This window comes from Ascaphus truei, unplaced genomic scaffold (genome assembly GCF_040206685.1).
Source record: "Ascaphus truei isolate aAscTru1 unplaced genomic scaffold, aAscTru1.hap1 HAP1_SCAFFOLD_637, whole genome shotgun sequence".
NCBI lineage: Eukaryota > Metazoa > Chordata > Amphibia > Anura > Ascaphidae > Ascaphus > Ascaphus truei.
This window is the reverse complement of record NW_027456970.1, coordinates 56,383-187,500: the sequence shown is the minus strand read 5'-3', so window position 1 is coordinate 187,500 and position 131,118 is coordinate 56,383. Positions and strand designations below refer to the sequence as shown.

Here is a 131,118-nt window from a genome sequence, read left to right as displayed (position 1 = left end):
TGTGTGTGTATAGCATGTGTTTGAAACACTATACTGTATCTGTATAGAAAAAAAGCCTTCTTTTAGTAATGTACAGTTCAAATATGAACATGACCCCATCTCATCTCATCCCCTGACTCTGGATACAAAACATTCATGTATTCTTTTGCAACTTTTCATGCAATTTGCTTGCACCATTTCAGAGAAATTAAATATTTAAAATGGAAATAAATTGGTAACCGCAGTAACAAACAGCACTGTACATGCTAATGGGTACATCCATGTAAGCAGTACATACATGCTCAGGAGTCGTTTTTTTGGATCGGTAAATACTTGTCATTTTCCACTTCAGCCATTTTAATTCCCCCCTTTTAAATTATTGAACTGGTTGATGTGTATATATATATATATATATTTATATATATATATATATATATATATATATATATTTCAACCATTATCACCTACAGTAGCATACAGTGCTCCCACTGCAGCAAGGGATTCTGGGAAATGACATGCAATGTTTACTCGCTCATCCCACAACGTGGCGGTATCAAATATAGCGTTTTCCCAGTTATTATATCCGTGCAGGATGTAGGATAATCCCAGCCAAACCCACATACTTATTACATTCCCGTTATGTCACATGTATTATTTCCTGTGAAGGAAGCACTAAGTATATTCCCATTATGGTCACAAATTGGACGATAATGTATTTCCATTATGTCTCCTATTATTTTCCCATGATATCTCATAGAATACTGTCATCCAAAACCACCTATGGATTGAATGATTGAAAAATATGCCTCGGTTTTGTGCCAAGATTGTCTTTCCCCGACTAGCGTATTCTCTTCTTGGAATATTTCAATTGACATGCTCACTTAATACAATTCTTAACGTCACTTCCATGATCCTTTCAGTTTTATTAATTGAATTAGCAAGAGCTCTGTTTATGCAAATGTCAAAAAAAAGGAAATTCTGTTCAACTTAAGACATGAAAAGAAACAGAATCATTACGGTTTTCAAAACAAAGCTTTCCCTGACCGGGGAGCGAACCCGGGCCGCGGCGGTGAGAGCGCCGAATCCTAACCACTAGACAATCAGGGAGGATGTGTAGTGTAGTGTCCTGTGGTGTCCTGTGGTGTGGTGACTATGGGTTTATTTACTGGGGTCTGATGATTCTACGATCATTCTCACCCAATCTTCCACAGCCCCGGGACTCAGAGCTATTTCTGATAAGTAGCATTAAACAGTGCACGTTCACAGCCACATTTGCCCTGCAGAAAGTACTGTAAAGCAACTGGCACTGACAGCCACCGGCCTCCATAAGTGGGGGATTAGCTCAAATGGTAGAGCGCTTGCTTAGCATGTAAGAAGTAGCGGGATCGATGCCCGCATTCTTTAATTTTTTTTGTGTTTAGTCAGTAAGGGAAGTTGTTTCAGATATTCTACTTAGAAATAAAAATTAGATCACTGATTTAAATGATGACTTTACTGAAGCTTGTTTGTGTTATTGATTGTAGCAAATACATTACAATAACTAAACTAGTGCTAGGCTTTTTACCCCCTCAAAGCTCTGAGACACCAAGGCAGGTGAATATTTCCTCCACCAGAGCTCCAAGAGACACCCACCTCAGCTCATAGACTCAAGAGAAGAAGACGACACACATAAAACCTTCTTCATTATGTATATTCCAATTATGGTGACAAACTGGATGATATTTCCATTATGTCTCCTATTATTTTTCAATGATGTCTCTTATTATTATTATATCATACAGGATGTAGGATACTGTCATCCAAAACCACATCATTATTGAATGATTGAAAATGATGCCTCCGTTTTACGTCAAGATTGTCTTGACACATAGACCCCCAAGATATCAATAGAGCCTCACTTAAAAGACTACATTATTTTTGATTCAAATGGACTTTTATGGTGCAGAAGCCGCATGGCGCCTGTGCCTACAGTGTATGTATTTGTCAGTGTGTCTCTATCTGCATTTCTGTCTCTTGATGGCCAGTCAGCCTGTGTGATGATGTCAGCCTGTCTGTGATGTAAGAGACACATTGTGATATCATCACATACTGTAGACTGGCTGGCAGGTGTAAAGCTTCTAAAAGAGAGAGGGAGAGAGGGAGAAAGAGAGAGAGAGGGGGGGGAGAGAGAGAGGGGGGGAGAGAGAGAGAGGGGGGGGGAGAGAGAGAGAGAGAGGGGGGGAGAGAGAGAGAGAGAGGGGGGGGGAGAGAGAGAGAGGGGGGGGAGAGAGAGAGAGGGGGGGAGAGAGAGAGGGGGGGGAGAGAGAGAGGGGGGGGAGAGAGAGAGGGGGGGGAGAGAGGGGGGGGAAGAGAAAGAGGGGGGGGGAGAGAATGAGAGGGGGGGGAGAGAGAGAGGGGGGGGGAGAGAGAGAGAGAGGGGGAGAGAGAGAGAGGAAGGGAGGGAGCAAGCAGCTCCTCCCTCCCATGCAAATGACCTGGAGGGTGAGGAGAGGAGCAAAGGGACAGAAGCCTGTGCTGCTTCTAATGGGACAGGATTTGGGGTGCTGTTTTTTGCTCTATCTCCCTCCCTCCCACTGTCTCAGGTGCAGAAAGTTTTCATGGGAGAGAGGAAAGGAAGGGGAAAATGGAAGCTGAGGAGAGCTGGTCCTGTCCCTCTTGTTGGTAAAGAGGGGGCATCCAGAAAGAAGTAAGGAGATAGTTTTCTTTTAATTCAAGAAGGAGTGCCTGGTGGCGAAGCTAGCGTGCTCTGTCACACTACAGACCCCTCCCTGTGTGCGTGCGTGTGTGTGTGCGCGCGCGGGTGTCTGTGTCTGCAGGGGGTATCTGTCCCATCCATAGATATCAGGGGTACTGCGGCTGCTGCTGTTCAAACTTTAGCATTAGGCACATCCCTTTGGTGTTACTGTAATAAGCGTTTCTAGTACCATCTGTTTTGCTCTGTTCACCCACATCTTTACATTGCAGATAGTGCTGTGTGTGTGTGTGTGTGTGTGTGTGTGTGTGTGTGTGTGTGTGTGTGTGTGTGTGTGTGTGTGTGTGTGTGTGTCTGCATGTGTGTGTATAGCATGTGTTTGAAACACTATACTGTATCTGCATAGAAAAAAAGCCTTCTTTTAGTAATGTACAGTTCAAATATGAACATGTCCCCATCTCATCTCATCCCCTGACTCTGGATACAAAACATTCATGTATTCTTTTGCAACTTTTCATGCAATTTGCTTGCACCATTTCAGAGAAATTAAATATTTAAAATGGAAATAAATTGGTAACCGCAGTAACAAACAACACTGTACATGCTAATGGGTACATCCATGTAAGCAGTACATACATGCTCAGGAGTCGTTTTTTTGGATCGGTAAATACTTGTCATTTTCCACTTCAGCCATTTTAATTCCCCCCTTTTAAATTATTGAACTGGTTGATGTGTATATATATATATATATATATATATATATATATATATATATATATATATATATATATATTTCAACCATTATCACCTACAGTAGCATACAGTGCTCCCACTGCAGCAAGGGATTCTGGGAAATGACATGCAATGTTTTCTCGCTCATCCCACAACGTGGCGGTATCAAATATAGCGTTTTCCCAGTTATTATATCCCTGCAGGATGTAGGATAATCCCAGCCAAACCCACATACTTATTACATTCCCGTTATGTCACATGTATTATTTCCTGTGAAGGAAGCGCTAAGTATATTCCCATTATGGTAACAAATTGGACGATAATGTCTCCTATTATTTTCCCATGATATCTCATAGAATACTGTCATCCAAAACCACCTATGGATTGAATGATTGAAAAATATACCTCGGTTTTGTGCCAAGATTGTCTTTCCCCGACTAGCGTATTCTCTTCTTGGAATATTTCAATTGACATGCTCACTTAATACAATTCTTAACGTCACTTCCATGATCCTTTCAGTTTTATTAATTGAATTAGCAAGAGCTCTGTTTATGCAAATGTAAAAAAAAAGGAAATTCTGTTCAACTTAAGACATGAAAAGAAAAAGAATCATTACGTTTTTCAAAACAAAGCTTTCCCTGACCGGGGATCGAACCCGGGCCGCGGCGGTGAGAGCGCCGAATCCTAACCACTAGACAATCAGGGAGGATGTGTAGTGTAGTGCTCTGTGGTGTGGTGACTATGGGTTTATTTACTGGGGTCTGATGATTCCACGATCATTCTCACCCAATCTTCCACAGCCCCTGGACTCAGAGCTATTTCTGATAACTAGCATTAAACAGTGTACGTTCACAGCCACATTTGCCCTGCAGAAAGTACTGTAAAGCAACCGGCACTGACAGCCACCCACCTCCAAAAGTGGGGGATTAGCTCAAATGGTAGAGCGCTCGCTTAGCATGTAAGAGGTAGCGGGATCTTTAACTTTTTTTGTGTTTAGTCAGTAAGGGAAGTTGTTTCAGATATTCTACTTAGAAATAAAAATTAGATCACTGATTTAAATGATGACTTTACTGTACTGAAGCTTGTTTGTGTTATTGATTGTAGCAAATACATTACAATAACTAAACTAGTGCTAGGCTTTTTACCCCCTCAAAGCTCTGAGACACCAAGGCAGGTGAATATTTCCTCCACCAGAGCTCCAAGAGACACCCACCTCAGCTCATAGACTCAAGAGAAGAAGACGACACACATAAAACCTTCTTGCATTATGTATATTCCAATTATGGTGACAAACTGGATAATATTTCCATTATGTCTCCTATTATTTTTCCATGATGTCTCTTATTATTATTATATCATACAGGATGTAGGATACTGTCATCCAAAACCACATCATTATTGAATGATTGAAAATGATGCCTCCGTTTTACGTCAAGATTGTCTTGACACTTAGACCCCCAAGATATCAATAGAGCCTCACTTAAAAGACTACATTATTTTTGATTCAAATGGACTTTTATGGTGCAGAAGCCGCATGGCGCCTGTGCCTACAGTGTATGTATTTGTCAGTGTGTCTCTATCTGCATTTCTGTCTCTTGATGGCCAGTCAGCCTGTGTGATGATGTCAGCCTGTCTGTGATGTAAGAGACACATTGTGATATCATCACATACTGTAGACTGGCTGGCAGGTGTAAAGCTTCTAAAAGAGAGAGGGAGAGAGGGAGAAAGAGAGAGAGAGAGAGAGAGAGAGAGAGGAGAGAGGGGGGGAGAGAGAGGAGAGAGGGGGGGAGAGAGAGAGAGGAAGAGAGAGAGAGGGGGAGGGGGAGAGAGAGGGGGAGAGAGAGAGAGGAAGAGAGGGAGCAAGCAGCTCCTCCCTCCCATGCAAATCACCTGGAGTGAGAGGAGAGGAGCAGAGGGACAGAAGCCTGTGCTGCTTCTTATGGGACAGGATTTGGGGTGCTGTTTCTTGCTCTATCTCCCTCCCTCCCACTGTCTCAGGTGCAGAAAGTTTTCAAGGGAGAGAGGAAAGGAAGGGGAAAATGGAAGCTGAGGAGAGCTGGTCCTGTCCCTCTTGTTGGTAAAGAGGGGGCATCCAGAAAGAGGTAAGGAGATAGTTTTATTTTAATTCAAGAAGGAGTGCCTGGTGGCGAAGCTAGCATGCTCTGTCACACTACAGACCCCTCCCTGTGTGCGTGCGTGTGCGTGTGTGTGCGCGCGCGCGGGTGTCTGTGTCTGCAGGGGGTATCTGTCCCATCCATAGATATCAGGGGTACTGCGGCTGCTGCTGTTCAAACTTTAGCATTAGGCACATCCCTTTGGTGTTACTGTAATAAGCGTTTCTAGTACCATCTTTTTTGCTCTGTTCACCCACATCTTTACATTGCAGATAGTGCTGTGTGTGTGTGTGTGTGTGTGTGTGTGTGTGTGCGTGTGTGCGTGTGTATAGCATGTGTTTGAAACACTATACTGTATCTGCATAGAAAAAAAGCCTTCTTTTAGTAATGTACAGTTCAAATATGAACATGACCCCATCTCATCTCATCCCCTGACTGGATACAAAACATTCATGTATTCTTTTGCAACTTTTCATGCAATTTGCTTGCACCATTTCAGAGAAATTAAATATTTAAAATGGAAATAAATTGGTAACCGCAATAACAAACAACACTGTACATGCTAATGGGTACATCCATGTAAGCAGTACATACATGCTCAGGAGTCGTTTTTTTGGATCGGTAAATACTTGTCATTTTCCACTTCAGCCATTTTAATTCCCCCCCTTTAAATTATTGAACTGGTTGATGTGTATATATATATATATATATATATATTTCAACCATTATCACCTACAGTAGCATACAGTGCTCCCACTGCAGCAAGGGATTCTGGGAAATGACATGCAATGTTTACTCGCTCATCCCACAACGTGGCGGTATCAAATATAGCGTTTTCCCAGTTATTATATCCCTGCTGGATGTAGGATAATCCCAGCCAAACCCACATACTTATTACATTCCCGTTATGTCACATGTATTATTTCCTGTGAAGGAAGCACTAAGTATATTCCCATTATGGTCACAAATTGGACGATAATGTATTTCCATTATGTCTCCTATTATTTTCCCAGGATATCTCATAGAATACTGTCATCCAAAACCACCTATGGATTGAATGATTGAAAAATATGCCTCGGTTTTGTGCCAAGATTGTCTTTCCCCGACTAGCGTATTCTCTTCTTGGAATATTTCAATTGACATGCTCACTTAATACAATTCTTAACGTCACTTCCATGATCCTTTCAGTTTTATTAATTGAATTAGCAAGAGCTCTGTTTATGCAAATGTAAAAAAAAAAGGAAATTCTGTTCAACTTAAGACATGAAAAGAAAAAGAATCATTACGGTTTTCAAAACAAAGCTTTCCCTGACCAGGGATCGAACCCAGGCCGCGGCGGTGAGAGCGCCGAATCCTAACCACTAGACAATCAGGGAGGATGTGTAGTGTAGTGCTCTGTGGTGTGGTGACTATGGGTTTATTTACTGGGGTCTGATGATTCCACGATCATTCTCACCCAATCTTCCACAGCCCCTGGACTCAGAGCTATTTCTGATAACTAGCATTAAACAGTGCACGTTCACAGCCACATTTGCCCTGCAGAAAGTACTGTAAAGCAACCGGCACTGACAGCCACCCACCTCCAAAAGTGGGGGATTAGCTCAAATGGTAGAGCGCTCGCTTAGCATGTAAGAGGTAGCGGGATCTTTAACTTTTTTTGTGTTTAGTCAGTAAGGGAAGTTGTTTCAGATATTCTACTTAGAAATAAAAATTAGATCACTGATTTAAATGATGACTTTACTGTACTGAAGCTTGTTTGTGTTATTGATTGTAGCAAATACATTACAATAACTAAACTAGTGCTAGGCTTTTTACCCCCTCAAAGCTCTGAGACACCAAGGCAGGTGAATATTTCCTCCACCAGAGCTCCAAGAGACACCCACCTCAGCTCATAGACTCAAGAGAAGAAGACGACACACATAAAACCTTCTTGCATTATGTATATTCCAATTATGGTGACAAACTGGATAATATTTCCATTATGTCTCCTATTATTTTTCCATGATGTCTCTTATTATTATTATATCATACAGGATGTAGGATACTGTCATCCAAAACCACATCATTATTGAATGATTGAAAATGATGCCTCCGTTTTACGTCAAGATTGTCTTGACACTTAGACCCCCAAGATATCAATAGAGCCTCACTTAAAAGACTACATTATTTTTGATTCAAATGGACTTTTATGGTGCAGAAGCCGCATGGCGCCTGTGCCTACAGTGTATGTATTTGTCAGTGTGTCTCTATCTGCATTTCTGTCTCTTGATGGCCAGTCAGCCTGTGTGATGATGTCAGCCTGTCTGTGATGTAAGAGACACATTGTGATATCATCACATACTGTAGACTGGCTGGCAGGTGTAAAGCTTCTAAAAGAGAGAGGGAGAGAGGGAGAAAGAGAGAGAGAGAGAGAGAGAGGAGAGAGGGGGGGAGAGAGAGGAGAGAGGGGGGGAGAGAGAGAGAGGAAGAGAGAGAGAGGGGGAGGGGGAGAGAGAGAGGAAGAGAGGGAGCAAGCAGCTCCTCCCTCCCATGCAAATCACCTGGAGGGAGAGGAGAGGAGCAAACGGACAGAAGCCTGTGCTGCTTCTAATGGGACAGGATTTGGGGTGCTGTTTCTTGCTCTATCTCCCTCCCACTGTCTCAGGTGCAGAAAGTTTTCAAGGGAGAGAGGAAAGGAAGGGGAAAATGGAAGCTGAGGAGAGCTGGTCCTGTCCCTCTTGTTGGTAAAGAGGGGGCATCCAGAAAGAGGTAAGGAGATAGTTTTATTTTAATTCAAGAAGGAGTGCCTGGTGGCGAAGCTAGCATGCTCTGTCACACTACAGACCCCTCCCTGTGTGCGTGCGTGTGCGTGTGTGTGCGCGCGCGCGGGTGTCTGTGTCTGCAGGGGGTATCTGTCCCATCCATAGATATCAGGGGTACTGCGGCTGCTGCTGTTCAAACTTTAGCATTAGGCACATCCCTTTGGTGTTACTGTAATAAGCGTTTCTAGTACCATCTTTTTTGCTCTGTTCACCCACATCTTTACATTGCAGATAGTGCTGTGTGTGTGTGTGTGTGTGTGTGTGTGTGCGTGTGTGCGTGTGTATAGCATGTGTTTGAAACACTATACTGTATCTGCATAGAAAAAAAGCCTTCTTTTAGTAATGTACAGTTCAAATATGAACATGACCCCATCTCATCTCATCCCCTGACTGGATACAAAACATTCATGTATTCTTTTGCAACTTTTCATGCAATTTGCTTGCACCATTTCAGAGAAATTAAATATTTAAAATGGAAATAAATTGGTAACCGCAATAACAAACAACACTGTACATGCTAATGGGTACATCCATGTAAGCAGTACATACATGCTCAGGAGTCGTTTTTTTGGATCGGTAAATACTTGTCATTTTCCACTTCAGCCATTTTAATTCCCCCCCTTTAAATTATTGAACTGGTTGATGTGTATATATATATATATATATATATATATATATATTTCAACCATTATCACCTACAGTAGCATACAGTGCTCCCACTGCAGCAAGGGATTCTGGGAAATGACATGCAATGTTTACTCGCTCATCCCACAACGTGGCGGTATCAAATATAGGTTTTTCCCAGTTATTATATCCCTGCTGGATGTAGGATAATCCCAGCCAAACCCACATACTTATTACATTCCCGTTATGTCACATGTATTATTTCCTGTGAAGGAAGCACTAAGTATATTCCCATTATGGTCACAAATTGGACGATAATGTATTTCCATTATGTCTCCTATTATTTTCCCAGGATATCTCATAGAATACTGTCATCCAAAACCACCTATGGATTGAATGATTGAAAAATATGCCTCGGTTTTGTGCCAAGATTGTCTTTCCCCGACTAGCGTATTCTCTTCTTGGAATATTTCAATTGACATGCTCACTTAATACAATTCTTAACGTCACTTCCATGATCCTTTCAGTTTTATTAATTGAATTAGCAAGAGCTCTGTTTATGCAAATGTAAAAAAAAAGGAAATTCTGTTCAACTTAAGACATGAAAAGAAAAAGAATCATTACGGTTTTCAAAACAAAGCTTTCCCTGACCGGGGATCGAACCCGGGCCGCGGCGGTGAGAGCGCCGAATCCTAACCACTAGACAATCAGGGAGGATGTGTAGTGTAGTGCTCTGTGGTGTGGTGACTATGGGTTTATTTACTGAGGTCTGATGATTCTACGATCATTCTCACCCAATCTTCCACAGCCCCTGGACTCAGAGCTATTTCTGATAAGTAGCATTAAACAGTGCACGTTCACAGCCACATTTGCCCTGCAGAAAGTACTGTAAAGCAACCGGCACTGACAGCCACCCACCTCCAAAAGTGGGGGATTAGCTCAAATGGTAGAGCGCTCGCTTAGCATGTAAGAGGTAGCGGGATCTTTAACTTTTTTTGTGTTTAGTCAGTAAGGGAAGTTGTTTCAGATATTCTACTTAGAAATAAAAATTAGATCACTGATTTAAATGATGACTTTACTGTACTGAAGCTTGTTTGTGTTATTGATTGTAGCAAATACATTACAATAACTAAACTAGTGCTAGGCTTTTTACCCCCTCAAAGCTCTGAGACACCAAGGCAGGTGAATATTTCCTCCACCAGAGCTCCAAGAGACACCCACCTCAGCTCATAGACTCAAGAGAAGAAGACGACACACATAAAACCTTCTTGCATTATGTATATTCCAATTATGGTGACAAACTGGATAATATTTCCATTATGTCTCCTATTATTTTTCCATGATGTCTCTTATTATTATTATATCATACAGGATGTAGGATACTGTCATCCAAAACCACATCATTATTGAATGATTGAAAATGATGCCTCCGTTTTACGTCAAGATTGTCTTGACACTTAGACCCCCAAGATATCAATAGAGCCTCACTTAAAAGACTACATTATTTTTGATTCAAATGGACTTTTATGGTGCAGAAGCCGCATGGCGCCTGTGCCTACAGTGTATGTATTTGTCAGTGTGTCTCTATCTGCATTTCTGTCTCTTGATGGCCAGTCAGCCTGTGTGATGATGTCAGCCTGTCTGTGATGTAAGAGACACATTGTGATATCATCACATACTGTAGACTGGCTGGCAGGTGTAAAGCTTCTAAAAGAGAGAGGGAGAGAGGGAGAAAGAGAGAGAGAGAGAGAGAGAGAGAGAGAGGAGAGAGGGGGGGAGAGAGAGGAGAGAGGGGGGGAGAGAGAGAGAGGAAGAGAGAGAGAGGGGGAGGGGGAGAGAGAGAGGAAGAGAGGGAGCAAGCAGCTCCTCCCTCCCATGCAAATCACCTGGAGGGAGAGGAGAGGAGCAAACGGACAGAAGCCTGTGCTGCTTCTAATGGGACAGGATTTGGGGTGCTGTTTCTTGCTCTATCTCCCTCCCACTGTCTCAGGTGCAGAAAGTTTTCAAGGGAGAGAGGAAAGGAAGGGGAAAATGGAAGCTGAGGAGAGCTGGTCCTGTCCCTCTTGTTGGTAAAGAGGGGGCATCCAGAAAGAGGTAAGGAGATAGTTTTATTTTAATTCAAGAAGGAGTGCCTGGTGGCGAAGCTAGCATGCTCTGTCACACTACAGACCCCTCCCTGTGTGCGTGCGTGTGCGTGTGTGTGCGCGCGCGCGGGTGTCTGTGTCTGCAGGGGGTATCTGTCCCATCCATAGATATCAGGGGTACTGCGGCTGCTGCTGTTCAAACTTTAGCATTAGGCACATCCCTTTGGTGTTACTGTAATAAGCGTTTCTAGTACCATCTTTTTTGCTCTGTTCACCCACATCTTTACATTGCAGATAGTGCTGTGTGTGTGTGTGTGTGTGTGTGTGTGTGCGTGTGTGCGTGTGTATAGCATGTGTTTGAAACACTATACTGTATCTGCATAGAAAAAAAGCCTTCTTTTAGTAATGTACAGTTCAAATATGAACATGACCCCATCTCATCTCATCCCCTGACTGGATACAAAACATTCATGTATTCTTTTGCAACTTTTCATGCAATTTGCTTGCACCATTTCAGAGAAATTAAATATTTAAAATGGAAATAAATTGGTAACCGCAATAACAAACAACACTGTACATGCTAATGGGTACATCCATGTAAGCAGTACATACATGCTCAGGAGTCGTTTTTTTGGATCGGTAAATACTTGTCATTTTCCACTTCAGCCATTTTAATTCCCCCCTTTAAATTATTGAACTGGTTGATGTGTATATATATATATATATATATATATATATATATTTCAACCATTATCACCTACAGTAGCATACAGTGCTCCCACTGCAGCAAGGGATTCTGGGAAATGACATGCAATGTTTACTCGCTCATCCCACAACGTGGCGGTATCAAATATAGGTTTTTCCCAGTTATTATATCCCTGCTGGATGTAGGATAATCCCAGCCAAACCCACATACTTATTACATTCCCGTTATGTCACATGTATTATTTCCTGTGAAGGAAGCACTAAGTATATTCCCATTATGGTCACAAATTGGACGATAATGTATTTCCATTATGTCTCCTATTATTTTCCCAGGATATCTCATAGAATACTGTCATCCAAAACCACCTATGGATTGAATGATTGAAAAATATGCCTCGGTTTTGTGCCAAGATTGTCTTTCCCCGACTAGCGTATTCTCTTCTTGGAATATTTCAATTGACATGCTCACTTAATACAATTCTTAACGTCACTTCCATGATCCTTTCAGTTTTATTAATTGAATTAGCAAGAGCTCTGTTTATGCAAATGTAAAAAAAAAAGGAAATTCTGTTCAACTTAAGACATGAAAAGAAAAAGAATCATTACGGTTTTCAAAACAAAGCTTTCCCTGACCGGGGATCGAACCCGGGCCGCGGCGGTGAGAGCGCCGAATCCTAACCACTAGACAATCAGGGAGGATGTGTAGTGTAGTGCTCTGTGGTGTGGTGACTATGGGTTTATTTACTGGGGTCTGATGATTCTACGATCATTCTCACCCAATCTTCCACAGCCCCTGGACTCAGAGCTATTTCTGATAAGTAGCATTAAACAGTGCACGTTCACAGCCACATTTGCCCTGCAGAAAGTACTGTAAAGCAACCGGCACTGACAGCCACCCACCTCCAAAAGTGGGGGATTAGCTCAAATGGTAGAGCGCTCGCTTAGCATGTAAGAGGTAGCGGGATCTTTAACTTTTTTTGTGTTTAGTCAGTAAGGGAAGTTGTTTCAGATATTCTACTTAGAAATAAAAATTAGATCACTGATTTAAATGATGACTTTACTGTACTGAAGCTTGTTTGTGTTATTGATTGTAGCAAATACATTACAATAACTAAACTAGTGCTAGGCTTTTTACCCCCTCAAAGCTCTGAGACACCAAGGCAGGTGAATATTTCCTCCACCAGAGCTCCAAGAGACACCCACCTCAGCTCATAGACTCAAGAGAAGAAGACGACACACATAAAACCTTCTTGCATTATGTATATTCCAATTATGGTGACAAACTGGATAATATTTCCATTATGTCTCCTATTATTTTTCCATGATGTCTCTTATTATTATTATTATATCATACAGGATGTAGGATACTGTCATCCAAAACCACATCATTATTGAATGATTGAAAATGATGCCTCCATTTTACGTCAAGATTGTCTTGACACTTAGACCCCCAAGATATCAATAGAGCCTCACTTAAAAGACTACATTATTTTTGATTCAAATGGACTTTTATGGTGCAGAAGCCGCATGGCGCCTGTGCCTACAGTGTATGTATTTGTCAGTGTGTCTCTATCTGCATTTCTGTCTCTTGATGGCCAGTCAGCCTGTGTGATGATGTCAGCCTGTCTGTGATGTAAGAGACACATTGTGATATCATCACATACTGTAGACTGGCTGGCAGGTGTAAAGCTTCTAAAAGAGAGAGGGAGAGAGGGAGAAAGAGAGAGAGAGAGAGAGGAGAGGGGGGGAGAGAGAGGAGAGAGGGGGGGAGAGAGAGAGAGAGGAAGAGAGAGAGAGGGGGAGGGGGAGAGAGAGGGGGGGAGAGAGAGAGGAAGAGAGGGAGCAAGCAGCTCCTCCCTCCCATGCAAATCACCTGGAGGGAGAGGAGAGGAGCAAACGGACAGAAGCCTGTGCTGCTTCTAATGGGACAGGATTTGGGGTGCTGTTTCTTGCTCTATCTCCCTCCCTCCCACTGTCTCAGGTGCAGAAAGTTTTCAAGGGAGAGAGGAAAGGAAGGGGAAAATGGAAGCTGAGGAGAGCTGGTCCTGTCCCTCTTGTTGGTAAAGAGGGGGCATCCAGAAAGAGGTAAGGAGATAGTTTTATTTTAATTCAAGAAGGAGTGCCTGGTGGCGAAGCTAGCATGCTCTGTCACACTACAGACCCCTCCCTGTGTGCGTGCGTGTGCGTGTGTGTGCGCGCGCGCGGGTGTCTGTGTCTGCAGGGGGTATCTGTCCCATCCATAGATATCAGGGGTACTGCGGCTGCTGCTGTTCAAACTTTAGCATTAGGCACATCCCTTTGGTGTTACTGTAATAAGCGTTTCTAGTACCATCTTTTTTGCTCTGTTCACCCACATCTTTACATTGCAGATAGTGCTGTGTGTGTGTGTGTGTGTGTGTGTGTGTGTGTGCGTGTGTGCGTGTGTATAGCATGTGTTTGAAACACTATACTGTATCTGCATAGAAAAAAAGCCTTCTTTTAGTAATGTACAGTTCAAATATGAACATGACCCCATCTCATCTCATCCCCTGACTGGATACAAAACATTCATGTATTCTTTTGCAACTTTTCATGCAATTTGCTTGCACCATTTCAGAGAAATTAAATATTTAAAATGGAAATAAATTGGTAACCGCAATAACAAACAACACTGTACATGCTAATGGGTACATCCATGTAAGCAGTACATACATGCTCAGGAGTCGTTTTTTTGGATCGGTAAATACTTGTCATTTTCCACTTCAGCCATTTTAATTCCCCCCCTTTAAATTATTGAACTGGTTGATGTGTATATATATATATATATATATATATATATATATATATATATATATATATATATATATTTCAACCATTATCACCTACAGTAGCATACAGTGCTCCCACTGCAGCAAGGGATTCTGGGAAATGACATGCAATGTTTACTCGCTCATCCCACAACGTGGCGGTATCAAATATAGCGTTTTCCCAGTTATTATATCCCTGCTGGATGTAGGATAATCCCAGCCAAACCCACATACTTATTACATTCCCGTTATGTCACATGTATTATTTCCTGTGAAGGATGCACTAAGTATATTCCCATTATGGTCACAAATTGGACGATAATGTATTTCCATTATGTCTCCTATTATTTTCCCAGGATATCTCATAGAATACTGTCATCCAAAACCACCTATGGATTGAATGATTGAAAAATATGCCTCGGTTTTGTGCCAAGATTGTCTTTCCCCGACTAGCGTATTCTCTTCTTGGAATATTTCAATTGACATGCTCACTTAATACAATTCTTAACGTCACTTCCATGATCCTTTCAGTTTTATTAATTGAATTAGCAAGAGCTCTGTTTATGCAAATGTAAAAAAAAAAGGAAATTCTGTTCAACTTAAGACATGAAAAGAAAAAGAATCATTACGGTTTTCAAAACAAAGCTTTCCCTGACCGGGGAGCGAACCCGGGCCGCGGCGGTGAGAGCGCCGAATCCTAACCACTAGACAATCAGGGAGGATGTGTAGTGTAGTGCTCTGTGGTGTGGTGACTATGGGTTTATTTACTGGGGTCTGATGATTCCACGATCATTCTCACCCAATCTTCCACAGCCCCTGGACTCAGAGCTATTTCTGATAACTAGCATTAAACAGTGCACGTTCACAGCCACATTTGCCCTGCAGAAAGTACTGTAAAGCAACCGGCACTGACAGCCACCCACCTCCAAAAGTGGGGGATTAGCTCAAATGGTAGAGCGCTCGCTTAGCATGTAAGAGGTAGCGGGATCTTTAATAACTTTTTTTGTGTTTAGTCAGTAAGGGAAGTTGTTTCAGATATTCTACTTAGAAATAAAAATTAGATCACTGATTTAAATGATGACTTTACTGTACTGAAGCTTGTTTGTGTTATTGATTGTAGCAAATACATTACAATAACTAAACTAGTGCTAGGCTTTTTACCCCCTCAAAGCTCTGAGACACCAAGGCAGGTGAATATTTCCTCCACCAGAGCTCCAAGAGACACCCACCTCAGCTCATAGACTCAAGAGAAGAAGACGACATACATAAAACCTTCTTGCATTATGTATATTCCAATTATGGTGACAAACTGGATAATATTTCCATTATGTCTCCTATTATTTTTCCATGATGTCTCTTATTATTATTACTGCACCGACACACTTTATTCGAGCAAATACCCAGTATGTACCTGGCAGATACCTGGAATGCGCCACTCCTCACCTCTGACAAGCCCCGTTGCATTTGCCTTCCCAGCCTGGGTTCATGCCTGGCTGATGGGCGGCTGATCTGTTAAATGATAATGATTAGGATTTAATAGGCTGCAATGCTTCGCGTGTCTACTAGATGGCATAAATTCATGAATTGTAATGCAGTATATATATATATATACTGTGCAGTATTGCAGCCAGCGGGAATAAAATGCTTCAATCCCTGCTTGGAAAATAACTCAATGCACTCGGGCAGAAAACAGTCACAAACCTCAATACACCCGGGTATACCCGAATTCGTGGGACTAGCCAAGCTTGAATAAAGTGTGTCGCCAGTGTATATCATACAGGATGTAGGATACTGTCATCCAAAACCACATCATTATTGAATGATTGAAAATGATGCCTCCGTTTTACGTCAAGATTGTCTTGACACTTAGACCCCCAAGATATCAATAGAGCCTCACTTAAAAGACTACATTATTTTTGATTCAAATGGACTTTTATGGTGCAGAAGCCGCATGGCGCCTGTGCCTACAGTGTATGTATTTGTCAGTGTGTCTCTATCTGCATTTCTGTCTCTTGATGGCCAGTCAGCCTGTGTGATGATGTCAGCCTGTCTGTGATGTAAGAGACACATTGTGATATCATCACATACTGTAGACTGGCTGGCAGGTGTAAAGCTTCTAAAAGAGAGAGGGAGAGAGGGAGAAAGAGAGAGAGAGAGAGAGAGAGAGAGAGAGAGGAGAGAGGGGGGGAGAGAGAGGAGAGAGGGGGGGAGAGAGAGAGAGGAAGAGAGAGAGAGGGGGAGGGGGAGAGAGAGGGGGGGAGAGAGAGAGGAAGAGAGGGAGCAAGCAGCTCCTCCCTCCCATGCAAATCACCTGGAGGGAGAGGAGAGGAGCAAACGGACAGAAGCCTGTGCTGCTTCTAATGGGACAGGATTTGGGGTGCTGTTTCTTGCTCTATCTCCCTCCCTCCCACTGTCTCAGGTGCAGAAAGTTTTCAAGGGAGAGAGGAAAGGAAGGGGAAAATGGAAGCTGAGGAGAGCTGGTCCTGTCCCTCTTGTTGGTAAAGAGGGGGCATCCAGAAAGAGGTAAGGAGATAGTTTTATTTTAATTCAAGAAGGAGTGCCTGGTGGCGAAGCTAGCATGCTCTGTCACACTACAGACCCCTCCCTGTGTGCGTGCGTGTGCGTGTGTGTGCGCGCGCGCGGGTGTCTGTGTCTGCAGGGGGTATCTGTCCCATCCATAGATATCAGGGGTACTGCGGCTGCTGCTGTTCAAACTTTAGCATTAGGCACATCCCTTTGGTGTTACTGTAATAAGCGTTTCTAGTACCATCTTTTTTGCTCTGTTTACCCACATCTTTACATTGCAGATAGTGCTGTGTGTGTGTGTGTGTGTGTGCGTGTGTGCGTGTGTATAGCATGTTTTTGAAACACTATACTGTATCTGCATAGAAAAAAAGCCTTCTTTTAGTAATGTACAGTTCAAATATGAACATGACCCCATCTCATCTCATCCCCTGACTGGATACAAAACATTCATGTATTCTTTTGCAACTTTTCATGCAATTTGCTTGCACCATTTCAGAGAAATTAAATATTTAAAATGGAAATAAATTGGTAACCGCAATAACAAACAACACTGTACATGCTAATGGGTACATCCATGTAAGCAGTACATACATGCTCAGGAGTCGTTTTTTTGGATCGGTAAATACTTGTCATTTTCCACTTCAGCCATTTTAATTCCCCCCCTTTAAATTATTGAACTGGTTGATGTGTATATATATATATATATATATATATATATATATATATATTTCAACCATTATCACCTACAGTAGCATACAGTGCTCCCACTGCAGCAAGGGATTCTGGGAAATGACATGCAATGTTTACTCGCTCATCCCACAACGTGGCGGTATCAAATATAGCGTTTTCCCAGTTATTATATCCCTGCTGGATGTAGGATAATCCCAGCCAAACCCACATACTTATTACATTCCCGTTATGTCACATGTATTATTTCCTGTGAAGGAAGCACTAAGTATATTCCCATTATGGTCACAAATTGGACGATAATGTATTTCCATTATGTCTCCTATTATTTTCCCAGGATATCTCATAGAATACTGTCATCCAAAACCACCTATGGATTGAATGATTGAAAAATATGCCTCGGTTTTGTGCCAAGATTGTCTTTCCCCGACTAGCGTATTCTCTTCTTGGAATATTTCAATTGACATGCTCACTTAATACAATTCTTAACGTCACTTCCATGATCCTTTCAGTTTTATTAATTGAATTAGCAAGAGCTCTGTTTATGCAAATGTAAAAAAAAAAGGAAATTCTGTTCAACTTAAGACATGAAAAGAAAAAGAATCATTACGGTTTTCAAAACAAAGCTTTCCCTGACCGGGGATCGAACCCGGGCCGCGGCGGTGAGAGCGCCGAATCCTAACCACTAGACAATCAGGGAGGATGTATAGTGTAGTGCTCTGTGGTGTGGTGACTATGGGTTTATTTACTGGGGTCTGATGATTCCACGATCATTCTCACCCAATCTTCCACAGCCCCTGGACTCAGAGCTATTTCTGATAAGTAGCATTAAACAGTGCACGTTCACAGCCACATTTGCCCTGCAGAAAGTACTGTAAAGCAACCGGCACTGACAGCCACCCACCTCCAAAAGTGGGGGATTAGCTCAAATGGTAGAGCGCTCGCTTAGCATGTAAGAGGTAGCGGGATCTTTAACTTTTTTTGTGTTTAGTCAGTAAGGGAAGTTGTTTCAGATATTCTACTTAGAAATAAAAATTAGATCACTGATTTAAATGATGACTTTACTGTACTGAAGCTTGTTTGTGTTATTGATTGTAGCAAATACATTACAATAACTAAACTAGTGCTAGGCTTTTTACCCCCTCAAAGCTCTGAGACACCAAGGCAGGTGAATATTTCCTCCACCAGAGCTCCAAGAGACACCCACCTCAGCTCATAGACTCAAGAGAAGAAGACGACACACATAAAACCTTCTTGCATTATGTATATTCCAATTATGGTGACAAACTGGATAATATTTCCATTATGTCTCCTATTATTTTTCCATGATGTCTCTTATTATTATTATTATATCATACAGGATGTAGGATACTGTCATCCAAAACCACATCATTATTGAATGATTGAAAATGATGCCTCCATTTTACGTCAAGATTGTCTTGACACTTAGACCCCCAAGATATCAATAGAGCCTCACTTAAAAGACTACATTATTTTTGATTCAAATGGACTTTTATGGTGCAGAAGCCGCATGGCGCCTGTGCCTACAGTGTATGTATTTGTCAGTGTGTCTCTATCTGCATTTCTGTCTCTTGATGGCCAGTCAGCCTGTGTGATGATGTCAGCCTGTCTGTGATGTAAGAGACACATTGTGATATCATCACATACTGTAGACTGGCTGGCAGGTGTAAAGCTTCTAAAAGAGAGAGGGAGAGAGGGAGAAAGAGAGAGAGAGAGAGAGGAGAGGGGGGGAGAGAGAGGAGAGAGGGGGGGAGAGAGAGAGAGAGGAAGAGAGAGAGAGGGGGAGGGGGAGGGGGAGAGAGAGGGGGGGAGAGAGAGAGGAAGAGAGGGAGCAAGCAGCTCCTCCCTCCCATGCAAATCACCTGGAGGGAGAGGAGAGGAGCAAACGGACAGAAGCCTGTGCTGCTTCTAATGGGACAGGATTTGGGGTGCTGTTTCTTGCTCTATCTCCCTCCCTCCCACTGTCTCAGGTGCAGAAAGTTTTCAAGGGAGAGAGGAAAGGAAGGGGAAAATGGAAGCTGAGGAGAGCTGGTCCTGTCCCTCTTGTTGGTAAAGAGGGGGCATCCAGAAAGAGGTAAGGAGATAGTTTTATTTTAATTCAAGAAGGAGTGCCTGGTGGCGAAGCTAGCATGCTCTGTCACACTACAGACCCCTCCCTGTGTGCGTGCGTGTGCGTGTGTGTGCGCGCGCGCGGGTGTCTGTGTCTGCAGGGGGTATCTGTCCCATCCATAGATATCAGGGGTACTGCGGCTGCTGCTGTTCAAACTTTAGCATTAGGCACATCCCTTTGGTGTTACTGTAATAAGCGTTTCTAGTACCATCTTTTTTGCTCTGTTCACCCACATCTTTACATTGCAGATAGTGCTGTGTGTGTGTGTGTGTGTGTGTGTGTGTGCGTGTGTGCGTGTGTATAGCATGTGTTTGAAACACTATACTGTATCTGCATAGAAAAAAAGCCTTCTTTTAGTAATGTACAGTTCAAATATGAACATGACCCCATCTCATCTCATCCCCTGACTGGATACAAAACATTCATGTATTCTTTTGCAACTTTTCATGCAATTTGCTTGCACCATTTCAGAGAAATTAAATATTTAAAATGGAAATAAATTGGTAACCGCAATAACAAACAACACTGTACATGCTAATGGGTACATCCATGTAAGCAGTACATACATGCTCAGGAGTCGTTTTTTTGGATCGGTAAATACTTGTCATTTTCCACTTCAGCCATTTTAATTCCCCCCCTTTAAATTATTGAACTGGTTGATGTGTATATATATATATATATATATATATATATATATATATATATATATATATATATTTCAACCATTATCACCTACAGTAGCATACAGTGCTCCCACTGCAGCAAGGGATTCTGGGAAATGACATGCAATGTTTACTCGCTCATCCCACAACGTGGCGGTATCAAATATAGCGTTTTCCCAGTTATTATATCCCTGCTGGATGTAGGATAATCCCAGCCAAACCCACATACTTATTACATTCCCGTTATGTCACATGTATTATTTCCTGTGAAGGATGCACTAAGTATATTCCCATTATGGTCACAAATTGGACGATAATGTATTTCCATTATGTCTCCTATTATTTTCCCAGGATATCTCATAGAATACTGTCATCCAAAACCACCTATGGATTGAATGATTGAAAAATATGCCTCGGTTTTGTGCCAAGATTGTCTTTCCCCGACTAGCGTATTCTCTTCTTGGAATATTTCAATTGACATGCTCACTTAATACAATTCTTAACGTCACTTCCATGATCCTTTCAGTTTTATTAATTGAATTAGCAAGAGCTCTGTTTATGCAAATGTAAAAAAAAAAGGAAATTCTGTTCAACTTAAGACATGAAAAGAAAAAGAATCATTACGGTTTTCAAAACAAAGCTTTCCCTGACCGGGGAGCGAACCCGGGCCGCGGCGGTGAGAGCGCCGAATCCTAACCACTAGACAATCAGGGAGGATGTGTAGTGTAGTGCTCTGTGGTGTGGTGACTATGGGTTTATTTACTGGGGTCTGATGATTCCACGATCATTCTCACCCAATCTTCCACAGCCCCTGGACTCAGAGCTATTTCTGATAACTAGCATTAAACAGTGCACGTTCACAGCCACATTTGCCCTGCAGAAAGTACTGTAAAGCAACCGGCACTGACAGCCACCCACCTCCAAAAGTGGGGGATTAGCTCAAATGGTAGAGCGCTCGCTTAGCATGTAAGAGGTAGCGGGATCTTTAATAACTTTTTTTGTGTTTAGTCAGTAAGGGAAGTTGTTTCAGATATTCTACTTAGAAATAAAAATTAGATCACTGATTTAAATGATGACTTTACTGTACTGAAGCTTGTTTGTGTTATTGATTGTAGCAAATACATTACAATAACTAAACTAGTGCTAGGCTTTTTACCCCCTCAAAGCTCTGAGACACCAAGGCAGGTGAATATTTCCTCCACCAGAGCTCCAAGAGACACCCACCTCAGCTCATAGACTCAAGAGAAGAAGACGACATACATAAAACCTTCTTGCATTATGTATATTCCAATTATGGTGACAAACTGGATAATATTTCCATTATGTCTCCTATTATTTTTCCATGATGTCTCTTATTATTATTACTGCACCGACACACTTTATTCGAGCAAATACCCAGTATGTACCTGGCAGATACCTGGAATGCGCCACTCCTCACCTCTGACAAGCCCCGTTGCATTTGCCTTCCCAGCCTGGGTTCATGCCTGGCTGATGGGCGGCTGATCTGTTAAATGATAATGATTAGGATTTAATAGGCTGCAATGCTTCGCGTGTCTACCAGATGGCATAAATTCATGAATTGTAATGCAGTATATATATATATATACTGTGCAGTATTGCAGCCAGCGGGAATAAAATGCTTCAATCCCTGCTTGGAAAATAACTCAATGCACTCGGGCAGAAAACAGTCACAAACCTCAATACACCCGGGTATACCCGAATTCGTGGGACTAGCCAAGCTTGAATAAAGTGTGTCGCCAGTGTATATCATACAGGATGTAGGATACTGTCATCCAAAACCACATCATTATTGAATGATTGAAAATGATGCCTCCGTTTTACGTCAAGATTGTCTTGACACTTAGACCCCCAAGATATCAATAGAGCCTCACTTAAAAGACTACATTATTTTTGATTCAAATGGACTTTTATGGTGCAGAAGCCGCATGGCGCCTGTGCCTACAGTGTATGTATTTGTCAGTGTGTCTCTATCTGCATTTCTGTCTCTTGATGGCCAGTCAGCCTGTGTGATGATGTCAGCCTGTCTGTGATGTAAGAGACACATTGTGATATCATCACATACTGTAGACTGGCTGGCAGGTGTAAAGCTTCTAAAAGAGAGAGGGAGAGAGGGAGAAAGAGAGAGAGAGAGAGAGAGAGAGGAGAGAGGGGGGGAGAGAGAGGAGAGAGGGGGGGAGAGAGAGAGAGGAAGAGAGAGAGAGGGGGAGGGGGAGAGAGAGGGGGGGAGAGAGAGAGGAAGAGAGGGAGCAAGCAGCTCCTCCCTCCCATGCAAATCACCTGGAGGGAGAGGAGAGGAGCAAACGGACAGAAGCCTGTGCTGCTTCTAATGGGACAGGATTTGGGGTGCTGTTTCTTGCTCTATCTCCCTCCCTCCCACTGTCTCAGGTGCAGAAAGTTTTCAAGGGAGAGAGGAAAGGAAGGGGAAAATGGAAGCTGAGGAGAGCTGGTCCTGTCCCTCTTGTTGGTAAAGAGGGGGCATCCAGAAAGAGGTAAGGAGATAGTTTTATTTTAATTCAAGAAGGAGTGCCTGGTGGCGAAGCTAGCATGCTCTGTCACACTACAGACCCCTCCCTGTGTGCGTGCGTGTGCGTGTGTGTGCGCGCGCGCGGGTGTCTGTGTCTGCAGGGGGTATCTGTCCCATCCATAGATATCAGGGGTACTGCGGCTGCTGCTGTTCAAACTTTAGCATTAGGCACATCCCTTTGGTGTTACTGTAATAAGCGTTTCTAGTACCATCTTTTTTGCTCTGTTCACCCACATCTTTACATTGCAGATAGTGCTGTGTGTGTGTGTGTGTGTGTGCGTGTGTGCGTGTGTATAGCATGTTTTTGAAACACTATACTGTATCTGCATAGAAAAAAAGCCTTCTTTTAGTAATGTACAGTTCAAATATGAACATGACCCCATCTCATCTCATCCCCTGACTGGATACAAAACATTCATGTATTCTTTTGCAACTTTTCATGCAATTTGCTTGCACCATTTCAGAGAAATTAAATATTTAAAATGGAAATAAATTGGTAACCGCAATAACAAACAACACTGTACATGCTAATGGGTACATCCATGTAAGCAGTACATACATGCTCAGGAGTCGTTTTTTTGGATCGGTAAATACTTGTCATTTTCCACTTCAGCCATTTTAATTCCCCCCCTTTAAATTATTGAACTGGTTGATGTGTATATATATATATATATATATATATATATATATATATATATATTTCAACCATTATCACCTACAGTAGCATACAGTGCTCCCACTGCAGCAAGGGATTCTGGGAAATGACATGCAATGTTTACTCGCTCATCCCACAACGTGGCGGTATCAAATATAGCGTTTTCCCAGTTATTATATCCCTGCTGGATGTAGGATAATCCCAGCCAAACCCACATACTTATTACATTCCCGTTATGTCACATGTATTATTTCCTGTGAAGGAAGCACTAAGTATATTCCCATTATGGTCACAAATTGGACGATAATGTATTTCCATTATGTCTCCTATTATTTTCCCAGGATATCTCATAGAATACTGTCATCCAAAACCACCTATGGATTGAATGATTGAAAAATATGCCTCGGTTTTGTGCCAAGATTGTCTTTCCCCGACTAGCGTATTCTCTTCTTGGAATATTTCAATTGACATGCTCACTTAATACAATTCTTAACGTCACTTCCATGATCCTTTCAGTTTTATTAATTGAATTAGCAAGAGCTCTGTTTATGCAAATGTAAAAAAAAAGGAAATTCTGTTCAACTTAAGACATGAAAAGAAAAAGAATCATTACGGTTTTCAAAACAAAGCTTTCCCTGACCGGGGATCGAACCCGGGCCGCGGCGGTGAGAGCGCCGAATCCTAACCACTAGACAATCAGGGAGGATGTGTAGTGTAGTGCTCTGTGGTGTGGTGACTATGGGTTTATTTACTGGGGTCTGATGATTCCACGATCATTCTCACCCAATCTTCCACAGCCCCTGGACTCAGAGCTATTTCTGATAACTAGCATTAAACAGTGCACGTTCACAGCCACATTTGCCCTGCAGAAAGTACTGTAAAGCAACCGGCACTGACAGCCACCCACCTCCAAAAGTGGGGGATTAGCTCAAATGGTAGAGCGCTCGCTTAGCATGTAAGAGGTAGCGGGATCTTTAACTTTTTTTGTGTTTAGTCAGTAAGGGAAGTTGTTTCAGATATTCTACTTAGAAATAAAAATTAGATCACTGATTTAAATGATGACTTTACTGTACTGAAGCTTGTTTGTGTTATTGATTGTAGCAAATACATTACAATAACTAAACTAGTGCTAGGCTTTTTACCCCCTCAAAGCTCTGAGACACCAAGGCAGGTGAATATTTCCTCCACCAGAGCTCCAAGAGACACCCACCTCAGCTCATAGACTCAAGAGAAGAAGACGACACACATAAAACCTTCTTGCATTATGTATATTCCAATTATGGTGACAAACTGGATAATATTTCCATTATGTCTCCTATTATTTTTCCATGATGTCTCTTATTATTATTATTATATCATACAGGATGTAGGATACTGTCATCCAAAACCACATCATTATTGAATGATTGAAAATGATGCCTCCATTTTACGTCAAGATTGTCTTGACACTTAGACCCCCAAGATATCAATAGAGCCTCACTTAAAAGACTACATTATTTTTGATTCAAATGGACTTTTATGGTGCAGAAGCCGCATGGCGCCTGTGCCTACAGTGTATGTATTTGTCAGTGTGTCTCTATCTGCATTTCTGTCTCTTGATGGCCAGTCAGCCTGTGTGATGATGTCAGCCTGTCTGTGATGTAAGAGACACATTGTGATATCATCACATACTGTAGACTGGCTGGCAGGTGTAAAGCTTCTAAAAGAGAGAGGGAGAGAGGGAGAAAGAGAGAGAGAGAGAGAGGAGAGGGGGGGAGAGAGAGGAGAGAGGGGGGGAGAGAGAGAGAGAGGAAGAGAGAGAGAGGGGGAGGGGGAGGGGGAGAGAGAGGGGGGGAGAGAGAGAGGAAGAGAGGGAGCAAGCAGCTCCTCCCTCCCATGCAAATCACCTGGAGGGAGAGGAGAGGAGCAAACGGACAGAAGCCTGTGCTGCTTCTAATGGGACAGGATTTGGGGTGCTGTTTCTTGCTCTATCTCCCTCCCTCCCACTGTCTCAGGTGCAGAAAGTTTTCAAGGGAGAGAGGAAAGGAAGGGGAAAATGGAAGCTGAGGAGAGCTGGTCCTGTCCCTCTTGTTGGTAAAGAGGGGGCATCCAGAAAGAGGTAAGGAGATAGTTTTATTTTAATTCAAGAAGGAGTGCCTGGTGGCGAAGCTAGCATGCTCTGTCACACTACAGACCCCTCCCTGTGTGCGTGCGTGTGCGTGTGTGTGCGCGCGCGCGGGTGTCTGTGTCTGCAGGGGGTATCTGTCCCATCCATAGATATCAGGGGTACTGCGGCTGCTGCTGTTCAAACTTTAGCATTAGGCACATCCCTTTGGTGTTACTGTAATAAGCGTTTCTAGTACCATCTTTTTTGCTCTGTTCACCCACATCTTTACATTGCAGATAGTGCTGTGTGTGTGTGTGTGTGTGTGTGTGTGTGTGTGCGTGTGTGCGTGTGTATAGCATGTGTTTGAAACACTATACTGTATCTGCATAGAAAAAAAGCCTTCTTTTAGTAATGTACAGTTCAAATATGAACATGACCCCATCTCATCTCATCCCCTGACTGGATACAAAACATTCATGTATTCTTTTGCAACTTTTCATGCAATTTGCTTGCACCATTTCAGAGAAATTAAATATTTAAAATGGAAATAAATTGGTAACCGCAATAACAAACAACACTGTACATGCTAATGGGTACATCCATGTAAGCAGTACATACATGCTCAGGAGTCGTTTTTTTGGATCGGTAAATACTTGTCATTTTCCACTTCAGCCATTTTAATTCCCCCCCTTTAAATTATTGAACTGGTTGATGTGTATATATATATATATATATATATATATATATATATATATATATATATATATATATTTCAACCATTATCACCTACAGTAGCATACAGTGCTCCCACTGCAGCAAGGGATTCTGGGAAATGACATGCAATGTTTACTCGCTCATCCCACAACGTGGCGGTATCAAATATAGCGTTTTCCCAGTTATTATATCCCTGCTGGATGTAGGATAATCCCAGCCAAACCCACATACTTATTACATTCCCGTTATGTCACATGTATTATTTCCTGTGAAGGATGCACTAAGTATATTCCCATTATGGTCACAAATTGGACGATAATGTATTTCCATTATGTCTCCTATTATTTTCCCAGGATATCTCATAGAATACTGTCATCCAAAACCACCTATGGATTGAATGATTGAAAAATATGCCTCGGTTTTGTGCCAAGATTGTCTTTCCCCGACTAGCGTATTCTCTTCTTGGAATATTTCAATTGACATGCTCACTTAATACAATTCTTAACGTCACTTCCATGATCCTTTCAGTTTTATTAATTGAATTAGCAAGAGCTCTGTTTATGCAAATGTAAAAAAAAAAGGAAATTCTGTTCAACTTAAGACATGAAAAGAAAAAGAATCATTACGGTTTTCAAAACAAAGCTTTCCCTGACCGGGGAGCGAACCCGGGCCGCGGCGGTGAGAGCGCCGAATCCTAACCACTAGACAATCAGGGAGGATGTGTAGTGTAGTGCTCTGTGGTGTGGTGACTATGGGTTTATTTACTGGGGTCTGATGATTCCACGATCATTCTCACCCAATCTTCCACAGCCCCTGGACTCAGAGCTATTTCTGATAACTAGCATTAAACAGTGCACGTTCACAGCCACATTTGCCCTGCAGAAAGTACTGTAAAGCAACCGGCACTGACAGCCACCCACCTCCAAAAGTGGGGGATTAGCTCAAATGGTAGAGCGCTCGCTTAGCATGTAAGAGGTAGCGGGATCTTTAACTTTTTTTGTGTTTAGTCAGTAAGGGAAGTTGTTTCAGATATTCTACTTAGAAATAAAAATTAGATCACTGATTTAAATGATGACTTTACTGTACTGAAGCTTGTTTGTGTTATTGATTGTAGCAAATACATTACAATAACTAAACTAGTGCTAGGCTTTTTACCCCCTCAAAGCTCTGAGACACCAAGGCAGGTGAATATTTCCTCCACCAGAGCTCCAAGAGACACCCACCTCAGCTCATAGACTCAAGAGAAGAAGACGACATACATAAAACCTTCTTGCATTATGTATATTCCAATTATGGTGACAAACTGGATAATATTTCCATTATGTCTCCTATTATTTTTCCATGATGTCTCTTATTATTATTACTGCACCGACACACTTTATTCGAGCAAATACCCAGTATGTACCTGGCAGATACCTGGAATGCGCCACTCCTCACCTCTGACAAGCCCCGTTGCATTTGCCTTCCCAGCCTGGGTTCATGCCTGGCTGATGGGCGGCTGATCTGTTAAATGATAATGATTAGGATTTAATAGGCTGCAATGCTTCGCGTGTCTACCAGATGGCATAAATTCATGAATTGTAATGCAGTATATATATATATATACTGTGCAGTATTGCAGCCAGCGGGAATAAAATGCTTCAATCCCTGCTTGGAAAATAACTCAATGCACTCGGGCAGAAAACAGTCACAAACCTCAATACACCCGGGTATACCCGAATTCGTGGGACTAGCCAAGCTTGAATAAAGTGTGTCGCCAGTGTATATCATACAGGATGTAGGATACTGTCATCCAAAACCACATCATTATTGAATGATTGAAAATGATGCCTCCGTTTTACGTCAAGATTGTCTTGACACTTAGACCCCCAAGATATCAATAGAGCCTCACTTAAAAGACTACATTATTTTTGATTCAAATGGACTTTTATGGTGCAGAAGCCGCATGGCGCCTGTGCCTACAGTGTATGTATTTGTCAGTGTGTCTCTATCTGCATTTCTGTCTCTTGATGGCCAGTCAGCCTGTGTGATGATGTCAGCCTGTCTGTGATGTAAGAGACACATTGTGATATCATCACATACTGTAGACTGGCTGGCAGGTGTAAAGCTTCTAAAAGAGAGAGGGAGAGAGGGAGAAAGAGAGAGAGAGAGAGAGAGAGAGAGGAGAGAGGGGGGGAGAGAGAGGAGAGAGGGGGGGAGAGAGAGAGGAAGAGAGAGAGAGGGGGAGGGGGAGAGAGAGGGGGGGAGAGAGAGAGGAAGAGAGGGAGCAAGCAGCTCCTCCCTCCCATGCAAATCACCTGGAGGGAGAGGAGAGGAGCAAACGGACAGAAGCCTGTGCTGCTTCTAATGGGACAGGATTTGGGGTGCTGTTTCTTGCTCTATCTCCCTCCCTCCCACTGTCTCAGGTGCAGAAAGTTTTCAAGGGAGAGAGGAAAGGAAGGGGAAAATGGAAGCTGAGGAGAGCTGGTCCTGTCCCTCTTGTTGGTAAAGAGGGGGCATCCAGAAAGAGGTAAGGAGATAGTTTTATTTTAATTCAAGAAGGAGTGCCTGGTGGCGAAGCTAGCATGCTCTGTCACACTACAGACCCCTCCCTGTGTGCGTGCGTGTGCGTGTGTGTGCGCGCGCGCGGGTGTCTGTGTCTGCAGGGGGTATCTGTCCCATCCATAGATATCAGGGGTACTGCGGCTGCTGCTGTTCAAACTTTAGCATTAGGCACATCCCTTTGGTGTTACTGTAATAAGCGTTTCTAGTACCATCTTTTTTGCTCTGTTCACCCACATCTTTACATTGCAGATAGTGCTGTGTGTGTGTGTGTGTGTGTGCGTGTGTGCGTGTGTATAGCATGTTTTTGAAACACTATACTGTATCTGCATAGAAAAAAAGCCTTCTTTTAGTAATGTACAGTTCAAATATGAACATGACCCCATCTCATCTCATCCCCTGACTGGATACAAAACATTCATGTATTCTTTTGCAACTTTTCATGCAATTTGCTTGCACCATTTCAGAGAAATTAAATATTTAAAATGGAAATAAATTGGTAACCGCAATAACAAACAACACTGTACATGCTAATGGGTACATCCATGTAAGCAGTACATACATGCTCAGGAGTCGTTTTTTTGGATCGGTAAATACTTGTCATTTTCCACTTCAGCCATTTTAATTCCCCCCCTTTAAATTATTGAACTGGTTGATGTGTATATATATATATATATATATATATATATATATATATATATATATTTCAACCATTATCACCTACAGTAGCATACAGTGCTCCCACTGCAGCAAGGGATTCTGGGAAATGACATGCAATGTTTACTCGCTCATCCCACAACGTGGCGGTATCAAATATAGCGTTTTCCCAGTTATTATATCCCTGCTGGATGTAGGATAATCCCAGCCAAACCCACATACTTATTACATTCCCGTTATGTCACATGTATTATTTCCTGTGAAGGATGCACTAAGTATATTCCCATTATGGTCACAAATTGGACGATAATGTATTTCCATTATGTCTCCTATTATTTTCCCAGGATATCTCATAGAATACTGTCATCCAAAACCACCTATGGATTGAATGATTGAAAAATATGCCTCGGTTTTGTGCCAAGATTGTCTTTCCCCGACTAGCGTATTCTCTTCTTGGAATATTTCAATTGACATGCTCACTTAATACAATTCTTAACGTCACTTCCATGATCCTTTCAGTTTTATTAATTGAATTAGCAAGAGCTCTGTTTATGCAAATGTAAAAAAAAAAGGAAATTCTGTTCAACTTAAGACATGAAAAGAAAAAGAATCATTACGGTTTTCAAAACAAAGCTTTCCCTGACCGGGGATCGAACCCGGGCCGCGGCGGTGAGAGCGCCGAATCCTAACCACTAGACAATCAGGGAGGATGTGTAGTGTAGTGCTCTGTGGTGTGGTGACTATGGGTTTATTTACTGGGGTCTGATGATTCCACGATCATTCTCACCCAATCTTCCACAGCCCCTGGACTCAGAGCTATTTCTGATAAGTAGCATTAAACAGTGCACGTTCACAGCCACATTTGCCCTGCAGAAAGTACTGTAAAGCAACCGGCACTGACAGCCACCCACCTCCAAAAGTGGGGGATTAGCTCAAATGGTAGAGCGCTCGCTTAGCATGTAAGAGGTAGCGGGATCTTTAACTTTTTTTGTGTTTAGTCAGTAAGGGAAGTTGTTTCAGATATTCTACTTAGAAATAAAAATTAGATCACTGATTTAAATGATGACTTTACTGTACTGAAGCTTGTTTGTGTTATTGATTGTAGCAAATACATTACAATAACTAAACTAGTGCTAGGCTTTTTACCCCCTCAAAGCTCTGAGACACCAAGGCAGGTGAATATTTCCTCCACCAGAGCTCCAAGAGACACCCACCTCAGCTCATAGACTCAAGAGAAGAAGACGACACACATAAAACCTTCTTGCATTATGTATATTCCAATTATGGTGACAAACTGGATAATATTTCCATTATGTCTCCTATTATTTTTCCATGATGTCTCTTATTATTATTATATCATACAGGATGTAGGATACTGTCATCCAAAACCACATCATTATTGAATGATTGAAAATGATGCCTCCGTTTTACGTCAAGATTGTCTTGACACTTAGACCCCCAAGATATCAATAGAGCCTCACTTAAAAGACTACATTATTTTTGATTCAAATGGACTTTTATGGTGCAGAAGCCGCATGGCGCCTGTGCCTACAGTGTATGTATTTGTCAGTGTGTCTCTATCTGCATTTCTGTCTCTTGATGGCCAGTCAGCCTGTGTGATGATGTCAGCCTGTCTGTGATGTAAGAGACACATTGTGATATCATCACATACTGTAGACTGGCTGGCAGGTGTAAAGCTTCTAAAAGAGAGAGGGAGAGAGGGAGAAAGAGAGAGAGAGAGAGAGAGAGAGAGGAGAGAGGGGGGGAGAGAGAGGAGAGAGGGGGGGAGAGAGAGAGGAAGAGAGAGAGAGGGGGAGGGGGAGAGAGAGGGGGGGAGAGAGAGAGGAAGAGAGGGAGCAAGCAGCTCCTCCCTCCCATGCAAATCACCTGGAGTGAGAGGAGAGGAGCAGAGGGACAGAAGCCTGTGCTGCTTCTTATGGGACAGGATTTGGGGTGCTGTTTCTTGCTCTATCTCCCTCCCTCCCACTGTCTCAGGTGCAGAAAGTTTTCAAGGGAGAGAGGAAAGGAAGGGGAAAATGGAAGCTGAGGAGAGCTGGTCCTGTCCCTCTTGTTGGTAAAGAGGGGGCATCCAGAAAGAGGTAAGGAGATAGTTTTATTTTAATTCAAGAAGGAGTGCCTGGTGGAGAAGCTAGCATGCTCTGTCACACTACAGACCCCTCCCTGTGTGCGTGCGTGTGCGTGTGTGTGCGCGCGCGCGGGTGTCTGTGTCTGCAGGGGGTATCTGTCCCATCCATAGATATCAGGGGTACTGCGGCTGCTGCTGTTCAAACTTTAGCATTAGGCACATCCCTTTGGTGTTACTGTAATAAGCGTTTCTAGTACCATCTTTTTTGCTCTGTTCACCCACATCTTTACATTGCAGATAGTGCTGTGTGTGTGTGTGTGTGTGTGTGTGTGTGTGTGCGTGTGTGCGTGTGTATAGCATGTGTTTGAAACACTATACTGTATCTGCATAGAAAAAAAGCCTTCTTTTAGTAATGTACAGTTCAAATATGAACATGACCCCATCTCATCTCATCCCCTGACTGGATACAAAACATTCATGTATTCTTTTGCAACTTTTCATGCAATTTGCTTGCACCATTTCAGAGAAATTAAATATTTAAAATGGAAATAAATTGGTAACCGCAATAACAAACAACACTGTACATGCTAATGGGTACATCCATGTAAGCAGTACATACATGCTCAGGAGTCGTTTTTTTGGATCGGTAAATACTTGTCATTTTCCACTTCAGCCATTTTAATTCCCCCCCTTTAAATTATTGAACTGGTTGATGTGTATATATATATATATATATATATATATATATATATATATATATTTCAACCATTATCACCTACAGTAGCATACAGTGCTCCCACTGCAGCAAGGGATTCTGGGAAATGACATGCAATGTTTACTCGCTCATCCCACAACGTGGCGGTATCAAATATAGCGTTTTCCCAGTTATTATATCCCTGCTGGATGTAGGATAATCCCAGCCAAACCCACATACTTATTACATTCCCGTTATGTCACATGTATTATTTCCTGTGAAGGATGCACTAAGTATATTCCCATTATGGTCACAAATTGGACGATAATGTATTTCCATTATGTCTCCTATTATTTTCCCAGGATATCTCATAGAATACTGTCATCCAAAACCACCTATGGATTGAATGATTGAAAAATATGCCTCGGTTTTGTGCCAAGATTGTCTTTCCCCGACTAGCGTATTCTCTTCTTGGAATATTTCAATTGACATGCTCACTTAATACAATTCTTAACGTCACTTCCATGATCCTTTCAGTTTTATTAATTGAATTAGCAAGAGCTCTGTTTATGCAAATGTAAAAAAAAAAGGAAATTCTGTTCAACTTAAGACATGAAAAGAAAAAGAATCATTACGGTTTTCAAAACAAAGCTTTCCCTGACCGGGGATCGAACCCGGGCCGCGGCGGTGAGAGCGCCGAATCCTAACCACTAGACAATCAGGGAGGATGTGTAGTGTAGTGCTCTGTGGTGTGGTGACTATGGGTTTATTTACTGGGGTCTGATGATTCCACGATCATTCTCACCCAATCTTCCACAGCCCCTGGACTCAGAGCTATTTCTGATAACTAGCATTAAACAGTGCACGTTCACAGCCACATTTGCCCTGCAGAAAGTACTGTAAAGCAACCGGCACTGACAGCCACCCACCTCCAAAAGTGGGGGATTAGCTCAAATGGTAGAGCGCTCGCTTAGCATGTAAGAGGTAGCGGGATCTTTAACTTTTTTTGTGTTTAGTCAGTAAGGGAAGTTGTTTCAGATATTCTACTTAGAAATAAAAATTAGATCACTGATTTAAATGATGACTTTACTGTACTGAAGCTTGTTTGTGTTATTGATTGTAGCAAATACATTACAATAACTAAACTAGTGCTAGGCTTTTTACCCCCTCAAAGCTCTGAGACACCAAGGCAGGTGAATATTTCCTCCACCAGAGCTCCAAGAGACACCCACCTCAGCTCATAGACTCAAGAGAAGAAGACGTCACACATAAAACCTTCTTGCATTATGTATATTCCAATTATGGTGACAAACTGGATAATATTTCCATTATGTCTCCTATTATTTTTCCATGATGTCTCTTATTATTATTATATCATACAGGATGTAGGATACTGTCATCCAAAACCACATCATTATTGAATGATTGAAAATGATGCCTCCGTTTTACGTCAAGATTGTCTTGACACTTAGACCCCCAAGATATCAATAGAGCCTCACTTAAAAGACTACATTATTTTTGATTCAAATGGACTTTTATGGTGCAGAAGCCGCATGGCGCCTGTGCCTACAGTGTATGTATTTGTCAGTGTGTCTCTATCTGCATTTCTGTCTCTTGATGGCCAGTCAGCCTGTGTGATGATGTCAGCCTGTCTGTGATGTAAGAGACACATTGTGATATCATCACATACTGTAGACTGGCTGGCAGGTGTAAAGCTTCTAAAAGAGAGAGGGAGAGAGGGAGAAAGAGAGAGAGAGAGAGAGAGAGAGAGAGAGGAGAGAGGGGGGGAGAGAGAGGAGAGAGGGGGGGAGAGAGAGAGAGGAAGAGAGAGAGAGGGGGAGGGGGAGAGAGAGGGGGGGAGAGAGAGAGGAAGAGAGGGAGCAAGCAGCTCCTCCCTCCCATGCAAATCACCTGGAGGGAGAGGAGAGGAGCAAACGGACAGAAGCCTGTGCTGCTTCTAATGGGACAGGATTTGGGGTGCTGTTTCTTGCTCTATCTCCCTCCCTCCCACTGTCTCAGGTGCAGAAAGTTTTCAAGGGAGAGAGGAAAGGAAGGGGAAAATGGAAGCTGAGGAGAGCTGGTCCTGTCCCTCTTGTTGGTAAAGAGGGGGCATCCAGAAAGAGGTAAGGAGATAGTTTTATTTTAATTCAAGAAGGAGTGCCTGGTGGCGAAGCTAGCATGCTCTGTCACACTACAGACCCCTCCCTGTGTGCGTGCGTGTGCGTGTGTGTGCGCGCGCGCGGGTGTCTGTGTCTGCAGGGGGTATCTGTCCCATCCATAGATATCAGGGGTACTGCGGCTGCTGCTGTTCAAACTTTAGCATTAGGCACATCCCTTTGGTGTTACTGTAATAAGCGTTTCTAGTACCATCTTTTTTGCTCTGTTCACCCACATCTTTACATTGCAGATAGTGCTGTGTGTGTGTGTGTGTGTGTGTGTGTGTGCGTGTGTGCGTGTGTATAGCATGTGTTTGAAACACTATACTGTATCTGCATAGAAAAAAAGCCTTCTTTTAGTAATGTACAGTTCAACTATGAACATGACCCCATCTCATCTCATCCCCTGACTGGATACAAAACATTCATGTATTCTTTTGCAACTTTTCATGCAATTTGCTTGCACCATTTCAGAGAAATTAAATATTTAAAATGGAAATAAATTGGTAACCGCAATAACAAACAACACTGTACATGCTAATGGGTACATCCATGTAAGCAGTACATACATGCTCAGGAGTCGTTTTTTTGGATCGGTAAATACTTGTCATTTTCCACTTCAGCCATTTTAATTCCCCCCCTTTAAATTATTGAACTGGTTGATGTGTATATATATATATATATATATATATATATATATTTCAACCATTATCACCTACAGTAGCATACAGTGCTCCCACTGCAGCAAGGGATTCTGGGAAATGACATGCAATGTTTACTCGCTCATCCCACAACGTGGCGGTATCAAATATAGCGTTTTCCCAGTTATTATATCCCTGCTGGATGTAGGATAATCCCAGCCAAACCCACATACTTATTACATTCCCGTTATGTCACATGTATTATTTCCTGTGAAGGAAGCACTAAGTATATTCCCATTATGGTCACAAATTGGACGATAATGTATTTCCATTATGTCTCCTATTATTTTCCCAGGATATCTCATAGAATACTGTCATCCAAAACCACCTATGGATTGAATGATTGAAAAATATGCCTCGGTTTTGTGCCAAGATTGTCTTTCCCCGACTAGCGTACTCTCTTCTTGGAATATTTCAATTGACATGCTCACTTAATACAATTCTTAACGTCACTTCCATGATCCTTTCAGTTTTATTAATTGAATTAGCAAGAGCTCTGTTTATGCAAATGTAAAAAAAAAAGGAAATTCTGTTCAACTTAAGACATGAAAAGAAAAAGAATCATTACGGTTTTCAAAACAAAGCTTTCCCTGACCGGGGATCGAACCCGGGCCGCGGCGGTGAGAGCGCCGAATCCTAACCACTAGACAATCAGGGAGGATGTGTAGTGTAGTGCTCTGTGGTGTGGTGACTATGGGTTTATTTACTGGGGTCTGATGATTCCACGATCATTCTCACCCAATCTTCCACAGCCCCTGGACTCAGAGCTATTTCTGATAACTAGCATTAAACAGTGCACGTTCACAGCCACATTTGCCCTGCAGAAAGTACTGTAAAGCAACCGGCACTGACAGCCACCCACCTCCAAAAGTGGGGGATTAGCTCAAATGGTAGAGCGCTCGCTTAGCATGTAAGAGGTAGCGGGATCTTTAACTTTTTTTGTGTTTAGTCAGTAAGGGAAGTTGTTTCAGATATTCTACTTAGAAATAAAAATTAGATCACTGATTTAAATGATGACTTTACTGTACTGAAGCTTGTTTGTGTTATTGATTGTAGCAAATACATTACAATAACTAAACTAGTGCTAGGCTTTTTACCCCCTCAAAGCTCTGAGACACCAAGGCAGGTGAATATTTCCTCCACCAGAGCTCCAAGAGACACCCACCTCAGCTCATAGACTCAAGAGAAGAAGACGACATACATAAAACCTTCTTGCATTATGTATATTCCAATTATGGTGACAAACTGGATAATATTTCCATTATGTCTCCTATTATTTTTCCATGATGTCTCTTATTATTATTATTATATCATACAGGATGTAGGATACTGTCATCCAAAACCACATCATTATTGAATGATTGAAAATGATGCCTCCGTTTTACGTCAAGATTGTCTTGACACTTAGACCCCCAAATTTCAATAGAGCCTCACTTAAAAGACTACATTATTTTTGATTCAAATGGACTTTTATGGTGCAGAAGCCGCATGGCGCCTGTGCCTACAGTGTATGTGTTTGTCAGTGTGTCTCTATCTGCATTTCTGTCTCTTGATGGCCAGTCAGCCTGTGTGATGATGTCAGCCTGTCTGTGATGTAAGAGACACATTGTGATATCATCACATACTGTAGACTGGCTGGCAGGTGTAAAGCTTCTAAAAGAGAGAGGGAGAGAGGGAGAAAGAGAGAGAGAGGAGAGAGGGGGGGAGAGAGAGGAGAGAGAGGAGAGAGGGGGGGAGAGAGAGGGGGGAGAGAGAGAGAGGAAGAGAGGGGGAGGGGGAGAGAGAGGGGGGGAGAGAGAGAGGAAGAGAGGGAGCAAGCAGCTCCTCCCTCCCATGCAAATCACCTGGAGGGAGAGGAGAGGAGCAAACGGACAGAAGCCTGTGCTGCTTCTAATGGGACAGGATTTGGGGTGCTGTTTCTTGCTCTATCTCCCTCCCTCCCACTGTCTCAGGTGCAGAAAGTTTTCAAGGGAGAGAGGAAAGGAAGGGGAAAATGGAAGCTGAGGAGAGCTGGTCCTGTCCCTCTTGTTGGTAAAGAGGGGGCATCCAGAAAGAGGTAAGGAGATAGTTTTATTTTAATTCAAGAAGGAGTGCCTGGTGGCGAAGCTAGCGTGCTCTGTCACACTACAGACCCCTCCCTGTGTGCGTGCGTGTGCGTGTGTGTGCGCGCGCGCGGGTGTCTGTGTCTGCAGGGGGTATCTGTCCCATCCATAGATATCAGGGCTACTGCGGCTGCTGCTGTTCAAACTTTAGCATTAGGCACATCCCTTTGGTGTTACTGTAATAAGCGTTTCTAGTACCATCTTTTTTGCTCTGTTCACCCACATCTTTACATTGCAGATAGTGCTGTGTGTGTGTGTGTGTGTGTGTGTGTGTGTGTGTGTGCGTGTGTGCGTGTGTATAGCATGTGTTTGAAACACTATACTGTATCTGCATAGAAAAAAAGCCTTCTTTTAGTAATGTACAGTTCAAATATGAACATGACCCCATCTCATCTCATCCCCTGACTGGATACAAAACATTCATGTATTCTTTTGCAACTTTTCATGCAATTTGCTTGCACCATTTCAGAGAAATTAAATATTTAAAATGGAAATAAATTGGTAACCGCAATAACAAACAACACTGTACATGATAATGGGTACATCCATGTAAGCAGTACATACATGCTCAGGAGTCGTTTTTTTGGATCGGTAAATACTTGTCATTTTCCACTTCAGCCATTTTAATTCCCCCCCTTTAAATTATTGAACTGGTTGATGTGTATATATATATATATATATATATATATATATATATATATATATATATTTCAACCATTATCACCTACAGTAGCATACAGTGCTCCCACTGCAGCAAGGGATTCTGGGAAATGACATGCAATGTTTACTCGCTCATCCCACAACGTGGCGGTATCAAATATAGCGTTTTCCCAGTTATTATATCGCTGCTGGATGTAGGATAATCCCAGCCAAACCCACATACTTATTACATTCCCGTTATGTCACATGTATTATTTCCTGTGAAGGAAGCACTAAGTATATTCCCATTATGGTCACAAATTGGACGATAATGTATTTCCATTATGTCTCCTATTATTTTCCCATGATATCTCATAGAATACTGTCATCCAAAACCACCTATGGATTGAATGATTGAAAAATATGCCTCGGTTTTGTGCCAAGATTGTCTTTCCCCGACTAGCGTATTCTCTTCTTGGAATATTTCAATTGACATGCTCACTTAATACAATTCTTAACGTCACTTCCATGATCCTTTCAGTTTTATTAATTGAATTAGCAAGAGCTCTGTTTATGCAAATGTAAAAAAAAAAGGAAATTCTGTTCAACTTAAGACATGAAAAGAAAAAGAATCATTACGGTTTTCAAAACAAAGCTTTCCCTGACCGGGGATCGAACCCGGGCCGCGGCGGTGAGAGCGCCGAATCCTAACCACTAGACAATCAGGGAGGATGTGTAGTGTAGTGCTCTGTGGTGTGGTGACTATGGGTTTATTTACTGGGGTCTGATGATTCTACGATCATTCTCACCCAATCTTCCACAGCCCCTGGACTCAGAGCTATTTCTGATAAGTAGCATTAAACAGTGCACGTTCACAGCCACATTTGCCCTGCAGAAAGTACTGTAAAGCAACCGGCACTGACAGCCACCCACCTCCAAAAGTGGGGGATTAGCTCAAATGGTAGAGCGCTCGCTTAGCATGTAAGAGGTAGCGGGATCTTTAACTTTTTTTGTGTTTAGTCAGTAAGGGAAGTTGTTTCAGATATTCTACTTAGAAATAAAAATTAGATCACTGATTTAAATGATGACTTTACTGTACTGAAGCTTGTTTGTGTTATTGATTGTAGCAAATACATTACAATAACTAAACTAGTGCTAGGCGTTTTACCCCCTCAAAGCTCTGAGACACCAAGGCAGGTGAATATTTCCTCCACCAGAGCTCCAAGAGACACCCACCTCAGCTCATAGACTCAAGAGAAGAAGACGACACACATAAAACCTTCTTGCATTATGTATATTCCAATTATGGTGACAAACTGGATAATATTTCCATTATGTCTCCTATTATTTTTCCATGATGTCTCTTATTATTATTATATCATACAGGATGTAGGATACTGTCATCCAAAACCACATCATTATTGAATGATTGAAAATGATGCCTCCGTTTTACGTCAAGATTGTCTTGACACTTAGACCCCCAAATTACAATAGAGCCTCACTTAAAAGACTACATTATTTTTGATTCAAATGGACTTTTATGGTGCAGAAGCCGCATGGCGCCTGTGCCTACAGTGTATGTGTTTGTCAGTGTGTCTCTATCTGCATTTCTGTCTCTTGATGGCCAGTCAGCCTGTGTGATGATGTCAGCCTGTCTGTGATGTAAGAGACACATTGTGATATCATCACATACTGTAGACTGGCTGGCAGGTGTAAAGCTTCTAAAAGAGAGAGGGAGAGAGGGAGAAAGAGAGAGAGAGAGAGGAGAGAGGGGGGGAGAGAGAGGAGAGAGAGGAGAGAGGGGGGGAGAGAGAGGGGGGAGAGAGAGAGAGGAAGAGAGAGAGAGGGGGAGGGGGAGAGAGAGGGGGGGAGAGAGAGAGGAAGAGAGGGAGCAAGCAGCTCCTCCCTCCAATGCAAATCACCTGGAGGGAGAGGAGAGGAGCAAACGGACAGAAGCCTGTGCTGCTTCTAATGGGACAGGATTTGGGGTGCTGTTTCTTGCTCTATCTCCCTCCCTCCCACTGTCTCAGGTGCAGAAAGTTTTCAAGGGAGAGAGGAAAGGAAGGGGAAAATGGAAGCTGAGGAGAGCTGGTCCTGTCCCTCTTGTTGGTAAAGAGGGGGCATCCAGAAAGAGGTAAGGAGATAGTTTTATTTTAATTCAAGAAGGAGTGCCTGGTGGCGAAGCTAGCGTGCTCTGTCACACTACAGACCCCTCCCTGTGTGCGTGCGTGTGCGTGTGTGTGCGCGCGCGCGGGTGTCTGTGTCTGCAGGGGGTATCTGTCCCATCCATAGATATCAGGGCTACTGCGGCTGCTGCTGTTCAAACTTTAGCATTAGGCACATCCCTTTGGTGTTACTGTAATAAGCGTTTCTAGTACCATCTTTTTTGCTCTGTTCACCCACATCTTTACATTGCAGATAGTGCTGTGTGTGTGTGTGTGTGTGTGTGTGTGTGTGTGCGTGTGTGCGTGTGTATAGCATGTGTTTGAAACACTATACTGTATCTGCATAGAAAAAAAGCCTTCTTTTAGTAATGTACAGTTCAAATATGAACATGACCCCATCTCATCTCATCCCCTGACTGGATACAAAACATTCATGTATTCTTTTGCAACTTTTCATGCAATTTGCTTGCACCATTTCAGAGAAATTAAATATTTAAAATGGAAATAAATTGGTAACCGCAATAACAAACAACACTGTACATGCTAATGGGTACATCCATGTAAGCAGTACATACATGCTCAGGAGTCGTTTTTTTGGATCGGTAAATACTTGTCATTTTCCACTTCAGCCATTTTAATTCCCCCCCTTTAAATTATTGAACTGGTTGATGTGTATATATATATATATATATATATATATATTTCAACCATTATCACCTACAGTAGCATACAGTGCTCCCACTGCAGCAAGGGATTCTGGGAAATGACATGCAATGTTTACTCGCTCATCCCACAACGTGGCGGTATCAAATATAGCGTTTTCCCAGTTATTATATCCCTGCTGGATGTAGGATAATCCCAGCCAAACCCACATACTTATTACATTCCCGTTATGTCACATGTATTATTTCCTGTGAAGGAAGCACTAAGTATATTCCCATTATGGTCACAAATTGGACGATAATGTATTTCCATTATGTCTCCTATTATTTTCCCAGGATATCTCATAGAATACTGTCATCCAAAACCACCTATGGATTGAATGATTGAAAAATATGCCTCGGTTTTGTGCCAAGATTGTCTTTCCCCGACTAGCGTATTCTCTTCTTGGAATATTTCAATTGACATGCTCACTTAATACAATTCTTAACGTCACTTCCATGATCCTTTCAGTTTTATTAATTGAATTAGCAAGAGCTCTGTTTATGCAAATGTAAAAAAAAAGGAAATTCTGTTCAACTTAAGACATGAAAAGAAAAAGAATCATTACGGTTTTCAAAACAAAGCTTTCCCTGACCGGGGATCGAACCCGGGCCGCGGCGGTGAGAGCGCCGAATCCTAACCACTAGACAATCAGGGAGGATGTGTAGTGTAGTGCTCTGTGGTGTGGTGACTATGGGTTTATTTACTGGGGTCTGATGATTCCACGATCATTCTCACCCAATCTTCCACAGCCCCTGGACTCAGAGCTATTTCTGATAACTAGCATTAAACAGTGCACGTTCACAGCCACATTTGCCCTGCAGAAAGTACTGTAAAGCAACCGGCACTGACAGCCACCCACCTCCAAAAGTGGGGGATTAGCTCAAATGGTAGAGCGCTCGCTTAGCATGTAAGAGGTAGCGGGATCTTTAACTTTTTTTGTGTTTAGTCAGTAAGGGAAGTTGTTTCAGATATTCTACTTAGAAATAAAAATTAGATCACTGATTTAAATGATGACTTTACTGTACTGAAGCTTGTTTGTGTTATTGATTGTAGCAAATACATTACAATAACTAAACTAGTGCTAGGCTTTTTACCCCCTCAAAGCTCTGAGACACCAAGGCAGGTGAATATTTCCTCCACCAGAGCTCCAAGAGACACCCACCTCAGCTCATAGACTCAAGAGAAGAAGACGACACACATAAAACCTTCTTGCATTATGTATATTCCAATTATGGTGACAAACTGGATAATATTTCCATTATGTCTCCTATTATTTTTCCATGATGTCTCTTATTATTATTATTATATCATACAGGATGTAGGATACTGTCATCCAAAACCACATCATTATTGAATGATTGAAAATGATGCCTCCATTTTACGTCAAGATTGTCTTGACACTTAGACCCCCAAGATATCAATAGAGCCTCACTTAAAAGACTACATTATTTTTGATTCAAATGGACTTTTATGGTGCAGAAGCCGCATGGCGCCTGTGCCTACAGTGTATGTATTTGTCAGTGTGTCTCTATCTGCATTTCTGTCTCTTGATGGCCAGTCAGCCTGTGTGATGATGTCAGCCTGTCTGTGATGTAAGAGACACATTGTGATATCATCACATACTGTAGACTGGCTGGCAGGTGTAAAGCTTCTAAAAGAGAGAGGGAGAGAGGGAGAAAGAGAGAGAGAGAGAGAGAGAGAGGAGAGGGGGGGAGAGAGAGGAGAGAGGGGGGGAGAGAGAGAGAGAGGAAGAGAGAGAGAGGGGGAGGGGGAGGGGGAGAGAGAGGGGGGGAGAGAGAGAGGAAGAGAGGGAGCAAGCAGCTCCTCCCTCCCATGCAAATCACCTGGAGGGAGAGGAGAGGAGCAAACGGACAGAAGCCTGTGCTGCTTCTAATGGGACAGGATTTGGGGTGCTGTTTCTTGCTCTATCTCCCTCCCTCCCACTGTCTCAGGTGCAGAAAGTTTTCAAGGGAGAGAGGAAAGGAAGGGGAAAATGGAAGCTGAGGAGAGCTGGTCCTGTCCCTCTTGTTGGTAAAGAGGGGGCATCCAGAAAGAGGTAAGGAGATAGTTTTATTTTAATTCAAGAAGGAGTGCCTGGTGGCGAAGCTAGCATGCTCTGTCACACTACAGACCCCTCCCTGTGTGCGTGCGTGTGCGTGTGTGTGCGCGCGCGCGGGTGTCTGTGTCTGCAGGGGGTATCTGTCCCATCCATAGATATCAGGGGTACTGCGGCTGCTGCTGTTCAAACTTTAGCATTAGGCACATCCCTTTGGTGTTACTGTAATAAGCGTTTCTAGTACCATCTTTTTTGCTCTGTTCACCCACATCTTTACATTGCAGATAGTGCTGTGTGTGTGTGTGTGTGTGTGTGTGTGTGCGTGTGTGCGTGTGTATAGCATGTGTTTGAAACACTATACTGTATCTGCATAGAAAAAAAGCCTTCTTTTAGTAATGTACAGTTCAAATATGAACATGACCCCATCTCATCTCATCCCCTGACTGGATACAAAACATTCATGTATTCTTTTGCAACTTTTCATGCAATTTGCTTGCACCATTTCAGAGAAATTAAATATTTAAAATGGAAATAAATTGGTAACCGCAATAACAAACAACACTGTACATGCTAATGGGTACATCCATGTAAGCAGTACATACATGCTCAGGAGTCGTTTTTTTGGATCGGTAAATACTTGTCATTTTCCACTTCAGCCATTTTAATTCCCCCCCTTTAAATTATTGAACTGGTTGATGTGTATATATATATATATATATATATATATATATATATATATGTATATTTCAACCATTATCACCTACAGTAGCATACAGTGCTCCCACTGCAGCAAGGGATTCTGGGAAATGACATGCAATGTTTACTCGCTCATCCCACAACGTGGCGGTATCAAATATAGCGTTTTCCCAGTTATTATATCCCTGCTGGATGTAGGATAATCCCAGCCAAACCCACATACTTATTACATTCCCGTTATGTCACATGTATTATTTCCTGTGAAGGATGCACTAAGTATATTCCCATTATGGTCACAAATTGGACGATAATGTATTTCCATTATGTCTCCTATTATTTTCCCAGGATATCTCATAGAATACTGTCATCCAAAACCACCTATGGATTGAATGATTGAAAAATATGCCTCGGTTTTGTGCCAAGATTGTCTTTCCCCGACTAGCGTATTCTCTTCTTGGAATATTTCAATTGACATGCTCACTTAATACATATCTTAACGTCACTTCCATGATCCTTTCAGTTTTATTAATTGAATTAGCAAGAGCTCTGTTTATGCAAATGTAAAAAAAATAGGAAATTCTGTTCAACTTAAGACATGAAAAGAAAAAGAATCATTACGGTTTTCAAAACAAAGCTTTCCCTGACCGGGGAGCGAACCCGGGCCGCGGCGGTGAGAGCGCCGAATCCTAACCACTAGACAATCAGGGAGGATGTGTAGTGTAGTGCTCTGTGGTGTGGTGACTATGGGTTTATTTACTGGGGTCTGATGATTCCACGATCATTCTCACCCAATCTTCCACAGCCCCTGGACTCAGAGCTATTTCTGATAACTAGCATTAAACAGTGCACGTTCACAGCCACATTTGCCCTGCAGAAAGTACTGTAAAGCAACCGGCACTGACAGCCACCCACCTCCAAAAGTGGGGGATTAGCTCAAATGGTAGAGCGCTCGCTTAGCATGTAAGAGGTAGCGGGATCTTTAACTTTTTTTGTGTTTAGTCAGTAAGGGAAGTTGTTTCAGATATTCTACTTAGAAATAAAAATTAGATCACTGATTTAAATGATGACTTTACTGTACTGAAGCTTGTTTGTGTTATTGATTGTAGCAAATACATTACAATAACTAAACTAGTGCTAGGCTTTTTACCCCCTCAAAGCTCTGAGACACCAAGGCAGGTGAATATTTCCTCCACCAGAGCTCCAAGAGACACCCACCTCAGCTCATAGACTCAAGAGAAGAAGACGACATACATAAAACCTTCTTGCATTATGTATATTCCAATTATGGTGACAAACTGGATAATATTTCCATTATGTCTCCTATTATTTTTCCATGATGTCTCTTATTATTATTACTGCACCGACACACTTTATTCGAGCAAATACCCAGTATGTACCTGGCAGATACCTGGAATGCGCCACTCCTCACCTCTGACAAGCCCCGTTGCATTTGCCTTCCCAGCCTGGGTTCATGCCTGGCTGATGGGCGGCTGATCTGTTAAATGATAATGATTAGGATTTAATAGGCTGCAATGCTTCGCGTGTCTACCAGATGGCATAAATTCATGAATTGTAATGCAGTATATATATATATACTGTGCAGTATTGCAGCCAGCGGGAATAAAATGCTTCAATCCCTGCTTGGAAAATAACTCAATGCACTCGGGCAGAAAACAGTCACAAACCTCAATACACCCGGGTATACCCGAATTCGTGGGACTAGCCAAGCTTGAATAAAGTGTGTCGCCAGTGTATATCATACAGGATGTAGGATACTGTCATCCAAAACCACATCATTATTGAATGATTGAAAATGATGCCTCCGTTTTACGTCAAGATTGTCTTGACACTTAGACCCCCAAGATATCAATAGAGCCTCACTTAAAAGACTACATTATTTTTGATTCAAATGGACTTTTATGGTGCAGAAGCCGCATGGCGCCTGTGCCTACAGTGTATGTATTTGTCAGTGTGTCTCTATCTGCATTTCTGTCTCTTGATGGCCAGTCAGCCTGTGTGATGATGTCAGCCTGTCTGTGATGTAAGAGACACATTGTGATATCATCACATACTGTAGACTGGCTGGCAGGTGTAAAGCTTCTAAAAGAGAGAGGGAGAGAGGGAGAAAGAGAGAGAGAGAGAGAGAGAGAGAGGAGAGAGGGGGAGAGAGAGGAGAGAGGGGGGGAGAGAGAGAGAGGAAGAGAGAGAGAGGGGGAGGGGGAGAGAGAGGGGGGGAGAGAGAGAGGAAGAGAGGGAGCAAGCAGCTCCTCCCTCCCATGCAAATCACCTGGAGGGAGAGGAGAGGAGCAAACGGACAGAAGCCTGTGCTGCTTCTAATGGGACAGGATTTGGGGTGCTGTTTCTTGCTCTATCTCCCTCCCTCCCACTGTCTCAGGTGCAGAAAGTTTTCAAGGGAGAGAGGAAAGGAAGGGGAAAATGGAAGCTGAGGAGAGCTGGTCCTGTCCCTCTTGTTGGTAAAGAGGGGGCATCCAGAAAGAGGTAAGGAGATAGTTTTATTTTAATTCAAGAAGGAGTGCCTGGTGGCGAAGCTAGCATGCTCTGTCACACTACAGACCCCTCCCTGTGTGCGTGCGTGTGCGTGTGTGTGCGCGCGCGCGGGTGTCTGTGTCTGCAGGGGGTATCTGTCCCATCCATAGATATCAGGGGTACTGCGGCTGCTGCTGTTCAAACTTTAGCATTAGGCACATCCCTTTGGTGTTACTGTAATAAGCGTTTCTAGTACCATCTTTTTTGCTCTGTTCACCCACATCTTTACATTGCAGATAGTGCTGTGTGTGTGTGTGTGTGTGTGCGTGTGTGCGTGTGTATAGCATGTTTTTGAAACACTATACTGTATCTGCATAGAAAAAAAGCCTTCTTTTAGTAATGTACAGTTCAAATATGAACATGACCCCATCTCATCTCATCCCCTGACTGGATACAAAACATTCATGTATTCTTTTGCAACTTTTCATGCAATTTGCTTGCACCATTTCAGAGAAATTAAATATTTAAAATGGAAATAAATTGGTAACCGCAATAACAAACAACACTGTACATGCTAATGGGTACATCCATGTAAGCAGTACATACATGCTCAGGAGTCGTTTTTTTGGATCGGTAAATACTTGTCATTTTCCACTTCAGCCATTTTAATTCCCCCCCTTTAAATTATTGAACTGGTTGATGTGTATATATATATATATATATATATATATATATATATATATATATATATTTCAACCATTATCACCTACAGTAGCATACAGTGCTCCCACTGCAGCAAGGGATTCTGGGAAATGACATGCAATGTTTACTCGCTCATCCCACAACGTGGCGGTATCAAATATAGCGTTTTCCCAGTTATTATATCCCTGCTGGATGTAGGATAATCCCAGCCAAACCCACATACTTATTACATTCCCGTTATGTCACATGTATTATTTCCTGTGAAGGATGCACTAAGTATATTCCCATTATGGTCACAAATTGGACGATAATGTATTTCCATTATGTCTCCTATTATTTTCCCAGGATATCTCATAGAATACTGTCATCCAAAACCACCTATGGATTGAATGATTGAAAAATATGCCTCGGTTTTGTGCCAAGATTGTCTTTCCCCGACTAGCGTATTCTCTTCTTGGAATATTTCAATTGACATGCTCACTTAATACAATTCTTAACGTCACTTCCATGATCCTTTCAGTTTTATTAATTGAATTAGCAAGAGCTCTGTTTATGCAAATGTAAAAAAAAAAGGAAATTCTGTTCAACTTAAGACATGAAAAGAAAAAGAATCATTACGGTTTTCAAAACAAAGCTTTCCCTGACCGGGGATCGAACCCGGGCCGCGGCGGTGAGAGCGCCGAATCCTAACCACTAGACAATCAGGGAGGATGTGTAGTGTAGTGCTCTGTGGTGTGGTGACTATGGGTTTATTTACTGGGGTCTGATGATTCCACGATCATTCTCACCCAATCTTCCACAGCCCCTGGACTCAGAGCTATTTCTGATAACTAGCATTAAACAGTGCACGTTCACAGCCACATTTGCCCTGCAGAAAGTACTGTAAAGCAACCGGCACTGACAGCCACCCACCTCCAAAAGTGGGGGATTAGCTCAAATGGTAGAGCGCTCGCTTAGCATGTAAGAGGTAGCGGGATCTTTAATAACTTTTTTTGTGTTTAGTCAGTAAGGGAAGTTGTTTCAGATATTCTACTTAGAAATAAAAATTAGATCACTGATTTAAATGATGACTTTACTGTACTGAAGCTTGTTTGTGTTATTGATTGTAGCAAATACATTACAATAACTAAACTAGTGCTAGGCTTTTTACCCCCTCAAAGCTCTGAGACACCAAGGCAGGTGAATATTTCCTCCACCAGAGCTCCAAGAGACACCCACCTCAGCTCATAGACTCAAGAGAAGAAGACGACACACATAAAACCTTCTTGCATTATGTATATTCCAATTATGGTGACAAACTGGATGATATTTCCATTATGTCTCCTATTATTTTTCCATGATGTCTCTTATTATTATTATATCATACAGGATGTAGGATACTGTCATCCAAAACCACATCATTATTGAATGATTGAAAATGATGCCTCCGTTTTACGTCAAGATTGTCTTGACACTTAGACCCCCAAGATATCAATAGAGCCTCACTTAAAAGACTACATTATTTTTGATTCAAATGGACTTTTATGGTGCAGAAGCCGCATGGCGCCTGTGCCTACAGTGTATGTATTTGTCAGTGTGTCTCTATCTGCATTTCTGTCTCTTGATGGCCAGTCAGCCTGTGTGATGATGTCAGCCTGTCTGTGATGTAAGAGACACATTGTGATATCATCACATACTGTAGACTGGCTGGCAGGTGTAAAGCTTCTAAAAGAGAGAGGGAGAGAGGGAGAAAGAGAGAGAGAGAGAGAGAGAGGAGAGAGGGGGGGAGAGAGAGGAGAGAGGGGGGGAGAGAGAGAGAGGAAGAGAGAGAGAGGGGGAGGGGGAGAGAGAGGGGGGGAGAGAGAGAGGAAGAGAGGGAGCAAGCAGCTCCTCCCTCCCATGCAAATCACCTGGAGTGAGAGGAGAGGAGCAGAGGGACAGAAGCCTGTGCTGCTTCTTATGGGACAGGATTTGGGGTGCTGTTTCTTGCTCTATCTCCCTCCCTCCCACTGTCTCAGGTGCAGAAAGTTTTCAAGGGAGAGAGGAAAGGAAGGGGAAAATGGAAGCTGAGGAGAGCTGGTCCTGTCCCTCTTGTTGGTAAAGAGGGGGCATCCAGAAAGAGGTAAGGAGATAGTTTTATTTTAATTCAAGAAGGAGTGCCTGGTGGCGAAGCTAGCATGCTCTGTCACACTACAGACCCCTCCCTGTGTGCGTGCGTGTGCGTGTGTGTGCGCGCGCGCGGGTGTCTGTGTCTGCAGGGGGTATCTGTCCCATCCATAGATATCAGGGGTACTGCGGCTGCTGCTGTTCAAACTTTAGCATTAGGCACATCCCTTTGGTGTTACTGTAATAAGCGTTTCTAGTACCATCTTTTTTGCTCTGTTCACCCACATCTTTACATTGCAGATAGTGCTGTGTGTGTGTGTGTGTGTGTGTGTGTGTGTGCGTGTGTGCGTGTGTATAGCATGTGTTTGAAACACTATACTGTATCTGCATAGAAAAAAAGCCTTCTTTTAGTAATGTACAGTTCAAATATGAACATGACCCCATCTCATCTCATCCCCTGACTGGATACAAAACATTCATGTATTCTTTTGCAACTTTTCATGCAATTTGCTTGCACCATTTCAGAGAAATTAAATATTTAAAATGGAAATAAATTGGTAACCGCAATAACAAACAACACTGTACATGCTAATGGGTACATCCATGTAAGCAGTACATACATGCTCAGGAGTCGTTTTTTTGGATCGGTAAATACTTGTCATTTTCCACTTCAGCCATTTTAATTCCCCCCCTTTAAATTATTGAACTGGTTGATGTGTATATATATATATATATATATATATATATATATATATATATATATATATATATTTCAACCATTATCACCTACAGTAGCATACAGTGCTCCCACTGCAGCAAGGGATTCTGGGAAATGACATGCAATGTTTACTCGCTCATCCCACAACGTGGCGGTATCAAATATAGCGTTTTCCCAGTTATTATATCCCTGCTGGATGTAGGATAATCCCAGCCAAACCCACATACTTATTACATTCCCGTTATGTCACATGTATTATTTCCTGTGAAGGATGCACTAAGTATATTCCCATTATGGTCACAAATTGGACGATAATGTATTTCCATTATGTCTCCTATTATTTTCCCAGGATATCTCATAGAATACTGTCATCCAAAACCACCTATGGATTGAATGATTGAAAAATATGCCTCGGTTTTGTGCCAAGATTGTCTTTCCCCGACTAGCGTATTCTCTTCTTGGAATATTTCAATTGACATGCTCACTTAATACAATTCTTAACGTCACTTCCATGATCCTTTCAGTTTTATTAATTGAATTAGCAAGAGCTCTGTTTATGCAAATGTAAAAAAAAAAGGAAATTCTGTTCAACTTAAGACATGAAAAGAAAAAGAATCATTACGGTTTTCAAAACAAAGCTTTCCCTGACCGGGGATCGAACCCGGGCCGCGGCGGTGAGAGCGCCGAATCCTAACCACTAGACAATCAGGGAGGATGTGTAGTGTAGTGCTCTGTGGTGTGGTGACTATGGGTTTATTTACTGGGGTCTGATGATTCCACGATCATTCTCACCCAATCTTCCACAGCCCCTGGACTCAGAGCTATTTCTGATAACTAGCATTAAACAGTGCACGTTCACAGCCACATTTGCCCTGCAGAAAGTACTGTAAAGCAACCGGCACTGACAGCCACCCACCTCCAAAAGTGGGGGATTAGCTCAAATGGTAGAGCGCTCGCTTAGCATGTAAGAGGTAGCGGGATCTTTAACTTTTTTTGTGTTTAGTCAGTAAGGGAAGTTGTTTCAGATATTCTACTTAGAAATAAAAATTAGATCACTGATTTAAATGATGACTTTACTGTACTGAAGCTTGTTTGTGTTATTGATTGTAGCAAATACATTACAATAACTAAACTAGTGCTAGGCTTTTTACCCCCTCAAAGCTCTGAGACACCAAGGCAGGTGAATATTTCCTCCACCAGAGCTCCAAGAGACACCCACCTCAGCTCATAGACTCAAGAGAAGAAGACGACACACATAAAACCTTCTTGCATTATGTATATTCCAATTATGGTGACAAACTGGATAATATTTCCATTATGTCTCCTATTATTTTTCCATGATGTCTCTTATTATTATTATTATATCATACAGGATGTAGGATACTGTCATCCAAAACCACATCATTATTGAATGATTGAAAATGATGCCTCCGTTTTACGTCAAGATTGTCTTGACACTTAGACCCCCAAGATATCAATAGAGCCTCACTTAAAAGACTACATTATTTTTGATTCAAATGGACTTTTATGGTGCAGAAGCCGCATGGCGCCTGTGCCTACAGTGTATGTATTTGTCAGTGTGTCTCTATCTGCATTTCTGTCTCTTGATGGCCAGTCAGCCTGTGTGATGATGTCAGCCTGTCTGTGATGTAAGAGACACATTGTGATATCATCACATACTGTAGACTGGCTGGCAGGTGTAAAGCTTCTAAAAGAGAGAGGGAGAGAGGGAGAAAGAGAGAGAGAGAGAGAGAGAGAGAGGAGAGAGGGGGGGAGAGAGAGGAGAGAGGGGGGGAGAGAGAGAGAGGGGGAGGGGGAGAGAGAGGGGGGGAGAGAGAGAGGAAGAGAGGGAGCAAGCAGCTCCTCCCTCCCATGCAAATCACCTGGAGGGAGAGGAGAGGAGCAAACGGACAGAAGCCTGTGCTGCTTCTAATGGGACAGGATTTGGGGTGCTGTTTCTTGCTCTATCTCCCTCCCTCCCACTGTCTCAGGTGCAGAAAGTTTTCAAGGGAGAGAGGAAAGGAAGGGGAAAATGGAAGCTGAGGAGAGCTGGTCCTGTCCCTCTTGTTGGTAAAGAGGGGGCATCCAGAAAGAGGTAAGGAGATAGTTTTATTTTAATTCAAGAAGGAGTGCCTGGTGGCGAAGCTAGCATGCTCTGTCACACTACAGACCCCTCCCTGTGTGTGCGTGCGTGTGCGTGTGTGTGCGCGCGCGCGGGTGTCTGTGTCTGCAGGGGGTATCTGTCCCATCCATAGATATCAGGGGTACTGCGGCTGCTGCTGTTCAAACTTTAGCATTAGGCACATCCCTTTGGTGTTACTGTAATAAGCGTTTCTAGTACCATCTTTTTTGCTCTGTTCACCCACATCTTTACATTGCAGATAGTGCTGTGTGTGTGTGTGTGTGTGTGTGTGTGTGTGTGTGCGTGTGTGCGTGTGTATAGCATGTGTTTGAAACACTATACTGTATCTGCATAGAAAAAAAGCCTTCTTTTAGTAATGTACAGTTCAACTATGAACATGACCCCATCTCATCTCATCCCCTGACTGGATACAAAACATTCATGTATTCTTTTGCAACTTTTCATGCAATTTGCTTGCACCATTTCAGAGAAATTAAATATTTAAAATGGAAATAAATTGGTAACCGCAATAACAAACAACACTGTACATGCTAATGGGTACATCCATGTAAGCAGTACATACATGCTCAGGAGTCGTTTTTTTGGATCGGTAAATACTTGTCATTTTCCACTTCAGCCATTTTAATTCCCCCCCTTTAAATTATTGAACTGGTTGATGTGTATATATATATATATATATATATATATATATTTCAACCATTATCACCTACAGTAGCATACAGTGCTCCCACTGCAGCAAGGGATTCTGGGAAATGACATGCAATGTTTACTCGCTCATCCCACAACGTGGCGGTATCAAATATAGCGTTTTCCCAGTTATTATATCCCTGCTGGATGTAGGATAATCCCAGCCAAACCCACATACTTATTACATTCCCGTTATGTCACATGTATTATTTCCTGTGAAGGAAGCACTAAGTATATTCCCATTATGGTCACAAATTGGACGATAATGTATTTCCATTATGTCTCCTATTATTTTCCCAGGATATCTCATAGAATACTGTCATCCAAAACCACCTATGGATTGAATGATTGAAAAATATGCCTCGGTTTTGTGCCAAGATTGTCTTTCCCCGACTAGCGTACTCTCTTCTTGGAATATTTCAATTGACATGCTCACTTAATACAATTCTTAACGTCACTTCCATGATCCTTTCAGTTTTATTAATTGAATTAGCAAGAGCTCTGTTTATGCAAATGTAAAAAAAAAAGGAAATTCTGTTCAACTTAAGACATGAAAAGAAAAAGAATCATTACGGTTTTCAAAACAAAGCTTTCCCTGACCGGGGATCGAACCCGGGCCGCGGCGGTGAGAGCGCCGAATCCTAACCACTAGACAATCAGGGAGGATGTGTAGTGTAGTGCTCTGTGGTGTGGTGACTATGGGTTTATTTACTGGGGTCTGATGATTCCACGATCATTCTCACCCAATCTTCCACAGCCCCTGGACTCAGAGCTATTTCTGATAACTAGCATTAAACAGTGCACGTTCACAGCCACATTTGCCCTGCAGAAAGTACTGTAAAGCAACCGGCACTGACAGCCACCCACCTCCAAAAGTGGGGGATTAGCTCAAATGGTAGAGCGCTCGCTTAGCATGTAAGAGGTAGCGGGATCTTTAACTTTTTTTGTGTTTAGTCAGTAAGGGAAGTTGTTTCAGATATTCTACTTAGAAATAAAAATTAGATCACTGATTTAAATGATGACTTTACTGTACTGAAGCTTGTTTGTGTTATTGATTGTAGCAAATACATTACAATAACTAAACTAGTGCTAGGCTTTTTACCCCCTCAAAGCTCTGAGACACCAAGGCAGGTGAATATTTCCTCCACCAGAGCTCCAAGAGACACCCACCTCAGCTCATAGACTCAAGAGAAGAAGACGACACACATAAAACCTTCTTGCATTATGTATATTCCAATTATGGTGACAAACTGGATAATATTTCCATTATGTCTCCTATTATTTTTCCATGATGTCTCTTATTATTATTATTATATCATACAGGATGTAGGATACTGTCATCCAAAACCACATCATTATTGAATGATTGAAAATGATGCCTCCGTTTTACGTCAAGATTGTCTTGACACTTAGACCCCCAAATTTCAATAGAGCCTCACTTAAAAGACTACATTATTTTTGATTCAAATGGACTTTTATGGTGCAGAAGCCGCATGGCGCCTGTGCCTACAGTGTATGTGTTTGTCAGTGTGTCTCTATCTGCATTTCTGTCTCTTGATGGCCAGTCAGCCTGTGTGATGATGTCAGCCTGTCTGTGATGTAAGAGACACATTGTGATATCATCACATACTGTAGACTGGCTGGCAGGTGTAAAGCTTCTAAAAGAGAGAGGGAGAGAGGGAGAAAGAGAGAGAGAGAGAGGAGAGAGGGGGGGGAGAGAGAGGAGAGAGAGGAGAGAGGGGGGGAGAGAGAGAGAGGAAGAGAGAGAGAGGGGGAGGGGGAGAGAGAGGGGGGGAGAGAGAGAGGAAGAGAGGGAGCAAGCAGCTCCTCCCTCCCATGCAAATCACCTGGAGGGAGAGGAGAGGAGCAAACGGACAGAAGCCTGTGCTGCTTCTAATGGGACAGGATTTGGGGTGCTGTTTCTTGCTCTATCTCCCTCCCTCCCACTGTCTCAGGTGCAGAAAGTTTTCAAGGGAGAGAGGAAAGGAAGGGGAAAATGGAAGCTGAGGAGAGCTGGTCCTGTCCCTCTTGTTGGTAAAGAGGGGGCATCCAGAAAGAGGTAAGGAGATAGTTTTATTTTAATTCAAGAAGGAGTGCCTGGTGGCGAAGCTAGCGTGCTCTGTCACACTACAGACCCCTCCCTGTGTGCGTGCGTGTGTGTGCGCGCGCGCGGGTGTCTGTGTCTGCAGGGGGTATCTGTCCCATCCATAGATATCAGGGCTACTGCGGCTGCTGCTGTTCAAACTTTAGCATTAGGCACATCCCTTTGGTGTTACTGTAATAAGCGTTTCTAGTACCATCTTTTTTGCTCTGTTCACCCACATCTTTACATTGCAGATAGTGCTGTGTGTGTGTGTGTGTGTGTGTGTGTGTGTGTGTGTGTGTGTGTGTGCGTGTGTGCGTGTGTATAGCATGTGTTTGAAACACTATACTGTATCTGCATAGAAAAAAAGCCTTCTTTTAGTAATGTACAGTTCAACTATGAACATGACCCGATCTCATCTCATCCCCTGACTGGATACAAAACATTCATGTATTCTTTTGCAACTTTTCATGCAATTTGCTTGCACCATTTCAGAGAAATTAAATATTTAAAATGGAAATAAATTGGTAACCGCAATAACAAACAACACTGTACATGCTAATGGGTACATCCATGTAAGCAGTACATACATGCTCAGGAGTCGTTTTTTTGGATCGGTAAATACTTGTCATTTTCCACTTCAGCCATTTTAATTCCCCCCCTTTAAATTATTGAACTGGTTGATGTGTATATATATATATATATATATATATATATATATTTCAACCATTATCACCTACAGTAGCATACAGTGCTCCCACTGCAGCAAGGGATTCTGGGAAATGACATGCAATGTTTACTCGCTCATCCCACAACGTGGCGGTATCAAATATAGCGTTTTCCCAGTTATTATATCCCTGCTGGATGTAGGATAATCCCAGCCAAACCCACATACTTATTACATTCCCGTTATGTCACATGTATTATTTCCTGTGAAGGAAGCACTAAGTATATTCCCATTATGGTCACAAATTGGACGATAATGTATTTCCATTATGTCTCCTATTATTTTCCCAGGATATCTCATAGAATACTGTCATCCAAAACCACCTATGGATTGAATGATTGAAAAATATGCCTCGGTTTTGTGCCAAGATTGTCTTTCCCCGACTAGCGTACTCTCTTCTTGGAATATTTCAATTGACATGCTCACTTAATACAATTCTTAACGTCACTTCCATGATCCTTTCAGTTTTATTAATTGAATTAGCAAGAGCTCTGTTTATGCAAATGTAAAAAAAAAAGGAAATTCTGTTCAACTTAAGACATGAAAAGAAAAAGAATCATTACGGTTTTCAAAACAAAGCTTTCCCTGACCGGGGATCGAACCCGGGCCGCGGCGGTGAGAGCGCCGAATCCTAACCACTAGACAATCAGGGAGGATGTGTAGTGTAGTGCTCTGTGGTGTGGTGACTATGGGTTTATTTACTGGGGTCTGATGATTCCACGATCATTCTCACCCAATCTTCCACAGCCCCTGGACTCAGAGCTATTTCTGATAACTAGCATTAAACAGTGCACGTTCACAGCCACATTTGCCCTGCAGAAAGTACTGTAAAGCAACCGGCACTGACAGCCACCCACCTCCAAAAGTGGGGGATTAGCTCAAATGGTAGAGCGCTCGCTTAGCATGTAAGAGGTAGCGGGATCTTTAACTTTTTTTGTGTTTAGTCAGTAAGGGAAGTTGTTTCAGATATTCTACTTAGAAATAAAAATTAGATCACTGATTTAAATGATGACTTTACTGTACTGAAGCTTGTTTGTGTTATTGATTGTAGCAAATACATTACAATAACTAAACTAGTGCTAGGCTTTTTACCCCCTCAAAGCTCTGAGACACCAAGGCAGGTGAATATTTCCTCCACCAGAGCTCCAAGAGACACCCACCTCAGCTCATAGACTCAAGAGAAGAAGACGACACACATAAAACCTTCTTGCATTATGTATATTCCAATTATGGTGACAAACTGGATAATATTTCCATTATGTCTCCTATTATTTTTCCATGATGTCTCTTATTATTATTATTATATCATACAGGATGTAGGATACTGTCATCCAAAACCACATCATTATTGAATGATTGAAAATGATGCCTCCGTTTTACGTCAAGATTGTCTTGACACTTAGACCCCCAAATTTCAATAGAGCCTCACTTAAAAGACTACATTATTTTTGATTCAAATGGACTTTTATGGTGCAGAAGCCGCATGGCGCCTGTGCCTACAGTGTATGTGTTTGTCAGTGTGTCTCTATCTGCATTTCTGTCTCTTGATGGCCAGTCAGCCTGTGTGATGATGTCAGCCTGTCTGTGATGTAAGAGACACATTGTGATATCATCACATACTGTAGACTGGCTGGCAGGTGTAAAGCTTCTAAAAGAGAGAGGGAGAGAGGGAGAAAGAGAGAGAGAGAGAGGAGAGAGGGGGGGAGAGAGAGGAGAGAGAGGAGAGAGGGGGGGAGAGAGAGAGAGGAAGAGAGAGAGAGGGGGAGGGGGAGAGAGAGGGGGGGAGAGAGAGAGGAAGAGAGGGAGCAAGCAGCTCCTCCCTCCCATGCAAATCACCTGGAGGGAGAGGAGAGGAGCAAACGGACAGAAGCCTGTGCTGCTTCTAATGGGACAGGATTTGGGGTGCTGTTTCTTGCTCTATCTCCCTCCCTCCCACTGTCTCAGGTGCAGAAAGTTTTCAAGGGAGAGAGGAAAGGAAGGGGAAAATGGAAGCTGAGGAGAGCTGGTCCTGTCCCTCTTGTTGGTAAAGAGGGGGCATCCAGAAAGAGGTAAGGAGATAGTTTTATTTTAATTCAAGAAGGAGTGCCTGGTGGCGAAGCTAGCGTGCTCTGTCACACTACAGACCCCTCCCTGTGTGCGTGCGTGTGTGTGCGCGCGCGCGGGTGTCTGTGTCTGCAGGGGGTATCTGTCCCATCCATAGATATCAGGGCTACTGCGGCTGCTGCTGTTCAAACTTTAGCATTAGGCACATCCCTTTGGTGTTACTGTAATAAGCGTTTCTAGTACCATCTTTTTTGCTCTGTTCACCCACATCTTTACATTGCAGATAGTGCTGTGTGTGTGTGTGTGTGTGTGTGTGTGTGTGTGTGTGTGTGTGCGTGTGTATAGCATGTGTTTGAAACACTATACTGTATCTGCATAGAAAAAAAGCCTTCTTTTAGTAATGTACAGTTCAACTATGAACATGACCCCATCTCATCTCATCCCCTGACTGGATACAAAACATTCATGTATTCTTTTGCAACTTTTCATGCAATTTGCTTGCACCATTTCAGAGAAATTAAATATTTAAAATGGAAATAAATTGGTAACCGCAATAACAAACAACACTGTACATGCTAATGGGTACATCCATGTAAGCAGTACATACATGCTCAGGAGTCGTTTTTTTGGATCGGTAAATACTTGTCATTTTCCACTTCAGCCATTTTAATTCCCCCCCTTTAAATTATTGAACTGGTTGATGTGTATATATATATATATATATATATATATATATATATATATATATATATATATTTCAACCATTATCACCTACAGTAGCATACAGTGCTCCCACTGCAGCAAGGGATTCTGGGAAATGACATGCAATGTTTACTCGCTCATCCCACAACGTGGCGGTATCAAATATAGCGTTTTCCCAGTTATTATATCCCTGCTGGATGTAGGATAATCCCAGCCAAACCCACATACTTATTACATTCCCGTTATGTCACATGTATTATTTCCTGTGAAGGAAGCACTAAGTATATTCCCATTATGGTCACAAATTGGACGATAATGTATTTCCATTATGTCTCCTATTATTTTCCCATGATATCTCATAGAATACTGTCATCCAAAACCACCTATGGATTGAATGATTGAAAAATATGCCTCGGTTTTGTGCCAAGATTGTCTTTCCCCGACTAGCGTATTCTCTTCTTGGAATATTTCAATTGACATGCTCACTTAATACAATTCTTAACGTCACTTCCATGATCCTTTCAGTTTTATTAATTGAATTAGCAAGAGCTCTGTTTATGCAAATGTAAAAAAAAAAGGAAATTCTGTTCAACTTAAGACATGAAAAGAAAAAGAATCATTACGGTTTTCAAAACAAAGCTTTCCCTGACCGGGGATCGAACCCGGGCCGCGGCGGTGAGAGCGCCGAATCCTAACCACTAGACAATCAGGGAGGATGTGTAGTGTAGTGCTCTGTGGTGTGGTGACTATGGGTTTATTTACTGGGGTCTGATGATTCCACGATCATTCTCACCCAATCTTCCACAGCCCCTGGACTCAGAGCTATTTCTGATAACTAGCATTAAACAGTGCACGTTCACAGCCACATTTGCCCTGCAGAAAGTACTGTAAAGCAACCGGCACTGACAGCCACCCACCTCCAAAAGTGGGGGATTAGCTCAAATGGTAGAGCGCTCGCTTAGCATGTAAGAGGTAGCGGGATCTTTAACTTTTTTTGTGTTTAGTCAGTAAGGGAAGTTGTTTCAGATATTCTACTTAGAAATAAAAATTAGATCACTGATTTAAATGATGACTTTACTGTACTGAAGCTTGTTTGTGTTATTGATTGTAGCAAATACATTACAATAACTAAACTAGTGCTAGGCTTTTTACCCCCTCAAAGCTCTGAGACACCAAGGCAGGTGAATATTTCCTCCACCAGAGCTCCAAGAGACACCCACCTCAGCTCATAGACTCAAGAGAAGAAGACGACACACATAAAACCTTCTTGCATTATGTATATTCCAATTATGGTGACAAACTGGATGATATTTCCATTATGTCTCCTATTATTTTTCCATGATGTCTCTTATTATTATTATATCATACAGGATGTAGGATACTGTCATCCAAAACCACATCATTATTGAATGATTGAAAATGATGCCTCCGTTTTACGTCAAGATTGTCTTGACACTTAGACCCCCAAATTTCAATAGAGCCTCACTTAAAAGACTACATTATTTTTGATTCAAATGGACTTTTATGGTGCAGAAGCCGCATGGCGCCTGTGCCTACAGTGTATGTATTTGTCAGTGTGTCTCTATCTGCATTTCTGTCTCTTGATGGCCAGTCAGCCTGTGTGATGATGTCAGCCTGTCTGTGATGTAAGAGACACATTGTGATATCATCACATACTGTAGACTGGCTGGCAGGTGTAAAGCTTCTAAAAGAGAGAGGGAGAGAGGGAGAAAGAGAGAGAGAGAGAGAGAGAGAGAGAGAGAGAGGAGAGGGGGGGAGAGAGAGGAGAGAGGGGGGGGAGAGAGAGAGAGAGGAAGAGAGAGAGAGGGGGAGGGGGAGGGGGAGAGAGAGGGGGGGAGAGAGAGAGGAAGAGAGGGAGCAAGCAGCTCCTCCCTCCCATGCAAATCACCTGGAGGGAGAGGAGAGGAGCAAACGGACAGAAGCCTGTGCTGCTTCTTATGGGACAGGATTTGGGGTGCTGTTTCTTGCTCTATCTCCCTCCCTCCCACTGTCTCAGGTGCAGAAAGTTTTCAAGGGAGAGAGGAAAGGAAGGGGAAAATGTAAGCTGAGGAGAGCTGGTCCTGTCCCTCTTGTTGGTAAAGAGGGGGCATCCAGAAAGAGGTAAGGAGATAGTTTTATTTTAATTCAAGAAGGAGTGCCTGGTGGCGAAGCTAGCATGCTCTGTCACACTACAGACCCCTCCCTGTGTGCGTGCGTGTGCGTGTGTGTGCGCGCGCGCGGGTGTCTGTGTCTGCAGGGGGTATCTGTCCCATCCATAGATATCAGGGGTACTGCGGCTGCTGCTGTTCAAACTTTAGCATTAGGCACATCCCTTTGGTGTTACTGTAATAAGCGTTTCTAGTACCATCTTTTTTGCTCTGTTCACCAAAAACATCTTTACATTGCAGATAGTGCTGTGTGTGTGTGTGTGTGTGTGTGTGTGTGTGTGTGTGCGTGTGTGCGTGTGTATAGCATGTGTTTGAAACACTATACTGTATCTGCATAGAAAAAAAGCCTTCTTTTAGTAATGTACAGTTCAAATATGAACATGACCCCATCTCATCTCATCCCCTGACTGGATACAAAACATTCATGTATTCTTTTGCAACTTTTCATGCAATTTGCTTGCACCATTTCAGAGAAATTAAATATTTAATATGGAAATAAATTGGTAACCGCAATAACAAACAACACTGTACATGCTGTGACAAACGGCTTACTCCGGGGCTCCGTCGTTTGTCTGGGACTGTTTAGAACACGGTCTTTTAGGGTAGGTTAAATGATGAGGCGTCACGTACTGTTCCTTTAAACAGGCTATGCCTGGTTTATTCAGTCCCAGGCACTGAGACTGCCACAGTGCATACAACAGAAAACAGATCAAAACAAAAGCTGCTCACCTGAGCGATAACTTAACTTAGATATCCCTGACTCAGGGTTGGAAGTGGCTTTTCCACTTCCAACATCAAAACATGGTACTTTTGCAGTCTTACACAAATGAACAGAAAGATTGAACCTGTTTGGGGAAGAGGCTTCTCCCCTCTGTAGTTCAGCAGCCTTCCAGCCTCCTGGCTCTTGTGGGGAGACCAGAGCAAACAGGAAATCAGTCTTTCATACCTGATTCCTAATTAGCATGACAGGAGACAGAAATCAGGCAGCAGACAAACTCTGGTCTGGATCTCTCATCCCTCAGTTCCAGCGCTTGCCAAACTGTGGGATGGAGTGTATGTATTATAAGGCTGCACTCCCAGGCCAAACAGGATAGAAACTGTCTAGTATCCTGGGAGCCCTATATACGGAATTTATTACCATCCCCTGGTTTCTGTCACATATCCTCCCCCCCAGCTCAGACCTCGAGGGATGAGCGACCATGGATATTAGGGAGTGCATCCTTGACAACCCGTCAGCATTGCCATGTTTGTGCCCTGACCTGTGTTCCACAGAAAATTTAAAGGGTTGTAGGCTTAGGAACCACCTGGTCACTCTAGCATTCTTTTCCCTGTTTTGACACATCCAGGTAAGGGGTGCATGATCTGTGACCAACCGGAATTTTCTCCCCAACAGGTAGTATTTGAGCGTCTCTACAGCCCACTTTATTGCGAGACACTCTTTCTCTACTATGGAGTAATCTTTCTCCTGGGGATTTAGTTTCCTACTTAAATAAAGGATGGGGTGCTCCTCACCTTGAGACTCCTGGGAGAGTACCGCCCCCAGCCCTACCTCAGATGCGTCGGTTTGGACTACGAACTCTTTGGAGAAGTCAGGTGTGACCAACACTGGTTGGGCACAGAGAGCTTCTTTCAGGCTTCTAAAGGCCTGTTCGGTTTCGGGGGACCACTTTACCATTAGCGGTCCTCTTGCTTTTGTGAGGTCAGTTAGTGGGGTTGCCTTAGTTGCAAAATTGGGAATAAACCTTCTATAGTACCCAATTAAGCCCAAAAAGGTCCTTACTTGTTTTTTTGTAACTGGCCTTGGCCAATTTTGTATCGCCTCCACTTTGAGTGTTTGGGGTTTGAGTAAACCTCTGCCAATAGAATATCCCAGATACTTGGCCTCCTCCAGACCAATAGTGCATTTAGCGGGGTTAGCAGTTAGTCCAGCAGACCGGACTGCGTCAAGCACAGCTTGGACCTTTGGAAGGTGGGATTGCCAATCTTCACTATGGATTACCACATCATCCAGGTAGGCGGCAGCATACCGAGCATGTGGTTTTAAAATTTTATCCATCATTCTTTGGAATGTGGCGGGAGCTCCATGTAAGCCAAAAGGCAACACCTTATACTGAAAGAGGCCGTCTGGGGTTGAGAAGGCTGTCTTTTCTTTTGCCCTTTCTGTGAGGGGAACCTGCCAGTACCCTTTTGTTAGGTCTAGGGTTGTGAGATATCGGGCTTTGCCCAGTCTCTCTACAAGTTCATCTACCCTGGGCATAGGATAAGTATCAAATTTTGACACCGCGTTTAGTTTCCGGTAGTCATTACAAAACCTTGTTGTACCATCTGGCTTTGGGACTAAGACTATAGGGCTGTTCCACCCACTTTGGGATTCCTCAATTACACCTAGTTTTAGCATTTTTTTAACCTCTAAACTTATAGCCTTTCTTTTGGCCTCTGGGATTCGGTACGGTTTAAGGTTAACTCGGACCCCCGGTTCAGAGACTAAGTCATGTTCAATTACGCTAGTTCTACCTGGCCGTATAGAGAAGATTTCTTTGTTTCTTTTCACTAAATTCTGAACCTCTCGTTTCTGATGAACAGACAGTGTTTCAGCTATGCTAACCTCTGGGTCAGTTTCTTGATTCTCTGACGGACCTGGGGGTACTAGGGTTAACAAGACTTCTCTATCTTTCCAGGGCTTGAGTAGGTTTATATGGTAAATTTGCTCAGGTTTCCTCCTACCTGGCTGTCTTACCTTATAATTTACTTCTCCCACTCTTTCCAAGACCTCATATGGCCCATGCCATTTAGCAAGGAATTTACTCTCCACGGTGGGAACCAGAACTAGTACCCTATCACCTGGAGAAAAAATTCTGACCCTAGCACCCTTATTATATGTATTCCTCTGTGCTTCTTGAGCTTTCTCCATGTGTTCCCTCACTATGGGTAGGACTGCAGCAATGCGGTCCTGCATCTGGGCAACATGCTCTATTACACTTCTGTAAGGGGTAACCTCGTGTTCCCAAGTCTCTTTGGCTATATCCAGTAAGCCCCTTGGGTGTCGGCCATACAATAGTTCAAACGGGGAGAAGCCTGTGGATGATTGGGGAACTTCCCTAATGGCAAATAACAGGTACGGTAACAAACAATCCCAGTTTTTCCCATCTTTATCAACCGCCCGCCGTAACATGCTCTTTAAGGTTTTATTGAACCTTTCCACTAAACCATCTGTTTGTGGATGATAGACTGAGGTTCTGAGATGCTTGATTTTTAGGAGTTTACATAGCTCTTTCGTTACTTGGGACATAAATGGTGTTCCCTGGTCAGATAGAATCTCTTTAGGAATCCCGACCCGGGAAAACAGAACTACTAACTCTTTTGCTATGTTTTTAGCTGAGGTGCTACGTAGGGGAACTGCCTCCGGATATCGGGTGGCATAATCTAATATTACCAATATATGCTGATGTCCCCTAGCAGACTTTATTAGGGGTCCTACTAGATCCATAGCAATCCGGTCAAATGGTACCTCTATTATGGGAAGGGGTACCAATGGGCTGCGGTACGCCTTGAACGGGGCGGTGATCTGACATTCTGGGCATGAGGAACAATAATTCGTAATTTCTGCCAGAACCCCAGGCCAATAGAAGCTTCGGAGAACCTTTTCTTTTGTCTTTTCCACCCCTAGGTGTCCCCCCAATGGATGACTATGTGCGAGGTGTAATACTACGTTACGGAATGTCCGTGGTACCAACAATTGTTTAGTTGTAACTGATTTCCTTTTATCAACCCGATATACTAGGTCGTTCTCTACCTCGAAGTAGGGGTAAGCAAGTGACCTATCTGGTTGGCCAGGAGTACTATTCTGGTCCCGTATATTTCCCCTTGCTACCGCTAATGTGGGGTCCTCCCACTGGGCCTTCTTAAAACTCCCAGGACTGACCTCTAGGTCAGCGAGGGTCTTATCCGGTTCTGGGGTGGTAAGTGTCTGCTCAACATCTTGATTTGGGGTATTCCCTACCAAAGTAGTGATGGGGAAGGGAATTTTACAGCACTCCTCCTTTTCCCCCTTCTTATTTGGGCCCTCGTCAACCTCCATTTCTGAAAAAGGGAAAGGATTTGTTTCTTCTAATACTTCGTTATGGTCCGCTATTGAACTCTGGGCGCTATTCTGAGCGGGGGACCACATTTTTAGAAAATGGGGAAAGTCGGTCCCTATTAACACATCATGTGCCAGTTTGGGTACAATACCCACCTTGAAATCTAAAGAACCAAACTCTGTTTCAAAAAAAACATCAACAGTGGAATATTCATGATTATCCCCATGTATACAACAAATTGCCACTCTTTGTGAACTGTTTCCCTGTTTCTTCTTAATGGGCAAGAGGTATTCGGACACTAGTGTGACCATGCTCCCAGAGTCAAGAAGTGCCCGAACCCTCTTACCATTAACCTTTACAAATGCCCACAGATGGTTATTCAAGGGGTCCTCTGGGCTAGGGCCCATACATTGGGACAACAGCGAATAAGGTTCCACGCTGTTGCATTGCATGGGCTCATAATTTAGTGGGCAGATTTTTGCTGTGTGGCCCCTCTCATGACAATTTACACATTTAGGTACATAGTCTGTGTCCCACTTAGAGCCTTTTCCCGGCTCCCCATGTTGGCTATTGCCCTTAGTGTGCGAACCACTGTTGCTGGTGCTGCGTGAAGGTGGTCGCCGCTCTTCAGCGCCCCTTAACCCCGGTACCCTTTTACCGTCTCTGGAAGAGTCCTGGAACCTCGGGTAGTGGGGTTGCTCCACGACTGTGGGTTGCGGGTGCTCTTCTGCTGCATTGTACCTTTCTACGAGGGCCACAAGCTCATCCGCCTTGTGGGGGTCACTCCGACTGACCCAACGGCGTAAGGCAGAGGGAAGTTTCCTCAAGAACTGGTCCATGACCAACCGTTCCACGATGTGGCTGGCTGAGTTGATCTCGGGTTGTAGCCACTTCCGGGCGAGGTGGATGAGGTCATACATCTGGCTTCGGGTGGCTTTATCCATCGTGAAGGACCATGCGTGAAACCTTTGGGCGCGAACAGCCGTGGTTACGCCGAGGCGGGCGAGGATCTCGAACTTCAATTTTGCATAGACGTTAGCTTCGGCTGGCTCTAGATCAAAGTAAGCCTTCTGGGGTTCGCCGCTTAGGAAGGGTGCGATTAGACCAGCCCACTCAGCTTCTGGCCATCCCTCTCTCTGTGCCGTGCGTTCAAACGTGAGAAGATAGGCTTCCACATCATCCGAGGGTCCCATCTTCTGAAGGTAGTGGCTTGCCCTGGTCATTTTCGGAACTGGGGCTGCTGCTGCCAGTGGAAGGTTACTGATAGTCCCCCTCAGGATCTCGAGTTCCTGCTGTAAGCCCTGAGCGAACCGCTGTTGCTCCTCTCTCAGCAAGCGGTTTGTCTCTTGCTGGTTTGCATTCGCGTTTTGCAGGGCTTCATTCGTCTGTTGCTGGTTTGCATTCGCCTGTTGCTGGTTGGCATTCGCCTGTTGCTGGTTGGCATTAATCTCTTGCTGGGCTATTAGCAGCTGTTGATGGGCTGCATTCGTCTGCTGCTGGTTTGCATTAGTTTCTTGCTGGGCTATTAACAGCTGTTGCTGGGTTTCATTCGCGTCTTTCTGGGCAGCGACATTGCGTACCAGCGCACCCACCACGTCTTCCATCTTGTTTGCAGAGGATGAAAAAAACTTTTTTTTTTTTTCAAAGTTCTTCAACCCGCAGACCCCCTAGTGCTCTGCCCGCATTCTCCACCATATGTGACAAACGGCTTACTCCGGGGCTCCGTCGTTTGTCTGGGACTGTTTAGAACACGGTCTTTTAGGGTAGGTTAAATGATGAGGCGTCACGTACTGTTCCTTTAAACAGGCTATGCCTGGTTTATTCAGTCCCAGGCACTGAGACTGCCACAGTGCATACAACAGAAAACAGATCAAAACAAAAGCTGCTCACCTGAGCGATAACTTAACTTAGATATCCCTGACTCAGGGTTGGAAGTGGCTTTTCCACTTCCAACATCAAAACATGGTACTTTTGCAGTCTTACACAAATGAACAGAAAGATTGAACCTGTTTGGGGAAGAGGCTTCTCCCCTCTGTAGTTCAGCAGCCTTCCAGCCTCCTGGCTCTTGTGGGGAGACCAGAGCAAACAGGAAATCAGTCTTTCATACCTGATTCCTAATTAGCATGACAGGAGACAGAAATCAGGCAGCAGACAAACTCTGGTCTGGATCTCTCATCCCTCAGTTCCAGCGCTTGCCAAACTGTGGGATGGAGTGTATGTATTATAAGGCTGCACTCCCAGGCCAAACAGGATAGAAACTGTCTAGTATCCTGGGAGCCCTATATACGGAATTTATTACCATCCCCTGGTTTCTGTCACAATGCTAATGGGTACATCCATGTAAGCAGTACATACATGCTCAGGAGTCGTTTTTTTGGATCGGTAAATACTTGTCATTTTCCACTTCAGCCATTTTAATTCCCCCCCTTTAAATTATTGAACTGGTTGATGTGTATATATATATATATATATATATATATATATATATACAGTGCTCGACAAACCCGGTCGCCAACTCGCCAGCTGCGATCGGATATTGGCTCGTGGCCAGTAACTTTTCCCCTGCTCTGCAAAAAAAAATCCCCTGCTCGAAAAAAAAAAAATCACCTGCTCGGGAAAAAAAAAAAATCTAGCTGATTGGCTGTGACGCGGCTTGGAGTTGCCAAGACTTCAAACCGCCCTTCCTTCTCTGCACGGGTAAGTCATGATGGGGGGGGGGGGGAGGGGATGTGCGCGTGTATCTGCTGCTGCTGCTGCTGCTCCGCCTCCTCCTCTATATAGCCTTCTGTATAATTGTATCAGCTCCTGTAACTTACAAGACCTGCACTGATCCCGTCATGGAGGATTTTGAACAGATGCTTGAGGTGGGGGGAATTTAATGCACTTTAAAATATTTATATATACATTGATACATCCTGCCCCCGGTCCCTGGCGCTCCCGCTGTCCGCGCTGGTCGGGAGATACCCCCCCCCCCCCCACCTCCGGCACTCTCCAGCTGTGCGCACGGGTCGGGAGATACACCCCCCCCCCTCCGGCGCTCTCCCGCTGTCCGCGCGGATACCCCCCTACCTCCAGCACTCTCCCGCTGTGCGCGCGGGTCGGGCGATACCCCCCCCACTTCCGGCACTCTCCCGCTGTGCGTGCGGGTCAGGAGATACCGCCCCCACCTCCGGCACTCTCCAGCTGTGCGCACGGGTTGGGAGATACCACCCCCACCTCGGGCACTCTCCCGCTGTGCGCGCGGGTCGGGAGATACCCCCCCACTTCCGGCACTCTCCCGCTGTGCGCGCGGGTCAGGAGATACCGCCCCCACCTCCGGCACTCTCCAGCTGTGCGCACGGGTCGGGAGATACCACCCCCACCTCGGGCACTCTCCCGCTGTGCACGCGGGTCGGGAGATACCCCCCCCTCCGGCACTCTCCCGCTGTGCGCGCGGGTCGGGAGATTCCGCCCCCACCTCCGGCACTCTCCCGTTGTATGCGCGGGTCGGGAGATACCCCCCCCCCCTCCGGCGCTCTCCCGCTGTCCGCGTGGGGCGGGAGATAGTAGCCGTGTGTTTCTTCCCCACCCTTTCTCCCCTCCAGCGCTCCTGAGATACTGTGAGGTACTGACAGTGTGTGTGTATGTGAGAAAGAGATTGAGAGTGTGTGTGTGTGTGTGTGTGTGTGTATGTGTGTGTGTGTGTATGTGAGAGAGTGTGTGTATGTGTATGTGAGAGTGTGTGTGTGTGTATGTGAGAGAGATTGTGTGTGTGTGTGTGTGTGTGAGAAAGTGTGTGTATATATGGGGGAGAGAGAGAACGTGTGTGTGCAGGACACCAGAGGTAACCCCCCCAGTCAGTCATCCCACCCCCCACCCAGTCAGTCATCCCACCCCCATCCAGTCACCCCCCACCCAGTCACCCAGTCAGTAATCTCACCCAGTCACCCAGTCAGTCATCCCACCCCCCACCCAGTCAGTCATCCCACCCCCCACCCAGTCACCCCTCACCCCTCACCCAGTCAGTAATCTCACCCAGTCACCCAGTCAGTAATCCCACCTAGTCACCTAGTCACCCAGTCAGTAATCCCACCCAATCAGTAATCCCACCCCCCACCCAGTCAACCAGTCAACCAGTCAGTAATCCCACCCCCCACCCCCCACCCAGTCACCCCGTCAGTAATCTCACCCAGTCAGTAATCCCGCCTAGTCACCCAGTCAGTAATCCCACCCCCACCCAGTCAGTAATCTCACCCCCACCCAGACCACCCAGTCAGTAATCCCACCCCCCACCCAGGCAGTAATCCCACCCAGTCACCCAGTCAGTAATCCCACCCAGTCACCCAGTCAGTAATCCCACCCAGTCACCCAGTCAGTAATCCCACCCAGTCAGTAATTCCACCCCACACAGTCAGTAATCCCACCCCCCCCCACCCAGTCACCCAGTCAGTAATCCCACCCAGTCAGTAATCCCAACCCCCCACCAGTCACCCAGTCAGTAATCCCACCCAGTCACCCAGTCAGTAATCCCACCCCCACCCAGTCACCCAGTCAGTAATCCCACCCAGTCAGTAATCCCACCCCCCACCCAGTCAGTAATCCCACCCCCCACCCAGTCAGTAATCCCACCCCCCACCCAGTCAGTAATCGCACCCCCACCCAGTAATCCACCCCACCCAGTCACCCAGTCAGTAATCCCACCCAGTCACCCAGTCAGTAATCCCACCCAGTCAGTAATCCCCACCAAGTCAGAACCCCCCCCCCCCACCCAATCCTCCAGCCAGTCACCCCCCGTCAGTTCACCCCCCCCCCCCCGGTCAGTCAGTCACCCCCCCCCCCTCTCCCACACTCTCCCAGTCTCTGTCTCTGTCTCTTGGTCTCTGTCTCTTGGTCTCTGTCTCTTGGTCTCTGTCTCTTGGTCTCTGTCTCTTGGTCTCTGTCTCTTGGTCTCTGTCTCTGGGTCTCTGGGTCTCTGGGTCTCTGGGTCTCTGTCTCTGGGTCTCTGGGTCTCTGTCTCTGGGTCTCTGTCTCTGGGTCTCTGTCTCTGGGTCTCTGTCTCTGGGTCTCTGTCTCTGGGTCTCTGTCTCTGGGTCTCTGTCTCTGGGTCTCTGTCTCTGGGTCTCTGTCTCTGGGTCTCTGTCTCTGGGTCTCTGTCTCTGGGTCTCTGTCTCTGGGTCTCTGTCTCTGGGTCTCTGTCTCTGGGTCTCTGTCTCTGGGTCTCTGTCTCCGGGTCTCTGTCTCCGGGTCTCTGTCTCTTTGGGTCTCTGGGTCTCTCTCTCTCTCTCTGTCTCTCTCTCTCTCTGTCTCGCTCTCTCTCTGTCTCGCTCTCTCTCTGTCTCGCTCTCTCTCTGTCTCGCTCTCTCTCTGTCTCGCTCTCTCTCTGTCTCGCTCTCTCCCGCACTCTGGATCTGGATATCTTATTTAACTATATATCTTAACTGCCCTATACTACACCGAAATAACCGATACTGCTTTCTTCAAGATCTGACTCTGGAGCTTCACACGGAAGACATCGGAATCCCCCTAACCCAGAAGACAGGTAGGGAACACCTCCCCTCCAACATATAACATTGCGGGTATGAGGGTACCTGGACATTGAGGGACTGCGGATCAGGTAAGATCCCAGGTGGGATTGCTGCTTTAGATATTGTGAAGAGGGGCATCCAAACACTGGTTAATGGGTGCAGGAAAATAGTCACACACAACGTAACAAGGACTAATTGTAGTAAAGTATAAATGTAATACAATAAATAAACTTATGTCAAAAAAGAATGTTGTTCTACTAGGAATTTACTTAAAACATTTTTTACACGGGGCTGGGGGCGGAGCTAGGGGAGGAGCTGGGGGAGGGGCTGGGGGAGATTTTTGGGTGATTTGTCAAGCACTGTATATATATATATATATATATATTTCAACCATTATCACCTACAGTAGCATACAGTGCTCCCACTGCAGCAAGGGATTCTGGGAAATGACATGCAATGTTTACTCGCTCATCCCACAACGTGGCGGTATCAAATATAGCGTTTTCCCAGTTATTATATCCCTGCTGGATGTAGGATAATCCCAGCCAAACCCACATACTTATTACATTCCCGTTATGTCACATGTATTATTTCCTGTGAAGGAAGCACTAAGTATATTCCCATTATGGTCACAAATTGGACGATAATGTATTTCCATTATGTCTCCTATTATTTTCCCAGGATATCTCATAGAATACTGTCATCCAAAACCACCTATGGATTGAATGATTGAAAAATATGCCTCGGTTTTGTGCCAAGATTGTCTTTCCCCGACTAGCGTATTCTCTTCTTGGAATATTTCAATTGACATGCTCACTTAATACAATTCTTAACGTCACTTCCGTGATCCTTTCAGTTTTATTAATTGAATTAGCAAGAGCTCTGTTTATGCAAATGTAAAAAAAAAAGGAAATTCTGTTCAACTTAAGACATGAAAAGAAAAAGAATCATTACGGTTTTCAAAACAAAGCTTTCCCTGACCGGGGATCGAACCCGGGCCGCGGCGGTGAGAGCGCCGAATCCTAACCACTAGACAATCAGGGAGGATGTGTAGTGTAGTGCTCTGTGGTGTGGTGACTATGGGTTTATTTACTGGGGTCTGATGATTCTACGATCATTCTCACCCAATCTTCCACAGCCCCTGGACTCAGAGCTATTTCTGATAACTAGCATTAAACAGTGCACGTTCACAGCCACATTTGCCCTGCAGAAAGTACTGTAAAGCAACCGGCACTGACAGCCACCCACCTCCAAAAGTGGGGGATTAGCTCAAATGGTAGAGCGCTCGCTTAGCATGTAAGAGGTAGCGGGATCTTTAACTTTTTTTGTGTTTAGTCAGTAAGGGAAGTTGTTTCAGATATTCTACTTAGAAATAAAAATTAGATCACTGATTTAAATGATGACTTTACTGTACTGAAGCTTGTTTGTGTTATTGATTGTAGCAAATACATTACAATAACTAAACTAGTGCTAGGCTTTTTACCCCCTCAAAGCTCTGAGACACCAAGGCAGGTGAATATTTCCTCCACCAGAGCTCCAAGAGACACCCACCTCAGCTCATAGACTCAAGAGAAGAAGACGACACACATAAAACCTTCTTGCATTATGTATATTCCAATTATGGTGACAAACTGGATGATATTTCCATTATGTCTCCTATTATTTTTCCATGATGTCTCTTATTATTATTATATCATACAGGATGTAGGATACTGTCATCCAAAACCACATCATTATTGAATGATTGAAAATGATGCCTCCGTTTTACGTCAAGATTGTCTTGACACTTAGACCCCCAAGATTTCAATAGAGCCTCACTTAAAAGACTACATTATTTTTGATTCAAATGGACTTTTATGGTGCAGAAGCCGCATGGCGCCTGTGCCTACAGTGTATGTATTTGTCAGTGTGTCTCTATCTGCATTTCTGTCTCTTGATGGCCAGTCAGCCTGTGTGATGATGTCAGCCTGTCTGTGATGTAAGAGACACATTGTGATATCATCACATACTGTAGACTGGCTGGCAGGTGTAAAGCTTCTAAAAGAGAGAGGGAGAGAGGGAGAAAGAGAGAGAGAGAGAGAGAGAGGAGAGAGGGGGGGAGAGAGAGGAGAGAGGGGGGGAGAGAGAGAGAGAGGAAGAGAGAGAGAGGGGGAGGGGGAGGGGGAGAGAGAGGGGGGGAGAGAGAGAGGAAGAGAGGGAGCAAGCAGCTCCTCCCTCCCATGCAAATCACCTGGAGGGAGAGGAGAGGAGCAAACGGACAGAAGCCTGTGCTGCTTCTTATGGGACAGGATTTGGGGTGCTGTTTCTTGCTCTATCTCCCTCCCTCCCACTGTCTCAGGTGCAGAAAGTTTTCAAGGGCGAGAGGAAAGGAAGGGGAAAATGGAAGCTGAGGAGAGCTGGTCCTGTCCCTCTTGTTGGTAAAGAGGGGGCATCCAGAAAGAGGTAAGGAGATAGTTTTATTTTAATTCAAGAAGGAGTGCCTGGTGGCGAAGCTAGCATGCTCTGTCACACTACAGACCCCTCCCTGTGTGCGTGCGTGTGCGTGTGTGTGCGCGCGCGCGGGTGTCTGTGTCTGCAGGGGGTATCTGTCCCATCCATAGATATCAGGGGTACTGCGGCTGCTGCTGTTCAAACTTTAGCATTAGGCACATCCCTTTGGTGTTACTGTAATAAGCGTTTCTAGTACCATCTTTTTTGCTCTGTTCACCCACATCTTTACATTGCAGATAGTGCTGTGTGTGTGTGTGTGTGTGTGTGTGTGTGCGTGTGTGCGTGTGTATAGCATGTGTTTGAAACACTATACTGTATCTGCATAGAAAAAAAGCCTTCTTTTAGTAATGTACAGTTCAAATATGAACATGACCCCATCTCATCTCATCCCCTGACTGGATACAAAACATTCATGTATTCTTTTGCAACTTTTCATGCAATTTGCTTGCACCATTTCAGAGAAATTAAATATTTAAAATGGAAATAAATTGGTAACCGCAATAACAAACAACACTGTACATGCTAATGGGTACATCCATGTAAGCAGTACATACATGCTCAGGAGTCGTTTTTTTTTGGATCGGTAAATACTTGTCATTTTCCACTTCAGCCATTTTAATTCCCCCCCTTTAAATTATTGAACTGGTTGATGTGTGTATATATATATATATATATATATATATATATATATATATATATATATATATATATATATATATATATATATATATTTCAACCATTATCACCTACAGTAGCATACAGTGCTCCCACTGCAGCAAGGGATTCTGGGAAATGACATGCAATGTTTACTCGCTCATCCCACAACGTGGCGGTATCAAATATAGCGTTTTCCCAGTTATTATATCCCTGCTGGATGTAGGATAATCCCAGCCAAACCCACATACTTATTACATTCCCGTTATGTCACATGTATTATTTCCTGTGAAGGAAGCGCTAAGTATATTCCCATTATGGTCACAAATTGGACGATAATGTATTTCCATTATGTCTCCTATTATTTTCCCATGATATCTCATAGAATACTGTCATCCAAAACCACCTATGGATTGAATGATTGAAAAATATGCCTCGGTTTTGTGCCAAGATTGTCTTTCCCCGACTAGCGTATTCTCTTCTTGGAATATTTCAATTGACATGCTCACTTAATACAATTCTTAACGTCACTTCCATGATCCTTTCAGTTTTATTAATTGAATTAGCAAGAGCTCTGTTTATGCAAATGTCAAAAAAAAAGGAAATTCTGTTCAACTTAAGACATGAAAAGAAAAAGAATCATTACGGTTTTTCAAAACAAAGCTTTCCCTGACCGGGGATCGAACCCGGGCCGCGGCGGTGAGAGCGCCGAATCCTAACCACTAGACAATCAGGGAGGATGTGTAGTGTAGTGCTCTGTGGTGTGGTGACTATGGGTTTTATTTACTGGGGGTCTGATGATTCTACGATCATTCTCACCCAATCTTCCACAGCCCCTGGACTCAGAGCTATTTCTGATAACTAGCATTAAACAGTGCACGTTCACAGCCACATTTGCCCTGCAGAAAGTACTGTAAAGCAACCGGCACTGACAGCCACCCCACCTCCAAAAGTGGGGGATTAGCTCAAATGGTAGAGCGCTCGCTTAGCATGTAAGAGGTAGCGGGATCTTTAACTTTTTTTGTGTTTAGTCAGTAAGGGAAGTTGTTTTCAGATATTCTACTTAGAAATAAAAATTAGATCACTGATTTAAATGATGACTTTACTGTACTGAAGCTTGTTTGTGTTATTGATTGTAGCAAATACATTACAATAACTAAACTAGTGCTAGGCTTTTTACCCCCTCAAAGCTCTGAGACACCAAGGCAGGTGAATATTTCCTCCACCAGAGCTCCAAGAGACACCCACCTCAGCTCATAGACTCAAGAGAAGAAGACGACACACATAAAACCTTCTTGCATTATGTATATTCCAATTATGGTGACAAACTGGATGATATTTCCATTATGTCTCCTATTATTTTTCCATGATGTCTCTTATTATTATTATATCATACAGGATGTAGGATACTGTCATCCAAAACCACATCATTATTGAATGATTGAAAATGATGCCTCCGTTTTACGTCAAGATTGTCTTGACACTTAGACCCCCAAGATTTCAATAGAGCCTCACTTAAAAGACTACATTATTTTTGATTCAAATGGACTTTTATGGTGCAGAAGTCGCATGGCGCCTGTGCCTACAGTGTATGTATTTGTCAGTGTGTCCTCTATCTGCATTTCTGTCTCTTGATGGCCAGTCAGCCTGTGTGATGATGTCAGCCTGTCTGTGATGTAAGAGGACACATTGTGATATCATCACATACTGTAGACTGGCTGGCAGGTGTAAAGCTTCTAAAAGAGAGAGGGAGAGAGGGAGAAAGAGAGAGAGAGAGAGAGAGGAGAGAGGGGGGGAGAGAGAGGAGAGAGGGGGGGAGAGAGAGGAGAGAGGGGGGGAGAGAGAGAGAGAGGAAGAGAGGGGGAGGGGGAGGGGGAGAGAGAGGGGGGGAGAGAGAGAGGAAGAGAGGGAGCAAGCAGCTCCTCCCTCCCATGCAAATCACCTGGAGGGAGAGGAGAGGAGCAAACGACAGAAGCCTGTGCTGCTTCTTATGGGACAGGATTTGGGGTGCTGTTTCTTGCTCTATCTCCCTCCCTCCCACTGTCTCAGGTGCAGAAAGTTTTCAAGGGCGAGAGGAAAGGAAGGGGAAAATGGAAGCTGAGGAGAGCTGGTCCTGTCCCTCTTGTTGGTAAAGAGGGGGCATCCAGAAAGAGGTAAGGAGATAGTTTTATTTTAATTCAAGAAGGAGTGCCTGGTGGCGAAGCTAGCATGCTCTGTCACACTACAGACCCCTCCCTGTGTGCGTGCGTGTGCGTGTGTGTGCGCGCGCGCGGGGTGTCTGTGTCTGCAGGGGGTATCTGTCCCATCCATAGATATCAGGGGTACTGCGGCTGCTGCTGTTCAAACTTTAGCATTAGGCACATCCCTTTGGTGTTACTGTAATAAGCGTTTCTAGTACCATCTTTTTTGCTCTGTTCACCACATCTTTACATTGCAGATAGTGCTGTGTGTGTGTGTGTGTGTGTGTGTGTGCGTGTGTGCGTGTGTATAGCATGTGTTTGAAACACTATACTGTATCTGCATAGAAAAAAAAGCCTTCTTTTAGTAATGTACAGTTCAAATATGAACATGACCCCATCTCATCTCATCCCCTGACTGGATACAAAACATTCATGTATTCTTTTGCAACTTTTCATGCAATTTGCTTGCACCATTTCAGAGAAATTAAATATTTAAAATGGAAATAAATTGGTAACCGCAATAACAAACAACACTGTACATGCTAATGGGTACATCCATGTAAGCAGTACATACATGCTCAGGAGTCGTTTTTTTTGGATCGGTAAATACTTGTCATTTTCCACTTCAGCCATTTTAATCCCCCCCCTTTAAATTATTGAACTGGTTGATGTGTATATATATATATATTATATATATATATATATATATATATATATATATATATTTCAACCATTATCACCTACAGTAGCATACAGTGCTCCCACTGCAGCCAAGGGATTCTGGGAAATGACATGCAATGTTTACTCGCTCATCCCACAACGTGGCGGTATCAAATATAGCGTTTTCCCAGTTATTATTATCCCTGCTGGATGTAGGATAATCCCAGCCAAACCCACATACTTATTACATTCCCGTTATGCCACATGTATTATTTCCTGTGAAGGAAGCACTAAGTATATTCCCATTATGGTCACAAATTGGACGATAATGTATTTCCATTATGTCTCCTATTATTTTCCCAGGATATCTCATAGAATACTGTCATCCAAAACCACCTATGGATTGAATGATTGAAAAAATATGCCTCGGTTTTTGTGCCAAGATTGTCTTTCCCCGACTAGCGTATTCTCTTCTTGGAATATTTCAATTGACATGCTCACTTAATACAATTCTTAACGTCACTTCCATGATCCTTTCAGTTTTATTAATTTGAATTAGCAAGAGCTCTGTTTATGCAAATGTCAAAAAAAAGGAAATTCTGTTCAACTTAAGACATGAAAAGAAAAAGAATCATTACGGTTTTCAAAACAAAGCTTTCCCTGACCGGGGATCGAACCCGGGCCGCGGCGGTGAGAGCGCCGAATCCTAACCACTAGACAATCAGGGAGGATGTGTAGTGTAGTGCTCTGTGGTGTGGTGACTATGGGTTTATTTACTGGGGGTCTGATGATTCTACGATCATTCTCACCCAATCTTCACAGCCCCTGGACTCAGAGCTATTTCTGATAACTAGCATTAAACAGTGCACGTTCACAGCCACATTTGCCCTGCAGAAAGTACTGTAAAGCAACCGGCACTGACAGCCACCCACCTCCAAAAGTGGGGGATTAGCTCAAATGGTAGAGCGCTCGCTTAGCATGTAAGAGGTAGCGGGATCTTTAACTTTTTTTGTGTTTAGTCAGTAAGGGAAGTTGTTTCAGATATTCTACTTAGAAATAAAAATTAGATCACTGATTTAAATGATGACTTTACTGTACTGAAGCTTGTTTGTGTTATTGATTGTAGCAAATACATTACAATAACTAAACTAGTGCTAGGCTTTTTACCCCCTCAAAGCTCTGAGACACCAAGGCAGGTGAATATTCCTCCACCAGAGCTCCAAGAGACACCCACCTCAGCTCATAGACTCAAGAGAAGAAGACGACACACATAAAACCTTCTTGCATTATGTATATTCCAAATTATGGTGACAAACTGGATGATATTTCCATTATGTCTCCTATTATTTTTCCATGATGTCTCTTATTATTATTATATCATACAGGATGTAGGATACTGTCATCCAAAACCACATCATTATTGAATGATTGAAAATGATGCCTCCGTTTTACGTCAAGATTGTCTTGACACTTAGACCCCCAAGATTTCAATAGAGCCTCACTTAAAAGACTACATTATTTTTGATTCAAATGGACTTTTATGGTGCAGAAGTCGCATGGCGCCTGTGGCCTACAGTGTATGTATTTGTCAGTGTGTCTCTATCTGCATTTCTGTCTCTTGATGGCCAGTCAGCCTGTGTGATGATGTCAGCCTGTCTGTGATGTAAGAGACACATTGTGATATCATCACATACTGTAGACTGGCTGGCAGGTGTAAAGCTTCTAAAAGAGAGAGGGAGAGAGGGAGAAAGAGAGAGAGAGAGAGAGAGGAGAGAGGGGGGGAGAGAGAGGAGAGAGGGGGGGAGAGAGAGAGAGAGGAAGAGAGGGGGAGGGGGAGGGGGAGAGAGAGGGGGGGAGAGAGAGAGGAAGAGAGGGAGCAAGCAGCTCCTCCCCCTCCCATGCAAATCACCTGGAGGGAGAGGAGAGGAGCAAACGGACAGAAAGCCTGTGCTGCTTCTTATGGGACAGGATTTGGGGTGCTGTTTCTTGCTCTATCTCCCTCCCTCCCACTGTCTCAGGTGCAGAAAGTTTTCAAGGGAGAGAGGAAAGGAAGGGGAAAATGGAAGCTGAGGAGAGCTGGTCCTGTCCCTCTTGTTGGTAAAGAGGGGGCATCCAGAAAGAGGTAAGGAGATAGTTTTATTTTAATTCAAGAAGGAGTGCCTGGTGGCGAAGCTAGCATGCTCTGTCACCACTACAGACCCCTCCCTGTGTGCGTGCGTGTGCGTGTGTGTGTGCGCGCGCGCGGGGTGTCTGTGTCTGCAGGGGGTATCTGTCCCATCCATAGATATCAGGGGTACTGCGGCTGCTGCTGTTCAAACTTTAGCATTAGGCACATCCCTTGGTGTTACTGTAATAAGCGTTTCTAGTACCATCTTTTTTTGCTCTGTTCACCCACATCTTTACATTGCAGATAGTGCTGTGTGTGTGTGTGTGTGTGTGTGTGTGCGTGTGTGCGTGTGTATAGCATGTGTTTGAAACACTATACTGTATCTGCATAGAAAAAAAAGCCTTCTTTTAGTAATGTACAGTTCAAATATGAACATGACCCCATCTCATCTCATCCCCTGACTGGATACAAAACATTCATGTATTCTTTTGCAACTTTTCATGCAATTTGGCTTGCACCATTTCAGAGAAATTAAATATTTTAAAATGGAAAATAATTGGTAACTGCAATAACAAACAACACTGTACATGCTAATGGGTACATCCATGTAAGCAGTACATACATGCTCAGGAGTCGTTTTTTTGGATCGGTAAATACTTGTCATTTTCCACTTCAGCCATTTTAATTCCCCCCCCTTTAAATTATTGAAACTGGTTGATGTGTATATATATATATATATATATATATATATATATATATATATATATATATATATATATATATATATATATAATATATATATTTCAACCATTATCACCTACAGTAGCATACAGTGCTCCCACTGCAGCAAGGGATTCTGGGAAATGACATGCAATGTTTACTCGCTCATCCCACAACGTGGCGGTATCAAATATAGCGTTTTCCCAGTTATTATATCCCTGCTGGATGTAGGATAATCCCAGCCAAACCCACATACTTATTACATTCCCGTTATGTCACATGTATTATTTCCTGTGAAGGAAGCACTAAGTATATTCCCATTATGGTCACAAATTGGACGATAATGTATTTCCATTATGTCTCCTATTATTTTCCCATGATATCTCATAGAATACTGTCATCCAAAACCACCTATGGATTGAATGATTGAAAAATATGCCTCGGTTTTGTGCCAAGATTGTCTTTCCCGACTAGCGTATTCTCTTCTTGGAATATTTCAATTGACATGCTCACTTAATACAATTCTTAACGTCACTTCCATGATCCTTTCAGTTTTATTAATTGAATTAGCAAGAGCTCTGTTTATGCAAATGTAAAAAAAAAAGGAAATTCTGTTCAACTTAAGACATGAAAAGAAAAAGAATCATTACGGTTTTCAAAACAAAGCTTTCCCTGACCGGGGATCGAACCCGGGCCGCGGCGGTGAGAGCGCCGAATCCTAACCACTAGACAATCAGGGAGGATGTGTAGTGTAGTGTTCTGTGGTGTGGTGACTATGGGTTTATTTACTGGGGTCTGATGATTCCACGATCATTCTCACCCAATCTTCCACAGCCCCTGGACTCAGAGCTATTTCTGATAACTAGCATTAAACAGTGCACGTTCACAGCCACATTTGCCCTGCAGAAAGTACTGTAAAGCAACCGGCACTGACAGCCACCCACCTCCAAAAGTGGGGGATTAGCTCAAATGGTAGAGCGCTCGCTTAGCATGTAAGAGGTAGCGGGATCTTTAACTTTTTTTGTGTTTAGTCAGTAAGGGAAGTTGTTTCAGATATTCTACTTAGAAATAAAAATTAGATCACTGATTTAAATGATGACTTTACTGTACTGAAGCTTGTTTGTGTTATTGATTGTAGCAAATACATTACAATAACTAAACTAGTGCTAGGCTTTTTACCCCCTCAAAGCTCTGAGACACCAAGGCAGGTGAATATTTCCTCCACCAGAGCTCCAAGAGACACCCACCTCAGCTCATAGACTCAAGAGAAGAAGACGACACACATAAAACCTTCTTGCATTATGTATATTCCAATTATGGTGACAAACTGGATGATATTTCCATTATGTCTCCTATTATTTTTCCATGATGTCTCTTATTATTATTATATCATACAGGATGTAGGATACTGTCATCCAAAACCACATCATTATTGAATGATTGAAAATGATGCCTCCGTTTTACGTCAAGATTGTCTTGACACTTAGACCCCCAAGATTTCAATAGAGCCTCACTTAAAAGACTACATTATTTTTGATTCAAATGGACTTTTATGGTGCAGAAGTCGCATGGCGCCTGTGCCTACAGTGTATGTATTTGTCAGTGTGTCTCTATCTGCATTTCTGTCTCTTGATGGCCAGTCAGCCTGTGTGATGATGTCAGCCTGTCTGTGATGTAAGAGACACATTGTGATATCATCACATACTGTAGACTGGCTGGCAGGTGTAAAGCTTCTAAAAGAGAGAGGGAGAGAGGGAGAAAGAGAGAGAGAGAGAGAGAGGAGAGGGGGGGAGAGAGAGGAGAGAGGGGGGGAGAGAGAGAGAGAGGAAGAGAGAGAGAGGGGGAGGGGGAGGGGGAGAGAGAGGGGGGGAGAGAGAGAGGAAGAGAGGGAGCAAGCAGCTCCTCCCTCCCATGCAAATCACCTGGAGGGAGAGGAGAGGAGCAAACGGACAGAAGCCTGTGCTGCTTCTTATGGGACAGGATTTGGGGTGCTGTTTCTTGCTCTATCTCCCTCCCTCCCACTGTCTCAGGTGCAGAAAGTTTTCAAGGGAGAGAGGAAAGGAAGGGGAAAATGGAAGCTGAGGAGAGCTGGTCCTGTCCCTCTTGTTGGTAAAGAGGGGGCATCCAGAAAGAGGTAAGGAGATAGTTTTATTTTAATTCAAGAAGGAGTGCCTGGTGGCGAAGCTAGCATGCTCTGTCACACTACAGACCCCTCCCTGTGCGCGTGCGTGTGCGTGTGTGTGCGCGCGCGCGGGTGTCTGTGTCTGCAGGGGGTATCTGTCCCATCCATAGATATCAGGGGTACTGCGGCTGCTGCTGTTCAAACTTTAGCATTAGGCACATCCCTTTGGTGTTACTGTAATAAGCGTTTCTAGTACCATCTTTTTTGCTCTGTTCACCCACATCTTTACATTGCAGATAGTGCTGTGTGTGTGTGTGTGTGTGTGTGTGTGCGTGTGTGCGTGTGTATAGCATGTGTTTGAAACACTATACTGTATCTGCATAGAAAAAAAGCCTTCTTTTAGTAATGTACAGTTCAAATATGAACATGACCCCATCTCATCTCATCCCCTGACTGGATACAAAACATTCATGTATTCTTTTGCAACTTTTCATGCAATTTGCTTGCACCATTTCAGAGAAATTAAATATTTAAAATGGAAATAAATTGGTAACCGCAATAACAAACAACACTGTACATGCTAATGGGTACATCCATGTAAGCAGTACATACATGCTCAGGAGTCGTTTTTTTGGATCGGTAAATACTTGTCATTTTCCACTTCAGCCATTTTAATTCCCCCCCTTTAAATTATTGAACTGGTTGATGTGTATATATATATATATATATATATATATATATATATATTTCAACCATTATCACCTACAGTAGCATACAGTGCTCCCACTGCAGCAAGGGATTCTGGGAAATGACATGCAATGTTTACTCGCTCATCCCACAACGTGGCGGTATCAAATATAGCGTTTTCCCAGTTATTATATCCCTGCTGGATGTAGGATAATCCCAGCCAAACCCACATACTTATTACATTCCCGTTATGTCACATGTATTATTTCCTGTGAAGGAAGCACTAAGTATATTCCCATTATGGTCACAAATTGGACGATAATGTATTTCCATTATGTCTCCTATTATTTTCCCATGATATCTCATAGAATACTGTCATCCAAAACCACCTATGGATTGAATGATTGAAAAATATGCCTCGGTTTTGTGCCAAGATTGTCTTTCCCCGACTAGCGTATTCTCTTCTTGGAATATTTCAATTGACATGCTCACTTAATACAATTCTTAACGTCACTTCCATGATCCTTTCAGTTTTATTAATTGAATTAGCAAGAGCTCTGTTTATGCAAATGTAAAAAAAAAAGGAAATTCTGTTCAACTTAAGACATGAAAAGAAAAAGAATCATTACGGTTTTCAAAACAAAGCTTTCCCTGACCGGGGATCGAACCCGGGCCGCGGCGGTGAGAGCGCCGAATCCTAACCACTAGACAATCAGGGAGGATGTGTAGTGTAGTGCTCTGTGGTGTGGTGACTATGGGTTTATTTACTGGGGTCTGATGATTCTACGATCATTCTCACCCAATCTTCCACAGCCCCTGGACTCAGAGCTATTTCTGATAACTAGCATTAAACAGTGCACGTTCACAGCCACATTTGCCCTGCAGAAAGTACTGTAAAGCAACCGGCACTGACAGCCACCCACCTCCAAAAGTGGGGGATTAGCTCAAATGGTAGAGCGCTCGCTTAGCATGTAAGAGGTAGCGGGATCTTTAACTTTTTTTGTGTTTAGTCAGTAAGGGAAGTTGTTTCAGATATTCTACTTAGAAATAAAAATTAGATCACTGATTTAAATGATGACTTTACTGTACTGAAGCTTGTTTGTGTTATTGATTGTAGCAAATACATTACAATAACTAAACTAGTGCTAGGCTTTTTACCCCCTCAAAGCTCTGAGACACCAAGGCAGGTGAATATTTCCTCCACCAGAGCTCCAAGAGACACCCACCTCAGTTCATAGACTCAAGAGAAGAAGACGACACACATAAAACCTTCTTGCATTATGTATATTCCAATTATGGTGACAAACTGGATGATATTTCCATTATGTCTCCTATTATTTTTCCATGATGTCTCTTATTATTATTATATCATACAGGATGTAGGATACTGTCATCCAAAACCACATCATTATTGAATGATTGAAAATGATGCCTCCGTTTTACGTCAAGATTGTCTTGACACTTAGACCCCCAAGATTTCAATAGAGCCTCACTTAAAAGACTACATTATTTTTGATTCAAATGGACTTTTATGGTGCAGAAGCCGCATGGCGCCTGTGCCTACAGTGTATGTATTTGTCAGTGTGTCTCTATCTGCATTTCTGTCTCTTGATGGCCAGTCAGCCTGTGTGATGATGTCAGCCTGTCTGTGATGTAAGAGACACATTGTGATATCATCACATACTGTAGACTGGCTGGCAGGTGTAAAGCTTCTAAAAGAGAGAGGGAGAGAGGGAGAAAGAGAGAGAGAGAGAGAGGAGAGAGGGGGGGAGAGAGAGGAGAGAGGGGGGGAGAGAGAGAGAGGAAGAGAGAGAGAGGGGGAGGGGGAGAGAGAGGGGGGGAGAGAGAGAGGAAGAGAAGGAGCAAGCAGCTCCTCCCTCCCATGCAAATCACCTGGAGGGAGAGGAGAGGAGCAAACGGACAGAAGCCTGTGCTGCTTCTTATGGGACAGGATTTGGGGTGCTGTTTCTTGCTCTATCTCCCTCCCTCCCACTGTCTCAGGTGCAGAAAGTTTTCAAGGGAGAGAGGAAAGGAAGGGGAAAATGTAAGCTGAGGAGAGCTGGTCCTGTCCCTCTTGTTGGTAAAGAGGGGGCATCCAGAAAGAGGTAAGGAGATAGTTTTATTTTAATTCAAGAAGGAGTGCCTGGTGGCGAAGCTAGCATGCTCTGTCACACTACAGACCCCTCCCTGTGTGCGTGCGTGTGCGTGTGTGTGCGCGCGCGCGGGTGTCTGTGTCTGCAGGGGGTATCTGTCCCATCCATAGATATCAGGGGTACTGCGGCTGCTGCTGTTCAAACTTTAGCATTAGGCACATCCCTTTGGTGTTACTGTAATAAGCGTTTCTAGTACCATCTTTTTTGCTCTGTTCACCCACATCTTTACATTGCAGATAGTGCTGTGTGTGTGTGTGTGTGTGTGTGTGTGTGTGCGTGTGTGCGTGTGTATAGCATGTGTTTGAAACACTATACTGTATCTGCATAGAAAAAAAGCCTTCTTTTAGTAATGTACAGTTCAAATATGAACATGACCCCATCTCATCTCATCCCCTGACTGGATACAAAACATTCATGTATTCTTTTGCAACTTTTCATGCAATTTGCTTGCACCATTTCAGAGAAATTAAATATTTAAAATGGAAATAAATTGGTAACCGCAATAACAAACAACACTGTACATGCTAATGGGTACATCCATGTAAGCAGTACATACATGCTCAGGAGTCGTTTTTTTGGATCGGTAAATACTTGTCATTTTCCACTTCAGCCATTTTAATTCCCCCCCTTTAAATTATTGAACTGGTTGATGTGTATATATATATATTTCAACCATTATCACCTACAGTAGCATACAGTGCTCCCACTGCAGCAAGGGATTCTGGGAAATGACATGCAATGTTTACTCGCTCATCCCACAACGTGGCGGTATCAAATATAGCGTTTTCCCAGTTATTATATCCCTGCTGGATGTAGGATAATCCCAGCCAAACCCACATACTTATTACATTCCCATTTTGTCACATGTATTATTTCCTGTGAAGGAAGCACTAAGTATATTCCCATTATGGTCACAAATTGGACGATAATGTATTTCCATTATGTCTCCTATTATTTTCCCATGATATCTCATAGAATACTGTCATCCAAAACCACCTATGGATTGAATGATTGAAAAATATGCTTCGGTTTTGTGCCAAGATTGTCTTTCCGCGACTAGCGTATTCTCTTCTTGGAATATTTCAATTGACATGCTCACTTAATACAATTCTTAACGTCACTTCCATGATCCTTTCAGTTTTATTAATTGAATTAGCAAGAGCTCTGTTTATGCAAATGTAAAAAAAAAAGGAAATTCTGTTCAACTTAAGACATGAAAAGAAAAAGAATCATTACGGTTTTCAAAACAAAGCTTTCCCTGACCGGGGATCGAACCCGGGCCGCGGCGGTGAGAGCGCCGAATCCTAACCACTAGACAATCAGGGAGGATGTGTAGTGTAGTGCTCTGTGGTGTGGTGACTATGGGTTTATTTACTGGGGTCTGATGATTCTACGATCATTCTCACCCAATCTTCTACAGCCCCTGGACTCAGAGCTATTTCTGATAACTAGCATTAAACAGTGCACGTTCACAGCCACATTTGCCCTGCAGAAAGTACTGTAAAGCAACCGGCACTGACAGCCACCCACCTCCAAAAGTGGGGGATTACTGTAGCTCAAATGGTAGAGCGCTCGCTTAGCATGTAAGAGGTAGCGGGATCTTTAACTTTTTTTGTGTTTAGTCAGTAAGGGAAGTTGTTTCAGATATTCTACTTAGAAATAAAAATTAGATCACTGATTTAAATGATGACTTTACTGTACTGAAGCTTGTTTGTGTTATTGATTGTAGCAAATACATTACAATAACTAAACTAGTGCTAGGCTTTTTACCCCCTCAAAGCTCTGAGACACCAAGGCAGGTGAATATTTCCTCCACCAGAGCTCCAAGAGACACCCACCTCAGCTCATAGACTCAAGAGAAGAAGACGACACACATAAAACCTTCTTGCATTATGTATATTCCAATTATGGTGACAAACTGGATGATATTTCCATTATGTCTCCTATTATTTTTCCATGATGTCTCTTATTATTATTATATCATACAGGATGTAGGATACTGTCATCCAAAACCACATCATTATTGAATGATTGAAAATGATGCCTCCGTTTTACGTCAAGATTGTCTTGACACTTAGACCCCCAAGATTTCAATAGAGCCTCACTTAAAAGACTACATTATTTTTGATTCAAATGGACTTTTATGGTGCAGAAGCCGCATGGCGCCTGTGCCTACAGTGTATGTGTTTGTCAGTGTGTCTCTATCTGCATTTCTGTCTCTTGATGGCCAGTCAGCCTGTGTGATGATGTCAGCCTGTCTGTGATGTAAGAGACACATTGTGATATCATCACATACTGTAGACTGGCTGGCAGGTGTAAAGCTTCTAAAAGAGAGAGGGAGAGAGGGAGAAAGAGAGAGAGAGAGAGAGAGAGGAGAGAGGGGGGGAGAGAGAGGAGAGAGGGGGGGAGAGAGAGAGAGGAAGAGAGAGAGAGGGGGAGGGGGAGGGGGAGAGAGAGGGGGGGAGAGAGAGAGGAAGAGAGGGAGCAAGCAGCTCCTCCCTCCCATGCAAATCACCTGGAGGGAGAGGAGAGGAGCAAACGGACAGAAGCCTGTGCTGCTTCTTATGGGACAGGATTTGGGGTGCTGTTTCTTGCTCTATCTCCCTCCCTCCCACTGTCTCAGGTGCAGAAAGTTTTCAAGGGAGAGAGGAAAGGAAGGGGAAAATGGAAGCTGAGGAGAGCTGGTCCTGTCCCTCTTGTTGGTAAAGAGGGGGCATCCAGAAAGAGGTAAGGAGATAGTTTTATTTTAATTCAAGAAGGAGTGCCTGGTGGCGAAGCTAGCATGCTCTGTCACACTACAGACCCCTCCCTGTGTGCGTGCGTGTGCGTGTGTGTGCGCGCGCGCGGGTGTCTGTGTCTGCAGGGGGTATCTGTCCCATCCATAGATATCAGGGGTACTGCGGCTGCTGCTGTTCAAACTTTAGCATTAGGCACATCCCTTTGGTGTTACTGTAATAAGCGTTTCTAGTACCATCTTTTTTGCTCTGTTCACCCACATCTTTACATTGCAGATAGTGCTGTGTGTGTGTGTGTGTGTGTGTGTGTGTGTGTGTGCGTGTGTGCGTGTGTATAGCATGTGTTTGAAACACTATACTGTATCTGCATAGAAAAAAAGCCTTCTTTTAGTAATGTACAGTTCAAATATGAACATGACCCCATCTCATCTCATCCCCTGACTGGATACAAAACATTCATGTATTCTTTTGCAACTTTTCATGCAATTTGCTTGCACCATTTCAGAGAAATTAAATATTTAAAATGGAAATAAATTGGTAACCGCAATAACAAACAACACTGTACATGCTAATGGGTACATCCATGTAAGCAGTACATACATGCTCAGGAGTCGTTTTTTTGGATCGGTAAATACTTGTCATTTTCCACTTCAGCCATTTTAATTCCCCCCCTTTAAATTATTGAACTGGTTGATGTGTATATATATATATTTCAACCATTATCACCTACAGTAGCATACAGTGCTCCCACTGCAGCAAGGGATTCTGGGAAATGACATGCAATGTTTACTCGCTCATCCCACAACGTGGCGGTATCAAATATAGCGTTTTCCCAGTTATTATATCCCTGCTGGATGTAGGATAATCCCAGCCAAACCCACATACTTATTACATTCCCATTTTGTCACATGTATTATTTCCTGTGAAGGAAGCACTAAGTATATTCCCATTATGGTCACAAATTGGACGATAATGTATTTCCATTATGTCTCCTATTATTTTCCCATGATATCTCATAGAATACTGTCATCCAAAACCACCTATGGATTGAATGATTGAAAAATATGCTTCGGTTTTGTGCCAAGATTGTCTTTCCGCGACTAGCGTATTCTCTTCTTGGAATATTTCAATTGACATGCTCACTTAATACAATTCTTAACGTCACTTCCATGATCCTTTCAGTTTTATTAATTGAATTAGCAAGAGCTCTGTTTATGCAAATGTAAAAAAAAAAGGAAATTCTGTTCAACTTAAGACATGAAAAGAAAAAGAATCATTACGGTTTTCAAAACAAAGCTTTCCCTGACCGGGGATCGAACCCGGGCCGCGGCGGTGAGAGCGCCGAATCCTAACCACTAGACAATCAGGGAGGATGTGTAGTGTAGTGCTCTGTGGTGTGGTGACTATGGGTTTATTTACTGGGGTCTGATGATTCTACGATCATTCTCACCCAATCTTCCACAGCCCCTGGACTCAGAGCTATTTCTGATAACTAGCATTAAACAGTGCACGTTCACAGCCACATTTGCCCTGCAGAAAGTACTGTAAAGCAACCGGCACTGACAGCCACCCACCTCCAAAAGTGGGGGATTACTGTAGCTCAAATGGTAGAGCGCTCGCTTAGCATGTAAGAGGTAGCGGGATCTTTAACTTTTTTTGTGTTTAGTCAGTAAGGGAAGTTGTTTCAGATATTCTACTTAGAAATAAAAATTAGATCACTGATTTAAATGATGACTTTACTGTACTGAAGCTTGTTTGTGTTATTGATTGTAGCAAATACATTACAATAACTAAACTAGTGCTAGGCTTTTTACCCCCTCAAAGCTCTGAGACACCAAGGCAGGTGAATATTTCCTCCACCAGAGCTCCAAGAGACACCCACCTCAGCTCATAGACTCAAGAGAAGAAGACGACACACATAAAACCTTCTTGCATTATGTATATTCCAATTATGGTGACAAACTGGATGATATTTCCATTATGTCTCCTATTATTTTTCCATGATGTCTCTTATTATTATTATATCATACAGGATGTAGGATACTGTCATCCAAAACCACATCATTATTGAATGATTGAAAATGATGCCTCCGTTTTACGTCAAGATTGTCTTGACACTTAGACCCCCAAGATATCAATAGAGCCTCACTTAAAAGACTACATTATTTTTGATTCAAATGGACTTTTATGGTGCAGAAGCCGCATGGCGCCTGTGCCTACAGTGTATGTATTTGTCAGTGTGTCTCTATCTGCATTTCTGTCTCTTGATGGCCAGTCAGCCTGTGTGATGATGTCAGCCTGTCTGTGATGTAAGAGACACATTGTGATATCATCACATACTGTAGACTGGCTGGCAGGTGTAAAGCTTCTAAAAGAGAGAGGGAGAGAGGGAGAAAGAGAGAGAGAGAGAGAGAGAGAGAGAGAGAGAGAGAGAGGAGAGAGGGGGGGAGAGAGAGGAGAGAGGGGGGGAGAGAGAGAGAGGAAGAGAGAGAGAGGGGGAGGGGGAGAGAGAGGGGGGGAGAGAGAGAGGAAGAGAGGGAGCAAGCAGCTCCTCCCTCCCATGCAAATCACCTGGAGGGAGAGGAGAGGAGCAAACGGACAGAAGCCTGTGCTGCTTCTTATGGGACAGGATTTGGGGTGCTGTTTCTTGCTCTATCTCCCTCCCTCCCACTGTCTCAGGTGCAGAAAGTTTTCAAGGGAGAGAGGAAAGGAAGGGGAAAATGGAAGCTGAGGAGAGCTGGTCCTGTCCCTCTTGTTGGTAAAGAGGGGGCATCCAGAAAGAGGTAAGGAGATAGTTTTATTTTAATTCAAGAAGGAGTGCCTGGTGGCGAAGCTAGCATGCTCTGTCACACTACAGACCCCTCCCTGTGTGCGTGCGTGTGCGTGTGTGTGCGCGCGCGCGGGTGTCTGTGTCTGCAGGGGGTATCTGTCCCATCCATAGATATCAGGGGTACTGCGGCTGCTGCTGTTCAAACTTTAGCATTAGGCACATCCCTTTGGTGTTACTGTAATAAGCGTTTCTAGTACCATCTTTTTTGCTCTGTTCACCCACATCTTTACATTGCAGATAGTGCTGTGTGTGTGTGTGTGTGTGTGTGTGTGTGTGCGTGTGTGCGTGTGTATAGCATGTGTTTGAAACACTATACTGTATCTGCATAGAAAAAAAGCCTTCTTTTAGTAATGTACAGTTCAAATATGAACATGACCCCATCTCATCTCATCCCCTGACTGGATACAAAACATTCATGTATTCTTTTGCAACTTTTCATGCAATTTGCTTGCACCATTTCAGAGAAATTAAATATTTAAAATGGAAATAAATTGGTAACCGCAATAACAAACAACACTGTACATGCTAATGGGTACATCCATGTAAGCAGTACATACATGCTCAGGAGTCGTTTTTTTGGATCGGTAAATACTTGTCATTTTCCACTTCAGCCATTTTAATTCCCCCCCTTTAAATTATTGAACTGGTTGATGTGTATATATATATATTTCAACCATTATCACCTACAGTAGCATACAGTGCTCCCACTGCAGCAAGGGATTCTGGGAAATGACATGCAATGTTTACTCGCTCATCCCACAACGTGGCGGTATCAAATATAGCGTTTTCCCAGTTATTATATCCCTGCTGGATGTAGGATAATCCCAGCCAAACCCACATACTTATTACATTCCCGTTATGTCACATGTATTATTTCCTGTGAAGGAAGCACTAAGTATATTCCCATTATGGTAACAAATTGGACGATAATGTATTTCCATTATGTCTCCTATTATTTTCCCATGATATCTCATAGAATACTGTCATCCAAAACCACCTATGGATTGAATGATTGAAAAATATGCTTCGGTTTTGTGCCAAGATTGTCTTTCCGCGACTAGCGTATTCTCTTCTTGGAATATTTCAATTGACATGCTCACTTAATACAATTCTTAACGTCACTTCCATGATCCTTTCAGTTTTATTAATTGAATTAGCAAGAGCTCTGTTTATGCAAATGTAAAAAAAAAAGGAAATTCTGTTCAACTTAAGACATGAAAAGAAAAAGAATCATTACGGTTTTCAAAACAAAGCTTTCCCTGACCGGGGATCGAACCCGGGCCGCGGCGGTGAGAGCGCCGAATCCTAACCACTAGACAATCAGGGAGGATGTGTAGTGTAGTGCTCTGTGGTGTGGTGACTATGGGTTTATTTACTGGGGTCTGATGATTCTACGATCATTCTCACCCAATCTTCCACAGCCCCTGGACTCAGAGCTATTTCTGATAACTAGCATTAAACAGTGCACGTTCACAGCCACATTTGCCCTGCAGAAAGTACTGTAAAGCAACCGGCACTGACAGCCACCCACCTCCAAAAGTGGGGGATTACTGTAGCTCAAATGGTAGAGCGCTCGCTTAGCATGTAAGAGGTAGCGGGATCTTTAACTTTTTTTGTGTTTAGTCAGTAAGGGAAGTTGTTTCAGATATTCTACTTAGAAATAAAAATTAGATCACTGATTTAAATGATGACTTTACTGTACTGAAGCTTGTTTGTGTTATTGATTGTAGCAAATACATTACAATAACTAAACTAGTGCTAGGCTTTTTACCCCCTCAAAGCTCTGAGACACCAAGGCAGGTGAATATTTCCTCCACCAGAGCTCCAAGAGACACCCACCTCAGCTCATAGACTCAAGAGAAGAAGACGACACACATAAAACCTTCTTGCATTATGTATATTCCAATTATGGTGACAAACTGGATGATATTTCCATTATGTCTCCTATTATTTTTCCATGATGTCTCTTATTATTATTATATCATACAGGATGTAGGATACTGTCATCCAAAACCACATCATTATTGAATGATTGAAAATGATGCCTCCGTTTTACGTCAAGATTGTCTTGACACTTAGACCCCCAAGATTTCAATAGAGCCTCACTTAAAAGACTACATTATTTTTGATTCAAATGGACTTTTATGGTGCAGAAGCCGCATGGCGCCTGTGCCTACAGTGTATGTGTTTGTCAGTGTGTCTCTATCTGCATTTCTGTCTCTTGATGGCCAGTCAGCCTGTGTGATGATGTCAGCCTGTCTGTGATGTAAGAGACACATTGTGATATCATCACATACTGTAGACTGGCTGGCAGGTGTAAAGCTTCTAAAAGAGAGAGGGAGAGAGGGAGAAAGAGAGAGAGAGAGAGAGAGAGGAGAGAGGGGGGGGAGAGAGAGGAGAGAGGGGGGGAGAGAGAGAGAGAGGAAGAGAGAGAGAGGGGGAGGGGGAGGGGGAGAGAGAGGGGGGGAGAGAGAGAGGAAGAGAGGGAGCAAGCAGCTCCTCCCTCCCATGCAAATCACCTGGAGGGAGAGGAGAGGAGCAAACGGACAGAAGCCTGTGCTGCTTCTTATGGGACAGGATTTGGGGTGCTGTTTCTTGCTCTATCTCCCTCCCTCCCACTGTCTCAGGTGCAGAAAGTTTTCAAGGGAGAGAGGAAAGGAAGGGGAAAATGGAAGCTGAGGAGAGCTGGTCCTGTCCCTCTTGTTGGTAAAGAGGGGGCATCCAGAAAGAGGTAAGGAGATAGTTTTATTTTAATTCAAGAAGGAGTGCCTGGTGGCGAAGCTAGCATGCTCTGTCACACTACAGACCCCTCCCTGTGTGCGTGCGTGTGCGTGTGTGTGCGCGCGCGCGGGTGTCTGTGTCTGCAGGGGGTATCTGTCCCATCCATAGATATCAGGGGTACTGCGGCTGCTGCTGTTCAAACTTTAGCATTAGGCACATCCCTTTGGTGTTACTGTAATAAGCGTTTCTAGTACCATCTTTTTTGCTCTGTTCACCCACATCTTTACATTGCAGATAGTGCTGTGTGTGTGTGTGTGTGTGTGTGTGTGTGTGTGTGTGCGTGTGTGCGTGTGTATAGCATGTGTTTGAAACACTATACTGTATCTGCATAGAAAAAAAGCCTTCTTTTAGTAATGTACAGTTCAAATATGAACATGACCCCATCTCATCTCATCCCCTGACTGGATACAAAACATTCATGTATTCTTTTGCAACTTTTCATGCAATTTGCTTGCACCATTTCAGAGAAATTAAATATTTAATATGGAAATAAATTGGTAACCGCAATAACAAACAACACTGTACATGCTAATGGGTACATCCATGTAAGCAGTACATACATGCTCAGGAGTCGTTTTTTTGGATCGGTAAATACTTGTCATTTTCCACTTCAGCCATTTTAATTCCCCCCCTTTAAATTATTGAACTGGTTGATGTGTATATATATATATATATATATATATATATATATATATATATATATATATATATTTCAACCATTATCACCTACAGTAGCATACAGTGCTCCCACTGCAGCAAGGGATTCTGGGAAATGACATGCAATGTTTACTCGCTCATCCCACAACGTGGCGGTATCAAATATAGCGTTTTCCCAGTTATTATATCCCTGCTGGATGTAGGATAATCCGAGCCAAACCCACATACTTATTACATTCCCGTTATGTCACATGTATTATTTCCTGTGAAGGAAGCACTAAGTATATTCCCATTATGGTCACAAATTGGACGATAATGTATTTCCATTATGTCTCCTATTATTTTCCCAGGATATCTCATAGAATACTGTCATCCAAAACCACCTATGGATTGAATGATTGAAAAATATGCCTCGGTTTTGTGCCAAGATTGTCTTTCCCCGACTAGCGTATTCTCTTCTTGGAATATTTCAATTGACATGCTCACTTAATACAATTCTTAACGTCACTTCCATGATCCTTTCAGTTTTATTAATTGAATTAGCAAGAGCTCTGTTTATGCAAATGTAAAAAAAAAAGGAAATTCTGTTCAACTTAAGACATGAAAAGAAAAAGAATCATTACGGTTTTCAAAACAAAGCTTTCCCTGACCGGGGATCGAACCCGGGCCGCGGCGGTGAGAGCGCCGAATCCTAACCACTAGACAATCAGGGAGGATGTGTAGTGTAGTGCTCTGTGGTGTGGTGACTATGGGTTTATTTACTGGGGTCTGATGATTCTACGATCATTCTCACCCAATCTTCCACAGCCCCTGGACTCAGAGCTATTTCTGATAACTAGCATTAAACAGTGCACGTTCACAGCCACATTTGCCCTGCAGAAAGTACTGTAAAGCAACCGGCACTGACAGCCACCCACCTCCAAAAGTGGGGGATTAGCTCAAATGGTAGAGCGCTCGCTTAGCATGTAAGAGGTAGCGGGATCTTTAACTTTTTTTGTGTTTAGTCAGTAAGGGAAGTTGTTTCAGATATTCTACTTAGAAATAAAAATTAGATCACTGATTTAAATGATGACTTTACTGTACTGAAGCTTGTTTGTGTTATTGATTGTAGCAAATACATTACAATAACTAAACTAGTGCTAGGCTTTTTACCCCCTCAAAGCTCTGATACACCAAGGCAGGTGAATATTTCCTCCACCAGAGCTCCAAGAGACACCCACCTCAGCTCATAGACTCAAGAGAAGAAGACGACACACATAAAACCTTCTTGCATTATGTATATTCCAATTATGGTGACAAACTGGATGATATTTCCATTATGTCTCCTATTATTTTTCCATGATGTCTCTTATTATTATTATATCATACAGGATGTAGGATACTGTCATCCAAAACCACATCATTATTGAATGATTGAAAATGATGCCTCCGTTTTACGTCAAGATTGTCTTGACACTTAGACCCCCAAGATTTCAATAGAGCCTCACTTAAAAGACTACATTATTTTTGATTCAAATGGACTTTTATGGTGCAGAAGCCGCATGGCGCCTGTGCCTACAGTGTATGTATTTGTCAGTGTGTCTCTATCTGCATTTCTGTCTCTTGATGGCCAGTCAGCCTGTGTGATGATGTCAGCCTGTCTGTGATGTAAGAGACACATTGTGATATCATCACATACTGTAGACTGGCTGGCAGGTGTAAAGCTTCTAAAAGAGAGAGGGAGAGAGGGAGAAAGAGAGAGAGAGAGAGAGAGGAGAGAGGGGGGGAGAGAGAGGAGAGAGGGGGGGAGAGAGAGAGAGAGGAAGAGAGAGAGAGGGGGAGGGGGAGGGGGAGAGAGAGAGGAAGAGAGGGAGCAAGCAGCTCCTCCCTCCCATGCAAATCACCTGGAGGGAGAGGAGAGGAGCAAACGGACAGAAGCCTGTGCTGCTTCTTATGGGACAGGATTTGGGGTGCTGTTTCTTGCTCTATCTCCCTCCCTCCCACTGTCTCAGGTGCAGAAAGTTTTCAAGGGAGAGAGGAAAGGAAGGGGAAAATGGAAGCTGAGGAGAGCTGGTCCTGTCCCTCTTGTTGGTAAAGAGGGGGCATCCAGAAAGAGGTAAGGAGATAGTTTTATTTTAATTCAAGAAGGAGTGCCTGGTGGCGAAGCTAGCATGCTCTGTCACACTACAGACCCCTCCCTGTGTGCGTGCGTGTGCGTGTGTGTGCGCGCGCGCGGGTGTCTGTGTCTGCAGGGGGTATCTGTCCCATCCATAGATATCAGGGGTACTGCGGCTGCTGCTGTTCAAACTTTAGCATTAGGCACATCCCTTTGGTGTTACTGTAATAAGCGTTTCTAGTACCATCTTTTTTGCTCTGTTCACCCACATCTTTACATTGCAGATAGTGCTGTGTGTGTGTGTGTGTGTGTGTGTGTGTGTGTGTGTGTGTGCGTGTGTGCGTGTGTATAGCATGTGTTTGAAACACTATACTGTATCTGCATAGAAAAAAAGCCTTCTTTTAGTAATGTACAGTTCAAATATGAACATGACCCCATCTCATCTCATCCCCTGACTGGATACAAAACATTCATGTATTCTTTTGCAACTTTTCATGCAATTTGCTTGCACCATTTCAGAGAAATTAAATATTTAAAATGGAAATAAATTGGTAACCGCAATAACAAACAACACTGTACATGCTAATGGGTACATCCATGTAAGCAGTACATACATGCTCAGGAGTCGTTTTTTTGGATCGGTAAATACTTGTCATTTTCCACTTCAGCCATTTTAATTCCCCCCCTTTAAATTATTGAACTGGTTGATGTGTATATATATATATATATATATATATATATATATATATATATATATATATATATATATATATATATATTTCAACCATTATCACCTACAGTAGCATACAGTGCTCCCACTGCAGCAAGGGATTCTGGGAAATGACATGCAATGTTTACTCGCTCATCCCACAACGTGGCGGTATCAAATATAGCGTTTTCCCAGTTATTATATCCCTGCTGGATGTAGGATAATCCCAGCCAAACCCACATACTTATTACATTCCCGTTATGTCACATGTATTATTTCCTGTGAAGGAAGCACTAAGTATATTCCCATTATGGTCACAAATTGGACGATAATGTATTTCCATTATGTCTCCTATTATTTTCCCAGGATATCTCATAGAATACTGTCATCCAAAACCACCTATGGATTGAATGATTGAAAAATATGCCTCGGTTTTGTGCCAAGATTGTCTTTCCCCGACTAGCGTATTCTCTTCTTGGAATATTTCAATTGACATGCTCACTTAATACAATTCTTAACGTCACTTCCATGATCCTTTCAGTTTTATTAATTGAATTAGCAAGAGCTCTGTTTATGCAAATGTAAAAAAAAAAGGAAATTCTGTTCAACTTAAGACATGAAAAGAAAAAGAATCATTACGGTTTTCAAAACAAAGCTTTCCCTGACCGGGGATCGAACCCGGGCCGCGGCGGTGAGAGCGCCGAATCCTAACCACTAGACAATCAGGGAGGATGTGTAGTGTAGTGCTCTGTGGTGTGGTGACTATGGGTTTATTTACTGGGGTCTGATGATTCTACGATCATTCTCACCCAATCTTCCACAGCCCCTGGACTCAGAGCTATTTCTGATAACTAGCATTAAACAGTGCACGTTCACAGCCACATTTGCCCTGCAGAAAGTACTGTAAAGCAACCGGCACTGACAGCCACCCACCTCCAAAAGTGGGGGATTAGCTCAAATGGTAGAGCGCTCGCTTAGCATGTAAGAGGTAGCGGGATCTTTAACTTTTTTTGTGTTTAGTCAGTAAGGGAAGTTGTTTCAGATATTCTACTTAGAAATAAAAATTAGATCACTGATTTAAATGATGACTTTACTGTACTGAAGCTTGTTTGTGTTATTGATTGTAGCAAATACATTACAATAACTAAACTAGTGCTAGGCTTTTTACCCCCTCAAAGCTCTGAGACACCAAGGCAGGTGAATATTTCCTCCACCAGAGCTCCAAGAGACACCCACCTCAGCTCATAGACTCAAGAGAAGAAGACGACACACATAAAACCTTCTTGCATTATGTATATTCCAATTATGGTGACAAACTGGATGATATTTCCATTATGTCTCCTATTATTTTTCCATGATGTCTCTTATTATTATTATATCATACAGGATGTAGGATACTGTCATCCAAAACCACATCATTATTGAATGATTGAAAATGATGCCTCCGTTTTACGTCAAGATTGTCTTGACACTTAGACCCCCAAGATTTCAATAGAGCCTCACTTAAAAGACTACATTATTTTTGATTCAAATGGACTTTTATGGTGCAGAAGCCGCATGGCGCCTGTGCCTACAGTGTATGTATTTGTCAGTGTGTCTCTATCTGCATTTCTGTCTCTTGATGGCCAGTCAGCCTGTGTGATGATGTCAGCCTGTCTGTGATGTAAGAGACACATTGTGATATCATCACATACTGTAGACTGGCTGGCAGGTGTAAAGCTTCTAAAAGAGAGAGGGAGAGAGGGAGAAAGAGAGAGAGAGAGAGAGAGGAGAGAGGGGGGGAGAGAGAGGAGAGAGGGGGGGAGAGAGAGAGAGAGGAAGAGAGAGAGAGGGGGAGGGGGAGGGGGAGAGAGAGGGGGGGGAGAGAGAGAGGAAGAGAGGGAGCAAGCAGCTCCTCCCTCCCATGCAAATCACCTGGAGGGAGAGGAGAGGAGCAAACGGACAGAAGCCTGTGCTGCTTCTTATGGGACAGGATTTGGGGTGCTGTTTCTTGCTCTATCTCCCTCCCTCCCACTGTCTCAGGTGCAGAAAGTTTTCAAGGGAGAGAGGAAAGGAAGGGGAAAATGGAAGCTGAGGAGAGCTGGTCCTGTCCCTCTTGTTGGTAAAGAGGGGGCATCCAGAAAGAGGTAAGGAGATAGTTTTATTTTAATTCAAGAAGGAGTGCCTGGTGGCGAAGCTAGCATGCTCTGTCACACTACAGACCCCTCCCTGTGTGCGTGCGTGTGCGTGTGTGTGCGCGCGCGCGGGTGTCTGTGTCTGCAGGGGGTATCTGTCCCATCCATAGATATCAGGGGTACTGCGGCTGCTGCTGTTCAAACTTTAGCATTAGGCACATCCCTTTGGTGTTACTGTAATAAGCGTTTCTAGTACCATCTTTTTTGCTCTGTTCACCCACATCTTTACATTGCAGATAGTGCTGTGTGTGTGTGTGTGTGTGTGTGTGTGTGTGCGTGTGTGCGTGTGTATAGCATGTGTTTGAAACACTATACTGTATCTGCATAGAAAAAAAGCCTTCTTTTAGTAATGTACAGTTCAAATATGAACATGACCCCATCTCATCTCATCCCCTGACTGGATACAAAACATTCATGTATTCTTTTGCAACTTTTCATGCAATTTGCTTGCACCATTTCAGAGAAATTAAATATTTAAAATGGAAATAAATTGGTAACCGCAATAACAAACAACACTGTACATGCTAATGGGTACATCCATGTAAGCAGTACATACATGCTCAGGAGTCGTTTTTTTGGATCGGTAAATACTTGTCATTTTCCACTTCAGCCATTTTAATTCCCCCCCTTTAAATTATTGAACTGGTTGATGTGTATATATATATATATATATATATATATATATTTCAACCATTATCACCTACAGTAGCATACAGTGCTCCCACTGCAGCAAGGGATTCTGGGAAATGACATGCAATGTTTACTCGCTCATCCCACAACGTGGCGGTATCAAATATAGCGTTTTCCCAGTTATTATATCCCTGCTGGATGTAGGATAATCCCAGCCAAACCCACATACTTATTACATTCCCGTTATGTCACATGTATTATTTCCTGTGAAGGAAGCACTAAGTATATTCCCATTATGGTCACAAATTGGACGATAATGTATTTCCATTATGTCTCCTATTATTTTCCCAGGATATCTCATAGAATACTGTCATCCAAAACCACCTATGGATTGAATGATTGAAAAATATGCCTCGGTTTTGTGCCAAGATTGTCTTTCCCCGACTAGCGCATTCTCTTCTTGGAATATTTCAATTGACATGCTCACTTAATACAATTCTTAACGTCACTTCCATGATCCTTTCAGTTTTATTAATTGAATTAGCAAGAGCTCTGTTTATGCAAATGTAAAAAAAAAAGGAAATTCTGTTCAACTTAAGACATGAAAAGAAAAAGAATCATTACGGTTTTCAAAACAAAGCTTTCCCTGACCGGGGATCGAACCCGGGCCGCGGCGGTGAGAGCGCCGAATCCTAACCACTAGACAATCAGGGAGGATGTGTAGTGTAGTGCTCTGTGGTGTGGTGACTATGGGTTTATTTACTGAGGTCTGATGATTCCACGATCATTCTCACCCAATCTTCCACAGCCCCTGGACTCAGAGCTATTTCTGATAACTAGCATTAAACAGTGCACGTTCACAGCCACATTTGCCCTGCAGAAAGTACTGTAAAGCAACCGGCACTGACAGCCACCCACCTCCAAAAGTGGGGGATTAGCTCAAATGGTAGAGCGCTCGCTTAGCATGTAAGAGGTAGCGGGATCTTTAACTTTTTTTGTGTTTAGTCAGTAAGGGAAGTTGTTTCAGATATTCTACTTAGAAATAAAAATTAGATCACTGATTTAAATGATGACTTTACTGTACTGAAGCTTGTTTGTGTTATTGATTGTAGCAAATACATTACAATAACTAAACTAGTGCTAGGCTTTTTACCCCCTCAAAGCTCTGAGACACCAAGGCAGGTGAATATTTCCTCCACCAGAGCTCCAAGAGACACCCACCTCAGCTCATAGACTCAAGAGAAGAAGACGACACACATAAAACCTTCTTGCATTATGTATATTCCAATTATGGTGACAAACTGGATAATATTTCCATTATGTCTCCTATTATTTTTCCATGATGTCTCTTATTATTATTATATCATACAGGATGTAGGATACTGTCATCCAAAACCACATCATTATTGAATGATTGAAAATGATGCCTCCGTTTTACGTCAAGATTGTCTTGACACTTAGACCCCCAAGATATCAATAGAGCCTCACTTAAAAGACTACATTATTTTTGATTCAAATGGACTTTTATGGTGCAGAAGCCGCATGGCGCCTGTGCCTACAGTGTATGTATTTGTCAGTGTGTCTCTATCTGCATTTCTGTCTCTTGATGGCCAGTCAGCCTGTGTGATGATGTCAGCCTGTCTGTGATGTAAGAGACACATTGTGATATCATCACATACTGTAGACTGGCTGGCAGGTGTAAAGCTTCTAAAAGAGAGAGGGAGAGAGGGAGAAAGAGAGAGAGAGAGAGAGAGAGAGAGAGGAGAGAGGGGGGGAGAGAGAGGAGAGAGGGGGGGAGAGAGAGAAAGGAAGAGAGAGAGAGGGGGAGGGGGAGAGAGAGGGGGGGAGAGAGAGAGGAAGAGAGGGAGCAAGCAGCTCCTCCCTCCCATGCAAATCACCTGGAGGGAGAGGAGAGGAGCAAACGGACAGAAGCCTGTGCTGCTTCTAATGGGACAGGATTTGGGGTGCTGTTTCTTGCTCTATCTCCCTCCCTCCCACTGTCTCAGGTGCAGAAAGTTTTCAAGGGAGAGAGGAAAGGAAGGGGAAAATGGAAGCTGAGGAGAGCTGGTCCTGTCCCTCTTGTTGGTAAAGAGGGGGCATCCAGAAAGAGGTAAGGAGATAGTTTTATTTTAATTCAAGAAGGAGTGCCTGGTGGCGAAGCTAGCGTGCTCTGTCACACTACAGACCCCTCCCTGTGTGCGTGCGTGTGCGTGTGTGTGCGCGCGCGCGGGTGTCTGTGTCTGCAGGGGGTATCTGTCCCATCCATAGATATCAGGGGTACTGCGGCTGCTGCTGTTCAAACTTTAGCATTAGGCACATCCCTTTGGTGTTACTGTAATAAGCGTTTCTAGTACCATCTTTTTTGCTCTGTTCACCCACATCTTTACATTGCAGATAGTGCTGTGTGTGTGTGTGTGTGTGTGTGTGTGCGTGTGTGCGTGTGTATAGCATGTGTTTGAAACACTATACTGTATCTGCATAGAAAAAAAGCCTTCTTTTAGTAATGTACAGTTCAAATATGAACATGACCCCATCTCATCTCATCCCCTGACTGGATACAAAACATTCATGTATTCTTTTGCAACTTTTCATGCAATTTGCTTGCACCATTTCAGAGAAATTAAATATTTAAAATGGAAATAAATTGGTAACCGCAATAACAAACAACACTGTACATGCTAATGGGTACATCCATGTAAGCAGTACATACATGCTCAGGAGTCGTTTTTTTGGATCGGTAAATACTTGTCATTTTCCACTTCAGCCATTTTAATTCCCCCCCTTTAAATTATTGAACTGGTTGATGTGTATATATATATATATATATATATATATATATATATATATATATATATTTCAACCATTATCACCTACAGTAGCATACAGTGCTCCCACTGCAGCAAGGGATTCTGGGAAATGACATGCAATGTTTACTCGCTCATCCCACAACGTGGCGGTATCAAATATAGCGTTTTCCCAGTTATTATATCCCTGCTGGATGTAGGATAATCCCAGCCAAACCCACATACTTATTACATTCCCGTTATGTCACATGTATTATTTCCTGTGAAGGAAGCACTAAGTATATTCCCATTATGGCCACAAATTGGACGATAATGTATTTCCATTATGTCTCCTATTATTTTCCCAGGATATCTCATAGAATACTGTCATCCAAAACCACCTATGGATTGAATGATTGAAAAATATGCCTCGGTTTTGTGCCAAGATTGTCTTTCCCCGACTAGCGTATTCTCTTCTTGGAATATTTCAATTGACATGCTCACTTAATACAATTCTTAACGTCACTTCCATGATCCTTTCAGTTTTATTAATTGAATTAGCAAGAGCTCTGTTTATGCAAATGTAAAAAAAAAAGGAAATTCTGTTCAACTTAAGACATGAAAAGAAAAAGAATCATTACGGTTTTCAAAACAAAGCTTTCCCTGACCGGGGATCGAACCCGGGCCGCGGCGGTGAGAGCGCCGAATCCTAACCACTAGACAATCAGGGAGGATGTGTAGTGTAGTGCTCTGTGGTGTGGTGACTATGGGTTTATTTACTGGGGTCTGATGATTCCACGATCATTCTCACCCAATCTTCCACAGCCCCTGGACTCAGAGCTATTTCTGATAACTAGCATTAAACAGTGCACGTTCACAGCCACATTTGCCCTGCAGAAAGTACTGTAAAGCAACCGGCACTGACAGCCACCCACCTCCAAAAGTGGGGGATTAGCTCAAATGGTAGAGCGCTCGCTTAGCATGTAAGAGGTAGCGGGATCTTTAACTTTTTTTGTGTTTAGTCAGTAAGGGAAGTTGTTTCAGATATTCTACTTAGAAATAAAAATTAGATCACTGATTTAAATGACGACTTTACTGTACTGAAGCTTGTTTGTGTTATTGATTGTAGCAAATACATTACAATAACTAAACTAGTGCTAGGCTTTTTACCCCCTCAAAGCTCTGAGACACCAAGGCAGGTGAATATTTCCTCCACCAGAGCTCCAAGAGACACCCACCTCAGCTCATAGACTCAAGAGAAGAAGACGACACACATAAAACCTTCTTGCATTATGTATATTCCAATTATGGTGACAAACTGGATAATATTTCCATTATGTCTCCTATTATTTTTCCATGATGTCTCTTATTATTATTATATCATACAGGATGTAGGATACTGTCATCCAAAACCACATCATTATTGAATGATTGAAAATGATGCCTCCGTTTTACGTCAAGATTGTCTTGACACTTAGACCCCCAAGATATCAATAGAGCCTCACTTAAAAGACTACATTATTTTTGATTCAAATGGACTTTTATGGTGCAGAAGCCGCATGGCGCCTGTGCCTACAGTGTATGTGTTTGTCAGTGTGTCTCTATCTGCATTTCTGTCTCTTGATGGCCAGTCAGCCTGTGTGATGATGTCAGCCTGTCTGTGATGTAAGAGACACATTGTGATATCATCACATACTGTAGACTGGCTGGCAGGTGTAAAGCTTCTAAAAGAGAGAGGGAGAGAGGGAGAAAGAGAGAGAGAGAGAGAGAGAGAGAGGAGAGGGGGGGAGAGAGAGGAGAGAGGGGGGGAGAGAGAGAGAGAGGAAGAGAGAGAGAGGGGGAGGGGGAGAGAGAGGGGGGGAGAGAGAGAGGAAGAGAGGGAGCAAGCAGCTCCTCCCTCCCATGCAAATCACCTGGAGGGAGAGGAGAGGAGCAAACGGACAGAAGCCTGTGCTGCTTCTTATGGGACAGGATTTGGGGTGCTGTTTCTTGCTCTATCTCCCTCCCTCCCACTGTCTCAGGTGCAGAAAGTTTTCAAGGGAGAGAGGAAAGGAAGGGGAAAATGGAAGCTGAGGAGAGCTGGTCCTGTCCCTCTTGTTGGTAAAGAGGGGGCATCCAGAAAGAGGTAAGGAGATAGTTTTATTTTAATTCAAGAAGGAGTGCCTGGTGGCGAAGCTAGCATGCTCTGTCACACTACAGACCCCTCCCTGTGTGCGTGCGTGTGCGTGTGTGTGCGCGCGCGCGGGTGTCTGTGTCTGCAGGGGGTATCTGTCCCATCCATAGATATCAGGGGTACTGCGGCTGCTGCTGTTCAAACTTTAGCATTAGGCACATCCCTTTGGTGTTACTGTAATAAGCGTTTCTAGTACCATCTTTTTTGCTCTGTTCACCCACATCTTTACATTGCAGATAGTGCTGTGTGTGTGTGTGTGTGTGTGTGTGTGCGTGTGTGCGTGTGTATAGCATGTGTTTGAAACACTATACTGTATCTGCATAGAAAAAAAGCCTTCTTTTAGTAATGTACAGTTCAAATATGAACATGACCCCATCTCATCTCATCCCCTGACTGGATACAAAACATTCATGTATTCTTTTGCAACTTTTCATGCAATTTGCTTGCACCATTTCAGAGAAATTAAATATTTAAAATGGAAATAAATTGGTAACCGCAATAACAAACAACACTGTACATGCTAATGGGTACATCCATGTAAGCAGTACATACATGCTCAGGAGTCGTTTTTTTGGATCGGTAAATACTTGTCATTTTCCACTTCAGCCATTTTAATTCCCCCCCTTTAAATTATTGAACTGGTTGATGTGTATATATATATATATATATATATATATATATATATATATATTTCAACCATTATCACCTACAGTAGCATACAGTGCTCCCACTGCAGCAAGGGATTCTGGGAAATGACATGCAATGTTTACTCGCTCATCCCACAACGTGGCGGTATCAAATATAGCGTTTTCCCAGTTATTATATCCCTGCTGGATGTAGGATAATCCCAGCCAAACCCACATACTTATTACATTCCCGTTATGTCACATGTATTATTTCCTGTGAAGGAAGCACTAAGTATATTCCCATTATGGCCACAAATTGGACGATAATGTATTTCCATTATGTCTCCTATTATTTTCCCAGGATATCTCATAGAATACTGTCATCCAAAACCACCTATGGATTGAATGATTGAAAAATATGCCTCGGTTTTGTGCCAAGATTGTCTTTCCCCGACTAGCGTATTCTCTTCTTGGAATATTTCAATTGACATGCTCACTTAATACAATTCTTAACGTCACTTCCATGATCCTTTCAGTTTTATTAATTGAATTAGCAAGAGCTCTGTTTATGCAAATGTAAAAAAAAAAGGAAATTCTGTTCAACTTAAGACATGAAAAGAAAAAGAATCATTACGGTTTTCAAAACAAAGCTTTCCCTGACCGGGGATCGAACCCGGGCCGCGGCGGTGAGAGCGCCGAATCCTAACCACTAGACAATCAGGGAGGATGTGTAGTGTAGTGCTCTGTGGTGTGGTGACTATGGGTTTATTTACTGGGGTCTGATGATTCCACGATCATTCTCACCCAATCTTCCACAGCCCCTGGACTCAGAGCTATTTCTGATAACTAGCATTAAACAGTGCACGTTCACAGCCACATTTGCCCTGCAGAAAGTACTGTAAAGCAACCGGCACTGACAGCCACCCACCTCCAAAAGTGGGGGATTAGCTCAAATGGTAGAGCGCTCGCTTAGCATGTAAGAGGTAGCGGGATCTTTAACTTTTTTTGTGTTTAGTCAGTAAGGGAAGTTGTTTCAGATATTCTACTTAGAAATAAAAATTAGATCACTGATTTAAATGATGACTTTACTGTACTGAAGCTTGTTTGTGTTATTGATTGTAGCAAATACATTACAATAACTAAACTAGTGCTAGGCTTTTTACCCCCTCAAAGCTCTGAGACACCAAGGCAGGTGAATATTTCCTCCACCAGAGCTCCAAGAGACACCCACCTCAGCTCATAGACTCAAGAGAAGAAGACGACACACATAAAACCTTCTTGCATTATGTATATTCCAATTATGGTGACAAACTGGATAATATTTCCATTATGTCTCCTATTATTTTTCCATGATGTCTCTTATTATTATTATATCATACAGGATGTAGGATACTGTCATCCAAAACCACATCATTATTGAATGATTGAAAATGATGCCTCCGTTTTACGTCAAGATTGTCTTGACACTTAGACCCCCAAGATATCAATAGAGCCTCACTTAAAAGACTACATTATTTTTGATTCAAATGGACTTTTATGGTGCAGAAGCCGCATGGCGCCTGTGCCTACAGTGTATGTGTTTGTCAGTGTGTCTCTATCTGCATTTCTGTCTCTTGATGGCCAGTCAGCCTGTGTGATGATGTCAGCCTGTCTGTGATGTAAGAGACACATTGTGATATCATCACATACTGTAGACTGGCTGGCAGGTGTAAAGCTTCTAAAAGAGAGAGGGAGAGAGGGAGAAAGAGAGAGAGAGAGAGAGAGAGAGAGAGAGAGGAGAGGGGGGGAGAGAGAGGAGAGAGGGGGGGAGAGAGAGAGAGAGGAAGAGAGAGAGAGGGGGAGGGGGAGGGGGAGAGAGAGGGGGGGAGAGAGAGAGGAAGAGAGGGAGCAAGCAGCTCCTCCCTCCCATGCAAATCACCTGGAGGGAGAGGAGAGGAGCAAACGGACAGAAGCCTGTGCTGCTTCTTATGGGACAGGATTTGGGGTGCTGTTTCTTGCTCTATCTCCCTCCCTCCCACTGTCTCAGGTGCAGAAAGTTTTCAAGGGAGAGAGGAAAGGAAGGGGAAAATGGAAGCTGAGGAGAGCTGGTCCTGTCCCTCTTGTTGGTAAAGAGGGGGCATCCAGAAAGAGGTAAGGAGATAGTTTTATTTTAATTCAAGAAGGAGTGCCTGGTGGCGAAGCTAGCATGCTCTGTCACACTACAGACCCCTCCCTGTGTGCGTGCGTGTGCGTGTGTGTGCGCGCGCGCGGGTGTCTGTGTCTGCAGGGGGTATCTGTCCCATCCATAGATATCAGGGGTACTGCGGCTGCTGCTGTTCAAACTTTAGCATTAGGCACATCCCTTTGGTGTTACTGTAATAAGCGTTTCTAGTACCATCTTTTTTGCTCTGTTCACCCACATCTTTACATTGCAGATAGTGCTGTGTGTGTGTGTGTGTGTGTGTGTGTGCGTGTGTGCGTGTGTATAGCATGTGTTTGAAACACTATACTGTATCTGCATAGAAAAAAAGCCTTCTTTTAGTAATGTACAGTTCAAATATGAACATGACCCCATCTCATCTCATCCCCTGACTGGATACAAAACATTCATGTATTCTTTTGCAACTTTTCATGCAATTTGCTTGCACCATTTCAGAGAAATTAAATATTTAAAATGGAAATAAATTGGTAACCGCAATAACAAACAACACTGTACATGCTAATGGGTACATCCATGTAAGCAGTACATACATGCTCAGGAGTCGTTTTTTTGGATCGGTAAATACTTGTCATTTTCCACTTCAGCCATTTTAATTCCCCCCCTTTAAATTATTGAACTGGTTGATGTGTATATATATATATATATATATATATATATATATATATATTTCAACCATTATCACCTACAGTAGCATACAGTGCTCCCACTGCAGCAAGGGATTCTGGGAAATGACATGCAATGTTTACTCGCTCATCCCACAACGTGGCGGTATCAAATATAGCGTTTTCCCAGTTATTATATCCCTGCTGGATGTAGGATAATCCCAGCCAAACCCACATACTTATTACATTCCCGTTATGTCACATGTATTATTTCCTGTGAAGGAAGCACTAAGTATATTCCCATTATGGCCACAAATTGGACGATAATGTATTTCCATTATGTCTCCTATTATTTTCCCAGGATATCTCATAGAATACTGTCATCCAAAACCACCTATGGATTGAATGATTGAAAAATATGCCTCGGTTTTGTGCCAAGATTGTCTTTCCCCGACTAGCGTATTCTCTTCTTGGAATATTTCAATTGACATGCTCACTTAATACAATTCTTAACGTCACTTCCATGATCCTTTCAGTTTTATTAATTGAATTAGCAAGAGCTCTGTTTATGCAAATGTAAAAAAAAAAGGAAATTCTGTTCAACTTAAGACATGAAAAGAAAAAGAATCATTACGGTTTTCAAAACAAAGCTTTCCCTGACCGGGGATCGAACCCGGGCCGCGGCGGTGAGAGCGCCGAATCCTAACCACTAGACAATCAGGGAGGATGTGTAGTGTAGTGTTCTGTGGTGTGGTGACTATGGGTTTATTTACTGGGGTCTGATGATTCTACGATCATTCTCACCCAATCTTCCACAGCCCCTGGACTCAGAGCTATTTCTGATAACTAGCATTAAACAGTGCACGTTCACAGCCACATTTGCCCTGCAGAAAGTACTGTAAAGCAACCGGCACTGACAGCCACCCACCTCCAAAAGTGGGGGATTAGCTCAAATGGTAGAGCGCTCGCTTAGCATGTAAGAGGTAGCGGGATCTTTAACTTTTTTTGTGTTTAGTCAGTAAGGGAAGTTGTTTCAGATATTCTACTTAGAAATAAAAATTAGATCACTGATTTAAATGATGACTTTACTGTACTGAAGCTTGTTTGTGTTATTGATTGTAGCAAATACATTACAATAACTAAACTAGTGCTAGGCTTTTTACCCCCTCAAAGCTCTGAGACACCAAGGCAGGTGAATATTTCCTCCACCAGAGCTCCAAGAGACACCCACCTCAGCTCATAGACTCAAGAGAAGAAGACGACACACATAAAACCTTCTTGCATTATGTATATTCCAATTATGGTGACAAACTGGATAATATTTCCATTATGTCTCCTATTATTTTTCCATGATGTCTCTTATTATTATTATATCATACAGGATGTAGGATACTGTCATCCAAAACCACATCATTATTGAATGATTGAAAATTATGCCTCCGTTTTACGTCAAGATTGTCTTGACACTTAGACCCCCAAGATATCAATAGAGCCTCACTTAAAAGACTACATTATTTTTGATTCAAATGGACTTTTATGGTGCAGAAGCCGCATGGCGCCTGTGCCTACAGTGTATGTGTTTGTCAGTGTGTCTCTATCTGCATTTCTGTCTCTTGATGGCCAGTCAGCCTGTGTGATGATGTCAGCCTGTCTGTGATGTAAGAGACACATTGTGATATCATCACATACTGTAGACTGGCTGGCAGGTGTAAAGCTTCTAAAAGAGAGAGGGAGAGAGGGAGAAAGAGAGAGAGAGAGAGAGAGAGAGAGAGAGAGGAGAGGGGGGGAGAGAGAGGAGAGAGGGGGGGAGAGAGAGAGAGAGGAAGAGAGAGAGAGGGGGAGGGGGAGGGGGAGAGAGAGGGGGGGAGAGAGAGAGGAAGAGAGGGAGCAAGCAGCTCCTCCCTCCCATGCAAATCACCTGGAGGGAGAGGAGAGGAGCAAACGGACAGAAGCCTGTGCTGCTTCTTATGGGACAGGATTTGGGGTGCTGTTTCTTGCTCTATCTCCCTCCCTCCCACTGTCTCAGGTGCAGAAAGTTTTCAAGGGAGAGAGGAAAGGAAGGGGAAAATGGAAGCTGAGGAGAGCTGGTCCTGTCCCTCTTGTTGGTAAAGAGGGGGCATCCAGAAAGAGGTAAGGAGATAGTTTTATTTTAATTCAAGAAGGAGTGCCTGGTGGCGAAGCTAGCATGCTCTGTCACACTACAGACCCCTCCCTGTGTGCGTGCGTGTGCGTGTGTGTGCGCGCGCGCGGGTGTCTGTGTCTGCAGGGGGTATCTGTCCCATCCATAGATATCAGGGGTACTGCGGCTGCTGCTGTTCAAACTTTAGCATTAGGCACATCCCTTTGGTGTTACTGTAATAAGCGTTTCTAGTACCATCTTTTTTGCTCTGTTCACCCACATCTTTACATTGCAGATAGTGCTGTGTGTGTGTGTGTGTGTGTGTGTGTGTGCGTGTGTGCGTGTGTATAGCATGTGTTTGAAACACTATACTGTATCTGCATAGAAAAAAAGCCTTCTTTTAGTAATGTACAGTTCAAATATGAACATGACCCCATCTCATCTCATCCCCTGACTGGATACAAAACATTCATGTATTCTTTTGCAACTTTTCATGCAATTTGCTTGCACCATTTCAGAGAAATTAAATATTTAAAATGGAAATAAATTGGTAACCGCAATAACAAACAACAGTGTACATGCTAATGGGTACATCCATGTAAGCAGTACATACATGCTCAGGAGTCGTTTTTTTGGATCGGTAAATACTTGTCATTTTCCACTTCAGCCATTTTAATTCCCCCCCTTTAAATTATTGAACTGGTTGATGTGTATATATATATATATATATATATATATATATATATTTCAACCATTATCACCTACAGTAGCATACAGTGCTCCCACTGCAGCAAGGGATTCTGGGAAATGACATGCAATGTTTACTCGCTCATCCCACAACGTGGCGGTATCAAATATAGCGTTTTCCCAGTTATTATATCCCTGCTGGATGTAGGATAATCCCAGCCAAACCCACATACTTATTACATTCCCGTTATGTCACATGTATTATTTCCTGTGAAGGAAGCACTAAGTATATTCCCATTATGGTCACAAATTGGACGATAATGTATTTCCATTATGTCTCCTATTATTTTCCCAGGATATCTCATAGAATACTGTCATCCAAAACCACCTATGGATTGAATGATTGAAAAATATGCCTCGGTTTTGTGCCAAGATTGTCTTTCCCCGACTAGCGTATTCTCTTCTTGGAATATTTCAATTGACATGCTCACTTAATACAATTCTTAACGTCACTTCCATGATCCTTTCAGTTTTATTAATTGAATTAGCAAGAGCTCTGTTTATGCAAATGTAAAAAAAAAAGGAAATTCTGTTCAACTTAAGACATGAAAAGAAAAAGAATCATTACGGTTTTCAAAACAAAGCTTTCCCTGACCGGGGATCGAACCCGGGCCGCGGCGGTGAGAGCGCCGAATCCTAACCACTAGACAATCAGGGAGGATATGTAGTGTAGTGCTCTGTGGTGTGGTGACTATGGGTTTATTTACTGGGGTCTGATGATTCCACGATCATTCTCACCCAATCTTCCACAGCCCCTGGACTCAGAGCTATTTCTGATAAGTAGCATTAAACAGTGCACGTTCACAGCCACATTTGCCCTGCAGAAAGTACTGTAAAGCAACCGGCACTGACAGCCACCCACCTCCAAAAGTGGGGGATTAGCTCAAATGGTAGAGCGCTCGCTTAGCATGTAAGAGGTAGCGGGATCTTTAACTTTTTTTGTGTTTAGTCAGTAAGGGAAGTTGTTTCAGATATTCTACTTAGAAATAAAAATTAGATCACTGATTTAAATGATGACTTTACTGTACTGAAGCTTGTTTGTGTTATTGATTGTAGCAAATACATTACAATAACTAAACTAGTGCTAGGCTTTTTACCCCCTCAAAGCTCTGAGACACCAAGGCAGGTGAATATTTCCTCCACCAGAGCTCCAAGAGACACCCACCTCAGCTCATAGACTCAAGAGAAGAAGACGACACACATAAAACCTTCTTGCATTATGTATATTCCAATTATGGTGACAAACTGGATAATATTTCCATTATGTCTCCTATTATTTTTCCATGATGTCTCTTATTATTATTATATCATACAGGATGTAGGATACTGTCATCCAAAACCACATCATTATTGAATGATTGAAAATGATGCCTCCGTTTTACGTCAAGATTGTCTTGACACTTAGACCCCCAAGATATCAATAGAGCCTCACTTAAAAGACTACATTATTTTTGATTCAAATGGACTTTTATGGTGCAGAAGTCGCATGGCGCCTGTGCCTACAGTGTATGTATTTGTCAGTGTGTCTCTATCTGCATTTCTGTCTCTTGATGGCCAGTCAGCCTGTGTGATGATGTCAGCCTGTCTGTGATGTAAGAGACACATTGTGATATCATCACATACTGTAGACTGGCTGGCAGGTGTAAAGCTTCTAAAAGAGAGAGGGAGAGAGGGAGAAAGAGAGAGAGAGAGAGAGAGAGAGAGAGGAGAGAGGGGGGGAGAGAGAGGAGAGAGGGGGGGAGAGAGAGAGAGGAAGAGAGAGAGAGGGGGAGGGGGAGAGAGAGGGGGGGAGAGAGAGAGGAAGAGAGGGAGCAAGCAGCTCCTCCCTCCCATGCAAATCACCTGGAGGGAGAGGAGAGGAGCAAACGGACAGAAGCCTGTGCTGCTTCTAATGGGACAGGATTTGGGGTGCTGTTTCTTGCTCTATCTCCCTCCCTCCCACTGTCTCAGGTGCAGAAAGTTTTCAAGGGAGAGAGGAAAGGAAGGGGAAAATGGAAGCTGAGGAGAGCTGGTCCTGTCCCTCTTGTTGGTAAAGAGGGGGCATCCAGAAAGAGGTAAGGAGATAGTTTTATTTTAATTCAAGAAGGAGTGCCTGGTGGCGAAGCTAGCGTGCTCTGTCACACTACAGACCCCTCCCTGTGTGCGTGCGTGTGCGTGTGTGTGCGCCGCGCGCGGGTGTCTGTGTCTGCAGGGGGTATCTGTCCCATCCATAGATATCAGGGGTACTGCGGCTGCTGCTGTTCAAACTTTAGCATTAGGCACATCCCTTTGGTGTTACTGTAATAAGCGTTTCTAGTACCATCTTTTTTGCTCTGTTCACCCACATCTTTACATTGCAGATAGTGCTGTGTGTGTGTGTGTGTGTGTGCGTGTGTGCGTGTGTATAGCATGTGTTTGAAACACTATACTGTATCTGCATAGAAAAAAAGCCTTCTTTTAGTAATGTACAGTTCAAATATGAACATGACCCCATCTCATCTCATCCCCTGACTGGATACAAAACATTCATGTATTCTTTTGCAACTTTTCATGCAATTTGCTTGCACCATTTCAGAGAAATTAAATATTTAAAATGGAAATAAATTGGTAACCGCAATAACAAACAACACTGTACATGCTAATGGGTACATCCATGTAAGCAGTACATACATGCTCAGGAGTCGTTTTTTTGGATCGGTAAATACTTGTCATTTTCCACTTCAGCCATTTTAATTCCCCCCCCTTTAAATTATTGAACTGGTTGATGTGTATATATATATATATATATATATATATATATATATATATATATATATATATTTCAACCATTATCACCTACAGTAGCATACAGTGCTCCCACTGCAGCAAGGGATTCTGGGAAATGACATGCAATGTTTACTCGCTCATCCACAACGTGGCGGTATCAAATATAGCGTTTTCCCAGTTATTATATCCCTGCTGGATGTAGGATAATCCCAGCCAAACCCACATACTTATTACATTCCCGTTATGTCACATGTATTATTTCCTGTGAAGGAAGCACTAAGTATATTCCCATTATGGTCACAAATTGGACGATAATGTATTTCCATTATGTCTCCTATTATTTTCCCAGGATATCTCATAGAATACTGTCATCCAAAACCACCTATGGATTGAATGATTGAAAAATATGCCTCGGTTTTGTGCCAAGATTGTCTTTCCCCGACTAGCGTATTCTCTTCTTGGAATATTTCAATTGACATGCTCACTTAATACAATTCTTAACGTCACTTCCATGATCCTTTCAGTTTTATTAATTGAATTAGCAAGAGCTCTGTTTATGCAAATGTAAAAAAAAGGAAATTCTGTTCAACTTAAGACATGAAAAGAAAAAGAATCATTACGGTTTTCAAAACAAAGCTTTCCCTGACCGGGGATCGAACCCGGGCCGCGGCGGTGAGAGCGCCGAATCCTAACCACTAGACAATCAGGGAGGATGTGTAGTGTAGTGCTCTGTGGTGTGGTGACTATGGGTTTATTTACTGGGGTCTGATGATTCCACGATCATTCTCACCCAATCTTCCACAGCCCCTGGACTCAGAGCTATTTCTGATAACTAGCATTAAACAGTGCACGTTCACAGCCACATTTGCCCTGCAGAAAGTACTGTAAAGCAACCGGCACTGACAGCCACCCACCTCCAAAAGTGGGGGATTAGCTCAAATGGTAGAGCGCTCGCTTAGCATGTAAGAGGTAGCGGGATCTTTAACTTTTTTTGTGTTTAGTCAGTAAGGGAAGTTGTTTCAGATATTCTACTTAGAAATAAAAATTAGATCACTGATTTAAATGATGACTTTACTGTACTGAAGCTTGTTTGTGTTATTGATTGTAGCAAATACATTACAATAACTAAACTAGTGCTAGGCTTTTTACCCCCTCAAAGCTCTGAGACACCAAGGCAGGTGAATATTTCCTCCACCAGAGCTCCAAGAGACACCCACCTCAGCTCATAGACTCAAGAGAAGAAGACGACACACATAAAACCTTCTTGCATTATGTATATTCCAATTATGGTGACAAACTGGATAATATTTCCATTATGTCTCCTATTATTTTTCCATGATGTCTCTTATTATTATTATATCATACAGGATGTAGGATACTGTCATCCAAAACCACATCATTATTGAATGATTGAAAATGATGCCTCCGTTTTACGTCAAGATTGTCTTGACACTTAGACCCCCAAGATATCAATAGAGCCTCACTTAAAAGACTACATTATTTTTGATTCAAATGGACTTTTATGGTGCAGAAGTCGCATGGCGCCTGTGCCTACAGTGTATGTATTTGTCAGTGTGTCTCTATCTGCATTTCTGTCTCTTGATGGCCAGTCAGCTGTGTGATGATGTCAGCCTGTCTGTGATGTAAGAGACACATTGTGATATCATCACATACTGTAGACTGGCTGGCAGGTGTAAAGCTTCTAAAAGAGAGAGGGAGAGAGGGAGAAAGAGAGAGAGAGAGAGAGAGAGAGAGGAGAGAGGGGGGGAGAGAGAGGAGAGAGGGGGGGAGAGAGAGAGAGGAAGAGAGAGAGAGGGGGAGGGGGAGAGAGAGGGGGGGAGAGAGAGAGGAAGAGAGGGAGCAAGCAGCTCCTCCCTCCCATGCAAATCACCTGGAGGGAGAGGAGAGGAGCAAACGGACAGAAGCCTGTGCTGCTTCTAATGGGACAGGATTTGGGGTGCTGTTTCTTGCTCTATCTCCCTCCCTCCCACTGTCTCAGGTGCAGAAAGTTTTCAAGGGAGAGAGGAAAGGAAGGGGAAAATGGAAGCTGAGGAGAGCTGGTCCTGTCCCTCTTGTTGGTAAAGAGGGGGCATCCAGAAAGAGGTAAGGAGATAGTTTTATTTTAATTCAAGAAGGAGTGCCTGGTGGCGAAGCTAGCGTGCTCTGTCACACTACAGACCCCTCCCTGTGTGCGTGCGTGTGCGTGTGGTGCGCGCGCGCGGGGTGTCTGTGTCTGCAGGGGGTATCTGTCCCATCCATAGATATCAGGGGTACTGCGGCTGCTGCTGTTCAAACTTTAGCATTAGGCACATCCCTTTGGTGTTACTGTAATAAGCGTTTCTAGTACCATCTTTTTTGCTCTGTTCACCCACATCTTTACATTGCAGATAGTGCTGTGTGTGTGTGTGTGTGTGTGTGTGTGTGTGTGTGTGTGCGTGTGTGCGTGTGTATAGCATGTGTTTGAAACACTATACTGTATCTGCATAGAAAAAAAGCCTTCTTTTAGTAATGTACAGTTCAAATATGAACATGACCCCATCTCATCTCATCCCCTGACTGGATACAAAACATTCATGTATTCTTTTGCAACTTTTCATGCAATTTGCTTGCACCATTTCAGAGAAATTAAATATTTAAAATGGAAATAAATTGGTAACCGCAATAACAAACAACACTGTACATGCTAATGGGTACATCCATGTAAGCAGTACATACATGCTCAGGAGTCGTTTTTTTGGATCGGTAAATACTTGTCATTTTCCACTTCAGCCATTTTAATTCCCCCCCTTTAAATTATTGAACTGGTTGATGTGTATATATATATATATATATATATATATATATATATATATATATATATTTCAACCATTATCACCTACAGTAGCATACAGTGCTCCCACTGCAGCAAGGGATTCTGGGAAATGACATGCAATGTTTACTCGCTCATCCCACAACGTGGCGGTATCAATATAGCGTTTTCCCAGTTATTATATCCCTGCTGGATGTAGGATAATCCCAGCCAAACCCACATACTTATTACATTCCCGTTATGTCACATGTATTATTTCCTGTGAAGGAAGCACTAAGTATATTCCCTTTATGGTCACAAATTGGACGATAATGTATTTCCATTATGTCTCCTATTATTTTCCCAGGATATCTCATAGAATACTGTCATCCAAAACCACCTATGGATTGAATGATTGAAAAATATGCCTCGGTTTTGTGCCAAGATTGTGTTTCCCCGACTAGCGTATTCTCTTCTTGGAATATTTCAATTGACATGCTCACTTAATACAATTCTTAACGTCACTTCCATGATCCTTTCAGTTTTATTAATTGAATTAGCAAGAGCTCTGTTTATGCAAATGTAAAAAAAAAAGGAAATTCTGTTCAACTTAAGACATGAAAAGAAAAAGAATCATTACGGTTTTCAAAACAAAGCTTTCCCTGACCGGGGATCGAACCCGGGCCGCGGCGGTGAGAGCGCCGAATCCTAACCACTAGACAATCAGGGAGGATGTGTAGTGTAGTGCTCTGTGGTGTGGTGACTATGGGTTTATTTACTGGGGTCTGATGATTCCACGATCATTCTCACCCAATCTTCCACAGCCCCTGGACTCAGAGCTATTTCTGATAACTAGCATTAAACAGTGCACGTTCACAGCCACATTTGCCCTGCAGAAAGTACTGTAAAGCAACCGGCACTGACAGCCACCCACCTCCAAAAGTGGGGGATTAGCTCAAATGGTAGAGCGCTCGCTTAGCATGTAAGAGGTAGCGGGATCTTTAACTTTTTTTGTGTTTAGTCAGTAAGGGAAGTTGTTTCAGATATTCTACTTAGAAATAAAAATTAGATCACTGATTTAAATGATGACTTTACTGTACTGAAGCTTGTTTGTGTTATTGATTGTAGCAAATACATTACAATAACTAAACTAGTGCTAGGCTTTTACCCCCTCAAAGCTCTGAGACACCAAGGCAGGTGAATATTTCCTCCACCAGAGCTCCAAGAGACACCCACCTCAGCTCATAGACTCAAGAGAAGAAGACGACACACATAAAACCTTCTTGCATTATGTATATTCCAATTATGGTGACAAACTGGATAATATTTCCATTATGTCTCCTATTATTTTTCCATGATGTCTCTTATTATTATTATATCATACAGGATGTAGGATACTGTCATCCAAAACCACATCATTATTGAATGATTGAAAATGATGCCTCCGTTTTACGTCAAGATTGTCTTGACACTTAGACCCCCAAGATATCAATAGAGCCTCACTTAAAAGACTACATTATTTTTGATTCAAATGGACTTTTATGGTGCAGAAGCCGCATGGCGCCTGTGCCTACAGTGTATGTATTTGTCAGTGTGTCTCTATCTGCATTTCTGTCTCTTGATGGCCAGTCAGCATGTGTGATGATGTCAGCCTGTCTGTGATGTAAGAGACACATTGTGATATCATCACATACTGTAGACTGGCTGGCAGGTGTAAAGCTTCTAAAGAGAGAGGGAGAGAGGGAGAAAGAGAGAGAGAGAGAGGAGAGAGGGGGGGAGAGAGAGGAGAGAGGGGGGGAGAGAGAGAGAGGGGGAGGGGGAGAGAGGGGGGGAGAGGAGAGAGGAAGAGAGGGAGCAAGCAGCTCCTCCCTCCCATGCAAATCACCTGGAGGGAGAGGAGAGGAGCAAACGGACAGAAGCCTGTGCTGCTTCTAATGGGACAGGATTTGGGGTGCTGTTTCTTGCTCTATCTCCTCCCTCCCACTGTCTCAGGTGCAGAAAGTTTTCAAGGGAGAGAGGAAAGGAAGGGGAAAATGGAAGCTGAGGAGAGCTGGTCCTGTCCCTCTTGTTGGTAAAGAGGGGGCATCCAGAAAGAGGTAAGGAGATAGTTTTATTTTAATTCAAGAAGGAGTGCCTGGTGGCGAAGCTAGCGTGCTCTGTCACACTACAGACCCCTCCCTGTGTGCGTGCGTGTGCGTGTGTGTGCGCGCGCGCGGGTGTCTGTGTCTGCAGGGGGTATCTGTCCCATCCATAGATATCAGGGGTACTGCGGCTGCTGCTGTTCAAACTTTAGCATTAGGCACATCCCTTTGGTGTTACTGTAATAAGCGTTTCTAGTACCATCTTTTTTGCTCTGTTCACCCACATCTTTACATTGCAGATAGTGCTGTGTGTGTGTGTGTGTGTGTGTGTGTGTGTGTGTGCGTGTGTGCGTGTGTATAGCATGTGTTTGAAACACTATACTGTATCTGCATAGAAAAAAAGCCTTCTTTTAGTAATGTACAGTTCAAATATGAACATGACCCCATCTCATCTCATCCCCTGACTGGATACAAAACATTCATGTATTCTTTTGCAACTTTTCATGCAATTTGCTTGCACCATTTCAGAGAAATTAAATATTTAAAATGGAAATAAATTGGTAACCGCAATAACAAACAACACTGTACATGCTAATGGGTACATCCATGTAAGCAGTACATACATGCTCAGGAGTCGTTTTTTTGGATCGGTAAATACTTGTCATTTTCCACTTCAGCCATTTTAATTCCCCCCTTTAAATTATTGAACTGGTTGATGTGTATATATATATATATATATATATATATATATATATATATTTCAACCATTATCACCTACAGTAGCATACAGTGCTCCCACTGCAGCAAGGGATTCTGGAAATGACATGCAATGTTTACTCGCTCATCCCACAACGTGGCGGTATCAAATATAGCGTTTTCCCAGTTATTATATCCCTGCTGGATGTAGGATAATCCCAGCCAAACCCACATACTTATTACATTCCCGTTATGTCACATGTATTATTTCCTGTGAAGGAAGCACTAAGTATATTCCCATTATGGTCACAAATTGGACGATAATGTATTTCCATTATGTCTCCTATTATTTTCCCAGGATATCTCATAGAATACTGTCATCCAAAACCACCTATGGATTGAATGATTGAAAAATATGCCTCGGTTTTGTGCCAAGATTGTCTTTCCCCGACTAGCGTATTCTCTTCTTGGAATATTTCAATTGACATGCTCACTTAATACAATTCTTAACGTCACTTCCATGATCCTTTCAGTTTTATTAATTGAATTAGCAAGAGCTCTGTTTATGCAAATGTAAAAAAAAAGGAAATTCTGTTCAACTTAAGACATGAAAAGAAAAAGAATCATTACGGTTTTCAAAACAAAGCTTTCCCTGACCGGGGATCGAACCCGGGCCGCGGCGGTGAGAGCGCCGAATCCTAACCACTAGACAATCAGGGAGGATGTGTAGTGTAGTGCTCTGTGGTGTGGTGACTATGGGTTTATTTACTGGGGTCTGATGATTCCACGATCATTCTCACCCAATCTTCCACAGCCCCTGGACTCAGAGCTATTTCTGATAAGTAGCATTAAACAGTGCACGTTCACAGCCACATTTGCCCTGCAGAAAGTACTGTAAAGCAACCGGCACTGACAGCCACCCACCTCCAAAAGTGGGGGATTAGCTCAAATGGTAGAGCGCTCGCTTAGCATGTAAGAGGTAGCGGGATCTTTAACTTTTTTTGTGTTTAGTCAGTAAGGGAAGTTGTTTCAGATATTCTACTTAGAAATAAAATTAGATCACTGATTTAAATGATGACTTTACTGTACTGAAGCTTGTTTGTGTTATTGATTGTAGCAAATACATTACAATAACTAAACTAGTGCTAGGCTTTTTACCCCCTCAAAGCTCTGAGACACCAAGGCAGGTGAATATTTCCTCCACCAGAGCTCCAAGAGACACCCACCTCAGCTCATAGACTCAAGAGAAGAAGACGACACACATAAAACCTTCTTGCATTATGTATATTCCAATTATGGTGACAAACTGGATAATATTTCCATTATGTCTCCTATTATTTTTCCATGATGTCTCTTATTATTATTATTATATCATACAGGATGTAGGATACTGTCATCCAAAACCACATCATTATTGAATGATTGAAAATGATGCCTCCATTTTACGTCAAGATTGTCTTGACACTTAGACCCCCAAGATATCAATAGAGCCTCACTTAAAAGACTACATTATTTTTGATTCAAATGGACTTTTATGGTGCAGAAGCCGCATGGCGCCTGTGCCTACAGTGTATGTATTTGTCAGTGTGTCTCTATCTGCATTTCTGTCTCTTGATGGCCAGTCAGCCTGTGTGATGATGTCAGCCTGTCTGTGATGTAAGAGACACATTGTGATATCATCACATACTGTAGACTGGCTGGCAGGTGTAAAGCTTCTAAAAGAGAGAGGGAGAGAGGGAGAAAGAGAGAGAGAGAGAGAGAGAGAGAGAGGAGAGAGGGGGGGAGAGAGAGGAGAGAGGGGGGGAGAGAGAGAGAGGAAGAGAGAGAGAGGGGGAGGGGGAGAGAGAGGGGGGGAGAGAGAGAGGAAGAGAGGGAGCAAGCAGCTCCTCCCTCCCATGCAAATCACCTGGAGGGAGAGGAGAGGAGCAAACGGACAGAAGCCTGTGCTGCTTCTAATGGGACAGGATTTGGGGTGCTGTTTCTTGCTCTATCTCCCTCCCTCCCACTGTCTCAGGTGCAGAAAGTTTTCAAGGGAGAGAGGAAAGGAAGGGGAAAATGGAAGCTGAGGAGAGCTGGTCCTGTCCCTCTTGTTGGTAAAGAGGGGGCATCCAGAAAGAGGTAAGGAGATAGTTTTATTTTAATTCAAGAAGGAGTGCCTGGTGGCGAAGCTAGCGTGCTCTGTCACACTACAGACCCCTCCCTGTGTGCGTGCGTGTGCGTGTGTGTGCGCGCGCGCGGGTGTCTGTGTCTGCAGGGGGTATCTGTCCCATCCATAGATATCAGGGGTACTGCGGCTGCTGCTGTTCAAACTTTAGCATTAGGCACATCCCTTTGGTGTTACTGTAATAAGCGTTTCTAGTACCATCTTTTTTGCTCTGTTCACCCACATCTTTACATTGCAGATAGTGCTGTGTGTGTGTGTGTGTGTGTGCGTGTGTGCGTGTGTATAGCATGTGTTTGAAACACTATACTGTATCTGCATAGAAAAAAAGCCTTCTTTTAGTAATGTACAGTTCAAATATGAACATGACCCCATCTCATCTCATCCCCTGACTGGATACAAAACATTCATGTATTCTTTTGCAACTTTTCATGCAATTTGCTTGCACCATTTCAGAGAAATTAAATATTTAAAATGGAAATAAATTGGTAACCGCAATAACAAACAACACTGTACATGCTAATGGGTACATCCATGTAAGCAGTACATACATGCTCAGGAGTCGTTTTTTTGGATCGGTAAATACTTGTCATTTTCCACTTCAGCCATTTTAATTCCCCCCCTTTAAATTATTGAACTGGTTGATGTGTATATATATATATATATATATATATATATATATATATATATTTCAACCATTATCACCTACAGTAGCATACAGTGCTCCCACTGCAGCAAGGGATTCTGGGAAATGACATGCAATGTTTACTCGCTCATCCCACAACGTGGCGGTATCAAATATAGCGTTTTCCCAGTTATTATATCCCTGCTGGATGTAGGATAATCCCAGCCAAACCCACATACTTATTACATTCCCGTTATGTCACATGTATTATTTCCTGTGAAGGAAGCACTAAGTATATTCCCATTATGGTCACAAATTGGACGATAATGTATTTCCATTATGTCTCCTATTATTTTCCCAGGATATCTCATAGAATACTGTCATCCAAAACCACCTATGGATTGAATGATTGAAAAATATGCCTCGGTTTTGTGCCAAGATTGTCTTTCCCCGACTAGCGTATTCTCTTCTTGGAATATTTCAATTGACATGCTCACTTAATACAATTCTTAACGTCACTTCCATGATCCTTTCAGTTTTATTAATTGAATTAGCAAGAGCTCTGTTTATGCAAATGTAAAAAAAAGGAAATTCTGTTCAACTTAAGACATGAAAAGAAAAAGAATCATTACGGTTTTCAAAACAAAGCTTTCCCTGACCGGGGATCGAACCCGGGCCGCGGCGGTGAGAGCGCCGAATCCTAACCACTAGACAATCAGGGAGGATGTGTAGTGTAGTGCTCTGTGGTGTGGTGACTATGGGTTTATTTACTGGGGTCTGATGATTCCACGATCATTCTCACCCAATCTTCCACAGCCCCTGGACTCAGAGCTATTTCTGATAACTAGCATTAAACAGTGCACGTTCACAGCCACATTTGCCCTGCAGAAAGTACTGTAAAGCAACCGGCACTGACAGCCACCCACCTCCAAAAGTGGGGGATTAGCTCAAATGGTAGAGCGCTCGCTTAGCATGTAAGAGGTAGCGGGATCTTTAACTTTTTTTGTGTTTAGTCAGTAAGGGAAGTTGTTTCAGATATTCTACTTAGAAATAAAAATTAGATCACTGATTTAAATGATGACTTTACTGTACTGAAGCTTGTTTGTGTTATTGATTGTAGCAAATACATTACAATAACTAAACTAGTGCTAGGCTTTTTACCCCCTCAAAGCTCTGAGACACCAAGGCAGGTGAATATTTCCTCCACCAGAGCTCCAAGAGACACCCACCTCAGCTCATAGACTCAAGAGAAGAAGACGACACACATAAAACCTTCTTGCATTATGTATATTCCAATTATGGTGACAAACTGGATAATATTTCCATTATGTCTCCTATTATTTTTCCATGATGTCTCTTATTATTATTATATCATACAGGATGTAGGATACTGTCATCCAAAACCACATCATTATTGAATGATTGAAAATGATGCCTCCGTTTTACGTCAAGATTGTCTTGACACTTAGACCCCCAAGATATCAATAGAGCCTCACTTAAAAGACTACATTATTTTTGATTCAAATGGACTTTTATGGTGCAGAAGTCGCATGGCGCCTGTGCCTACAGTGTATGTATTTGTCAGTGTGTCTCTATCTGCATTTCTGTCTCTTGATGGCCAGTCAGCCTGTGTGATGATGTCAGCCTGTCTGTGATGTAAGAGACACATTGTGATATCATCACATACTGTAGACTGGCTGGCAGGTGTAAAGCTTCTAAAAGAGAGAGGGAGAGAGGGAGAAAGAGAGAGAGAGAGAGAGAGAGAGAGGAGAGAGGGGGGGAGAGAGAGGAGAGAGGGGGGGAGAGAGAGAGAGGAAGAGAGAGAGAGGGGGAGGGGGAGAGAGAGGGGGGGAGAGAGAGAGGAAGAGAGGGAGCAAGCAGCTCCTCCCTCCCATGCAAATCACCTGGAGGGAGAGGAGAGGAGCAAACGGACAGAAGCCTGTGCTGCTTCTAATGGGACAGGATTTGGGGTGCTGTTTCTTGCTCTATCTCCCTCCCTCCCACTGTCTCAGGTGCAGAAAGTTTTCAAGGGAGAGAGGAAAGGAAGGGGAAAATGGAAGCTGAGGAGAGCTGGTCCTGTCCCTCTTGTTGGTAAAGAGGGGGCATCCAGAAAGAGGTAAGGAGATAGTTTTATTTTAATTCAAGAAGGAGTGCCTGGTGGCGAAGCTAGCGTGCTCTGTCACACTACAGACCCCTCCCTGTGTGCGTGCGTGTGCGTGTGTGTGCGCGCGCGCGGGTGTCTGTGTCTGCAGGGGGTATCTGTCCCATCCATAGATATCAGGGGTACTGCGGCTGCTGCTGTTCAAACTTTAGCATTAGGCACATCCCTTTGGTGTTACTGTAATAAGCGTTTCTAGTACCATCTTTTTTGCTCTGTTCACCCACATCTTTACATTGCAGATAGTGCTGTGTGTGTGTGTGTGTGTGTGTGTGTGTGTGTGTGTGTGTGCGTGTGTGCGTGTGTATAGCATGTGTTTGAAACACTATACTGTATCTGCATAGAAAAAAAGCCTTCTTTTAGTAATGTACAGTTCAAATATGAACATGACCCCATCTCATCTCATCCCCTGACTGGATACAAAACATTCATGTATTCTTTTGCAACTTTTCATGCAATTTGCTTGCACCATTTCAGAGAAATTAAATATTTAAAATGGAAATAAATTGGTAACCGCAATAACAAACAACACTGTACATGCTAATGGGTACATCCATGTAAGCAGTACATACATGCTCAGGAGTCGTTTTTTTGGATCGGTAAATACTTGTCATTTTCCACTTCAGCCATTTTAATTCCCCCCCTTTAAATTATTGAACTGGTTGATGTGTATATATATATATATATATATATATATATATATATATATATATTTCAACCATTATCACCTACAGTAGCATACAGTGCTCCCACTGCAGCAAGGGATTCTGGGAAATGACATGCAATGTTTACTCGCTCATCCCACAACGTGGCGGTATCAAATATAGCGTTTTCCCAGTTATTATATCCCTGCTGGATGTAGGATAATCCCAGCCAAACCCACATACTTATTACATTCCCGTTATGTCACATGTATTATTTCCTGTGAAGGAAGCACTAAGTATATTCCCTTTATGGTCACAAATTGGACGATAATGTATTTCCATTATGTCTCCTATTATTTTCCCAGGATATCTCATAGAATACTGTCATCCAAAACCACCTATGGATTGAATGATTGAAAAATATGCCTCGGTTTTGTGCCAAGATTGTGTTTCCCCGACTAGCGTATTCTCTTCTTGGAATATTTCAATTGACATGCTCACTTAATACAATTCTTAACGTCACTTCCATGATCCTTTCAGTTTTATTAATTGAATTAGCAAGAGCTCTGTTTATGCAAATGTAAAAAAAAAAGGAAATTCTGTTCAACTTAAGACATGAAAAGAAAAAGAATCATTACGGTTTTCAAAACAAAGCTTTCCCTGACCGGGGATCGAACCCGGGCCGCGGCGGTGAGAGCGCCGAATCCTAACCACTAGACAATCAGGGAGGATGTGTAGTGTAGTGCTCTGTGGTGTGGTGACTATGGGTTTATTTACTGGGGTCTGATGATTCCACGATCATTCTCACCCAATCTTCCACAGCCCCTGGACTCAGAGCTATTTCTGATAACTAGCATTAAACAGTGCACGTTCACAGCCACATTTGCCCTGCAGAAAGTACTGTAAAGCAACCGGCACTGACAGCCACCCACCTCCAAAAGTGGGGGATTAGCTCAAATGGTAGAGCGCTCGCTTAGCATGTAAGAGGTAGCGGGATCTTTAACTTTTTTTGTGTTTAGTCAGTAAGGGAAGTTGTTTCAGATATTCTACTTAGAAATAAAAATTAGATCACTGATTTAAATGATGACTTTACTGTACTGAAGCTTGTTTGTGTTATTGATTGTAGCAAATACATTACAATAACTAAACTAGTGCTAGGCTTTTTACCCCCTCAAAGCTCTGAGACACCAAGGCAGGTGAATATTTCCTCCACCAGAGCTCCAAGAGACACCCACCTCAGCTCATAGACTCAAGAGAAGAAGACGACACACATAAAACCTTCTTGCATTATGTATATTCCAATTATGGTGACAAACTGGATAATATTTCCATTATGTCTCCTATTATTTTTCCATGATGTCTCTTATTATTATTATATCATACAGGATGTAGGATACTGTCATCCAAAACCACATCATTATTGAATGATTGAAAATGATGCCTCCGTTTTACGTCAAGATTGTCTTGACACTTAGACCCCCAAGATATCAATAGAGCCTCACTTAAAAGACTACATTATTTTTGATTCAAATGGACTTTTATGGTGCAGAAGCCGCATGGCGCCTGTGCCTACAGTGTATGTATTTGTCAGTGTGTCTCTATCTGCATTTCTGTCTCTTGATGGCCAGTCAGCATGTGTGATGATGTCAGCCTGTCTGTGATGTAAGAGACACATTGTGATATCATCACATACTGTAGACTGGCTGGCAGGTGTAAAGCTTCTAAAAGAGAGAGGGAGAGAGGGAGAAAGAGAGAGAGAGAGAGGAGAGAGGGGGGGAGAGAGAGGAGAGAGGGGGGGAGAGAGAGAGAGGGGGAGGGGGAGAGAGGGGGGGAGAGAGAGAGGAAGAGAGGGAGCAAGCAGCTCCTCCCTCCCATGCAAATCACCTGGAGGGAGAGGAGAGGAGCAAACGGACAGAAGCCTGTGCTGCTTCTAATGGGACAGGATTTGGGGTGCTGTTTCTTGCTCTATCTCCCTCCCTCCCACTGTCTCAGGTGCAGAAAGTTTTCAAGGGAGAGAGGAAAGGAAGGGGAAAATGGAAGCTGAGGAGAGCTGGTCCTGTCCCTCTTGTTGGTAAAGAGGGGGCATCCAGAAAGAGGTAAGGAGATAGTTTTATTTTAATTCAAGAAGGAGTGCCTGGTGGCGAAGCTAGCGTGCTCTGTCACACTACAGACCCCTCCCTGTGTGCGTGCGTGTGCGTGTGTGTGCGCGCGCGCGGGTGTCTGTGTCTGCAGGGGGTATCTGTCCCATCCATAGATATCAGGGGTACTGCGGCTGCTGCTGTTCAAACTTTAGCATTAGGCACATCCCTTTGGTGTTACTGTAATAAGCGTTTCTAGTACCATCTTTTTTGCTCTGTTCACCCACATCTTTACATTGCAGATAGTGCTGTGTGTGTGTGTGTGTGTGTGTGTGTGTGTGTGTGTGCGTGTGTGCGTGTGTATAGCATGTGTTTGAAACACTATACTGTATCTGCATAGAAAAAAAGCCTTCTTTTAGTAATGTACAGTTCAAATATGAACATGACCCCATCTCATCTCATCCCCTGACTGGATACAAAACATTCATGTATTCTTTTGCAACTTTTCATGCAATTTGCTTGCACCATTTCAGAGAAATTAAATATTTAAAATGGAAATAAATTGGTAACCGCAATAACAAACAACACTGTACATGCTAATGGGTACATCCATGTAAGCAGTACATACATGCTCAGGAGTCGTTTTTTTGGATCGGTAAATACTTGTCATTTTCCACTTCAGCCATTTTAATTCCCCCCCTTTAAATTATTGAACTGGTTGATGTGTATATATATATATATATATATATATATATATATATATATTTCAACCATTATCACCTACAGTAGCATACAGTGCTCCCACTGCAGCAAGGGATTCTGGGAAATGACATGCAATGTTTACTCGCTCATCCCACAACGTGGCGGTATCAAATATAGCGTTTTCCCAGTTATTATATCCCTGCTGGATGTAGGATAATCCCAGCCAAACCCACATACTTATTACATTCCCGTTATGTCACATGTATTATTTCCTGTGAAGGAAGCACTAAGTATATTCCCATTATGGTCACAAATTGGACGATAATGTATTTCCATTATGTCTCCTATTATTTTCCCAGGATATCTCATAGAATACTGTCATCCAAAACCACCTATGGATTGAATGATTGAAAAATATGCCTCGGTTTTGTGCCAAGATTGTCTTTCCCCGACTAGCGTATTCTCTTCTTGGAATATTTCAATTGACATGCTCACTTAATACAATTCTTAACGTCACTTCCATGATCCTTTCAGTTTTATTAATTGAATTAGCAAGAGCTCTGTTTATGCAAATGTAAAAAAAAAAGGAAATTCTGTTCAACTTAAGACATGAAAAGAAAAAGAATCATTACGGTTTTCAAAACAAAGCTTTCCCTGACCGGGGATCGAACCCGGGCCGCGGCGGTGAGAGCGCCGAATCCTAACCACTAGACAATCAGGGAGGATGTGTAGTGTAGTGCTCTGTGGTGTGGTGACTATGGGTTTATTTACTGGGGTCTGATGATTCCACGATCATTCTCACCCAATCTTCCACAGCCCCTGGACTCAGAGCTATTTCTGATAACTAGCATTAAACAGTGCACGTTCACAGCCACATTTGCCCTGCAGAAAGTACTGTAAAGCAACCGGCACTGACAGCCACCCACCTCCAAAAGTGGGGGATTAGCTCAAATGGTAGAGCGCTCGCTTAGCATGTAAGAGGTAGCGGGATCTTTAACTTTTTTTGTGTTTAGTCAGTAAGGGAAGTTGTTTCAGATATTCTACTTAGAAATAAAAATTAGATCACTGATTTAAATGATGACTTTACTGTACTGAAGCTTGTTTGTGTTATTGATTGTAGCAAATACATTACAATAACTAAACTAGTGCTAGGCTTTTTACCCCCTCAAAGCTCTGAGACACCAAGGCAGGTGAATATTTCCTCCACCAGAGCTCCAAGAGACACCCACCTCAGCTCATAGACTCAAGAGAAGAAGACGACACACATAAAACCTTCTTGCATTATGTATATTCCAATTATGGTGACAAACTGTATAATATTTCCATTATGTCTCCTATTATTTTTCCATGATGTCTCTTATTATTATTATATCATACAGGATGTAGGATACTGTCATCCAAAACCACATCATTATTGAATGATTGAAAATGATGCCTCCGTTTTACGTCAAGATTGTCTTGACACTTAGACCCCCAAAATATCAATAGAGCCTCACTTAAAAGACTACATTATTTTTGATTCAAATGGACTTTTATGGTGCAGAAGCCGCATGGCGCCTGTGCCTACAGTGTATGTATTTGTCAGTGTGTCTCTATCTGCATTTCTGTCTCTTGATGGCCAGTCAGCCTGTGTGATGATGTCAGCCTGTCTGTGATGTAAGAGACACATTGTGATATCATCACATACTGTAGACTGGCTGGCAGGTGTAAAGCTTCTAAAAGAGAGAGGGAGAGAGGGAGAAAGAGAGAGAGAGAGAGAGAGAGAGAGGAGAGAGGGGGGGAGAGAGAGGAGAGAGGGGGGGAGAGAGAGAGAGAGGAAGAGAGAGAGAGGGGGAGGGGGAGGGGGAGAGAGAGGGGGGGAGAGAGAGGAAGAGAGGGAGCAAGCAGCTCCTCCCTCCCATGCAAATCACCTGGAGGGAGAGGAGAGGAGCAAACGGACAGAAGCCTGTGCTGCTTCTTATGGGACAGGATTTGGGGTGCTGTTTCTTGCTCTATCTCCCTCCCTCCCACTGTCTCAGGTGCAGAAAGTTTTCAAGGGAGAGAGGAAAGGAAGGGGAAAATGGAAGCTGAGGAGAGCTGGTCCTGTCCCTCTTGTTGGTAAAGAGGGGGCATCCAGAAAGAGGTAAGGAGATAGTTTTATTTTAATTCAAGAAGGAGTGCCTGGTGGCGAAGCTAGCATGCTCTGTCACACTACAGACCCCTCCCTGTGTGCGTGCGTGTGCGTGTGTGTGCGCGCGCGCGGGTGTCTGTGTCTGCAGGGGGTATCTGTCCCATCCATAGATATCAGGGGTACTGCGGCTGCTGCTGTTCAAACTTTAGCATTAGGCACATCCCTTTGGTGTTACTGTAATAAGCGTTTCTAGTACCATCTTTTTTGCTCTGTTCACCCACATCTTTACATTGCAGATAGTGCTGTGTGTGTGTGTGTGTGTGTGTGTGTGTGTGTGCGTGTGTGCGTGTGTATAGCATGTGTTTGAAACACTATACTGTATCTGCATAGAAAAAAAGCCTTCTTTTAGTAATGTACAGTTCAAATATGAACATGACCCCATCTCATCTCATCCCCTGACTGGATACAAAACATTCATGTATTCTTTTGCAACTTTTCATGCAATTTGCTTGCACCATTTCAGAGAAATTAAATATTTAAAATGGAAATAAATTGGTAACCGCAATAACAAACAACACTGTACATGCTAATGGGTACATCCATGTAAGCAGTACATACATGCTCAGGAGTCGTTTTTTTGGATCGGTAAATACTTGTCATTTTCCACTTCAGCCATTTTAATTCCCCCCCTTTAAATTATTGAACTGGTTGATGTGTATATATATATATATATATATATATATATATATATATATATATATATATATTTCAACCATTATCACCTACAGTAGCATACAGTGCTCCCACTGCAGCAAGGGATTCTGGGAAATGACATGCAATGTTTACTCGCTCATCCCACAACGTGGCGGTATCAAATATAGCGTTTTCCCAGTTATTATATCCCTGCTGGATGTAGGATAATCCCAGCCAAACCCACATACTTATTACATTCCCGTTATGTCACATGTATTATTTCCTGTGAAGGAAGCACTAAGTATATTCCCATTATGGTCACAAATTGGACGATAATGTATTTCCATTATGTCTCCTATTATTTTCCCAGGATATCTCATAGAATACTGTCATCCAAAACCACCTATGGATTGAATGATTGAAAAATATGCCTCGGTTTTGTGCCAAGATTGTCTTTCCCCGACTAGCGTATTCTCTTCTTGGAATATTTCAATTGACATGCTCACTTAATACAATTCTTAACGTCACTTCCATGATCCTTTCAGTTTTATTAATTGAATTAGCAAGAGCTCTGTTTATGCAAATGTAAAAAAAAAAGGAAATTCTGTTCAACTTAAGACATGAAAAGAAAAAGAATCATTACGGTTTTCAAAACAAAGCTTTCCCTGACCGGGGATCGAACCCGGGCCGCGGCGGTGAGAGCGCCGAATCCTAACCACTAGACAATCAGGGAGGATGTGTAGTGTAGTGCTCTGTGGTGTGGTGACTATGGGTTTATTTACTGGGGTCTGATGATTCCACGATCATTCTCACCCAATCTTCCACAGCCCCTGGACTCAGAGCTATTTCTGATAACTAGCATTAAACAGTGCACGTTCACAGCCACATTTGCCCTGCAGAAAGTACTGTAAAGCAACCGGCACTGACAGCCACCCACCTCCAAAAGTGGGGGATTAGCTCAAATGGTAGAGCGCTCGCTTAGCATGTAAGAGGTAGCGGGATCTTTAACTTTTTTTGTGTTTAGTCAGTAAGGGAAGTTGTTTCAGATATTCTACTTAGAAATAAAAATTAGATCACTGATTTAAATGACGACTTTACTGTACTGAAGCTTGTTTGTGTTATTGATTGTAGCAAATACATTACAATAACTAAACTAGTGCTAGGCTTTTTACCCCCTCAAAGCTCTGAGACACCAAGGCAGGTGAATATTTCCTCCACCAGAGCTCCAAGAGACACCCACCTCAGCTCATAGACTCAAGAGAAGAAGACGACACACATAAAACCTTCTTGCATTATGTATATTCCAATTATGGTGACAAACTGGATAATATTTCCATTATGTCTCCTATTATTTTTCCATGATGTCTCTTATTATTATTATTATATCATACAGGATGTAGGATACTGTCATCCAAAACCACATCATTATTGAATGATTGAAAATGATGCCTCCGTTTTACGTCAAGATTGTCTTGACACTTAGACCCCCAAGATATCAATAGAGCCTCACTTAAAAGACTACATTATTTTTGATTCAAATGGACTTTTATGGTGCAGAAGCCGCATGGCGCCTGTGCCTACAGTGTATGTATTTGTCAGTGTGTCTCTATCTGCATTTCTGTCTCTTGATGGCCAGTCAGCCTGTGTGATGATGTCAGCCTGTCTGTGATGTAAGAGACACATTGTGATATCATCACATACTGTAGACTGGCTGGCAGGTGTAAAGCTTCTAAAAGAGAGAGGGAGAGAGGGAGAAAGAGAGAGAGAGAGAGGAGAGAGGGGGGGAGAGAGAGGAGAGAGGGGGGGAGAGAGAGAGAGGAAGAGAGAGAGAGGGGGAGGGGGAGAGAGGGGGGGAGAGAGAGAGGAAGAGAGGGAGCAAGCAGCTCCTCCCTCCCATGCAAATCACCTGGAGGGAGAGGAGAGGAGCAAACGGACAGAAGCCTGTGCTGCTTCTAATGGGACAGGATTTGGGGTGCTGTTTCTTGCTCTATCTCCCTCCCTCCCACTGTCTCAGGTGCAGAAAGTTTTCAAGGGAGAGAGGAAAGGAAGGGGAAAATGGAAGCTGAGGAGAGCTGGTCCTGTCCCTCTTGTTGGTAAAGAGGGGGCATCCAGAAAGAGGTAAGGAGATAGTTTTATTTTAATTCAAGAAGGAGT

At 43.0% G+C, this 131,118-nt stretch overlaps 43 non-coding genes across 43 annotated transcripts; all 43 read right to left on the bottom strand.

The window, feature by feature from the left end:
* Positions 1-1,014: 1,014 nt before the first annotated feature.
* Positions 1,015-1,086, bottom strand: TRNAE-CUC (transfer RNA glutamic acid (anticodon CUC)). The gene has a single exon. It is a non-coding gene; the product is annotated as a tRNA-Glu (tRNA).
* A 2,951-nt stretch (positions 1,087-4,037) lies between these two features.
* Positions 4,038-4,109, bottom strand: TRNAE-CUC (transfer RNA glutamic acid (anticodon CUC)). Its single transcript has one exon. It is a non-coding gene; the product is annotated as a tRNA-Glu (tRNA).
* Positions 4,110-6,821: 2,712 nt separating this feature from the next.
* TRNAE-CUC (transfer RNA glutamic acid (anticodon CUC)) lies at positions 6,822-6,893 on the bottom strand. The gene has a single exon. It is a non-coding gene; the product is annotated as a tRNA-Glu (tRNA).
* Positions 6,894-9,584: 2,691 nt separating this feature from the next.
* Positions 9,585-9,656, bottom strand: TRNAE-CUC (transfer RNA glutamic acid (anticodon CUC)). Its single transcript has one exon. It is a non-coding gene; the product is annotated as a tRNA-Glu (tRNA).
* A 2,699-nt stretch (positions 9,657-12,355) lies between these two features.
* On the bottom strand, positions 12,356-12,427 carry TRNAE-CUC (transfer RNA glutamic acid (anticodon CUC)). The gene has a single exon. It is a non-coding gene; the product is annotated as a tRNA-Glu (tRNA).
* Positions 12,428-15,164: 2,737 nt separating this feature from the next.
* Positions 15,165-15,236, bottom strand: TRNAE-CUC (transfer RNA glutamic acid (anticodon CUC)). The gene has a single exon. It is a non-coding gene; the product is annotated as a tRNA-Glu (tRNA).
* A 3,122-nt stretch (positions 15,237-18,358) lies between these two features.
* Positions 18,359-18,430, bottom strand: TRNAE-CUC (transfer RNA glutamic acid (anticodon CUC)). Its single transcript has one exon. It is a non-coding gene; the product is annotated as a tRNA-Glu (tRNA).
* A 2,735-nt stretch (positions 18,431-21,165) lies between these two features.
* Positions 21,166-21,237, bottom strand: TRNAE-CUC (transfer RNA glutamic acid (anticodon CUC)). The gene has a single exon. It is a non-coding gene; the product is annotated as a tRNA-Glu (tRNA).
* A 3,117-nt stretch (positions 21,238-24,354) lies between these two features.
* Positions 24,355-24,426, bottom strand: TRNAE-CUC (transfer RNA glutamic acid (anticodon CUC)). The gene has a single exon. It is a non-coding gene; the product is annotated as a tRNA-Glu (tRNA).
* A 2,741-nt stretch (positions 24,427-27,167) lies between these two features.
* On the bottom strand, positions 27,168-27,239 carry TRNAE-CUC (transfer RNA glutamic acid (anticodon CUC)). The gene has a single exon. It is a non-coding gene; the product is annotated as a tRNA-Glu (tRNA).
* Positions 27,240-30,356: 3,117 nt separating this feature from the next.
* Positions 30,357-30,428, bottom strand: TRNAE-CUC (transfer RNA glutamic acid (anticodon CUC)). The gene has a single exon. It is a non-coding gene; the product is annotated as a tRNA-Glu (tRNA).
* Positions 30,429-33,154: 2,726 nt separating this feature from the next.
* On the bottom strand, positions 33,155-33,226 carry TRNAE-CUC (transfer RNA glutamic acid (anticodon CUC)). The gene has a single exon. It is a non-coding gene; the product is annotated as a tRNA-Glu (tRNA).
* A 2,718-nt stretch (positions 33,227-35,944) lies between these two features.
* On the bottom strand, positions 35,945-36,016 carry TRNAE-CUC (transfer RNA glutamic acid (anticodon CUC)). Its single transcript has one exon. It is a non-coding gene; the product is annotated as a tRNA-Glu (tRNA).
* Positions 36,017-38,756: 2,740 nt separating this feature from the next.
* On the bottom strand, positions 38,757-38,828 carry TRNAE-CUC (transfer RNA glutamic acid (anticodon CUC)). Its single transcript has one exon. It is a non-coding gene; the product is annotated as a tRNA-Glu (tRNA).
* Positions 38,829-41,552: 2,724 nt separating this feature from the next.
* On the bottom strand, positions 41,553-41,624 carry TRNAE-CUC (transfer RNA glutamic acid (anticodon CUC)). Its single transcript has one exon. It is a non-coding gene; the product is annotated as a tRNA-Glu (tRNA).
* Positions 41,625-44,357: 2,733 nt separating this feature from the next.
* On the bottom strand, positions 44,358-44,429 carry TRNAE-CUC (transfer RNA glutamic acid (anticodon CUC)). Its single transcript has one exon. It is a non-coding gene; the product is annotated as a tRNA-Glu (tRNA).
* Positions 44,430-47,546: 3,117 nt separating this feature from the next.
* TRNAE-CUC (transfer RNA glutamic acid (anticodon CUC)) lies at positions 47,547-47,618 on the bottom strand. The gene has a single exon. It is a non-coding gene; the product is annotated as a tRNA-Glu (tRNA).
* A 2,735-nt stretch (positions 47,619-50,353) lies between these two features.
* TRNAE-CUC (transfer RNA glutamic acid (anticodon CUC)) lies at positions 50,354-50,425 on the bottom strand. Its single transcript has one exon. It is a non-coding gene; the product is annotated as a tRNA-Glu (tRNA).
* A 2,709-nt stretch (positions 50,426-53,134) lies between these two features.
* On the bottom strand, positions 53,135-53,206 carry TRNAE-CUC (transfer RNA glutamic acid (anticodon CUC)). Its single transcript has one exon. It is a non-coding gene; the product is annotated as a tRNA-Glu (tRNA).
* A 2,728-nt stretch (positions 53,207-55,934) lies between these two features.
* TRNAE-CUC (transfer RNA glutamic acid (anticodon CUC)) lies at positions 55,935-56,006 on the bottom strand. Its single transcript has one exon. It is a non-coding gene; the product is annotated as a tRNA-Glu (tRNA).
* Positions 56,007-58,739: 2,733 nt separating this feature from the next.
* Positions 58,740-58,811, bottom strand: TRNAE-CUC (transfer RNA glutamic acid (anticodon CUC)). The gene has a single exon. It is a non-coding gene; the product is annotated as a tRNA-Glu (tRNA).
* Positions 58,812-70,821: 12,010 nt separating this feature from the next.
* TRNAE-CUC (transfer RNA glutamic acid (anticodon CUC)) lies at positions 70,822-70,893 on the bottom strand. The gene has a single exon. It is a non-coding gene; the product is annotated as a tRNA-Glu (tRNA).
* Positions 70,894-73,658: 2,765 nt separating this feature from the next.
* On the bottom strand, positions 73,659-73,730 carry TRNAE-CUC (transfer RNA glutamic acid (anticodon CUC)). The gene has a single exon. It is a non-coding gene; the product is annotated as a tRNA-Glu (tRNA).
* A 2,759-nt stretch (positions 73,731-76,489) lies between these two features.
* On the bottom strand, positions 76,490-76,561 carry TRNAE-CUC (transfer RNA glutamic acid (anticodon CUC)). The gene has a single exon. It is a non-coding gene; the product is annotated as a tRNA-Glu (tRNA).
* Positions 76,562-79,328: 2,767 nt separating this feature from the next.
* Positions 79,329-79,400, bottom strand: TRNAE-CUC (transfer RNA glutamic acid (anticodon CUC)). Its single transcript has one exon. It is a non-coding gene; the product is annotated as a tRNA-Glu (tRNA).
* A 2,716-nt stretch (positions 79,401-82,116) lies between these two features.
* Positions 82,117-82,188, bottom strand: TRNAE-CUC (transfer RNA glutamic acid (anticodon CUC)). The gene has a single exon. It is a non-coding gene; the product is annotated as a tRNA-Glu (tRNA).
* A 2,688-nt stretch (positions 82,189-84,876) lies between these two features.
* TRNAE-CUC (transfer RNA glutamic acid (anticodon CUC)) lies at positions 84,877-84,948 on the bottom strand. Its single transcript has one exon. It is a non-coding gene; the product is annotated as a tRNA-Glu (tRNA).
* A 2,707-nt stretch (positions 84,949-87,655) lies between these two features.
* Positions 87,656-87,727, bottom strand: TRNAE-CUC (transfer RNA glutamic acid (anticodon CUC)). Its single transcript has one exon. It is a non-coding gene; the product is annotated as a tRNA-Glu (tRNA).
* A 2,715-nt stretch (positions 87,728-90,442) lies between these two features.
* TRNAE-CUC (transfer RNA glutamic acid (anticodon CUC)) lies at positions 90,443-90,514 on the bottom strand. Its single transcript has one exon. It is a non-coding gene; the product is annotated as a tRNA-Glu (tRNA).
* Positions 90,515-93,266: 2,752 nt separating this feature from the next.
* TRNAE-CUC (transfer RNA glutamic acid (anticodon CUC)) lies at positions 93,267-93,338 on the bottom strand. The gene has a single exon. It is a non-coding gene; the product is annotated as a tRNA-Glu (tRNA).
* A 2,748-nt stretch (positions 93,339-96,086) lies between these two features.
* On the bottom strand, positions 96,087-96,158 carry TRNAE-CUC (transfer RNA glutamic acid (anticodon CUC)). Its single transcript has one exon. It is a non-coding gene; the product is annotated as a tRNA-Glu (tRNA).
* Positions 96,159-98,875: 2,717 nt separating this feature from the next.
* Positions 98,876-98,947, bottom strand: TRNAE-CUC (transfer RNA glutamic acid (anticodon CUC)). The gene has a single exon. It is a non-coding gene; the product is annotated as a tRNA-Glu (tRNA).
* Positions 98,948-101,675: 2,728 nt separating this feature from the next.
* TRNAE-CUC (transfer RNA glutamic acid (anticodon CUC)) lies at positions 101,676-101,747 on the bottom strand. The gene has a single exon. It is a non-coding gene; the product is annotated as a tRNA-Glu (tRNA).
* A 2,720-nt stretch (positions 101,748-104,467) lies between these two features.
* TRNAE-CUC (transfer RNA glutamic acid (anticodon CUC)) lies at positions 104,468-104,539 on the bottom strand. The gene has a single exon. It is a non-coding gene; the product is annotated as a tRNA-Glu (tRNA).
* Positions 104,540-107,269: 2,730 nt separating this feature from the next.
* Positions 107,270-107,341, bottom strand: TRNAE-CUC (transfer RNA glutamic acid (anticodon CUC)). Its single transcript has one exon. It is a non-coding gene; the product is annotated as a tRNA-Glu (tRNA).
* Positions 107,342-110,069: 2,728 nt separating this feature from the next.
* Positions 110,070-110,141, bottom strand: TRNAE-CUC (transfer RNA glutamic acid (anticodon CUC)). Its single transcript has one exon. It is a non-coding gene; the product is annotated as a tRNA-Glu (tRNA).
* A 2,725-nt stretch (positions 110,142-112,866) lies between these two features.
* Positions 112,867-112,938, bottom strand: TRNAE-CUC (transfer RNA glutamic acid (anticodon CUC)). The gene has a single exon. It is a non-coding gene; the product is annotated as a tRNA-Glu (tRNA).
* Positions 112,939-115,674: 2,736 nt separating this feature from the next.
* TRNAE-CUC (transfer RNA glutamic acid (anticodon CUC)) lies at positions 115,675-115,746 on the bottom strand. The gene has a single exon. It is a non-coding gene; the product is annotated as a tRNA-Glu (tRNA).
* A 2,695-nt stretch (positions 115,747-118,441) lies between these two features.
* TRNAE-CUC (transfer RNA glutamic acid (anticodon CUC)) lies at positions 118,442-118,513 on the bottom strand. Its single transcript has one exon. It is a non-coding gene; the product is annotated as a tRNA-Glu (tRNA).
* Positions 118,514-121,229: 2,716 nt separating this feature from the next.
* TRNAE-CUC (transfer RNA glutamic acid (anticodon CUC)) lies at positions 121,230-121,301 on the bottom strand. Its single transcript has one exon. It is a non-coding gene; the product is annotated as a tRNA-Glu (tRNA).
* Positions 121,302-124,037: 2,736 nt separating this feature from the next.
* TRNAE-CUC (transfer RNA glutamic acid (anticodon CUC)) lies at positions 124,038-124,109 on the bottom strand. The gene has a single exon. It is a non-coding gene; the product is annotated as a tRNA-Glu (tRNA).
* Positions 124,110-126,811: 2,702 nt separating this feature from the next.
* TRNAE-CUC (transfer RNA glutamic acid (anticodon CUC)) lies at positions 126,812-126,883 on the bottom strand. The gene has a single exon. It is a non-coding gene; the product is annotated as a tRNA-Glu (tRNA).
* A 2,742-nt stretch (positions 126,884-129,625) lies between these two features.
* On the bottom strand, positions 129,626-129,697 carry TRNAE-CUC (transfer RNA glutamic acid (anticodon CUC)). Its single transcript has one exon. It is a non-coding gene; the product is annotated as a tRNA-Glu (tRNA).
* Positions 129,698-131,118: the final 1,421 nt, after the last annotated feature.